General features: G+C 46.7%; 4 protein-coding genes across 10 annotated transcripts in view; 3 read left to right on the forward strand and 1 right to left on the reverse strand.

Annotated features, from left to right (window-relative positions):
* The first annotated feature begins 915 nt into the window (after positions 1-915).
* CFAP70 (cilia and flagella associated protein 70) lies at positions 916-40,566 on the forward strand. Of its 3 annotated transcripts, none has more exons than XM_060282404.1 (28): positions 916-1,047; positions 3,037-3,223; positions 5,212-5,310; positions 5,993-6,069; positions 12,929-13,105; positions 14,624-14,806; positions 15,274-15,368; positions 16,624-16,723; positions 17,615-17,764; positions 19,739-19,882; positions 20,569-20,652; positions 21,410-21,501; positions 22,049-22,109; positions 23,393-23,584; positions 23,825-23,956; positions 25,073-25,198; positions 26,663-26,796; positions 28,699-28,814; positions 29,938-30,123; positions 31,345-31,473; positions 31,654-31,758; positions 33,036-33,145; positions 33,753-33,905; positions 35,296-35,457; positions 36,523-36,612; positions 36,744-36,845; positions 37,307-37,354; positions 38,096-40,566. In XM_060282404.1, the coding sequence occupies exons 3-28, from the start codon at positions 5,268-5,270 to the stop codon at positions 38,174-38,176; spliced, it is 3,072 nt and encodes a 1,023-aa protein (XP_060138387.1). In that variant the 5' UTR covers positions 916-1,047; positions 3,037-3,223; positions 5,212-5,267; the 3' UTR covers positions 38,177-40,566. The 3 variants fall into 3 exon arrangements, with proteins under 3 accessions (XP_060138387.1, XP_060138386.1, XP_034987278.1); XM_060282403.1 differs by lacking the exon at positions 916-1,047 and adding an exon at positions 1,962-2,228 and having other exon boundaries at positions 3,041-3,223; XM_035131387.2 differs by lacking the exon at positions 916-1,047 and adding an exon at positions 2,082-2,228.
* Positions 40,567-42,168: 1,602 nt separating this feature from the next.
* On the forward strand, positions 42,169-80,170 carry RHOT2 (ras homolog family member T2). Its single transcript, XM_035131220.2, has 19 exons — positions 42,169-42,281; positions 51,619-51,677; positions 54,758-54,839; positions 56,686-56,729; positions 57,442-57,495; positions 58,102-58,154; positions 58,838-58,946; positions 60,100-60,201; positions 60,672-60,770; positions 65,518-65,626; positions 67,272-67,392; positions 67,886-67,970; positions 70,199-70,344; positions 70,461-70,561; positions 71,029-71,159; positions 71,267-71,347; positions 72,322-72,444; positions 72,897-73,099; positions 75,424-80,170. The coding sequence occupies exons 1-19, from the start codon at positions 42,245-42,247 to the stop codon at positions 75,539-75,541; spliced, it is 1,857 nt and encodes a 618-aa protein (XP_034987111.1). The 5' UTR covers positions 42,169-42,244; the 3' UTR covers positions 75,542-80,170.
* Positions 80,171-106,857: 26,687 nt separating this feature from the next.
* On the forward strand, positions 106,858-115,354 carry RHBDL1 (rhomboid like 1). The gene is made up of 7 exons (XM_060282477.1): positions 106,858-107,025; positions 108,716-108,940; positions 109,649-109,797; positions 110,672-110,784; positions 112,987-113,087; positions 114,332-114,392; positions 115,081-115,354. Exons 1-7 carry the CDS (start codon positions 106,960-106,962, stop codon positions 115,350-115,352), a joined length of 987 nt encoding a protein of 328 aa, XP_060138460.1. The 5' UTR covers positions 106,858-106,959; the 3' UTR covers positions 115,353-115,354.
* A 6,825-nt stretch (positions 115,355-122,179) lies between these two features.
* LOC118092966 (uncharacterized) overlaps positions 122,180-141,962 on the reverse strand; it is a 22,914-nt gene continuing 3,131 nt past the window's right edge. For 3 of the 5 annotated variants that reach the window (XM_060282432.1, XM_060282433.1, XM_060282431.1), the window contains exons 2-6: positions 141,765-141,905; positions 139,993-140,086; positions 138,252-138,411; positions 135,654-135,806; positions 130,974-133,936 (exon numbers count right to left, since the gene is read on the reverse strand). In XM_060282432.1, the coding sequence (XP_060138415.1) occupies positions 133,767-133,936; positions 135,654-135,806; positions 138,252-138,411; positions 139,993-140,086; positions 141,765-141,895 (708 nt within the window). In that variant the 5' untranslated portion in view covers positions 141,896-141,905 and the 3' untranslated portion in view covers positions 130,974-133,766. The other 2 variants (XM_060282435.1, XM_060282434.1) reach the window with 2 other exon arrangements.

Raw genomic sequence — 141,962 nt, forward strand, 5'->3', positions numbered from 1 at the left:
CCGCTAAATGTTAATATAGAAGGTTTTTTTTAATAGCTGTCAACAAAAGGTTTGGTAGGGGTGGTTTTTTTGGGGGGGGGGAATCATACAGCGATTTAGCTGGGATAGGTGGAGAAACACAAGTGTGTCCAATATTTTTGGTTGCAAGGAAGCACTCATCTGGGCCTCAGAGACTTTCCGAGAACAGAAAGTTATATGCCCTCAGAACATATGAAATGATAAGGAACATGCACTTCGTTTTATTGCACCTCGTCTGATGGTTATAATTCCCTCCAATTATTATTATTCGCAAATTTATTAAAGAAAGCAGGTGTTGAGAAAAGAATAAAAAATGGAGGGAATCCGGGTGTGTGTGGGGGGGGACCCAGAAAAAGTGTCAGCTCACATTGACCATACAATAACCACTGATACCTTCCAAATTAGGTATCCAAACTGCGCTGGCCCTTTTTTTCGGTCTGAAAAAGGGTGTTCCAATGTAGCAGTGGCATTAAGGTCTTCAGTGGGTGGGTATTTCTCTTTCCAGACTCCAAGTATAAGTCTCTTAGCAACCATTACAGCGTGCCAAAACAAAAACAAAAACCACTTGCTAACTCCCTCCAAATCTAGGGTTCTGTGGGCTTCTGCTGCGCCCAGTACAGTAAATGCAACTCTTGTGATGAAGACACCGCTGGTACAACAGACGCGTGCCCGGGCAGGATTATTACTAGGCAGGAAGGGGCTGCGGAACTGCGAAACCCAGCAAGACCCTTCTCTTGCCCTCAACAAACATGGCAGCCGGAAGGTCTCGCGAGGCTTCCCCAGGCGAAGGAACGGAGAAGCGCTCAAGGCGCCCCCGCGTCGCTATGGCAACGAAAGATGCTCCGGCAACCGTCGCTGGGCTCTTCTGCTACCTGCGGGCGGGTGGACAGGTGAGCGCCTCTCATTCCCCGCTCCCCCCGGTTCAGCGCAGGGCCTGAAGGTGTGTTCCTCTACTTTGATTCCCAACCTGCATTCGAAAATTTTCCAGTGAAAGTGAACTTCAGCTTCCCAGGGTTGTATCCATTCAACGTGAGTCCTGCTTAGAGTAGACCTTAATGATGTACTTAATGGTGGCTCAGGTCCATATAGATTTCAGAGGGTCTGCTCTGAGTAGCATAGCTGTCAAGTTCTCCCTTTTTAAGGGAAATTCCCTTAAAGGGAAATTCCCTTATGCTGAATAGGCTTCCTCGAAAGGGAAAACTTGACAGCTATGCTGAGTAGACGGTCAAGATAAGCTGTTTCGTCCAAGAATACTTGCAATGGTTTGCATCACAACTCCCTCGACCACCTTCTCTTAAAAAAGGGGTGTTTGTATGTTTTTTTTAAAAAAAAGAAATCGGTTTAATGTTTGTTTATGTTATTTAACATCCCTTTTTGCACACACAAGCCCTGTAGCAGTAATTGACATTTTGCTGCCTGAGGCAGAACAACAAATGATGTATTTATCACTCATGCCCAAGTGCTTAGTACTCAAGGCCACGCAAGTTATTTTGGCACCTAAAACAGAAAATCTCATAAGTGTGTGTGTGTGGGGGGGATACAACACTATAATAAGTACAAATTAGGGCTGCAATACTGTTACTTGGAAGTAACTTACTGAGATGGCCGTTGGATCACATTGTTGACTTTCAAAAAGGAAGTGATCTGAGAATGTTGGAGACATCGCAGCAATCAGCCTGCAGGGTTATATGGTGCTATATTACTGCATTTTTGTGCTGTATATTTTATTTTATTAGTTTTATATCCCAGCCTTTTCTCCAATGGTACATCCCTCCTCTTTAGCTTCAGAACAACACTGCAAGGTAGGTGACATTCAAAAAAGTTGAGTGGCCCAAGATCACTCTGTGAGTTTCAAGGCTGAGTGGGGATCTTCCTGGTCCTATTCTGACACTCTAGCCATCACATAACACTTTGTCCTATACTACTCTGCATATCCTAGCCTACCTTGCAAGGTTGTTGTTGTTGGAATGGTAAAATTGAGTAGAAACCTAAGTATATCAGTTTGATCCCCTTGGAGGAAAGGCAAGATATAAATAAATGATAGTTCATGTTCCTCTTTCTTTTCTTCTTTTATTTAGCTGTTATAGACACCTCTATTCACCAGCAGATTCTTCCTTCTAATGGCTGCCTCACCTTCCTTTTTGCATCCCGAGGTGCCGGAAAGATTTGCCAAACTAGTGAACATCACAGTGTTAGATGGACACGACTTGGTAAATTTTCCTTTTGAGACAATTTTTATTTATCTTGAGTTCGGTATTTTATTTTGTATAGTACCACCACATTTATTTCATAATATTTATATACCATTTGATTGTAAAACAAAAGAAAACATCAAGACAGTTTAAATAAAGAATGAAATAATAAAATTATCAGTAAAAAATAACAGTTAAAAACAACAATTTAAAACATTTTTTCAAAAAAATTAAACTCACTGATAAGGTCCAAATCAGATTAAAGCACATATCGGCGTTCCAGGTGTCTAGATTGGCTTGCCTAAACAAAAGCGCTTTTAGCAAGTGCCAAAAAGAGTGAAGAAGTCAATTGGCAGGGAGTTCCAAAGTGTAGGTGCTCTCTTCCACACTCTATCAGTATTATTAGGTGCACATAAATGAAATATAAAACAAGTCATGCTCAGAAGTTTAAAGCTAAAGACAAGACCCCTCAGATTAGGGTGGCAAAGAAAGACACATGCTTATATTTCTCTCTGATGTTTTTGAATCTCAAATTTGGTCTACCTTTCAAGTTAGATCTAGAACAGGGGTGGTGGTCCCCCACCCTCTTTGGGGGGGTATCCATACATAGCCTCTTTCCCTGGACTTCTCCAACCCCCCTTGAGTGTTTTTGCCTTGCTGGAATGTGTCCTTAAAGTGAGATAATTACTCTTGCTTGCTTAAATGGATGGAGAGAGGCATAGAGGCATGTGGAGAAGAAGGAGTGTGTGATCTTGTTCAGGTAGTGTGATACTTGAATCTGTCCCATACAAAAATGACTAAGTGACACCATCTTCCTGTTTGATAGAAAGGTGTCAAAGGAGATGGACCAGTTACCTTTGTGCGTGCCGAATACAATGGCATCGTCCTTGGTGACTCTGCAAAAGTGGAAAGTTCAGCAGAAGGAACTGCGAAATATAATTTCACTACCACCTTTGACTGCCAGCCTGAAGGGCCACACAGCCTGGATGACATTGCACACAAACCTTTGCTATGTGAGTAACAGTGTTCCTCCCTTCCTTGTTTCCCCATTTTAAATACATGCTTTTGAATTGACAGTCACTTAGTCATTTAGAAATTGGGAAAGAAGAGATTGGTTTTGTTCTTTGATTATTTCAAGGGAAACATTGTATCCTGTGCATATTTCATCCACTAGAACAGGCATCCCCAAACTTCGGCCCTCCAGATGTTTTGGACTACAATTCCCATCCTCCCCGACCACTGGTCCTGTTAGCTAGGGATCATGGACGTTGTAGGCCAAAACATCTGGAGGGCCGCAGTTTGGGGATGCCTGCACTAGAACAATAATCTTAATAATTTGATTGGCCACTGTGAGAACAGAGTGCTAGACTTGATGGGCCACTGGCCTGATCAGCAAGCTCTTTTTATGTTCTTAGAATCTTTATAGCAACCAGAGCTCTTTTTCAGCCAGAACTTGCTGGAACTCAGTTCTGCCACCTCTCAGGTGGGTGCCATTGCCATTATGAGAGAACAAAGGAGGCACTCGTGGTGAGTTCTGATACCTCTTTTTCTAGAAAAATAGCACTGATAGCAATGAGAGAAGTAGGGCTTGCCAAATACCATCTAGTAAGTTTGTGAGTGAGATGAATTTTGAACTTTAGGTTTTGTAGCTCCCATGTCGCACTATTTCTGTATTTTTAAAGTTTTATTAATCCAACCTTGGTTATAGCTCATGGTTTATAGAGAGAGAGCTAAACCATGAGCCCAGGTACAGACAATTTGGTAAGTCAAACTGTGACTTACTGCAGTGAAGCACCAATACATTAAGCATAGCTGCCAAGTTATCCCTTTTTTAAAGGGATTTTCCCTTATGCTGAATAGGCTTCCTCGCGAGAAAAGGGAAAACTTGGCAGCTATGACATTAAGGGAAGAGCAGAGTGGCTGGGATCTTCTCTCCAGGATCCCACACGTTTGCACCAAGTCATGGCCTGGCTTAGCAATGCTTGAAAACATGGGCCATGATTACAAAGCTGGCTTGTTTCAGTTAACTATAGTTGAGATTAAACACATATTGTAAAAACAGACAGCACCTCTGTAGGGAGCAACCCCCCCCTCATCAGGTCGAGTTCCTCGCCAAGCAGTAAGTCAAGCACAGGATCAGATTACAAGAGCCAGGGAACAGAAAGGGAGAACCAAGGCTCTGACAGCATCAGAGAGCCCTTGCTCCAAGGGGAGGGAGAGAGAGCAGTGGAAGAAGGGACCGGCAGACAGTCAGCCGGAAGGCCATTCCCCCCCCCCCCACGCTGGAATTGAGGCAAACGGCTCCCCGTCGGAGCAGGGGGAGGCGCTTCGGAGTTCCCAGGCTGTTATGTTGGGCGCGAAACAGAAAGCAAACATTGCGAGATTCTGACTCAGACTGAGGCAGACATGATTTATGGACACTTCGCACTGTAAATAATATGCACCAATAAAAACATCTGAAAGACAAGCAGATGTGGAGGGTCGTTCCTCAAGAGTAGCCACAACAACCCCTGACAACCTCCCTCAGTGATCTATCCCTTCAACATGGTCAGGGTATCGTAATGCAACTCACGCCTGCTCATTTTCTTGATATTGGTCTGAATGATTTCTCCAAAATGTGATGCTTTTGAAATTATGGACAGGATCCCTGTTTGGACAGCTAAGTGGGAGATGCAGGGCTGAGTTACTTAGATATGTAATTTTTCAATGGCCAAATTACAGGATGGGTTTTGATTTTTGTGCCTGGCTCGGGGAACCCCTGGAACCTGGAAAGGCATGCCAGAGAGAGTTAAACTAGGGTTATTCAAATGATCAGGATCAGTAGTTTTCTGAGCATCCCTAGGATTTCTGAGAAGCCTAATGATTCTTGAGAATATCTTCAGTGAGATGATGGTAGGGGGTAGCAGCCATTTTTAAAAGAGCAAGCATCCCAATTCCATACTGCTGGGTGCATCACAGATGTTTAAGGAATGTTATCAGATCTTATGCTTGGTATTCCCAGTCACTGTGACAGAAGTCTTACCAAAGGAGAAGAAGCAGAAGGAAGAGAAGACCATTATGCTTGGTCAAGCTGTGATGGACCTTCTACCTTTACTGGAAGGTTGGTGATAGAATTAATCCTTGGTTTGCTTTATCCCTTTCCCTGGAATGCACACTATGGAAGTTATACAGTGGTCTAGTTAGCACTTAACACTAAGCCATGGCTTGCTTAGTTTAAACTTGGCTTGTTTGATTGTTCAAACTCAGTCCTATAGCTTGACCAAGAGCAGCTGGTGTGGTAGGTGGGTCGGTGGGTCTGGACAGGGTGGTGTGGTGTGGTGGTTGAGGTCCGGCTGTGTGAGCAGGCTGGTGGAGCCAATCTGGTGCTGTTACTGGTGCACATGCACAACCCTACGCTTGCCCCCCCCCCACTGGCATACCCCATACAGGTAACTGGCTGTTGGCAGGAGGGCAGCTCCACATCTCTGCCCTACCGCACTGACTACTCCAGAGCTTAACTATGCTTGGTTTGTTCCCAACAACCCATGATCACACGCCATGGTTTGTTGGCAACTTACAAACCATGGCTTGTTCTAGCTTTGGCTTGTTATTACCTATGAACCCATCTTGGTTTGTTAACTATGGCTCATTTGCCTGCTCCATCCCAGATTCTTGCCAACCTACAGAGCAGCGTGGCAAGAGCAGCTGCGTTCCCTGGTGCTCTCCTGAAAAACTTCCTTTTAACACTGCTTGACCACACCTTTTGTGATTCCCCTCCAAAAATTCTTTCTCTTTCTCTGCAGGACTCTGTGAATTTAGTGCAACACTTCCACTATACCCTGTGCTTGGCTCTCCCCTGGAGACCCGGCCAGATGCCAAGGTATTTATTATTATTATTATTATTATTATTATTATTATTATTATTATTATTTTAAAGAGGCATTTCTTCAAAGGAACTGTATGCAGCAACATAACTTCAATATCTCTGGCTTCAAAATATTGGTGGTTAGCACTTCAATCCTAACACACATTATTTTATTTAAATTGTTTCTATCCTGCCTTTTTGCCTGGCTATATGTTTCCAGCTGAAACTTAATATATACCGTGTTTCTCATATTATAAGTCATGTCTTATATTTTTTTTTACTCAAGAAAATAAGCCTATGGCTTATTTTCGGGGGTGTCTTATTTTTTGCCGAGCCCCGACTGAGCAGGAGCTGGCAAAGGCAGCAGCCCGCCGCCGGCTTGGAGCTCGAGCCGGCAAAGGCAGCAGCGGCGCTTTGCCGAGCTCCACCGAATCGGGTGAGAATTGCGTTCGTACCCCTGCCTTGCAGCCTCCGACCCTTCACCCAGGGCTTGGAGCTCGGCAAAGCGCCGCTGCTGCCTTTGCCGGCTCGAGCTCCAAGCCGGCGGCGGGCTGCTGCCTTTGCTGGTTTTCGCTCCGTTGGGGGGGGGAGCAGGAAGTCGCTCGCAACTTTCCGGATCCCTCCCCGCCGGTCTCCTCCTCCTTCCCGCTGCGCCTCCCCTTTCTGGGTTTCTCGGCGGCACCTCCTTCTCCTCTTCCGACGCTGGCTGGCGGCTTTGTGCTGGAATGCCACATGCGCAGCTTTCAGGTACCGGTAGACGAGGACGCGGGTCGGGGGTGGGGATGCACGTGTGAACGCCCTGGGTGAAGGGTTGGAGGCTGCAAGGCAGGGGTACGAACGCAATTCTCACCCGATTCGGTGGAGCTCGGCAAAGCGCCGCTGCTGCCTTTGCCGGCTCGAGCTCCAAGCCGGCGGCGGGCTGCTGCCTTTGCCAGCTCCCGCTCAGTCGGGGCTAGGCAAAGCGCGCACTGCTGCCCTTGCTGGGTCCCGCTGGGTCGGGACTTAGAATCATAGAATCATAGAATCATAGAGTTGGAAGAGACCACAAGGGCCATCCAGTCCAACCCCCTGCCAAGCAGGAAACACCATCAAAGCATTCCTGACAGATGGCTGTCAAGCCTCTGCTTAAAGACCTCCAAAGAAGGAGACTCCACCACACTCCTTGGCAGCAAATTCCACTGCCGAACAGCTCTTACTGTCAGGAAGTTCTTCCTAATGTTTAGGTGGAATTTTCTTTCTTGTAGTTTGAATCCGTTGCTCCGTGTCCGCTTCTCTGGAGCAGCAGAAAACAACCGTTCTCCCTCCTCTATATGACATCCTTTTATATATTTGAACATGGTTATCATATCCCCCCTTAACCTTCTCTTCTCCAGGCTAAACATACCCAGCTCCCTAAGCCGTTCCTCATAAGGCATCGTTTCCAGGCCTTTGACCATTTTGGTTGCCCTCTTCTGGACACGTTCCAGCTTATCAGTATCCTTCTTGAACTGTGGTGCCCAGAACTGGACACAATACTCCAGGTGAGGTCTGACCAGAGCAGAATACAGTGGTACTATTACTTCCCTTGATCTAGATGCTATACTCCTATTGATGCAGCCCAGAATTGCATTGGCTTTTTTAGCTGCTGCATCACACTGCTGACTCATGTCAAGTTTGTGGTCAACCAAAACTCCTAGATCCTTTTCACATGTACTGCTCTCAAGCCAGGTGTCTCCCATCCTGTATTTGTGCCTTTCATTTTTTTTGCCCAAGTGTAGTACTTTACATTTCTCCTTGTTAAAATTCATCTTGTTTGCTTTGGCCCAGTTGTCTAATCTGTTAAGGTCATTCTGAAGTGTGATCCTGTCCTCTGGGGTGTTAGCCACCCCTCCCAATTTGGTGTCATCTGCAAACTTGCTCAGGATTCCCTCAAGCCCATCATCCAAGTCATTGATAAAGATGTTGAACAAGACTGGGCCCAAGACAGAACCCTGTGGCACCCCACTAGTCACTACTCTCCAGGATGAGGAGGAGCCATTGATGAGCACCCTTTGGGTTCGGTCAGTAAGCCAGCTACAAATCCACTGAATGGTAGCATTGTCTAGCCCACATTTTACCAGCTTCTTTACAAGAATACCATGGGGCACTTTGTCAAAGGCCTTGCTGAAATCAAGATAGGCTACATCCACAGCGTTCCCTTCATCTACCAGGCTTGTAATTCTGTCAAAAAATGAGATCAGATTAGTCTGACATGACTTATTTTTTAGGAACCCATGCTGACTTTTAGTGATCACAGAGTTTCTTTCTAGGTGCTCACAGACTGTTTGCTTAATGATCTGCTCTAGAATCTTTCCTGGTATTGATGTCAGGCTGACTGGGCGGTAATTGTTTGGGTCCTCTCTTTTCCCCTTTTTGAAAATAGGGACAACATTTGCCCTCCTCCAGTCTGCTGGAACTTCGCCTGTTCTCCAGGAATTTTCAAAGATTATTGCCAGTGGTTCTGAAATCACCTCTGCCAGTTCTTTTAATACTCTTGGATGTAGTTCATCTGGCCCTGGAGACTTGAATACATCTAAACTAGCCAAGTATTCTTGTACTACCTCCTTACTTATTCTGGGCTGTGTTTCCCCTGCTGAATCATCTGCTCCATATTCTTCAGGTCGGGCGTTTTTTTCTTTCTTGGAGAAGACTGAGGCAAAGAAGGCATTGAGGAGTTCTGCCCTTTCTCTGTCCCCTGTTTGCATTTCACCATCTTCTCCTCTGAGTGACCCCACTGTTTCCTTGTTTTTCCTTTTGCTACGGACATACCCATAAAAGCCCTTTTTGTTGCTTTTAACCTCTCTGGCGAGCCTGAGTTCATTCTGTGCTTTAGCTTTTCTGACTTTGTCTCTACACGTGCTGGCTATATGTTTGAATTCCTCTCTGGAGATTTCCCCCCTTTTCCATTTTTTGTACATATCCCTTTTAAATCTTAACTCAGTCAAAAGTTCTTTAGATAGCCAGCCTGGCTTCTTTAGGCACCTTCCATGTTTCCGTCTCATTGGTATTGCCTGAAGTTGTGCTTTTAATATCTCCCTTTTAACAAACTCCCAACCATCATGAACTCCCTTCCCTTTTAGTATTACTGTCCATGGGATTTCACCCAGCGTTTCCCTAAGTTTTCTGAAGTCGGCTTTCTTAAAGTCTAGAATTTGGACCTTAGTATGCTTGGTTGCTCCTTTCCGCTGGATAATAAACTCCAGAAGAGCATGGCCACTCCCACCTAATGATCCTGCCACTTCTACCCCACTAACCAAGTCATCACTATTGGTTAGGACCAGATCTAAAATGGCTGATCCTCTTGTTGCTTCTCCCACTTTCTGGACAATGAAGTTGTCTGCAAGGCCAGTGAGGAATCTGTTCGACCTTATGCTCTTGGCTGAGTTTGACATCCAACAAATATCAGGATAGTTGAAATCCCCCATTACTACTATCTCACTTCCTTTGGAATGCTTGGCCATCTGTTCCAGGAAGGCATCATCTGTGTCCTCAGTTTGGCTTGGGGATCTATAGTAAACTCCCACAATGAGATCACTGTTGTTTTTCTCTCCCTTAATTTTGACCCAGATACTCTCAATTTGGCTTTGAAGTTTTAAATCCTGGATCTCTTCACAGGTATACATATCCCTAACATATAAAGCTACTCCTCCTCCTTTCCTGTTTGGTCTATTTCTCTTAAATAGATTGTATCCCTCTATTACTACATTCCAGTCATGAGACTCATCCCACCAGGTTTCAGTGATGCCTATTATGTCATATTTAGTTTGCTGTACCAAGAGCTCAAGTTCATCTTGTTTATTTCCCATGCTCTGTGCATTAGTATACAGACATTGAAGACCGTTGATCATTCCCCCATGTCTCTTATTTAAGGATATTTTCGTCCCACCACTAGGTCTGCATGCTGCTTGCTCCATTTGGTCCTTGACATTCGGATGATCATCTTCAGCATTTGATAGACTCCTACCTTCAGGACCACTGTCTCCCTCCCCCACATAAGTCAGTTTAAAGCCCTCCTGATGAGGTTTTTGAGTTTCGTGGCAAAAACATTCCTCCCAACTTTTGTGAGGTGCAGTCCATCACTTGCCAGAAGTCCATCTTCAAGAAACTGCAGACCGTGATCTAGGAATCCAAACCGTTCCTGTTTGCACCATTTGCGAAGCCAGTTGTTCACTTCCCCTATTTTTCCCTCTCTCCCTGGGCCATGTCGTTCAACTGGGAGGACAGAAGAGATGACAATTTGTGCATCTAATTGCTTCAACTTCCTGCCCAGAGCCTCATAATCATTTTTGATCTTCTGTAAGCTATGGCTTGCAGTGTCATTGGTTCCCACATGCACCAAAAGGAAGGGGTATTTGTCGGTGGGTTTTATGATTCCTTGCAGCCGTTCTGTTACATCTTTGATCTTGGCCCCAGGTAGACAGCACACCTCTCGAGACATCTTGTCAGGCCCACAGATTACTGCTTCTGTACCCCTCAGTAGGGAATCCCCAATCACCACTACTCGCCTCTTCATAGGCTTGGTTGGGATTCTTCCATGTGCTGTCCCTTCCAAGGTTACCTGCATATTCCCAGAGGACTGACTTGGTTGCTCGTCTTCATATTCCTCATCAACTGTGATGAGGGAGAGATCCTCAGGTGGAGTCTGTTTCTCGTCTTCCATGAGCACTTCAAAACGGTTGTGTAATTCTAAGCACTCAGAGCGATCCCTGGGCCTTCTACTTCTATGAGTCACGTTCCTCCATACATCTGGCTGCTGTGTTGGGGAACTGACCTCCTCCTCAGGGAGATCCCCTGTCTCATCCTTGGTGCAGACAGTGTGCTCTGCTGCATCCAAGAAAAGCTCCAGCTCTTTAATTCTCTGGAGCGTAGATACACGCCCCTGAAGCTGCTGCACCTTCTCTTCCAGAAGGGCAACCTTGTTTTCTAGTAGGGCAACCAACTTGCAATTGTTGCAGGTGTAGCTACCCACATCCTTTGGCAAGAAAACAAACATTGCACAGGAATTGCAGGTGACAATGCTTGTTCCCTCCACCTCCATCTTGAAAACCTTGAGGTCAAGGGGGAAAGAGGAAGAGGCCTAGGTCCCCCCTAACAAACGTGTGAGACTTGCTGCCCTAGATCAAAAAGATGGTTCAATAGTCACCCAAATCCAAGAGGCAGCAGCCCTAGAAAACCAGCACAAGCACACAAACAAGTAAGAAAACAGATAAGCACACAAACTTACTCACACACAGCCCCAAAAGACAAAGCCACAAAACCTACAGAGTGTCTCCCAAGCTCAGCTCACCTTCTGCTCCAGACTTGGCGCGGCGTGCCCTGCCATACCGTACCAGCATGTCTTATTTTCGGGGTATGCCTTATATTTCGCCAGGTCTGGAAAATCCTGCCATGCCTTATTTTTTAGGGATGCCTTAAAATATGAGAAACACGGTAATAAACATAAGGTTTTCTTTTTAAACGTAAGACAGTTGACTGAAAAATATACTCTGTTCCATCTGCTTCTCTCCAAGGGTTGTTTAGTGAAGTGTGGAAATCCACACACCCCCAACCCCCTATTTCGTTTTTGTGCCTGAAATAAACACCTCCTCATTATTTATTTGCTTATTAGTGTGTGTGCAGTGCTCATCATTCAAAGCATTTTTATCCAGCTTTAAAGCAAAAATATTTTTAAAATTACTCGCAGATTGTCTTACAAAAGTGTCAGTGACAAGTAAGGATGGGGAGAAATTTGGTTCAGTTCACAGTTAAAGGAGGATCTACCTAATTTGCACTTGCTGAAACAATATGCAAACTGAAACACAGCCATCCTTCAAATTAACACTTCTCTGAATTCTGCAGTGCATTGACCAACTAAATAATGTGTACAATAATGATATACTACAGTAAAGTGTACATACAAATGCATATATTGCTAAAAACTAATGCACAAGAATGCATTATATTATGGGAAACAGTTTTGCAAAAATGTGTATATTTGGGGAAACTGCATAGAAAAATGTATTACAAAAAAATTCCACTCAAATGCTGAGGAGGACCTGTATTTGTTTTAAATTCCAAGCTGGTGTGGAGAACTGAACTTAAGACTTCGAAAATGAGAACTGAGAGATTTCACCATCCCTATTGATAAGATAGTCCCTGCCCCCAAGCTCACAGTCTAAGACACAACACAAAAGGAAAAGGAACTTAGAGACAGGAGGGGGGGGAAGCAAACTAATGTGTTGTTTCTTAGCTGAATTATTGCCCAGAAATCTCTTGGGCAAACTGGATTGTCTGCAGCTCCTGCCTTGGAAGCATGGGCTGGTTCATCCATGAACCCTCATCATGGGTGGGCTACAGGAACCCCCACAATGACTGTCTTTGGCACCAGCCCATAGCTGCCAAGTTTTCCCTTTTCTCGCGAGGAAGCCTATTCAGCATAAGGGAATTTCCCTTTAAAAAAAAGGGAGAACTTGGCAGCTATGCACCAGCCACCTCTCAAGATTCCTTCTCCCGAGTCAGGGAATAGACCCAACAATCTCTCTCCACATTCATTTTCCTCAGTTTCTGGCTAGGTGGAGTTTGAAGTGGGTGGGAGGGAAATGTCCTAATGACTGGATTTAGCAGAGAGACCTGACCCAGCTGGATCACACTAATCTAAAAATGAAGCAACGTGACTGTTTTCTGCTCAGCTGTTTTCTAAGGATTTTATTGACGCCACTGACTTAAAACAGATACAACCATCATTCCATCTTTCTAATGAACTCTTAAAATCCCTGGGATCCCCTGAGGAACACCATGGCAATTTGAACTCGCATAAAAGCAATATATGTACAAGTTTATAGTGCCGGCATACCCCAAACCTGATCTTGTTTTGTAGTGTGTCATCAACGTAACAGTATCTGTGCAGGAGAGTCTGCTCTCCCTATGGCAGTTGTCCGAGGGCAATCTCCTTAGAGTGACTGTGGAAGGTGTTTATTCAGTCCCTGAATCGTTCCTGCCCACTGGACCCCCACAGAACTATATGATCGGTTTGCATGTGCCTGCTGTTGGCGAGGTGAGTCCTGCTCGGATCCTGAACTCTTGTCTTCGCTGTGCTCTTGCTCATGCTTCTCTTGCTGTAGTCACAGGGTGCTGTGATTGGGGTGACTAGTTAGTAATAGCCAATAAGACCTCCGTTGGCAGCTGAAGCTTCCAGGAGGCTGGAGAAGGGGATTCAGCATCACTCTCCCACCCCCACCCCGCAGTTCCCTTTTGCTGCTGTTAGTCTCCTCTGAGGAGCAATGGGAGAGCCAGCTGTCAGTCTTCTAGTCTGGTGAGAAGACCAATCTCCTCTGAACTGTATTTAAGCCTGGCTTCCGAGGCTTCTTAGAATAAGACCCACACCATCACTAGAATTTTATTGCCTGTTAAGTTTCTCTCTTTTTTGCTTTGTACATGAGTACATATATTAATTATTTTGTAATAATTGAATTTATTCTCTGTCTACTAAATCATTGATTTTTTTGCTTCCTTTGTATTTATATAATGTTTTATAAACCTTTTCCCCCGCAATCTCCACCCTGCAATGTTGTGTATTTGATAATCAATGGATGTCCATTGTAAGCTGCTTTGGGCACCGCTTACTGTGAAAAGGTGGCATATAAATGAAGTAAATCAATTAACTGAGGTAAAAACCAGAGCCTTCTCACTCCAGTTGTAAGAGACTAGATTTTTAATTAGTTACATAATTGATTCTATAATTAATTATGATAGTTTCGGGCATCGTGGATGGCAAGATGAACAATGTAGGTTTTGGGGGAAGATGAACTGTAGCAGAACAGACACAGGACAGGAGCAGAGAATCGGATGGAAATCATTGTCTCCTTACATCCATATGCATGGTACACTTCATGCAGAGTGCAGTACACTTAACACATAGTACTGTACCTTCCCTGCCCTTCAGCGTTTGTTCCCTAAGATGGCTGCCTTGCTCTGCCTAATGAATCCAGATCCACACACCACATGATAGACGCGGAGGTGGCAAACCATCCCCTGCCTCTGCCCCTGGAATTGTTGTGTGGTCTTCAGCAAGTCACTGGCTCGTTCCTTGAGCAAGCCTCAGGTTTAATGGTGGTCCCCTGTTTGGAATTGGAGGGCAAGAGCAAGTCATAGTTTGTCACAATGGATGTGATGGTAGGCTGTGATATACTGTGAAGCAGGAACTCAGAGGGGGAATTGGAGTCTGTGAGAGATGAAGAGTCAGGGAGGAGGGAGAATGTGAGTCTGATGTTGGGGTTTTGTGTTAGAAACACACTGAGCCACTGTTTTTCCACCTCCCTTGTAAAATTTGGAAAATAGTGGCCTGTCTCATACGAGCTATTTGGGGATGCCACAGTGGAAACTTAAAAGGCACTTTGCAAATTAAAAGACCTATATAAATGATTCTTAGTTCTCCCTTTTGTAACTATATTGGGGTGTTTATTAGGGTGCGTCTGTACCCCATTTGTATCCACACCACTCTATACTATACTGTATATGTGTGTGTGTTACTTTGCTGATTACTTGAATCCTTTATCCTTTATGATCCTTCCAGAAAGAATGCCCCTTCCTGTTCAAGAATGGAGTATTGAAGTTTGGTGGTGAGAAAGAACCACTACCCCGGCCCAAAAAGTGGCCGGTCACCAACATCTTAGCACCAGGAGGGCAGAATATCCCAGACTCCTTTATCGTTGGTGGTGCTTACGAGGAGGAGGATGGAGAGCTGAACACACCGGAGGTGGGACAGAGCTGGGACAGAATATAATCAGAGTAGCTATTTAGAATCTTAAAAATGTGATAATTGCTGGGATAAGTCAGGCCAGTGCCTAGTTTTTCCTGAAACCTTGTCTTTTGGTACTGGAGAGCCAATAGAGAGTGTAATAGCTGAAAATGAATGCGATGACTTACACTTGTAAGTCTAATGGGCAAAACAAGCATAGGAAGCGTCAGAAGGATGGTGTTCGGAGGGAAGCATCTTCCAAGATATGTTTGCTTCCACTCATCTACTATTTTCCACACTAGAATGTACTTTGCCCATTCTGTCCCATCCCCCCCCCAAAAAAAATGTTTCTAGTGCCACCATTGAAAATAAATGCTAATTTATATAGTGACTGAAATGAGGGTTTCCTGCTGCAGAATTTATCGTTTTCTTTACATGCTGATTTCTAGAGCTTCTAAATGGTTCTTTTCTTCCTTTCTTTTTAGGATAGAGATCTCAGGATCCAGGGAGAAACTATTAAAAAACGGATTATGTGGGACTTGGAAAGGCGCTGCTACTTAGATCCTCTTGCTGTGCTCTGGTGAGAAAACACAGGGCTTTCTCCATGGGCTCATAACTTACATAGAGTGGCCCAAAGGAACTAGATGAGGCCTGCTGCAATATAGTGGCTAATAGCAAAGAACTGACAATCTTGTGGGAGAGAACTTCAGACACTATTGGGTGGCTGAGATCTGACTGGCCTTGACCTACTGTACAAAGGTTATTATGACAGTTACTGAGATAAAGCTCTATATCTATGCTAAGTAAGTGTTAAGGGAAGGGCCAGAGCCCAGTGGCAGAGCATCTTCTTTGCATGCAGAAGGTCCCTGGCAGGTTCAATACCCGAGCATCTCCAAGTAGCGCTGGAAGAGACTTCCTGCCTGAAACCTGCTGCCAGTCAGCATAGACAAAACAGAACTGGAAGGAGCAATGGTTTTACTCGGCAAAAGGCAGCTTCCTACATACCTGTGTGCATCTATGGCTTGGTTTGCAGTGGTGTCTGTGGCATATCAGATTATTAGTATTGGTATCATAACATTTATATCTTGCCTTTGCTTCAAGGAATTCAAGGAATTAAGCACAGCCCCCTCACCCCATTTTATCTTCATAACAACCTTGTGGGGTAGGTTAGGCGGAGAGAGAAAGTGACCAGCCCAAGGTCACCCACTGAACTTCTGGGGAGGGCTGTAGGAATATAAACCTGGGTTTCCCCCATTCCTAGTCCTAAATAGGCAACTGTACTGGCTGCCAGTGACTGCAGGGGTGCAAACAACCCATGCATTTTGCAAAGCAAATAGGAATAAGCATAATGGTGAGAAAGTGAAATGTAACTTGAATTTCTGTTCCTGAACAGAAAGTGGCAATTGCTCTGTGTCTGCTTCTCTGTGATGCAAACCCTCTGCACCTGGCATTAGCAGTGAGAGTGGCAACAAAATTTAGAGCCAAACCAGAAGTGTCAGTCAGGACTCCATTACTTGGCTGTGACTGCTGGCTGAAACACATGTTTTCTTAGCAAAGATGTATGGTATGGCCACATTTCAGCTGTGTTCATACAAAATGGTGGCCATTTTGTTCATTGATACAAAATACTACAGTAATTGGTGTTTCATCTTCATTATATTCCATATTTTCCTCCCAACAGCTTTGTGAGGTAGATTAGGCTGACAGATGGTAACTTCAGGGGCAAGTGGGAATGTGAACCCCAGTCTCCCAAATCCTGGTCCAGCACTCTAACCATTACATCACACTGGTCTAGAATAATTACTGTTTTCTGCCTGTCTTTCTCTATGCCACAGTTTTCGAAAGCGGATTGCAGATTGTCGGTACTGGCCTGTGGAGATCACCAGAGTGCCTATAATCACTTCCACCAAAACAAAAGGTGGAAAAGGAGACAAGGTAAAGTACCTGTTATGCTTAAGCAAGAAAGGTGAGGACAGGTGGGTGCTTAAATGTTGCCTTGATTCATTTGCTGGAGGTATTTTGCCTGGGGAAAATCTGCAGCTTAATGAAGAAGTTCAGCCTTCCAGAGGAGAGTCAGTCATGAACCAAGTGTGGACTTTGGTTGGCATTAATGGAGGCAGAATGTGTGTGTATTAGAGACCTGAATCATGTATACACATTATTATTCTTTTATATTTTGCATTACCCAGAGAAACACAAAAGGGTTTCAAAGCAAAAGAAGAGCATTCGTATAATTGAAAGTGTTTAATCATACTGGTAGAGCCCTCAGGGATGTTGTGAGCCATTGCCCCATCTCTTTTGTTGTTACTTGCCTGGATGTGTTCTTGAGACAAAAATGAGCTCTGATTGTTGATCAGTTGGTTTTTCTTTATTACCCATGCTAGAGGCTGATTGCTTTTTTGTTCCTTGTCTCAGGGAGGCTCAGCTGGAAGTTCCTTTCTTTGCCAGGACTTCATACCATAGTGCTGCCTAAAACCTTTTCTTGAAAGCAAGGCCTTGTCCCACTTGCTTGGGCTTTCACCCAGCATACATTCGAGAGCACTTATACCCATCTGCCCTATGATTATCTCCGAGATCATTTTGATCACTTGCCTCCTGTTATGAACTCCCTTCCTTGCAGACTCTCCAAAGTCCAAACCTGAGCACCTTTCACAAGCCCTGTGAGGCTTGCATATTTCAGGATGACTGAGTCACCAAATGATGGGAAAAGTTCTGGGAATTTGCTGAAATGTTCTTCTGTTTTGTTGCTGCGATTCTGTTCCCTCTTTGCTTTGCCTGCTTGCTGTGAGCTTTCAGGACTATAAATCTCAGTTTTTCAATTTCCAGGGAGGAGGAGGTGGCGGAGGAGAAGAAGAGCAGATTTCATTTCACGGTGTGGCTTACATCAACGTAGTGCCTTTGCTCTATCCAGGGGTGAAGCGGATCCGGGGTGCATTCCGGGTCTACCCTTATCTTGACAATGAGGTGTTTGAAAAGGTAAGAACCTGCACTAAGTGGCCTGCCATTCACTTGATGCTCTTGTCATGGGTCTCAGCAAGTGAGGTGAGTCTCCCATGCCTGAGCAGGAGAAAAGAGGAAAGGCTTGAGCCTATCCCAGGATATATCTTGATGGAGCCAGGAATACAAGGCCGAAGACAGATGCAATATTTCAAATATTTAAGGCACTAAGATTATGGAGTTGCAAACATACCCCCCAAAAAAAACCTATGTAAGAATTGTTGTTTAGTCGTTTAGTAGTGTCCAACTCTTCATGACCCCATGGACCAGAGCACACCAGGCATTCCTGTCTTCCACTGCCTCCCGCAGTTTGGTCAAACTCATGTTAGTACGGTAGCTTCGAGAACACTGTCCAACCATCTCGTCCTCTGTCATCCCATTCTCCTTGTGCCCTCCATCTTTTGCAACATCAGGGTCTATTCCAGGGAGTCTTCTCTTCTCATGAGGTGGCCAAAGTATTGGAGCCTCAGCTTCAGTATCTGTCCTTCCAGTGAGCACTCAGGGCTGATTTCCTTCAGAATGGATAGGTTTGATCTTCTTGCAGTCCATGGGACTCTCAAGAGTCTCCTCCAGCACCATATGTTAGAATATCTGGTCTAAAAGGGGAAGACAAGAGTCAACTGGTTGCCTGGGAGCAGTTACTGCATGCCATAGGCAAACAGGAGAAGTGGCTGTTTATAAGCCTGTAATATTGAAAGAGGAATTGCAGTGAGTTCTTCACCCATGGTGTGAGACCAGCTTCTGCAAAGACACTAAGTCAATCTTCAGTCCTGTCAGTCTTCCTTCCGTTTTTTGAAAGCTCCTTGTCTATGTCCACATGTTAAGCCTTCCCATTATTTTTAAAAGGGAACATTTTCAGACAGTAGCCAAACTCTCTCAGGGACTGCAGTGGAGAGGAGTGGTATCTTGCTGGTGTTGTGTGCATTAGCTGATGGGTGTGTGTGTGGCTTGAACAAAATACAGACAGTAGGCCCCTTCCCTGTGAGTCCCTCTTTTTCCTCACCACTGTTCCTATTGCCCATTTGCTTTCCTCTTCGTTTGGACCCAGCCTGCGTCACCACACTGAGGGAGAAGGGCAGGCATGTTGAGGTCAGTTCTCCTTGGCTCCTTTTTGCTGCTCAGCTGCTTCCCGAGGGCAGATGATACTCAACTACTGTATCAGTCTGAATATAGGTCACACTTTCCCTCCAGATCTTATATAAAACCTGCGTGTGTCTTATTACCATGCTCATATAGGTAGAGAAGCCATAATTTTAGGGGAGGGGGCAGCTTATATTCAAATCAATATGATATCATCTTGAGCAAGTTGTTTATCATCTTCTATAGAACAATACATGTGTAAAACACTCACCCAATCTTTCTCTCATACAGGATTATCATACCGGTAGTCAAATAATAGTGATAAATCAAATGTTTCACTGTGATTTAATATATAACTGTAAGAGCTTAGAATCTGATTTAAATATAATCCCTCACATTTCAAATTGAAAAGCAGCTCTTGACAGAAGGTGTCGGGGGCTGCAACAAAATGTTGCAGTATGGAGTGCTCCTGTTGAGAAATTTGTCAGTCAGCCATGTCTTCTTATAGGATGCTCCATGCCATTCTTTCCCACCTCAGTTTTCCTTATCTGCCTCTCTCCAGTGGTTGCTTATCATTCCACACACCTTGAGCACACTAAGTACCTATTTGACTGGGAGGTTTTTTGACAGGGCAGGGATGTTTTGTTGCCTTAGTTCAGGTGTGGGGAACTTTTGGCCCTCCAGATGTTGCTGAACAACAACCGGCCAGGCAAGATGGGAGCTGCAGCCCAACAACATCTGGAGGGCACTGGGTTGGCAAAGGTTGCATCAGCACCACGGGAAAACGCACATGGCTGAAGTTCAGCATTTAAAGTACACTTTGGTTTGCTGTGAGTTGCCTTGTTATCCTTTGTTCCTTCTCTCTTGTTTCAGACGAAGTGTCTCTTCAGTCTTTTCCGAGACATCGGCCATCAAGCAGCCATGAATAAAATAGGGCTGCTCACCCCACATACCAAAGGTATCCTTGGGAAGACCGCAAAGGAAGACAAGCCCCCTAAAGAGGTCATAATGAGAAAGGTGAATGTGGAGAGGAAGTCCTGGTGAAATTCCTGATGAGTTTGAAACAAAAAAATTACTTGGCAAGGAGGGCAAACAGCAACGAGGGGATTGTGCTTTGCATAACAAGAGCTGGGAATCTTTGGCCCTCCGGATGAAGCGGAACTTTGCATCAGCTTCAGCAAGGATGTTCAGTGGCTAGGTATGATGGCAGTTGTTGTTCAGCAACATCTGGAGAACCAAAGTTCCCACCTGGAAGCCTCCTGTATAACCACTGTAAATGCCACATCCCAAAATGACTGTGGAATCATGGATAATGAATGGTGAGAACACCCCATGACTGTTCCTGAGGGTCAAGTCAAAGCACCACCAGGCCTGTTACAGCTGTGGTGTTTTCTTTGGGCTGTGGTGGCCCATAGCAGAGTGCCCTGTGGTGGGCTCCTCAGACAGTGGCAGTGGGCATTAGCTGCAACGCTGAAGTTGAGACAGCTGGCTGGCTCTATCCACTATTTAGTTTTCTTACATTGCCTCAGGGAAATGCTTTGAGGTCCTTAATTTGGAATGTGGGACTGCAGATAGGCTGTAGGTCACATGGCTACCATAGTTCTGGCTTTGGGGAACAGAAAGCCAGAAGCTGATTGGATAGAAGCTTCCCACGTAGCAGCTGTGCTAAATCTGATGTAGCAATCATTGTTATTTTTTACAAGGCATCTAATATTGCAAGAAGGGACACATCTGATACCACAATAATAGAAGCGGCTGTATCTATATGCCAGAACATTGAAGGACAGGTAAATATATTCCTTAAGTGGATGATCGGGAAATTGTGTATTTTAAAAGCTGGGACTCGGGTCTGTGTCATGTGAAACCCGTGGATTAATAAGGGAGTGCCTCTCAACTACGGGTGTGTCTGTGACATGTAGCGGGTTTGCTGACATGTAATATCATGCTATAGTTTGGCATTGCACAAACAAACCCTGTGCTCACACTTTTCTTCTTTCCCTTTCTCCTGTGTGCTCCATTTTAATTAGTTACTTTGTTTTTCTTAGAAACCGTAACTTGCCATGACACATGAACAACAGTTTGAGTACAGGCCTCATTCATGCAACACTATCACCATGGTTTGGTGTTAACATTTTAACCAAACCACATGAAACAGGATTGAAGAATTAGGAGGGGAGTATATTTCTGTATATTTGGTTAGTAAGATAGTATATTATATTTGGCCATTTTACAGTAGAAGCTGCCTGTGCACTGTTAGCGGATAACTCACCTAAAGCTAGCAGGAAGGGCACAGCAGGTGTTGATCAGAATTAGAATCACTGACGGACTCATCTGCTGAATGCAACGTGAAGGCAGAGAAACCGTTAATGTAAAGCCTATGGTGGCCAGAATGCTCGTTCCTATTAGGAATTCCCATCCTCCACTTCCTCTTTTGCACTGGCTGGTATATGGTGTGAGAGAGATGCAAACTGTTTAATCTTCATCTATGAAAATGCTCTTAAGATCTTAAGACTGAGAAAGTTTCAACCTGCTTTGTCTTTTCAGCAATATATCGAAAGCGGGACGTTTATTGTGATAGAGTTTGCGCTGGACAAACCTTTGGTGCCCAAGCGTTTGCCAGAGGAGCTCGCCAACCGGTGCGCATGGGCAATGATCTGGGGAGGGAGGGATGTCAAGGAACACTTTCCATAATATTTATCATGTATCCTAAAGTGCTCTGTAAATTCTCCTTCAGTGGAGGAGGTTCTCCTGAGATGGGTTATTCCTTCCATTTGCTCCATGGGCAAGGCAAGGCCAGTTATTGCAGATTTTTAATCTTCCATGGTGTCCTGTTCTGACCATGAGCCAGAGTGGAAAACATCTGAAGGTGGCACACAGTCAGTTGGTAGCAGGAAAGGTCATGCTAGAGTTGTAGGACCTTGGACAGCTCCGGCAAATTGCTTGCTTTTACAGTACAAAGGTCCTATTCACACTATCATTAGAGCTGGGGGGAGAAATTAGATTCTGTTTGCATTTAAAGGCAAAATGACCTAATGCACAGTTTTCGGTCTGGGTTTTAGTCTGGGATGTAACTTGAGGAACTCCTGGCTCATAGGCTTAAGTGTTGGGATCTGGGTCTAGGGTCAACATTTATGTATAGAATTGCAGACTTGGGACTCAATGAATTTTGTCTTGCACATACAGGGTAAAGGAGATGATTCCTCCACGCCCTCAACTCCCTCGAAGGACTGCAGGAGCTAAGAAGGTATAGAGTGGAATAAGTATACTCACCCAGCTTTCTGTACTCTGCCTGGGGAGTGGGGAATTGGAAATTCTGTGCTAGGAAAAGCTAAGTGCTGCAAATAGTGCATATTATCTCTTACTGTGTGTAATTTATTTTGCCTACTTGATAGAATTTATTCTGGTTTGCCTTGTTATGGGGACTTAAGCAGCACACAAAAGCTGCACCACCCCCGACCACTGGAAAGCTTGTTCAGCCACTCTAGGGCTTCTGAAAGCTCAACAGGCATTGTCTTCTTACACATATTTCCAAGCATTTATTTGTTATCATGAGAGCTATAAACATGCCTTTAAAAGGGGGGAGGAAATAGAGAATTGCTGGAAATCCTCATTATTGCATTAAGCAGGCACAGTATTTTGCTTCCCTGTAGAATCACAACACATACACAGCCCTAAGAATTTGGTTAAGTGGTACACTATCAGAATCTACATGCCACTACCTTACGTGGTGAGCCTTTGGGCTGAAAGCTAACCTGTCTTCTGAGTGGCGGTCTGTAATTCTGAAGGGATCCTACTCACCTTGCACACATTTGCCAAATAAATTAAGAATAAAAGCCATGTACAGGGTTCCGGTTTTATCTTTGCAGCAGTCTTGTGAGGTAGGTTAAACTGAGACACAGGCCGGAGGTCATTCAGTGAAGTTCATGGTTGAGTGAGGATTTGAACCGACATCCCCTTGGTCCTCTTAGTCTGGCACTGTCTGCCATGCTGTGCTACCTCTGGCATGGGATTACAATAAACGCTATCTCTTGCTTTCAGCCATCACCCAGCAGTGCTGCCTGTGACCCTACTCTTAACACCCAGCATGGATTTTTCTGGTCTCAATTCTCTTTCAGTGCTTTGATGCTCCAGAACATACATGGCAGAAGTTTTCCTTATCTGGGTATCTAAGCACAGATTTGCACTACACCTTGCACTTTTGTGGGAGGGAAGTCTTTCAGAGACTTCACTGGTGATAAACTGGTATATTCAGTCAGGAGGGTTCTTTCCAAGCAAGAGTTCAGATGAGCCACTCGTTGTCTCAGTCTTTTCTTAGGAACATAGGAAACCGCCTTATGCTGAGCCAGACAAGTGGTACTTCTAGCTCAATATTGTCTACTACACTGACTGGCAGTGTCTCTCCAGGGTTTCAGACTGGGGCCTCTCCCAGCCCTATCTGGTGATGCCACGGATTGAACCTGGGACCTTTTGCATGCAAGACAAATGTTCTCCCACTGAGCTTCTGCCCTTATTTCTCTGTCTTTTTAGGCAGTAGAAGATTACCACTCTCAGGTCACCAGCATTGCTGAGGCCATTCTGGATGAGTATCACGAGCTGTTTGGCAGGCAGTTGGTTGAAGGGTATGCCATTGACAGCCACACCCTGGAGGACCAGAAATGCCAGCTCAACTATGAGCTCAACAGCTCTGGGAAATACTTTGCTTTTAAGGAGCAAATCAAGGTATAAGATCCATTTCAATTCAATTCTTTTGTACATCAGTGAATTTCTTCAGCTCTTTCTCTGATAAAATGATATCTTACTGAATCCCCCTGCATTTTAAAAGCCACGTTTTCTTTAAATCTCATTTAGCCCAATAGGGGGATTAAAACCTGTATTTTCTGGATTTCTCTCTCCCCACCCCACTCCCCAAAATGTGTTTGAGTCCTTTGGCGTCAAGTGGAGGGTTTGTGTTCCCTGCAGCATGCCGTGGTGAAAATTGTGCGAGAGAAGTACTTGAAAACAACTGCATTTGAAAACTTGGACCAGCTCCAAGCTTTTCTGAGTGAGCTGTACGTGTACCTGGTGGATCAGATGCATGTCGCTCTGAATCAGGTAAGGCCAGCTTGGAAGAGAATGGCATACCTTAAAAAGTGTCACATCTACAAACCATTGTTTTATTCTTGGGACTGTTTGAGGACTTGTCAGAGGTTGGAGTAAGAATCAGTGTTGGAAGCTGTTTGTGTTTTAATTGGGATTTAATCGGGATTTTGGACTGTCAACAACTAGTCTATGGCTTCTATACTGATGCTGCAGTTGCCCTACCACTCCCTTCTGCCCCAGCCAGCACAGTAGTACAGTTGTACCCTGGTTGTCGAACGCCTTGGTACTTGAAACAAAATAGAGTGGCTGGGGGAACCCGGCCAGATGGGCGGGGTATAAATAATAAATTATTATTATTATTATTATTATTATTATTATTATTATTATTAAAAAATTCTTTCCAGCAGCACCTTAGAGACCAACTGGAAGGAATTTATTTTATTTTGTTTTGACTACGTCAGACCAACATGGCTACCTACCTGTAACTAGAGCCTTGGTACTCGTACATTTTGGTTCCCAAAAGCCGCAAACCCGGAAGTGAGTGTTCCAGTTTGCGAACGTTCTTTGGAACACGAATGTCCGACGCAGCTTCCACAGCTTCCAACTGAGTGCAGGAAGCTCCTGCAGCCAATCGGAAGCCATGCCTTGGTTTTCGAACGTTTTTGGAAGTTGAACGGACTTCCGGAACGGATTCCGTTCGAGAACCAAGGTACGACTGTAGTCCAAAATGTTTGGAAGGCACTGAAGGTTGGGGTACAATATTTTCAAGCGTCATTGGAGAAACATAAGGGAGTTGCCGGCCAAGGCAAACAAATCCAGCCACACCCACCACCATCCAGATGTTTGGCGTACATAAGGAGGTAACATAGGAAGCTGCTTTACAGCGAGTCAGACCATTGGGCCTGTCTACCTCAGTATTGTCTGCACTGACTGGCAGTGGCTGTCCAGAAATCTTATTGGATGTAACATGGGGAGGAGCAGGTTTAGCCCAGGTGGCTCTGTAACCCTATCTCATATTATTTAAGCACCAAGGGGCAATCTCCCAACCACCCCATTATTACTGAAAATCCTATTCAAGTCTAAGCCTCTGATCTGTAATAGTTGCATTATTCTCTTACCTTTGGGCAGGTGCTGTCCCAGCAGACCCCCAGCCCTCCTCCTCCCAGCTTTACCACCTCCGAGCAGCTCCGTCTTTTTGCCCGTGAAGCCGAGAAAAACAGAGACTATAACTTGGCAGCGACTTACTACCAGGAGGTGACAGAACTGCTGCTCCTCTCCAAGCAGAACAGCTGCAGGAACAAAGAGTCTCTCTTGTGTTAAGGCAGAATTGGAGACATTTAGAAAGGATGTTTTCATCATTGCATTTTAGGATGTGTTTAAAATCCTAAGGGGCTGTGGGAGGGTAGTTGGGATTTTTTTGGGGGGTGGGGTATCCATGTCTTTTGCAGCTAGAGGCAAGATGTGAGAGAAGTGGGATTTGAACCAAACAGCCCATTTTCTTGGGGAAACATAAGGGGTGCATATTGTTTAATAAGGTGGTAAGGCAAAAAACTGAGGTGGTAAAACAGGCACCCCCAAACTGCGGCCCTCCAGATGTTTTGGCCTACAACTCCCACAATCCCTAGCTAACAGGACCAGTGGTCGGGGAAGATGGGAATTGTAGTCCAAAACATCTGGAGGGCCGAAGTTTGGGGGCGCCTGTGATAAAACAACTCCCAGACTGTATGGCTTTGGACTGCGGGCAAAGGATTACATGAGTAAATGCTCCTCCATTTAAAACTGCGCACACATGGAAGGCAAGCATATAAGGGAGAAGTGTTCTGTGCCAGCTTTCTCCCTGAGATGCTAGATTTCTCTGTTCTGGGTCCCCACCTCCTCTGATGGGAAGAATTCAACCATGCATCCACCCCTGCTCACAGTTCATGCCACCTAAACTGCTCTTTCTTTGAGCCAGGCCTCATTGACTGAGATCGTGAGCATCAGAAAGAATATTTCTCGGATAAGATTGACTAGTAATGACCTTTACTGTTGAGTGAGTGCATGACAGTGCCTACTTCTGTAATAATGTGTGACTTGGCTTGTTTGTATAATTGGCACTATTTTTTATTTATTTATTGCTTCTTTAGCACCATTTATTTTTGAAAGATTTCTATTCAGTCAAATGGTCTCCAAGCAACTTACAAGAAAGCTAAAACAATTCAAGAAACGCTGCTCATCCCTCACCAGTTGGGTGGCTAAGAAATGTGTGGGGGTGAATGATGCTGAAGAATTTCCCCCAGGCCTCTGGTATCCTTGCTGCTTTGGGAACTGGAAGAAATATTCCCTTGCCTCACTCCTCTTTGCATGTACTGCCAAGCTAAATATCACAGTCTTATGATTTGTGGCTCTTTAGCTCAGCAGGGGGGCTCTCTGCTCTGCTGCCTGGAGCCGTATGCCATTAGCCTCTTTTCAGGTTGTGACACAGAGGGCTGCTGGGCAGCTGACTATGCTGGGCTAGATGGATCATCTTTGGCCTGATTCAGTATAAGGCAGCTCCAGTATACATATAGTTAGATGAACCATAATGGCTCACAAATGTCCGCCAGCCTTCAGAATTTGAAGCATGATCAGGTGACTCATCAGAAGGATGGAGCCCCCATTTCTAATGTGCAGTTTTTATCCATACAAAAGCCTGGAACACCAGGGAGTCAACTTACGCAATGGTGTTTCCATCCCCAGAGATTGTCTCGTGACCGCCAGGATATCCAGAGTTGGTTGGATTACGGCACTTTCTGTCTGCTGACTGAAAACAATCTCAAAGCCCAGGAGTGCTTCCGTGAGGCTGTTAGCCTGGACCCCAATCACCTACCCAGGTAATACTTGGTATCAGGAGGCAGGCAGGGAGGGGAGATGCGCGGCCTTGTTACAGATAATTCTCATGGGGCAAGAAAGGCTTTGTGTAGCTGAGGAATATTGAGTACAGTATACCATAGGTGCAACACTTGGAGGCTGAGCTGTAACATGTCCTGATCCCCCACCTTTTTTTAAAAGGGAAATAAAAAAATTGAATGGCTTCTGTGCATATATATATATATATATGTCACTAGTGCTCATGCTGCTGCTCTCCTGCTCACAGTCTGTTGCAAGCATCAGCACCTTTGAAGGTGACCTGAGAACTACAACTAATCCAGAATGCGGCAGCAAGACTGGTGACTGGGGGCGGCTGCCGAGACCATATGACACCAGTCCTAAAGGATCTTCACTAGCTCCCAGTATGTTTCTGAGCACAATTCAAAGTGTTAGTGCTGACCTTTTTAAAGCCCTAAACGGCCTCAGTCCAGTATACCTGAAGGAGCGTCTCCACCCCCATCGTTCTGCCCGGACACTGAGGTCCACCGCCGAGGGCCTTCTGGCGGTTCCCTCGTTGCGCAAAGCCAAGTTGCAGGGAACCAGGCAGAGGGCCTTCTCGGTAGTGGCACCTGCCCTGTGGAACGCCCTCCCACCAGATGTCAAAGAGAAAAACAACTACCAGGCTTTTAGAAGACATCTGAAGGCAGCCCTGTTTAGGGAAGCCTTTGTTTGACGGACTATTGTATTTTAATATTTTGTTGGTAGCCACCCAGAGTGGCTGGGGAAACTCAGCCAGATGGGCAGGGTGGTAATAATAATAATAATAATAATAAATTATCATCATGTGCATGTCCTGTTGCAAGAGTATTTTTGTCAGCCTCCAAGGTGGATAACTGTTGTTAGTTGTTTAATTTCTTAGCTCTCTACCCCTTCGCCATAAGGTCCCAGAGCAGGTTCCATCTGTTTAAAATTCAATATTAAAAACAGCTTAAAATTAATTAGTTACAGGCATAGTGTGGGTTCTTAAAATAGACAGCTCAGGTGTCAGAGGCCAGGGGAAAGAGATGCATCTTCAGCATATTATAAAAACTAAATAATGAAGATGCCGGGTGCAGCTGTGCACCCTAGTATTCTGCAACGTAGTAACTGCTACAGAGAATGTCTTCTGTGGGGGGAACCTCTCCCACAAAAAAACCTTCTGAAGCCAGTGGCTGATATTAACACCCAGGGAGGTTTGTAGGAAAGTAGGTGGTCTTTCAAATATTGGGTTGAACTTGGTTCCCATGGAAATCAGTGGGATACGTTAGTCATGATTTAAAGTGCAATGACGCTGCCAGATTACCAAATAAGCAGCGTAGGCATGGCCCTCTAGGCCTCACGCCTTTTAGGGCCCCCGCAACAACGGATCAAAATAATATGGTATGTATAAGAAAATTGGTTTATTACAATGGTTGGCTGGCAAAATAAAAGAAATATATTAGGAGATAATGTGTGAGGGGCCTCCCATTTTTTTGGATTGCCTAGGGGCCTCTAGAGGCTTTAATCCGGCACTGTGCACTGATGTCAGTGGGAATAATGTGTAAGTAACTTAACCTGGCTTCAACACAATTGTGGCATGCTTTATGCACACTGACCTGGGAGAAAGCCCCATTGAACACTGTGGTACTTGCTTCCAACTAAGCATCCAGAAAGAGACATTGGGTGGTAGGCAACTAAGTTTTACTCAGAGTAGACTCATTGAAATTATTGAGCATGGCTAAGTTAGGCTCATAATTTCCATGGGTCTAGTCTGAGTAACACTTCGTTACCGTCCACCCTTACTATAGTAGGAAGGCTCATAGGCTACACAGTGCAGTGGGCTCTTGCTTGCTTGCTTGCTTTTTGCATGTGGACAGCTGCTTCAGTCTTTGGTTTTGTCTGCCCAGCATACTGCTCTGTGGCATCATGGCTGTGATGCTGGAGAACTACGAAGATGCTGAGGTCTTCTTTGAGGACGCCACCTGCTTGGAACCCTCCAGCATTCTGGCCTGGACCATCTTAGGTAGGTCAGCTGGATTTGCTGGGGTCTTGTTAATGCACTTTATCATATTCTCTTCATTGGTACTGGGCACACCTCTGACATCGTAGGATTCCCTCTGCACACATACAGGAACTTTAAGGCTCGGTTTTATTCCATTTCAGTTCACCATCCGCTCTCTCGCCTGTTTCCAACCCAGCACATCTCAGCCGCACTGCCTTGGCTGCAGAGTCTGGGCATCTCTTCCATGGGTTGTATTCAAGTTACATATACACTGTGCAAGTATGGAATCTTGCACCTGGTGTAGAATGATTCGAGAATCCCCGAGTGGGGGAACAAGCTTCTAGCCCTTATGAAGACAACAGTATTTATTTCTCCTCTTCGGAAGGCATTTCTCTTTTCTTCCGAAGAAGTGGTTTAACAATAACAACACCAGCACAGTGGGCTGTCGCCAACTAAGTCCTACTCAAGAGTAAACCCACTGACACTAATGAACCTAAGTCATGCCTATTAACTTCAGTGGATCTATTCTACGTAGGAGTAGTTCCCCCCCTCTTTAATATGTTTTCATTAAAAGATTTTCCATAAGTAACGATACTACATTCAGTGTCTCTGTTTTCAAATCGTAGAGTCTTTCATGCAGGTAAATTACAGTCAATTTGAGACATTTTTGTTGTGAATACCCCCCCCCTTTACACCCTGATGGAAAGGAGGGTGGATTTTATCGCCTTCTTCCTGCACGACCCATTAAGGTGCCTGGCCAGTTGGGGGCACTGCAGGTTGAGAGGCTCCCCCCCACCTCCCGGCAGTGGTGCAACTCTCTTGCCCAGGGGTCAGCAAACTTTTTCAGCCGGGGTCCACTGTCGCTCAGACCTTGGGGGGCGGACTATTTTTTTGGGGGGGGAGAACGAATTCCTATGCCCCACAAATAACCCAGAGATGCATTTTAAATGAAAGCACACATTCTACTTATGTAAAAACACCAGGCAGGCCCCACAAATAACCCAGAGATGCTTTTTAAATAAAAGGACACATTCTACTCATGTAAAAACATGCTGATTTCCGGATCGTCCGCAGGCCAGATTTAGAAGGCGATCTGGCCCCCTGGCCCTTAGTTTCCCTACCCATGCTCTTGCCTTTCCCACAGGGCTATTCTATGATATCCAGGAGAACGACATTAGGGTGGAGATGGCGTTTCAGAAGGCTTTCAAACTCCAGAAGGCTTCTCTCCAGAAGGAACGACCTCCACCTGATGTTGCAGATGCAGTACGAAAGGTCTCCATATGTCCTTCAGCGGCAGAAGTTCTTTCTGTTTCAGCGGAGGAGGAGCTGCGTAAGCTGAGACTCTGACTGCAGGGAATTTGTAAACAATGGGGTCTTGGAAAAGGCGCAGCATGTTCACAGCAGGTCAAAAATATTCATGTTCACAACAGACAGAATATATTATGCCAACAGGGACATCATCTGTGTCTCTGGGATTAGAATTCTGTTTATCCCAAAACATTTCCTCTCATCTTTCTGAAAACTTGTTTTTATGACTACAGGCAAACCCAATTTGCATGAGGATTGCGGTCCGGGAGGTCATTGTGTGCGTCCGTTAAATAGCATGCAATTGAAACACCCTGTTCTGCCCCATTCTGCCTCTGCTCCAACTCTGCCCTGCCCTCTTTCTGCCCTTTTAGTGACATATTTTATGATGTTTCCAGGTCCCTTCCGAGTTTGGCACCGTGTGAGTGTGTGCGTTTCTGCACATATTGGTCGTGCCTATAATCTCTCTCACCCTTCCTGGACTCCTTTGCCTTTTCTGAAGTCTTGGTTTTGCTTCCCGATCATACTAGTGATGGGGTGGGGAACCTGACAGGCCAGATCCTTAATTCACCTGCACCTGGGGGGTGGGGCTCCATCAGGGGGTGGTCCCATTCATCTGTCAGTCACCTGATGGCATAACAACACCAGGTGATTGACAACTGTCAAAAGTTTAAAGGAGATATCTGCAGTGGGGAAATACTCTGTTTGGAGGGAAGTGGTTTGAATTCCCAGCGCCAGCCAGCAGGATGGGACTCGTAGGCCACAGACTCCTGTTCCCTGGCTTAAGCGTTTGCTTTCCACTCCTTCCCAGGCATCATGGGGGCTTGTAGTGTCAAGAAGCTGTGAGGGGCATCAGATGTCAAGGAAATAAGCAACTATCCTACTTTTAAAAGGCATCTGAAGGCAGCCCTGTATAGGGAAGTTTTTAATGTTTAATGCTGTATTGTGTTTTTAATATTCGATTGGGAGCTGCCCAGAGTGGCTGGGGAAACCCAGCCAGATGGGCAGGGTATCATCATCATCATCATCATTAAAATAACAGCAAGGCTGAGCTCCTCAGTAACTCTAGCTAACCCAATAAGTTCATAGAGAACTCCCAACCAATCGGCTTCTGCAGGCAGGACATGGGATCAGGGTGCGTGGGTGTGGAAGCTCTCCTGTACTGAGACTTGCTATGCAGTTAGAAATATGCAAAGATAGTTTTGTACTTCTTTGACTTTTCTCATTTTTCTGGATTTCCCCTTAGCATCTGTTGAAGTTTCGGACATCCCAGAGCCGTCCATAACCATCCATCGGGCAGAAGAGGAGAAAATTCCTAAGGTCGCCAGAAAGATGTCTCTGGCTCCCAGTAGATTGAAGCTGGTGCCTCCAAAAGGTTTGGGGCCACAACCTTGGGCTTGGAGAGGGTGTGACTATTCATTGAAGAAATAGAATGAGCTACAACACCAATCTTGTTGTATAACTGGGCAAAGCTGAATGTCAGTGATCTGAGAGGCAGATCAAGATAGGCTTGTTCTCGTTTTGATTTTTCTCATTTTTCATGATTTCCCTTTAGGTGAAGAAGAATCCTTTCACCGCCTGCACGAAGAGGAAGGAGTGCCTAAGATGTCCAGGAGGGCATCGATGGCTCCCAGTAGAATGAAGCTGTCTACCATGAAAGGTTAGGGGCCACAAGCTTAGGATTCGAGGCAAATAATGATTACGACTCAGAAGCAATAGAACGAGTTGCAGCAGAACCACTCTTGCTGCACAAATGAGCAAAGCGACACCAGCAATCTAAGGGGCAGAGCTGCCAAAATCAAAAGGGTGTGCTTGGGCAGTCATAGAAGGGTCTGGATTGCATAGGATGACCTGTCCAATGGACTACTAGCCTGCATTTGAAGAGAGTTTCTGCTCAGGGGCGAGTGAAGCCAAACAAAGCAGACCTGCAGACCTGGATGGACTGATTTCCATTGCTGACTACAGGCGAACACGTGAACTGCAGCAATTTCCCTTTTCATTGGCATTCTCCTAAGTGCTGTGCTTATTTTGTATTTCCTCAACTTGCTCTCTTAACGTAGACTTTTGGCTTGGCTTAGGCTTCACGCCTGGGTTGTGGATAGACGGTGGTGGTGGTGGTGTGGGGACCAGGCACACTTTGCAAAGTAGAAGTTTGCTGAAAACTTTCAATGAAAAAAGGAAGATGTGTATTTGCTGCATTTATTTAACAAATTGAGTACAGTATGATTGCAACTTATGCATGTTTAACATGTGCAATTTCAACTTTACATAGGAGAAGGCTGGCCAGTTGAAATTGCACAAATTAAATACATGGAAAGCAGAGAGCTTAAAAGCTCTTTCTGCACGGGGTTTTCTTTTGCGAGATCCTTGGGGAACTTGGGTGGTCCCATGAGATCTCAAGAGAGCATCTCAGAGTTTTCATGAGAGCATTCATGAGCCCGGCAAGCAAGACAGAGAGCTTCAACGCTCTCTGTCTTGCTTTTGGGGGGCGGGCGGGCAAGGCCAGCTCAGTGCAGGACTCTGGAAAAGTAAGGATGCTTGTGCAGGGGCAGTTCCAAGGGGATGGCTTGAATATATGCATTTTTGCATATACAGTGGTACCTCGCAAGACGAATGCCTCGCGCAACAAAAACTCTTTGTTTTGCGATGTTTTTGGTGACTCACAAGACGAAGTTTTCTTTGGCCATGCTTTGCAAGTTGAATTTTTTTGCGGTTTTGTTTTTGTTTTTGTTTGCCGCAGCAAACCACGCTTTGCAAGACAAAATTATCACAAGACGAAACGACTGACGGAACGAATTAATTTCGTCTTGTGAGGCATCACTGTACAGGCCATCCCTGGAATAGAAGCCCTACACAAGAAGTGATCATACTGTACTAAAGAAAGGCATCTAAGGTCTGTTTGTTGTTAAATCCCTTGAATTTCCTGCTTCATTTCAGAAACCAGAGTTGCCTTTGAGACAGAGCCTCCCCCACTCCCTCCCCCACAGCCCCCCATCACCATCTTCATGGAGACGATTAACTTTTTGATGGACGTCAATGCCTTCCAGGTGAATGTGGCACTAACAGGGCAGGGGGCGGGCAGGGTGTGTATGGAGGTGACTGCAAAGTAGAGATGCTCCCTTTCCATGGGGAATCAACTAGTGCTTCCGGTTTCATCTGGTGGATTAATCAGATGAGACGCCATTGATTAATCATCAAAAAGCAGACAGGGAGGGCAGGTTTTAATCGACAGGAATATAAGTTGAGGGAACACATGTTTTACCTCTCTTCCGCTTTTTGATGATATTTTGGTTGTGCGTTCATGAGGGGAGTGAAAAATGAAACCTTCAAGGTGGCCTTTCCTTCTAGCATAGGCACCGACTCTGTGGGTTCCCTGGGTACACACTATACATTTAAAGCTCCTCCTTTCCCTCAAAGAATTCTGAGCACTGTAGTTTACCCCTCACAGAGTTACAAGCTTGACTCCAGGTAAGCTAAAGTTGGAAGCCAGCGGCCACAGCTGGAATGTGGAGCAGGACTGTGTGGAACTGATAGGTAGGAGAGCAAGAGACAGCAAAAGTTAACTGTGAACGAAGGCTAGCGGCAATTGGTTGAGCAGGTCAGGAGGTCTTCGTGGCTGCATAACAAACCCTGGGGCTGGCTTTTCCTTCTCAGTTTGTTCACAGGGCATTGGCACATGAGCTGCTCTGCCCTCAAGGAGGCCCCAGCTGTGACTACTACCTGGTGCTGGCTGAGACATACATGCTCAAGCAGGAATACAGCAAGACAGAAGAATGCCTGGAAATGGCCGTCCAGATTGATTACCTGGCAAGTATCTCTTTTTAGCACCCTTTCATTCCGCTCACCCAGCATCAACAAGACAGGCGCCTCCCAAAGTGCCGAGCCTGAACATCACGTCAGTGATGCCAGATTTCTTAATACCATTTGTATTTTATTTCACTGTTTACCAAAAAAGGGGGGCAGCACATATATGAGATTTTATATGTATAAAAAAGGTAAAGGACCCCTGACTGTTAAGTCCAGTCGCAGACAACTCTGGGGTTGCGGCGCTCATCTCGCTTTACTGGCCGAGGGAGCTGGCGTTTGTCCGCAGACAGTTTTTCCGGGTCATGTGGCCAGCATGACTAAGCTGCTTCTGGCCCAATGGAACACAAAAACCAGAGCAGCACACAGAAACACTGTTTACCTTCCCGCCGGAGCGGTACCTCCAGCGCTTTTTGGCATGCTTTCAAACTACTAGGTTGGCAGGAGCTGGGACCGAGCAATGGGAATTCACCCCATCGCGAGGATTTGAACCGCCGACCTTCTGATCAGCAAGCCCAAGAGGCTCAGTGGTTTAGACCACAGCACCACCCGTGTCCCTATATGATACACACACACAAATATATATCTCCATAGACCTCCCCGAACTGGGAATAATATGTCATGTATCTGACAAAGTTGACTCTATTCCACCAAAGTTTATGCTGGAAGGCAACACATATGATAAAAAGGTGCCTTCTTTTTCCTTACATTTCCAGCATACATTTGAGCCTGTTTTATACATTTTTGCCAATTTGCTAGAAGTTAAATACCATCGACACATCATTTTCATATAATTTTCTTTCAACGTATAACATGCCATGAACTTTAAATCCCAATTCCATAACTTCTCCCATGCTACAAGTTGTATATTATACCCAAAGTCTCTCACCCAGTATATCATTACTGATTTGACCTGTTTGTCTTTTGTATACCACTCTAATATTAATTTATACATTTTTGAAAGTAATTTTGTTTTATTCTCTAGAGCAGCTATTTTTCAAATTTAGAGATTTCAGTACAAAAACCATTCTTTTTGTCTACCTTAAATATATTATTTAATTGATAGTAACCAGTCAGTTAGTAATTCTCTTATATCTTCAAACCTTGTTCTTTGTACGTTGCCCAATCATTTCTCATACAGTATTCAGTTTTTTTTAAGGATATCGCTTCTAATGGGGAGAGCCACCAAGGTGTTTTTTGCTCTAATAAATTTTTATATTTTCCCCATGCTTCATAAACCAATTTTCTTACAACATGATACAAGAAAGCTCATTGTACTTTAACCTGTTTATACCACAAATATGCATGCCAACCACTTATTGCATGGAACCACTTATGCATGGAAACACTTATTCCATTTCCTGCCACCATTTTTATTTTATTTTTTGTGCAGAATCCAGAGGTTTGGGCTCAGAAAGGACATCTCTGCTACCTGACTGGGGACTTTGCCGAGGCAAAGGCCTGCTATGAACGGACCATCAGTTTTGTGACTGATGCAAAGGATATGCATTTTGTCTACCTGCGGTTAGGATCCATCTACTTAGAGAGGAAAGAGGTGAGGAGACAGAAAATGGGGAGTTCAGCGGGACACAGACGAGCTGGGTGGCATGAAATCTAAGGGGAACCTCTCCTACTCAGACTGGGGAGGCCTGTTGCCTTCAAGCCCTGCTTGTGGGCTTCTTGGAGACACATCTTGATGTTAGAAGCAGGAGGGCCACTGGACTAGTTGAATCTGCTGCCCTTTAATGTGCTCGTTTTACATTCTGGAATTTTAAAAGCTATTGTTTTCTGCTGGGCAAAGTTTTTACATTTAAGTTAAGTGCTCATTTCAGATTGTATTGGTTGATTTTATCTTGTTTTAGTAGTCCTTTTTGGTTGTTTTGTTTGTTTTTGTAAAGGGGACTCCCTACAGGGAGCCTCCCCTCCCCCCCCCGGTCATTCTAGCCAGCACTTCGCCGAGCGATAGCACGAGCAGCAAGTCAGGAGGGAATGAGGAATGGAGCGAGGGCTCAGTGAGGCATCCGAGCCCTGGCTACACTTGGAGTACAGAGCGAGAGCGGGCAGGAAGGGCTCAGAGACGCGTCAGAGCCTTGACACTGCTCTGGGCGAGAGACAGAGGGTGAGGGGCTCAGCAAGATGGCGGAGCCCAGGCGCCGCCCCAGCCAGCAAGAGGGGAGACCTCTCCTTCCAGCACCCGAATTGAGGTATGCGCCCACACATAAGGCTAAGGGGCGGCGTTTCGGGGTGCCCAGGCTTTAATGCTGGCCCCGAAGCAGACAGAAGCCATTGCCAGATTCTGGAAGTGACTAGGTGGTCATGTTTTCTGCTATCTCTGCACTGTAAATAGTATGCACAATAAAACTCTTAAAGACAGCGCAGACTGAAGCGTCTTGACTTGAGAGTAGCCGCAACAACCCCCTGACAGTTTTGATATTCCTTTATATGTCACCATCAGTTACTGAGCAGCTAATAAATATAATAATAATAAAAAACAATGTCCTTTGTGAGTAGTTCTCTTTGAAACGGTGGCTAGAGAAGGCTTCTGGCAAGAACAAAACAGAGTATAGTGTCAATTGTCATAGCATGGAGAGTAATTTGCCGACCTCTGTTCCTCTGACAGTATGAAAAGGCAAAGGACATCTACCTGCTGGCCAGTAAGAAATCACCTTCCTGTCTCACATGGCTGGGAGTAGGAATTGCCTGCTATAGGGTAAGAGACTGGTGCTCTTTAATCCGGCTGCAGTGCACTCCCACCACTCCCACTGCTGATGCTTGAGGCTGAGTGCACAGCACATGGGCTTGCGCTAAGTTTTTAATTAGTCTACTTCTCCCTCTCTAAAGCTCAAAGAGATGGCGGAGGCAGAAGATGCCCTCTCCGAGGCCAATGCCCTCAACAACAACAATGCTGAAGTGTGGGCGTATCTGGCTCTCGTCTGCATGCAGGTGAACTCTCAAGGGCCTTTTAACCCAGCAAAAGACGTATCTGCTTTTCTTTACAGCAGTGTGAGTATGTTAGGTGGAGGGTTTCAAGGAGGCTCTCAGTGGAAACAGGTATTCAACCATTCTGATGCCCAAGCTTAACATGGTTCATCTGTGCATCTTTTTGGGGGGGTGTGGGGTGGGAACCCTCAAATATTTAACTGGTAACTGAATGGGTCCAAGGATGCTATTTCTCAAAACAGAAATGTGGAAACATTTTTGGTGTCAAAATCCCCCAACATCATTTCCCTTTTGTTTGTCTCTATCCTCAAGTTGGCACCTAACAAGTACTTCACTGGGGAGTGGTGTTTCTCTGCTGTCCATTCTTTTTCTTAACCCACAATTAAATCCTTTGCAGTTTCTCGCAACTGCAATATTGTGTTGTAAAAGATCAGCTTACTGTGGACTGCTTTCTTCTTCTTCAGGGTGGAAGGCAGCTAGAGGCAGAACAATCCTACAAATATGCTGTCAAGGTTTGTCACCCTTTTCTCTCTTTCATGATTGCTAGATTTGTGGAAAGATCTTACACTTTGGTTCAGAAGCAACCAGCAGGTGTGACTAGCAAGTCACACATTCTTTAAGCCAGGATTAATTTAGTCACCATTTTTCTATTCTTCTTTTCTTTCTTTTTTTAAACGTATCCCTCCTTTCTATTTCTTGAAAAAATGCAAGGAGGCTAAGAACAAGAAGAATGATGAAGCAATAGCAAAACCATTACGAATAAATGAAGGCGACACAAACATGAGTATCAAGTAAAATCAAGTGGAAAAACCTTTTGGGCATGAGCACTAGTGCTCTCTGTGACCAAAGTGCTTTTCTGTACACTGGTTGTATTTTAAAGTCAATGCAAAAAGGGCTATTCAATGTCCGTGTGTAGACATTATGCTATATTTATATTGTATATCAGGCATCAATGCGGGTTCCGAACGTTCCCATGATGAAAAGTGACACTGAAAATGGCATTGAATTAGATGTGGCATTTCTCAATCAGCTGCTGTTGCGTGCTGCTATCTCACCATCCTGACATGATCTATCATAGGTATCTGATGCCAGCTTTTGGCAGGCCGAGAGTGAAAGTATTTCTGGTTGTCTTGTGTGGCCTTGAAGTAGGGATTAGCTGGCCCAGCCTTCCTCCTTGAACCAAAGCATACATGACAGATCTTTAAATAGGCACTTGATTTAGCTTCGTCTTATCCCTTCTCCTTCCATTGCAGCTGGAGCTGGCCAACGAGGAACTGCTTCAGGAGATCCATGAGGTGCAGTTAGAAGTTGGTTTTGGCGATCCGTCTTTCTGAACTCTTCCAATTTATGGACACTTCGACTGTTTTGAGCAGGGGGTGAACAAAGAGTTGGGTGTTACGCAGTAGGAAGATATGCCAGATTCCTACCACTGGGCACACCAATCCACAATGCCCTGACCTTTTTTGCTGACGTTTATTGTATAAAGCAGAGGTGGAGAACCCTGTGCCCCCCTCCCTTGGTGTTGCTGGGATCCCAACTCTCATCAACCCCATCTAGCATAACCAACAGTTAGGGATTGATGGGAACTGGAGTCCAGCAAAATCTGGAGGTTCACCCTTGGTATAAGGAACCTGGAATTTTCAGGTGGCAGCTTTCTAAGCATCTGGGAGCAAAGTGGGATGTCTTTAAGAAATGCAGGTATCTTCCTTGGGACAACCCCATGCACATGGCAAGGATCTTGCTGTGCGGAGTGCAGAAGCCATGCCATCGTTGTCAGCCACGTGAACCAGTAAGGAACCAGAAGGGCTGGCTGGCTGGCCTGCAGGGAACAGAAGTGGCGAAGCAGCAGGCCTACTCCCCAAAATTAGTGACCTTCAGACATCAGTGTAACATGGGTGTTTACTTAGCCCCACAAGGATTGGTGCAGCAAAGTGGGAGGAAGAGATGTGTTTTAGATCACCTACATTGTTACAACTGCACATTCTGTTCAGGAGCTGCTACACCTCACAGCTGAAGCAAAAGAACACAGAATAGATTGGGTGTGATGCAGTATTTTGTACCCGTGGCTTCTGAAACAATGTCCATGGGTGCAAGCACACATAGAGATTTGGATTGGACTGGATTGGCTCAGCCACATAAATTGGTCATAGAAGGATCCTGCGAGTAGAGGCTAAATCCTTGGAGACTTGAGTTCACAAGATTGTCTAAGGATAAGTGGTGCAAGTGATCCCCTTTTTCTTTTACAATACCGTCATTGTATTTTATGCTTAACTTTTACTTTTTGTTGACATGTTGATGTGTTGCATTTGTTTTGTGAACTGCTATTGGGTGCTAAGTAAGAAGATCAAGAGTTGTAGAGAGAAATTATTTTTCACACACACACACACGCTGACACCAAAAGCAGCCGCTTGACTGTAGGCAGCAAAAATGTCGTTTTGATTACATTCCCAGGCTGTAATCCTTTGCATGCTTTCCTGTATGCCCCGTTGAATCCCATGGGTTTTACTTCCAAGAAAGCACACACAGGATTGGCTTGCTCATGCTACTGTTAATGTGACGTGCATTTTATGATTAATGCCTATGACGCTCTAATTGTTTCACTTTTATTTTGTAAATTGCCTGAAATGCAAAGTTGGAAGGGTATACACTATATAGATATAAATATTTTTCTGTGTGTGTTGTTTTTTAAAAAATGTGTATCTTGTTGTTACACCTGTATCTTTGTCAGGAAAAGCAAGTGAAACGGAATTCAACAATGGTCACACAGATACCCATGAATCTGCTTCACTTCTAGGCATGCCGCAGTGGCCCTCCAGTTGTTGTTGGACTCCAGCTCCCATCAGACCCAGCCAGAATGGCCAGTGCTTAGGAATGATGGGAGCTGGAGGAACACAGGCTCCTCAGCTTCTGGTGCTTTTTATCAGAAAAGACACTTGTGTTACAATTGGGTTTTTTTGTGACCTAAGTTGTTAGGTTTTGGATCCCCAAAAGTCATATGCAGCAATCCTGAGTTTCTGTACTGTATATGATTTATTTTGATGTTTTGTTTGTTAAGACTCTTCAGGTGAAATGTGGTTAGTTCGGGAAGGGCACAGTTGGCAGAAAAATTCTCTCTTACATCAGTTCTTTGAGCTCTTGTGTAATTTCTTTTCTGAGGCTTTTGGACTCCTTCCCAACAGATTGTGCCCTTTTCATTTTCTCTATAACTATCAGCCCTAACAAAGTGTGTGAGAGAGTTCTGAAGTTTAAGCTGGGTTCTTTCTGGGTCCTTGTCCGTCCTAGGAAATAGTGTACAAATGGAATGGGATTACAATTGTGTTGCAGATCTATCAACCAGAAGAAGTGGACATTTTTTCATCTATGTATCAACCAGAAGAATTGGAAATTTTTTCATCTGACTTTGAAAATTTCCCAAGTAAAGGCAGGAGGAGCGTACGGTTTGAAAATGACTACTGAAGCTAGCTCATTTCTGTTTTTAAAATAAATATATATATATGTATGTATGTATGTATATTCATTAATTTACAAAATGTGTGAGCTATTTGTCTTTTTTTTAAAAAAAATGCCTGTAACAACACACAGCTATTAAAAATTTATATGGAGTTGGGATTTAAAATTTACAGCTTGTTATACCCTGAAAGAAAATTTCATGACAATGATAGTACCTTACACCAATTAGCAAAAATGTATAAATCAGAGTCGTGTACTTGCTGGATGTGTCAAGAAATGGGTACTTTTTATCATATGTGGTGGGCTTGTAAAAATGTGAAGGAATTCTGGGAGATGATATACTGTATAATGAAATGGGGGGGGATGCTTAAGTAGAGTTTTACAAAAAGACCAAAATTCTTCCTGTTGGGTATATTAAGAACGGAAGCCCCACAGACCAAAATAATTTATTTCTTTACACAATTTGTTGTTGTTGTTGTTTAGTCGTTCAGTTGTGTCCGACTCTTTGTGACCCCCACAAACCAGAGCATGTCAGGCACTCCTGTCTTCCACTGCCTCCCACAGTTTGATCAAACTCATGTTGGTAGCTTTGAGAACACTGTCCAACCATCTCGTCTTCTGTCGTCCCCTTCTCCTAGTGCCCTCCATCTTTCCCAACATCAGGGTCTTTTCCAGGAAGTCTTCTCATGTGGTGGCCAAAATACTTTATGCAATTACAGTAGCCTGAGAATGACTTCAACAAAGGAGAAGTGGCAGATAAAATTAATGGAATATGTAGAACCGGCAAATTAACAGGAAGAGTGGAAAATCTTTGCAGAATCTCTGAAGAATTATGTAAAGCAGGACAAAGTGTTAGCAGGATTAGTTTAAATTCAGGTTAAACTTTTAAAACTATAGGGGGAAAGGGAAGTTTGAATAAAAGGGGAAATGAGAATATGCTGTTTTGATGCATAAACAAATGGAATCATGGGAGGAGGGTAAGAGAAGTCAATGATTGAATCTTGGGTGATATTCAATGAGAGGTGAATTGTAATGAAAACTATAAATAAAATCTGTTAAAAAGGGGGAGGTGGGAATAAAAATTATTTTAAAAAACAAAAACTACACATCTATTATATGATATAGTGGCTAATGTGTTGACTTTAGACCAAGAAGACTCGTGTACAAATCTCTGTTCAGATGATCTGGGTCAGCCAGCCCCGCCCCCCAACATAAACATACTCACATGCATGTTTGAGTTCCCTCCATCATCTTTCTTTCTTATTTATTTATTTATTTATTTATTATTTCCCCTCTTTTATCTGACAGGGTTCAAGGCACATAGCTGCCAAGTTATCCCTTTTTTTAAGGGATTTTCCCTTATGCTGAATAGGCTTCCTCGCAAGAAAAGGGGAAACTTGGCAGCTATGTCAAGGCAGATAAAAACAAGAACTGCTAAAATCTGGCGACATGCCAAGGTAATGCCTGCCCCCTCATTCTACAAACTTTTTTACCAGAATGTTTACCAAAATGCTGGATCTCACAGCCTTTACTTAGTTGATTGGCAGAATATATCACGTTATTCAATAATCCTAGCACATTAAACACACACTATTACTACAGCTGCCGCTCTCAAAACGCCGATTACCTGCGCAGGCGGTAGAATCGCTGGGAATCGGGGCTGAATCCCAGCAGGCTCCGTGGACTCTAGGTGGCGCTACGCTCCCGCCCACCTTCCCGCCTTCACACTACGGTAGTCCAGCTGGCTCGTCAAGAGCAAGAGGCGCTGTACTTTGCCCGCCGGCCGAGAGGTGCCGCTGCTGTGACTGACGCCCTTCTGTTCTGGCTGCTCTATGGTCGGAAATGAAGCGGAAGTGGGAGAGGAGGAGGCGGGCTGGGAAGCCGCTGCTGTTCTGTGGGTGGGGCGCTGTCAGGAGGCGGGGAGCGTCGTGGTGGCTCCTGAAGCGACAGCGATGAGGCGGGATGTGCGCATCCTCCTGCTGGGGGAGGGTAAGCACTGGGGAAGCCCCCCCTCCCTATGGCTGGAATGAAATGAGGGGTGGATTTAGGGGAGGGGGTCAGAGGTCATTGAGGATGCAGGTGAGGGAGGGGTCAGAGGTCGGGAAGGGTGGAGTTGGGGAGGGGGTCAGAGGTCATGGGGTAGTCTCTGAGGGTTGCAATTGGGGGATATGGATGCCTGATATGGATTTATAATGCTGGAAGGCAGGTTTTCAGAACGGGGGTTGGCCTCTTAGAGGCAGTTTGACAGAAGTGGAGGTGAGGGGATGAAAGCTGGTAGACGAAACATGGGGGAAACACAATCCTATGTGCCCCCCAAGCGCCCTTTGCTTTTGCTGAAACAGACTGACATTTTGGAACAACCGTAAGGGTTCAGCTTGGAGAAAAGGAGAATTATCACAACCATAATCATAAATATTCTGATTACAAAATAAGGGTTATCAATAGCATACTGTTGAGTGCATCTTTATACATCTGACATATTGGTCTCTGGCTTTTGACAACACAAGCCCTGGTGGGTTTGTTGTTAAGATGCTTTCGGGCTCTTGGGTAATATTTAATATTTTGCCAAAATCCGTTGGCAATCGAAACTGTAGGCAGATTGGGAAATACGTGGAAAGCAGCTTAAAATAAAGTCAACAGCACTATATTGTTGTATTTTTGGATACATACACAGAATGCAAATATTTTAAATAGAATGTTTTAAGAGCTCGCAAAGTGCAGAAATTAACAAGCTCAGTTGCAGTCCTTTCCCAATGATGGGGGGTGGGGAGGAACAGTGGAAATTCGGTAAAGATTTAACAGCAATTGCTGTTTATGGAAAATCTGAAAGAAAATTAAAAGGGCAAATTTTGTGTGGTGGGTCATAGCTGGGAGGAGTGTGGAAAGATCAGAAGGAAGCAGCCTGTGACTTCATCTAAAGCAGGGGTCCCCAAACTACGGCCCCCGGGCCGGATGCGGCCCAATCGGCCTTCCAATCCGGCCCGCGACGACCCCCGCCGCCCGCTGCCGCCGCCCGCTCTCACGGCGCGCGGCGCAGCGGCGATCTGAAAAATCGGCAAAAAAATCGCCGAAAATCCTTTGTGCGCATGCGTACGGGCCTCTCCCGACCCGGAAGAGGTCATTTCTGGTGCACTTCCGGGTCGGGGGAGGCCCATACGCATGCGCACAAGCGATTTTCGCCGATTTTTTTCCCGCCCGTGTGCGTGTGCGCATGCGCACGGGCGCGCACTCCCCCGCCCTCCGGCCCGCTGCGCGCGCACTCCCCTGCAGTCCGGCCCACCGCGCGGTCGGCGCGGCGGGCACCGGCCCGCCGCTCGGTAAGTCTGGGGACCCCTGATCTAAAGTCTCAGTCACCAGCTTCGTTTCAGGAAAATGTATAGGCTTGGAGAGAGGAGTTTGCAGTTGCTTTGCTGCTCCATGTCATGTTTGGCCCCTGGTCCACACTGGGTTTACTGTGTCATTCAAACCGGGACTTGTGGTTAATCTCTTGCCTTACCAGGTTGGCTTTAGCTCAGGTTAATGACAACCTAAGCCAAACCATACAAAACAGTACAGCAGCAAAAAGGGCTGGGGAGTGGCAGTGTGGCTGCAAGCTCCTTTCCGGGAGCCTGCTCAATTACGGGAGCCTACATTCCCAGTAAGCCATGTTGTTGTTATTGTTTAGTCATTTAGTCGTGTCCAACTCTTCGTGACCCCATGGACCAGAGCACGCCAGGCCAGTAAGCCATAGTTTATCTTAATGTGTTGTGCAGACCAGACCACTGTGTTTTATAGTAGCTAAGAGAATGAGTATTCAGGTACTACTGTTGCTTTCAGGTCCTGCTTGTGGGCTTCCTAGTGGGGAATCTGATAGGCCACTTTGAGGATAGAATTTGGGACTGCACAATCCAGCAGGGCTTGTATAATGTTCTTATGATGTTTATATAAATCAGAACAGTATTTATGCCTCTCCCATCCACACCTTGCAGGCTAGTCAAAGTTTCTGGGCTTGGAAACTTGTGAACTCAGATACAGCTTTACCTGGGCAGGACTACTGCAGAGATCACATGTATGGATTCTCATGAACCAAGCACCAGATGGGGTTAGCCAACATTGTGCCCTCTAGATGTTTTGGATTACAACTCACGGATGCTTTGAACTACAACTTCCCTCCCTTATTATTGGCCATGCTGGCTGGAGCTGACGGGAGTTGTAGTCCAACAACATACACCGTGTTGCCTATCCCTGTAGGTTCTTCTTCTTCTTTGGCGATCACTCGTAGCCGAGTAAGATTGTCTTCCATAAACATGGTTTTAACAATGAGTCGGTAAGTGACTGATGAGGCCAATTCTGGATCCACACGTCCTTCCACAGTGGGGACATCGGTTTGCGGGCAGGAGTTGATCACGGTGTGGGTTTGCCAAGCGTGCCTTCCTCTTAGCATGTTTCTCCCTTGCGTCCTGAGTTCGAGTGTCTTCAAAGCCCATGACACCTTTGGAAAAGGCTGTTCTCCATTTGGAGCTCTCGCAGGCAAGTGTTTCCCAATTGTTGGTAAAATAAAAAAATTCCTTCCTTTTTTTTTTTTACTTCGACCCAGACCAACACGGCTACCTACCTGTAACCAATTGTTGGTGTTTATACTACATTTTTAAAGATTTGGTACATTGTTGCTGAAGCAAAGCAGGTATGTAGACCTGATCAGTTCATTGACTAGAAAATATATGAAAGTCCCAGAGAATATAAGTTTAATAAATATGTTAAAGAATGAATGATCCCCTGTGGATCTTTCTTTTTGTATATACAGTATATTCCTGCGTATAAGACTACTTTTTAACCCAGGAAAATCTTCTCAAAAGTCAGGGGTCGTCTTATACGCCGGGTCGTATTTCTTATACAGTGAGTATATCCCAAACTCTATATTTTAACTGGAAAAGTTGGGGGTCGTCTTATACGCCCAGTCTTATACGCCGGAATATACGGATCCTTCACATAGATAGCTATTCTAGAAGCCTTTTCCTCAGCATACTTTACATATGCAACATACATTTTTGCCAGGGAGCATTTGTGCACATGGGAAAGAGTGTGGCCCTGGAAATTTCAACCATCAACTGACTAGCTGTTGTTAGGCAAGCCTAAGTTCCCTGCCTATGATATGGTTAATGTGAATACTGATCTGCCTTACAGGGCTGTTGTAAGATTTCTGAGATGTTGTGGAGTGCTTTTAATAACTGACATGTGTTGCATAAATGCTGAGTATTGCATCAGTTGCCTGGTCAGCGTGGTTCAGTCCAAGAATCATATGATTTTCCTGTGTCTGGTATGGCTCTTCTGCCTTCAGGGTCCTGGAGGTTCATGGCAGAGAAACCAGTGGCCCTCCATATGCAGTCTGAAGGAAGTAGGGCTGGGCTAAGCGACCTGGTGTTTCCCTCTGACTTTTAAAAAAAGTTGGCACCCTTAATGATCTCCTTATGCAGAACCTTCACACAGAAACAAAACTGACCTGCTTCTGCTACACAGGCAAGCTTATGGAGGATTTGACTGTCCCAGTTCAGAATTATGTCTAAAATTAGGCACATCTTTCCAAAGGGTGAAGACCCTGTGGCCAGAAGGACTTTCTTCTGGCCAGCTGTCCTTTGGGTGGATAGGAAGGGTGGCTTGGTAGCGTCTCATGGGAAGGAAAAATAAAACAAATACAAGAAAGGGATGTGTGGTTGATTCCCCAGCACATACTCTGAAGGTCCATAGTGCAACTACTCTCCTGAAGCTAAGCTTGTCTGGATCTGATCATTATCTGGAAAGGAGACTGCCTTTGATTCCCATCTATGCCACCTTGATTTCCATGAGGGGGTAAGGCATGACATGAATGTAATAAGTTCATTGATTGTTTTGTTGTGTTTCTGATTCATCAATTAGTGCAGATATGAGGAACTTGTGGCCTTGCAGATGTTCTTGGGCTCCATCTTCCCTGGCTATTGGCCATGCTGGCTGGGGCTGCTGGGGGTTGGAGCCCAGTGATGTCTGGAAAGCCACAGGTTCTCAATCCTTGGTCTAACCTACTATGTTTGAATGATGGTGGCCCCTTTAATACTGCAGTCCATCACTTGATGATCATCGTGTTCATGTTGAGAGGCACTGTTCCTAACTCAGTGACAGAGAACAGACTTTGCATCCACCCCTAGTTAAAAAGAGGAGGTGGTGGCTTATGGGAGAGAAAGGCTGCTCTCTGCCTGCCAGCTGGATGGTGATCAGAGTTGATAATCCTGGGCTAGATGGGCGCGCAGTCTGACCTGAAATAAGGCAACTTCCTAAGTTCCTATGAACTTGTGTGAGTGACCCACGGTAAGTATGCATGCCCAACTGTTGAGGTGGAGTATAACTTTGTCTCAGAAGTAGAACTGAGCCTGCCTTTATTGCAAGCTGGTGAAGTCGACATGAGGGGCAACCTTGTCTCTGGAGAGTCTCAGGTGGCTGTAGACCATATAGGCAGCACCTTTCCACAAATCACAACTGGGGAAAGTGTGGCTCTCCAGCTGTTATTGGGCCACAATGTCCGTCGTCTTTTAACTGTTGTTCACGTTGGCCAGAGCAGATGTGAGTGTGTTGCATTAGCAGTATAAACTCTGTTAACTCCACAGAGCACCTGAAAAGCCACACGTTCCCCATCTCTGGCCTAAATGTAAAGAAAGCTCTTTACAGTTCCAAAAGTGTGTGTGGCTGTCCACTGCATGTCAGTGTCCTCGTTTTGCTCCATCTTTCTTTGCTATTCTTCCCTTTGGGATTTTTTGGCAGTAGATTTTATTTTTTTGTAGAGAATAGCCCTCAGGCATTGGAACAGAGTCACTCTGCCATGGGGACTCAGTGTCTTCCTTGCATCCAGCCATCCCCAAATGTTTTTTTTCACCCTAGAGAATCATTGTGGGCTTTGTTATTGCCTTAAGGAAGTATTTATGTAATCAGAAAAAGGAGGTGGGGGGAAGCAAAGGGTTAGATTATTTTTTTCTAAATTTAATGGGAGAACTGGTCTCTTTCCCACTCTCAATTTTTGTATGCAGTAAGATGTTTTAGCTTGGATAATGTAGAACTCAGAATTTGGGTTGAATTTGCTAGAGTCCAAGCATTCTTACACCAAAACTATTTGGTGTATTCTGGTGGTATTGGTTTTCCTGCAGCCCACAAATTATAGCATTAGAAGAGTCTTTACGGATCAGATCAAATTCCATCAAGTCCAGCATTTTGTTTCAGGATGCCATCCAGCAGCCTACAAAAGCTCACAGGAAGAGGGCACGATGGTACTGATGGTTGCCCGCTTTATTATCCTTTCTCAGTCGGGTTAAGACAGGTATCCCCAAACTTTGGCCCTCCAGATGTTTTGGACTACAATTCCCATCATCCCTGACCACTGGTCCTGTTAGCTAGGGATCATGGGAGTTGTAGGCCAAAACATCTGGAGGGCCGCAGTTTGGGGATGCCTGGGTTAAGACATGTTTATTCTCTCAGCCTTTTGTAAGAGATGGTCCTTTAAAACACCCTCCTTGTATTTTCTGTCTCTTTCTGGTGCCCCCTTTCCATTTCCCCCCTCCTTACCACCCCCATGAAATTAGGCCAAAAGCCACAGCTTGCCCATCCCTAGTTTAAACATTGAAGTTGCAAGGGAAGGATGGAGGCCCTCTATTCTTCTTTTAACAAAGACAATTTTGCATCACTATCTTGTCCCAATTCCCCCCCCCACCTTTATTTATTATTACACTTATCCCACCTTTTCTCCAAGGAGCTCAAGGTGGGGTACACACTTCTCCACCTCTGCATTTTATCCTCATAACAACCCTGTGAGGTAGGTTTGGTTGAAAGGTAGTAACTGGCTCAAGGTGGGGTTCAGGGCTCGGTGGGGATTTGAATCCTGGTCTCCCTAGTCATAGTTGGACACTCTAACCACTATGCCACACTGACTTGCAAGTTTTACAGAGAGATGACAAGAATGGGATATAAAACAAACAGGCAAGGTGATTGAGCGGGTGGTCGCTGAACAACCCCAGGCACGCCTGGAGGATGCAAACCACTTGGATTCCTTCCAGTTGGGATTCAGGCCTCATCATGGGACTGAAACTGCCTTGGTTGCGCTGGTCGATGATGTCCAGCGGGACAGGGACCGAGGTGAAAGCTGTTTCCTGGTCCTGCTGGATCTCTCAGTGGCCTTTGACACCATTGATAATGACATCCTTCTGGACCATCTAGAGGAGTTGGGAGCACTGTTATGCAGTGGTTCCGCTCCTTCCTCCTGGTTCGTGTCCAGAAAGTGGGGGGGGGTGAGTGTTCCAACCTCTGGGCTCTCACTTGTGGGGTGCCTCAGGGCTCCATCCTCTCCCCCATGCTTTTTAACATCAATATGAAGCTGCTGGGAGAAATCACAGGGGATTGGGCTGGGCATTCTCCAGTATGCGGATGACCCAGAAACTACAACTAATCCAGAATGCGGCAGTGAGACTGGTAACTGGGAGTGGCTGCTGAGACCATATGACACCGGTCCTAAAGGATCTTCACTAGCTCCCAGTCCATTTCTGAGCACAATTCAAAGTGTTAGTGCTGACCTTTAAAGCCCTAAACTGCCTTGGCCCAATATACCTGAAGGAGCATCTCCATCCCCATCGCTCAGCCCTTATACTGAGGTCCAGCTCCGAGGGCCTTCTGGCGGTTCCATCACTGTGAGAAGTGAGGTTACAGGGAACCAGGCAGAGGGCCTTCTCCCTTCCTTCAGTTGTCAAGGAAATAGACAACTACCTGACTTTTAGAAGACATCTGAAGGCAACCCTGTTTAGGGAAGCTTTTAATGTTTAATGTTTTAGTATGTTCTGATATATGCTGTGAGCAGCCCAGAGTGGCTGGGGAAACCTACCCAGATAGGCGGGGTATATATAATATTATTATTATTATTATTATTAGGTTGGTCACCCAATGTTGTAAGGTGCAAAGGAGAAGGAGGAACTCCAGTCAAGGTCTATGGATCTTGCTCACCTTCTCAAGTTAACTGTGTCTTGGAAAACAGCATTAGGAGCTGCCAAGGTCTCTCTGGGAGCATACAGCTAAAACAAACTGAATTTTTCCTGTTTGTGTGGGCTGCAAACAGCATTTTCAAATATTAATAACTTTAAAAAGCTTCCTCTTTGCTGAGAGTAGTTACTATTCCAAATCTTGGCTCGGGGCACTGTGTATAATTAATTATCTGAGTTTTTTTCTGAAATATATATGTGTGTATAGGAGGCAATATATTGGGGGCTTTGTGGATTTAAACCTAAAATAGCAGATTCACTAACAGATAACTGTCTATGCTTTGGGGATGAAGGATTGGGAGGTAACCCTAACCCCCTATACCCCAGTGCCTTTTCTCATGCCCTGTTGGTGCTATTCCTTGACTCTTAACTGGACTCTTGGAGTTTCTTGCCTGCTTTAATCTTAAACTAGTGGCTTATGCATACTCCTGGCTTGTAAACGAGTCCACAAAAGTTACTAGCCAGGCAGCTTACCCAGGCCTTGCATCTATGTTAGTAATTTTTTTGAAATGACAATTTCCTATTCCTAGGTGATGGATGTATTCTTTAACTTTCCCTGGCTTTTACCCTCTCACCAGCTGGCACAAGGCTTCCTCCTTTCCCTCTATCTCCCTTTCCCTTCTATTGCACGCCTCCCCCCCCCAGGGTGAGTCTCCAAGCAAGAACTACGGTAGTGTTTTTTTCTATTTCTGCTCAGCTCTGCTGCAAATGAGTGTCTTTGGGGAAGGGTTGTAGTTCAGGGGCCAAGAATCTGCTTTGCATGGAGGAGGTCCCAGGTTCAATCCACAGGTAGGGCTGGGAATGTCTCCTGTCTGAAACCCCAAAGAGCTGCTGCCGGTCAATTTAGAAAGTACTGAACTAAATGGACCAATCACTGCCAGGCGATTTCTGGCGATCCTCTTATTTGAGCTAGTGTGGTGTTGTGATTGGAGTGTTAGACTAGGACCGGGGAGACCGGGGTTCAAATCTCTGCTCAGCTGTGAAGCTTACTGGGTGACTTTGGGCCAGTCACAGTCCCTCGGCCCCAATTTATGTCACAGGGTTGTTGTGGAGATAAAGGGGGATAAGGGAATGTACGGTATATCACCTTGAGCTTCTTGGAGGAAAGGTGGGAGATAAATGTGATAAATGACAAGCAATGTTGGTGAACTGATGGCACATGGCTGTCTTGTTATTGGGTGGGGGAGGGGCAGATGGGATGGGACAGGACTCTGAGGCCATTTTGGCCAAGTCATGCCCCTCTATTCTACACCTTATATGAGTCAGGTGCAGGACAGGTAAGGAGCTGACTCATCTGAAATCATATTTGCAGAGGCACCAACCATGAGCTGGTTGTCAGGTCTTGCAAAGCAGGTGCATGGAGCTGCTTGAGATCCAACAATCAGCTGTCAAGTCTTGTTGTGCAAAGTGTGGGTGGGAGGGGTTGTCACCTGGTGTCACTATGACACCAGAGAAGTCACAAATCCACTTCTCTGTGAATGAGAGAACAAACTCTCCCAAGTTTGCACCATTAAAATAAACAAATCCTTGTGTCATTTGCATGTCTGCCTTTTCTCCAGTGAGCCCAAGTGTGACATATGAAAGGGGCTGCTCCATGTTTATCCTGTCAACATCCCCGTGATAGTGTTGAACAATATCTGGAGGGCCACAGGTTCTCCATCTCTGGCCTAGATGCCACTCTGTCATTTGAGCTCTGCTGTATCTAACCATGGACCCGCCATGTCTCTGTTATCCTTGATTCAGCTCAGGAAATGTTTGTGCAGAAGTAGTATCCCCTAGCTGCAAATATGCACCCAACCCCCACCGAAATGGTCAGATTTGTCTTTTGATATGAATGGGGATGCCATCACCCACCCAGTTCCCCTAGTCATTGAATGTGACAGAACCGAAACTGGGGACGGTACGTCCTGTCTGTTGGATACCTGTGTCTCAGATGGGCTGTAAAGCTGTAAGCTTTTTTGAAGTGATGCACACCCGTCCCCAACATAAGCATCCACATTGCAGAGATCCAGTGTGCTGTAGTGGATAGATGGTTGGATTTGGGCCAGAGACTCCCCGAGTTCAAATTCCCACAACGCCGGGAAGATCACTGGATGGCCTTATGCAAGGGTGCATGCACTTGCACACACACTCTCTCTCAATTAACATGCACAGCTGTTGAGAAGATAACATGGAATAACCACCATGTTACTCGCTACTACATTCCACTGAATTTCCTTAACTTGGTAAGAGTTGCTGTAATGATCTTCTTGTTTCTTCTTCTCTCCACCCCACTTCCCTCCCTCCTTCCTTCCCTCTCATAGCCCAGGTGGGGAAGACCTCCTTGATCATGGCCTTGGTAGGCGAGGAGTTCCCTGAAGAGGTGAGTGGAAGGTGGTTCTCTTTCCTGTTGGCATGTAAAAAAATCATAGAATCATCATAGACCTGCAGCCAAGAGCTTTGGCTGATAATATCAGCTCAGGATGTGAAGTTACACTATCGCCTGCCTGCTCTGTAGCTGCCTTGGTGCTCTCTGCTCAAAGTCCACAGAACTCCATTGCCAGACCACTCCCTGCCTGCCTATCAGCCAGCCAAGTGGCACCCAAGTGGCATTCTGCCCTTGAGATATCAGAAGTCCCCCCCCCCCGGGCCCTTTTCTTTCTTGGGATTTTTCTCCTGCCTTCTACTACCCCAATCCCCAACTCCTTTTTAATTATGGTCTTCTCCTTCTCCTACAACAGATGGGGAACCTGTGGCCCTCTAGCTGCTGTGACCTGTAACTCCCATACCACTGGCCATACTGCCTGGGGCCTGTGGGAGGTGGAGTCCCCAAACCTGCAAGGGGCCACAGGTTCCCCACCCCAGATCCTAGCGGTTTTCACTTTGAAGTCCCGCTACCTGCACTGCCTTCTTCCCTTCTGTTTCTAAGCCAGGAATCTACAGATTTGGTTAAGTCCATGAGGACATAAAAAGTACCCTTCTGTATCAGGCCTAAGGCCCTATCTAGTCAATCTTCCTGTTCTCATAGTGTCCAACCAGATGCCCCAATGCAAAGCAGGACCTGAGCACAACAGCGCTCTCACCACTTGTGATTCCCAGCAGCTGGTGTTTAGAAGCATACTGCCTTCCACAGTGAAGGGAGAACCATTGGCAAGTAGCTATTGAGAGCCTCATTCTCCATGAATTTGCCTAATCCTCCTTTAAAGCCATTCAAGTTTTTTTTTTGCCATCATGACACCTAGGGGTTGCTGTGAGGACCACTCCTCCTTCTTGCTTTGGCACATGCAAAGTGGGATGCAAGCTTGGATTTTGGGGAGGTTCCATCTTTGCACTTGTGCTGCAAATCCCTCTGGAGCTATGTGTGATGTCAGCAATGAGAGAGACACACACTTGGCAAGGACCCGCTTGGGCTACTTACTGAGGCCTGTGATAGGCCCTCTTTCCACATCGGCCATCTCTTATGCAATCGCTTATGCAACAGTTTCTGCCATGGTTCCTTGTGAACTTTTTGTCCCATGCAAACAACAAAAGCAAAACAGCACTTTGATTCCTCCATAAAAGCTGCATAGTTTCACACCTTTTGCTCTGAGCAGTTTTAATTGTTAACATCTTTCATGGCGGTGGAGCAGCTCAGTCAGTGGCTATGAGCAGCTTGCAGGAAATGGCAAGCTATGCTCTGGTGTGTACATGAGAGTTGGAAGGAATCATTCTTTTCCCGTACTCCAAGCCAGAGCCATCTTCGGTAGCCCAGTGACAGAGCACCTGGTTTCTATGCAGGAGGTTCTGGGTTCAATCCCTGGAATCTCCAAGCAAGGCTGGGAATGCCCCACATCCCTGATCTTGGAGATCCACTGCAAATTAGTGGAGACAATACTGAACTCGGTGGACCAATGACCTGACTCTGTATAAGGCAGCTTCTTAAGTTACTAAGCACAGAATCTGGGGGGAAGGGCTATAACTCCATGGTGGAGTCTCCACTTTGATTGTAGAAGGTCCCAGGTTCAATCCCCAGCAGCTCCAGATAGGACTGGGAATGTCCTGCATCTCAAATCCTGGAGAGCCACTGCCAGTCAGTGTAAACAGTACTGAACGAAATGGGTCAGTAGTCTAAGGCAGTTTCCTACATCACTAACAGAGGCTTGTAAATTAGCCTGCTAAGAAGTAGGAAGCTGGCAGCTGGATTGGTTGTAAGGATAAAGGCAAGTCCCATGGTGGCTTGTTGAGAGCAGACTGAGGCTGATGGGACAACGCCCACCTCATGCACCCTGCTCCCTGCTGGGTGGACATCTGGTCTGATCCAATGAGGCTGTTCTTATGCCCTTTTTTAAAAAAATTATTTCTCCATTGATTTGATTTGTTACCTGCCCTTTCCCATAGGGTCTTAGGGCAGGTTACAACAATGTGAAAATTCAATATGAAAAAAACCCCTCTTCAGCTGCTGGTTTCTTCTGTCCTTTCCAGCATCTGGCCAGGACAGTTCCTCTGGAGTGGTTGCTGCTGCGGACGTCTATCCAAAGCCCCCAGCATTGCCCATCTGTTCAAAAGCTCTCAAGAACAGCCCCCTTCCTGGCCATTTGCCTCATGTTCTGGGAAGGGCTGTCTTGATTAACTCGAGTGGCCGCACTTCCCCTCTGCCTGCTGGCTTCTGATATGCAGCAGGCAGATGGCATTGGTGCTTGCCCCCATGTTGACCCCTCTGACCCTTGTGCCACTGGTGCAGTAAGTCTCCTAATCAGGCACTGGGATCATTCTAAATACCATTCCCACATTCCTGCTCCAGCCCCAGGCAAGCGGCTTAACGCCACCCCAACCCCAATCCCCAGGACGCTGTCAGGTCAGTGGATCAGGTCACTGCTTGCCGAGACTTAAGGGGCTGCAGAAGTGCTTGAAAGGGGATTTGCAGGGAAGCAGTTCAGTGCCATTTCTCAGGAGGGGTGAATGGGCTGTGCCTATTCCATGCTTCCTCTTTCGCACTATGCAGGCCTGAAATTTGTAGTTCTAAAATTCTGTTTTCATCTAATCCACCTACACAAGGGAGCTTCTCTCTCTAAACTCTGGGCATCTGGGGCACTGTCATTCACTGTGCCCCCCCCCCAAATTGGCAGTGGAAACACATGTTCTTCATCAGTTCCCAGTACAATGAGAATGTGCCCTGCTTACAACTGCAAGATAGACCCGTTCATATTAACAGCGTAACATTGGAAGAGCTTGGCTGCTGGATCAAGCCCAAGGGCCCTCTAGTCCAGCAACCTGTTCTCACAGTGGCCAGCCAGATGCCCCAATGGGAAGCCTGCAGGCAAGATCTGAGAGCAACTGCACTCTCCCCTCTTGAGAGTTTCAGCAACTGGTATTCAGAGACATACTGTGTCCGGCATTGGAAGTTGTACGTGGCCAAATCCACGAAGGATAAGGCTGTCTTGGGCACAATGTGGAAATGATCATCTCCCTTTTCCTCGCTCCCAGGTGCCGTCTCGTGCGGAAGAGATCACAATTCCGGCAGATGTCACGCCTGAGAAAGTCCCCACCCACATTGTGGACTACTCAGGTAGGCACCCACCCCACAATGGATTTAAAAGGGGTCATCCGGGAGGAATGGCGGGATACGAACCGAATATGTAATAATAAAACAATAGGTAAAAGTCACATAAGGCAATCCAAGCTAGCTGCTGTCACCATGTCTTGTGGTAGTGAATTCTGTTTATAAAACTCTGCCTGGCACGGAGAAAGCAGATAGGGTGGTGTTAGGATGATGTTTTCCTCCCTTTCTGATAACACTAGGACTTGGGGGGGGGGGCATCAGTGAAGTTGAATGTGGGAAGATTCAGAACAGGCAAAATAAAGTACTTTCACACCCAGCATATAGTTGAACTTTGAGACCCCTGGTGGGGCACTTCTGCTGGTTCCCCACGCTCTGGAAGTTCTGTTGTTCTTCACCAGGGATCGAGCCTCTAGTGTGGCAGGTCCTGCCCCATGGAACTCCCAGGCTTTTATGATTCCCCCCCCCCCCTCTTTAACCAACTAGTATCTATTGCTATGTTTTATGTCTTTAATTTTGTTTTATAGATATTTATAGATTTATTGTATCTATGTTGAAAGCTGCCTTGATATATGTTATGACAGTGCAGATCATAAATATTCAAATGGCTAAATAAATAAATAAGCCAAAGAAGCAGAAGTCCCAGCAAAGGAAGAATGGATACAAAAACTTATGGAATATGCAGAAATGGCGAAACTTACCGGAAGAATAAGAGATCAAGATAACAAACTTTTTATAAAAGAATGAAATTGGTTTATTGAATATTTACAGATAAATTGTAAATAGATAAGAACACTGGCGAGATTATTGTAATAACCTATAAGGGACGCAGATGGCGCTGTGGGTTAAACCACTGAGCCTAGGGCTTGCCGATCAGAAGGTCGGCGGTTCGAATCTGCGCGACGGGGTGAGCTCCTGTTGCTCAGTCCCAGCTCCTGCCAACCTAGCAGTTTGAAAGCACATCAAAGTGCAAGTAGATAAATAGGTACCGCTACAGTGGGAAGGTAAATGGCGTTTCCGTGCACTGCTCTGGTTCGCCAGAAGTGGCTTTGTCATGCTGGCCACATGACCTGAAAGCTGTATGCTGGCTCCCTCGACCAATAACACAAGATGAGCACCGCAACCCCAGAGTCTGTCACGACTGGACCTAATGGTCAGGGGTCCCTTTACCTTTACCCTTTACAATTTTATAAGGGTATATATTTAGATGAATAAATGAACAGATTAAGTTAATTTGGATATGCAGAGGATATTAAAAATAAATATATGGAACCACAGAAAGAGGGGAAAGGAAGTCAAGTTTTGAAATGTTAACACAGGCACCCCCAAACTCGGCCCTCCAGATGTTTTGGGACTACAATTCCCACCATCCCTGACCACTGGTCCTGTTAGCTAGGGATAATGGGATGGAGAGCCAAGTTTGGGGGTGCCTGTGTTAAAATTATTGTAAAATTGGTGAAATTTATAAACCTGAAAAGCAATCAATCAATCAATAAAGCAAGCAAGCAAGCTAGTGATGGCCACCAATTTGGATGACTTTGTAAGGGGACTAGACAGATTCATAGAGGACAAGGCTATGAGTTGCTACTAGCCATAATGGCTAGGTTCTCCCTCCGCTGTCGGAGGCAGCATGTCTCTGGATACCAGTTGCTGGGAATCACAAGTGGGGAGAGTTCTTGCTGCTATGCTTGAGCATCTGGTTGTCCACAGGATGTTGGTGTCTGGGATGGGCCACTGACCTGATCTAACAAAGCTCTTCTTGCATTCTTCACATTCCGGCCACATCTTCGAGTGTCTTTTTGGGGCACAGTAAAGATCCCTGACAGCAATGTGCAGCCTTTCCTTTGCCTTTCAGAATCAGAGCAGACAGACGAGGAGCTCCAAGAGGAGATTGCCAAGGTGAGCAAGGAAAACTTTGGATTCAGGGGAGGATTGTTGTAGCAGCTCCACCAACCTCTTCCCTCCAGCCTGTGCACTGAATTTTGCTTTTCAGGCTCATCTTGAGCCCACCACTTTCCCTGGTAACTCTGCAAGAATCCCAAATAGTCGAATTTGGAGATTAGCGTCATCAGTTTTGTTAACCGTTTGCCTAACACTTTGGTTGCTTGTAAGCTGCTGTATGCCATCTCCTTCCTCTCCTGACCCCCCCAGCAATGGTGTGTGTGTACAAACATACATGCATACATGCATAAATACATATGTACATATTGGGGGCTTAGAGCTGCCATGCCGAATCCCATCTGAATCCCCCTAAATTGGGGGATTAAGCGATAAACTCACATCCCCAAAGGGCAAGTGATCCTGCCATCTGCTTTTTCCTAAAAGCCATTTGCGTTGGCGCTGTCTGAGCTGAGCTGGTGGTCGGATTTGAGCAGAGCATGGGGAGCCCAGCAGGCAGATGTCTTCCTTGAGCAGGGAGGGTCAGATGCTGGGACTTTTGTTACTGAAAGGTGAGGGCTTTTCTGAGCCTCTTGGTGGTTTTGAGATGCCACCTCTGAGTAAGCAGCCTGGCATATTGGTTCATACAATGGGCAGAATTAAGTAGTTGGGGGGGGGGGAAATCCTGGACTTGAGCTACCCTGCTAAGCTTTACCTTTCTGCTCCTTTGCAGGCGAATGTGGTCTGCATGGTGTACGATGTCACGGAGGAATCCACCATTGACAAGGTAAAGGCTGGAATTCCCTGCCCCTCTTTCACAAGCGCCTGGCAAAAGTGCAGCTGTGCTTCTGCCTGACGCTCTGCTGATTATCACCATTGCACACAGCAAGACATGATGGACTTCGATCCATTCACAGATTATGGGATTATCAGTGGCTACTAGTCATAAGGGCTCTATATGCTGCTTAAAGAATAGGAGGCCGTATGCCTCTCAATACCAGCTATTGGGGATTGCATTTGGGAAGCAGCTGTGGCCTTCATTTTGCCTGTGAGCTTCCCAGAGGCGGGAAATGGGATGCTGGGCCAGGAAGGCCTTTGCTCTGCTCCAACAGGGCCATTCTTACATTCTTGACTGGCATTGACTCTGTTGGGCATCTGCTTGCGGTGCACCTACTCTCTTATTGTGCTCACAGTGGCCTGGATCGCATGGCTTGATTGACAGGGGCAGGGCTGGCATTTTTTACTGGGCCAAACTGTGTAGCATTTAGGTGCCTGCCAACCTGTTGATCCCATGGGACCCTGCCATGCCCAAGATTCTCTTTCTGTGGCTGCCCTTGCTGTTAGTTTCCCACTCCACTTAACTTGCCTTTTCCTTCTGTTTCCCCCCACCTAGATTCGGACAAAATGGATCCCAATGGTGAATGGTGGAGCTGAAAAATGTTCCAGGTAGTGTATCACCCAACAAGATGGGATGCTACATTTTGCCCATGTCTGGGTCCCAGTTATTGTCCCTGTTTTTAAAGCAGGGCTGGGGGACCTTTGGCCCGCCAGATGTTGCTGAACTACAACTCCTATCAGCCTCAGCCAACACAGCCAACGGCTCTGGATGATGGGAGTTGCAGACTAGCAACGTATGGAGGGCCAGAGGTTCCCCACACCTGTTTTAAAGGCTTCGGTTATTCAGTGCTGGAAGCAGGCTAAGGTCTGGTTCCTGAAAGCCGAAAATGTGGTGGGCAAACTGTTCCTAGATTGTACATTTCAGGGAGGAATTCACAGAAATGATGAAGAGGCAGATCCTGGACCAGGTGTGAAAGACCCAAGTTTTGGGTCCTGCTAACACTGAGTAGACCTGGCCTCTTTGCGTCTTCCCCAAGGTTTGGGGCCCCTTAATAACTTTTCTGCCAGGAACAGTTGTCCCCTTCATCTGTTGTTGGTGGGAGCCCCTGCCTAGATTGGAAAAAGCAAATGAAGAAATGCAGATCTCTGTTTACTTCCCCCTTCCCCTCCAGTTGTTGAATTTGCCTTGACACGCAGACTGCTCTGAATTCTTCAGCCAGTGCTTGTGTGCTCATTCTCATTTCCGACGCCTTTTCTCTCTCCTCACCCCTCACTTTCTCCCTCTTTTCTAGGATCCCCATCATCCTTGTAGGAAACAAGTCCGACTTGCAGACTGGGAGCTCCATGGAAACCATCTTGCCCATCATGAACCAGTTCTCGGAAATTGAGACCTGCGTGGAGGTGGGGATGTGCTTATGAGGTGGAGCAGGGGGAGGATCCTCTGATTGGCAGCCTCAGTGGTTGTCTCACATCATGCTTTTTCTTTCCCAGCAACCTCTTCCCCCTGTGCCACCCTGGGCAAAATTTACCATTTGAGCTGGACAGTTGTGTTTATAAGGCTCACAGCTATGGCCAGAATCTGTCTATTTCACATGTTAACATTGTCCATTCATGTGCATACCTTGGGAAATGACTGGAGTCTCTCACATGGCTGAGAAACCTACGACACCAGTCAAACCAGCCCCTTATGGCTGATCTGATGGTAGAAGGCAGGCCAAACGCAGCCAGTGGATAGAGAGAACATCCTCACCTTTGCCACGGTCACCAACAAAACTGATTGGCAGAATTGTTATTATTTTATTTATTCATTGAATTTGTATGCCCCACTTCCTCTTAAAGCCCAGTAGACACAGACCGAGTCCAGTAGACTCAGGACAGATTTAAAAATAAAATAAAAATCCTGTACGAATTTAAGAAGAACTTGCTGGGTTAGGCCAATGGCCCATCTAGACCAGCTTCCTGTTCTCACAATGGCCAAGCAGATGCTTGTGGGAAGCCTGCAAGCTGGATCTGAGCACAACAACCCTCAACCTACTTGTAATTCCCAGCATAGTCTCTCTGACAGTAGAGGCATCGTGGGTAGAGGCCATTGATAGCCTTATCCTTATGAATTTGTCCAGTCTTTTAAAGCTATCCAAGACATTGCAGATCTGTTAAGATCTTCGTTTTAAATGTCATGTATGCATTTTTTTATATTGCCCATGGTGGTCATTTAAACTACTTGAAGGACTAATGGTCTCTCGCTCCCCCACTGCCACCCCAAAGCATTCTGGAAATTGTAGTATTCTGATATATGTGACCATAATTGAAAGGGAATGCACAGACAGTGGTCTTTCCTCTGCTGAGTTACCCTCCAGAGTGGAAATTAAACAGGAAGCATCCCTGTTTATAATATCTTCTTCTAGTCCTGGGCTTCTTCCTCCATGGCCTGCCTGAAAAAGAGATCTTGAAGCATTTCTTTCCAGCATGTGCTGTTTGTGTTGGTTTAGCATTCCTTTCTGCCTCTCTCAAATTGCCTCTCTCTCTTCCTCCCCCCCCCCCTTTGCGCTGCAAGTGTTCTGCAAAAAACCTGAAGAACATCTCTGAGCTGTTCTATTACGCCCAGAAGGCTGTTCTGCACCCAACAGCACCTCTCTACGACCCAGAGGAGAAGCAGGTAGGATACATCGTCTCAGAGCCGCAAATAGGTTTTGTACCCAGAGAGGACCCCAGCTGTCTTCCAAGGTTCTTTAGATTGGAGAGTTCCATCACTTCCAGGCAAATCCTACAGTGCCAGCTCAAGTTGCCTTGCAGCTGCACCTCTAAACCAGTTTGGCTCAGGAACGTTGTGGCCCTCCAGATGTTGCTGGACTACAACTCCCATTATCCCTCACCACTGGCCTTGCTGGGTGGGGCTTATGGGAGCTGTAATCCAACGACATCTGGACAGATGTAGGTTCTCCATCCCTGATTTAATACTACATTGAACACCAGCCCTCTCTGTTGTTCCTACATTGCCTGGACAATGGCTTTGATTTCGTCGTCCTTTCTGCCTGTAATCAGGGCATTCTGTGCAACGAAGAGGAGTGGAGAACGAGTGCTTCCTATGGCCTGCTTTTATAAATCGTGTTCTTTTTCTACCACCAGCTGAGGCCAGCGTGCGCACGGGCCCTCACTCGGATCTTCAATATGTCTGACCAGGATAACAACCAGATCCTAAGCGATGAGGAGCTGAACTATTTCCAGGTATGTTCCCATGTAACAAAACAATGCAGAACATACTTTTGGGTAACTCCATTCAGCTTCTGGTAAATTTCAGCTTTCCTCTTTTGCTTTTGCTACCAGTTGCTGGAAACCATAGGAGAGCAGAGTTCTCTTTTGCTCAAATCCTGCGTGCACCTGAATGGCTACTGTGAAAACAGGATGCTGGTTTATGTAGACCAGTGTTTCCCAACCTTGTGCCTCCAGCTGTTTTTGGACTACAGTTCCCATCATTCCTGACCACTGGTCTTGCTAGCTAGGGATGATGGGAGTTGTAGTCCCAAAACATCTGGAGGCACAAGGTTGGGAAACACTGATGTAGACCAGGCATCCCCAAACTGTGGCCCTCCAAATGTTTTGGCCTACAACTCCTATGATCCCTAGCTAACAGGACCAGTGGTTGGGGAAGATGGGAATTGTAGTCCAAAACATCTGGAGGGCCGAAGTTTGGGGATGCCTGATGTAGACCATTTAAATTGTGTGTGTGTGTGTGTGTGCGCGCACACACACACACACACAGTTTTTCATCATTAACATCATTCAAACTTAAATGCAGCAATATTTATACAATTGTGGGTTTCCCTGAACCCCCAGACTTCCCTCCTCCCCTTTCTGGTTTTCCACAGATACATTTTTTAATTTTAACCGCATCTAATTACTGTTTGATTTTTTGAATAGTCAAGTTACTTTAGAGCTGGTCTAATGTAAATACTGTCTAAGAGAAACAGGTGCAGGTGATTTCTGTTAATTGGCCACAGGCGTGGACTCCGCTTCTTGTATTTAAGGCTTCTGCCAGAAAGCCTTCTGCATCTCTTAGTTAGATCTTTCAGTTTGATTCATCTCTAAGTAGATCACTCTCTCAGTTTAAGAGATTCCTAGTTGAATCTTTGTATGAGAGTTGCTTAGTTATAAAGCTAGTTTGCTGTTAATTCTTGGGTAGTTTAATGGGAGTTATGTGGGAGTTTGTGGGTGGTTTGGAATGGGTTGAAGGTTGTGAATGTGGGGAGATAAAGTTGCTAAGAGAGAAAGCATTTATCTTTAGTTTAAAGTCTCTTTAGAGTCAGTTTGTTTTTCAGTTAAAAAAACCCAACAGTTTGTATTTTCTTCTGTATGCTTTTACAAGCATACAGCTAGTAAGGGGTTTCATTTGAGGGAGATAATTCCCTACGCTCTTGGTGGTGTTTTCTTAGCCAGGTCGACTTCTGACTGTGTATACTCTGTGTGAAGCGTACTTTAAAGGGCCACTGGAAACTGGGATATATGATTTAGATTAAGCAAGTTTCAATACCCAGTTTTCTCCTATATTAATATATATAGATAGATAGATAGATAGATAGATATATTCTAAAAATTACATTCAGTATATCCAATTTCAATTAAATCCTTATTTAATCCTTTACCTGTTAAAAATAACAATCCTATATCAATCCTGCTAACATCTTTAAATCTTTACATTGTTCCTTAATGTACTGTATAAATTTATACCATTCTTTTTTAAATTTACTGTCATCTTGGTGTCTGATCTTCCCAGTCATTTTCACCATTTTGGCATAGTCCATCATTTTCACTATCCACTCTTCCTTGGTTGGTATTTCCTCTTCCTTCCATCTCTGGGCAAAAAGTATTCTTGCAGCTGTCATTGCATACCCTAAACAGTCTTTTTAAGTCCTTTAGTTTTTCTTCTCCTGTGATGCCTATTAAAAAAGCTTCCTTTTTTTTTTACAAAAGTTAGCTTAAACATTTATTTCAGTTCATTATATATCATTTCCCAGAATGCTCTAGCCTTCTTGCACATCCACCACACATGGTAGAATGTGCCTTCATTCCCTTTACACTTCCAACATATGTTGGTAGTGTTTTTGTACACTTTCGCTAATCTTGTGGTAGTCAAGATATATATAATTTTCTTTCAACGTACAGCATGCTGTGAATTTCAAATCCTCCCTCCATAATCTTTCCCAATCTGATTGGTTTATGTAGACCATTGGCCTGATCCAGCAATCTCTTCTTATCCCCCCCCTCTTTTTTTTTTTAAACCTAAGCAAGTTTCTCACCCATACAGGCGCAATTAATATACTTTCCTATTTGGGGGCTGCAGTTGCCAAAGCCTCAGCAGTCAGGTGGGATAGCTGAATAAGAATATGTTTTGTCTGCCTCACTTATAAACAATCCTTCATTACATTGCAATCCCAGGGCAATAAAATGGGTTAAAGACAGGCTGTAATAAGTACATCAGAACACGAACAAGATAAAGAATAGGAAACAAATTAGAGCAGTTAATCATCAAGCTGAGGCCTGACACCAAGTTAAAGCAAAGAAATCAAAAAGGGCAGACGATGAGCAGTGCTTTGCGTTCCTGATTGCGCCTCCTTATGATAAGAGAAATTAGAATACATTTTATGGAAAGGAAGCATGACAATTCACATAAATCACATGACTGAGTTGCTGGATGTGTTTTAGTGCCAGGTATGCAGAGTCCTGTTTGCAGACAGCAGCTGATGCCCATCCTTTTAAATTTAGACCTTTGAGTTTTTGAAGTCTTTTGATCACAAGCCTCTTCTCGCTCTGCTTGAAGTTTAACCAGCCTGGCTCTTTTGAAGTTCCCTTCATTTTCTCCAGATCTATGTTCATTTTTCCTACTAATCTATGAATTTTTTTATTAAAAAAAACACCCACAAAATATATTTTTTAAAGTCATGTTAACTGTCACGCTGTTTCTTTTGCTTGGTGAAAATTAAGTTTTGCATTCTCATAATTTCCTCCCACTGAAAATTTGAAATTTTAGCAAGTCTTCTACTGCCTCCAGATTGTTTCTCTGGGCAGGGTTTAGTGGTTTCGATTCACATAATCTGCTTTTGCCTCCTTGATTCTGGAAGCAGATTTTTAAAAAGAACCCCCCCAAATTTGGCAGAAGGCTATTGAAAAGTGTTTAATCACTTAGATGCGGAGGCTATGGAGTATAACTAGTACTTGTCCTACTTAGAATAGACCTATTGAAATTAATACACACAACTAACTTAGGTTCGCTAATTTCAGTGGGTGTATTTTAACTTAGTTAGATACAGCCCTATGGCCCAAATTTTACATCATTCTTTGCTGTTAGTGGACCTTGAAAGCTCTCAGGTATAGGCAGCACCTACACTTTGGAACTTCCTGCTGATTGATATCAGCCAGATGCCTTCACTGTACCCTTTTCGGTGCATGCTTAAAACACTTTTATTTTGGCAAAACTATCCAGACTTGCTGAAGTTACATGTGTTTGATTTCTTATTAGCTACTGTTGGTTTTAATCAGGTTTTGGATATTTTAAAATACCTACTTTTTAATCAATAATTTTAATGTTTTGTTTTATATTTTTGTAAACCACTTAGTTTTTATGAACAAGCAGAATATAAATTTTGATAAATGAAAATAAAAATGGCTCCCAGGCTAGACCTTTGTTTGGTGAAGGACTCTATTTTTTTTCTTAATTCGATTCAAGATAGTAGCCCCAATACTGGATATTTTGTCAAGGCCAGCCATCCAGGTCTTCCTGACTTTGTGGCCTACTCCAGCATTTGATCCTCATCCTACTTTGTCCTGGCTTTGCTGCAGATTTATCCTCTTGGGCATCAGCCTCAATGTTTCCGTTCAAGAGGCAACATAATTTGTTCTGCGCCTCTAGACATATGAGGGAGGACAAACATTGCTGATCCAGTTAATTTGCCATCAGGTTAAGTCCTGGTTTCTTAGGAATTTATTCTGACAATTAGCCGCTGGCAATCAACAGTCTGGGTTGTATACAACTAAGTTATACTCAGAGTAGACCCACTGAAATTCATGGCCCTAAGTGAATCATGTGAAATTCATGGCCCTAAGTGAACCTACTTTCCCCAACTGTATAACATTGCAGCCGTGAATTCTCCTGGTTCCTCTTCCATGAAGCAGGTGAGAGGAGGAAAATCACATTTTCCAGTCAATGGAAAAGGAACTGTAGCGTTTACCTGAGTTTGCAGCTCCATTCTTCTCGCAAGGTGAAAGCTTGAGTCAGCAGCTATTTGCACAAGGCTGTCAAATTTGGTTTCTTAGCTCCAGCTTTCCTGAAAGACCCAGATTCTAAAGCTTATATGCAAATGTGTGCATACTGGATCATTTAATTTTGGGTGGGGAGGCAAGGTGCAACAGCAGAAGGTTAGCAGGTCTCTTTTTTTTTCTCAGTTTCTGAGATTTCACCGGCTATTGGACCTGTACTGAATCTGCAATTGTTTTTATTGGGTTGTAGCCGGTGCTAGATCTACTCAGAGCAGACCCATTGAAATTAATGGGGATGAAGTCACTTGGATCCATCAATTTCAGTGGGTCTACTCTTGAGTAAAAGGTAGTTGGCAATAACCCATTGTGGTGGTGTTTTTACTGTTAAATCCCATTAGGATGTTTCTTTAGAAGTGAAATAGGATGTTTATTTAGAAGTGAAATATATAAATGCTATCGTCTTCCTAAAGGCTAGAAGTGCTTGCTTTCCCACCCCAAAATGCTATGATTCTAAAATCATTGAATGTCAGATCCCATGCATGAACTGACTTTACCTAACTTGGGAGATTGTTGAATATAGGATGTAATAACCTTCCAGTAGCTACTAACGTGGTATGATTCTTCCTTTTGGCTCCAGTGGAGTGGGTTTTTTAAAAAATAAAATAAAATTGGAACTGCCTATTTTCCTGATTTGGCCCAACTTTCTTCTCTTGGGAGGTAGAAGTCCTGCTTCGGAAATCCTTTGGCACCTCAGGCTCTGGAAGATGTGAAAATGGTGGTCTGGAAAAACACAACAGACGGAGTCCAGGACAACGGACTGACCCTCAATGGTAACTCCAGCAGAAAACTTGCAGATCAGAAAGAGGGACAGTAGCACTGCAGAGCTGCACAGATAGCCCGGGGGCATCCTTTGAAGTCAGGGCTGCTCAGCCAGTTTGGAGTTTAGACCACATATCCCACGGGCAAAATTGATGTTGGTTTGAAACAGGCTGCAGGCAGTTGCTTTGCGTGTTTTCCTGCTCGAATGAGCTTTCATTTTAACAGAGCTTCCTTGTTCGCTGCTGCAACTCTCTGTGTTCGTTTTATTCTGATTGAACAAGCTGGGGAACAATTTAGCAGTTGCGCAAGGAGAGCAAAAGTATCAGGAGAACATGGGGAGTGCTTTTACTGCTACACATGGGAATAAATTGAACGACTGAGAAGGCAGGGAAGACTCATTGGGTTAAATCAGGGGTTGGGGAACCTTTTCCCTTCTGGACAGCCATCTGGAAGCCATCTGCCAATAGTGGGCGGAGCCAGAGGTAAAAGTGGGCGGAGCAATAAGTCGCTTTTTGTGCAGTGAGTTTTGTCACACTCAGACACCCTCTGTTTCATCCAGGCAGGAAGAAACATTGCCAGAGTTCAAGGGTATATTCCAGTCAGACAAAAACACTGAAGGAGGTTGCAGTGCAGGGCTGGTGGGGGTGTGACTCTGGAGGCTAGGCAGCCTGGGGAGAGGCCTAAGGGCCTGATAAAATGGCCTAATGGGCCACACTTGGCCCCCAGGACTGAGGTTTCAATCCATTAATTAAATATTGTATAGGAGAGTCTGGGATTTAACTTGTCCAGGATCTCCTGTGCCCAAGATCTTCTAGCTGGGAACTCCAGCTGCAGAAATGTCACTCATGACCTAGTTGCGACCCTGTTACAGAGTGTGGGTCTGGCCATAGAAACAAAGGATATGCGCTGCCTATGGCGGAAGCAGTTGGAAAAGTTACAGGTAGGTAGCTGTATTGGTCTGCTGTCGAAACAAAAAAATAAAATAAAATAGAAAAATTCCTTCCAGTAGCACCTTAGAGACTGTCAGGGGCCCTTAGTACAGGGAGCCTCCACCCTTCCTCCACACCAGCTCCTCAACCAGTGAGAGCAGCAGCAGCAGGTCAGGTGGGGGAAATGAGGAAGTTAGCGGGATGGAGCAGTTAAGGCTCAGCGATGTAGGAGAGCCCTTGCACCGCCCTGCCCAACAGGTGGAGGGGAGCAGGCAGCTGCTTCCGTCGCCTAATTTAAGGCGCGTGCCGAAACATAAGGGCGGGGGGGTGGCGTTTTGGGGTTCCCAAGCTCTTATGCTGGACGCGTAACAGGAGGTGTCTACTCCCGGATTCTGCGAGTGACTGAGAGGTCATGTTCTTTGCCATCTTTGCACTGTAAATACTATGCACAATAAAACTTTTAAAGACAGAGCAGACTCAGACGTTGTTACTCAAGAGTAGCCGCAACAGCATCGTGACAGAGAGCAACTAAGTTTGCCATTGGTATGCGCTTTCGTGTGCGTGCACACTTCTTCAGATACGTGTGCATGCTCACGAAAGCTCATACCAATGACAAACTTAGTTGGTCTCTAAGGTGCAGTTGGAAAATTCACTACAGATCAGCTGTTGCCATTGCCTGCTGATCATGCTATGCACTTGGGACCCAAAATCCTTTCCTCTTTTCCAGGCTTCCTTTTCCTCAATACGCTCTTCATCCAAAGGGGGCGTCATGAGACCACGTGGACTATCCTGCGTCGCTTTGGCTATGATGATGCCCTGGAGCTGACAGATGACTATCTCTGCCCGCCGTGCGTAAATTGTTGCCCTCTTGGATGTTAAGGGGAAGGAGAAAGAGGGGACCACTGACATATGGGACAATGGGAAGACATGATTCTGAACTCGCACATAGGAAGCTGCCTTATAGTGAGTCAGACCATTGGTCCATCTAGCTCAGTATTGTCCACACTGGCTGGCAGCAACTCTCCAGGATTTGGGACAGGATACATTCCCAGCCCTACCTGGGACCTTCTGCATGTGGAGCAGGTGCTCATTCTCTGTGTTCACCTTGTGATCCCCCCCCAGCTTGTTCCTTAGCATTTGCAAGTTTAGTTGCCATCTGGAAAGAGTCCTTTACTGGTTTCCATTCCTAAGTCTTGGTTTCCCCCTCCTTTTGGGGTCAGTTCCAGCCATGTGTTTCAGAGAGTGGCCATTATTCACCCGTTGGGAAGTATTCCTTGGTTTTTAAAAGTCCCAGGCTTCCTGAGGACCTGCCTTGACCAGTGCTGCCCTCCTTTCTTTCAGAATCCGGGTGCCTCATGATAGCTCCACCGAGCTGAATCATTTTGGTTACCAGTTCCTGCAGAAGATGTTTGAGAAGCATGACAAGGTGAGCTGCACAGAAGCACACACGCCTTGGCTGTGCATAACAATGCTGCTGCCCATGCCACACACACACACCCTTCAAGGATCGCAGTTCTTCGATCTCTGCTGCATGAGTGCCATTGGCACTCGAGTCACGTCTGGCTGCTTGCCCCTAAATAGGCATGTAGGGCGTTCCAGAGTTGAGCGAAGGGATGTCACTTAAACAACAGCAGTACCCAAACATTCCCACCCACCCTGCAGACCACTTGGACATAGCTGGTGGTCTTGACCGGTGTTCGTGGTGGGCCATTAAATGATTTTTCCATGCCTGCTGTAGTGACAATTATGTACAGTAATAATATGGAAAGAAATCAAAAGAAATTTAGACATATGGAATAGACTGAAAGTGTCATTCTGGGCCAGAATAGCTGTGGTTAAAATGAAGGTGCTACCCAAACCATTATACTTGTTTCAAACCATCCCAGTAATTACAGGATTAGGACAGTTCAAGGAATAGCAGAAAACAATCTCAAGGTTTGTGTGGCAAGGGAAGAAGCCCAGGATATAATTTAAGTTGTTAACTGATAGAAGAGAAAGAGGCGGATTCTCCCTACCTGACCTTAAGCTATTATGAAGCTCCCTGTATAACATGGTTGGGGGAATGGATGAAACTTGATAGCACTGATGTTCTAGACCTGGAAGGGTTCGCAAACAGGTTTGGGTGGGATGCATACCTATGGTATGGAAAGGTTAAAGTACATCAGGATTTTTTTAATCATATTATTAAAAGACCATTATATGAAGTTTGGATGAGATATAAAGACTTGTTTGAAAGGATGGTTGTCACCCCAAGAAGCTTTTTCAGTTAAACAATTAAATATGAAAGGAGATTGGATAACCTATAGAGATTTGTCGAAAGAAGACAATAATATAATCAAAATCAGACCTTATGAAGAACTAAAACCTAGATTGTCAGGATGGATGGAATATCACCAAATTAATGATATATTCTTTAAAGATAAAAAAATTATGGATTTAAAAATGATAGATCAATATTGGAGACTGGGGTATTACAAGGTCGTACAAAGATGTTGTCTAAAGTATATGAATTTTTGCTGGAATGGCATACAAAAGATGAAGAAATTAAGGAGGTCATGACTAAGTGGGCAATGGACCTAGGATATAATATCGAATATGAGAAATGGACAAGACTATGGAATTCAGGAATAAAATTTACTGCATCCATGACCTTAAAAGAGAATTTGTTTAAAATGATGTACAGGTGGTACTTACGCTAACACCCACCAAACTAGCAAAGATGTACAAAATGAAAAATAAGAACTGTTGGAAATGCACTGTAAAAGAGGGCAATTTTTTCCACATGTGGTTGACAAGGTGAAGACTTTTTGGGATAGTGTGTATAATGAGTTTTAAAAGATATTTAGGTACACCTTTTATTTTAAAAAACGGAGGCATTTTTGGTAGGAATGGTTGGAGAGGACATAAAAAAGGAAGATCAGAAATTCTTCCTGTATGCCACAACAGCAGGAAGATTACTCCTCGCACAGAGATGGAAACAACAGGATATTCCGACAATTGAAGAATGACAACAGAAAGTATTGGAGTATGCAGAAATAGTAGGGCTAACTGGAAGAATCCGACAGCAGGACGATGAGAAATTCCAAAAAGTATTGATTGTGCTTCTGTATTGCTTATTTTCATAAAATCGTAGAACTGTAGAGTTGGAAGGGACCCCAAGGGTCATCTAGTCCAACCCCCTGCAATGCAGGAATTACAGCTGAAGAATCCCTGACAGATGGCCACCCAACCTCTGTTTAAAAACCTCCAGTGAAGGAGAGTCCATCCCCTTCTGAAGTACAGGCAGTGACCAATTTGACGTGTCTAAAACGGTTGCCACCTGTAGTCCATTTCACTGTTGAAGAGCTCTTACTGCTTACAGCTGTTACAACTCTCTTATCTCTTACATATTGTACTTTATTGTATCACAATTTGCATTCCGTAAGAATTCAGATCGCAGTGCAATGCAATATTAGAAACTGAAGGAGTAATTTTTAAAAACCGCAATTTAAAATCAATGTGAATATTTAACACAGACATTTTGGGGACCTCCTGTTTGAATCTTGCCAACCATGTGTGGTCCCACCCTGTGTGACAATGGGTAGACTTCCTCAACCAGTCGATGGAGAGCTGCTACTCAGGTGCCCATTTCTTTCTTCCCCTCCGTGTCTATAGGACAGTGATGGAGCCCTCTCTCCCGCTGAGCTGCAGAGCTTCTTTAGTGTATTCCCCTACATGCCCTGGGGGCCTGAGCTCTACCACACGGTATGCACCACTGATAAAGGCCTGCTTTCCCTGCATGGATTCCTCTGCCAGTGGACGTAAGCGCAGCCCTTCTCTGCCTCCTTCCTCAATCACCTTGTCCGCTTCACATGCAGCGGGCCCTCCCAGCGATCCCAGTAACAGGCAACCTTCTCTCTGTTTGGATTTTCCCTAGGCTGGTTGCCTACCTGGATGTCCATCGCTGCCTGAAGCACCTGGCTTACCTTGGCTACCCCATCTTCTCTGAGCAGGACTCTCAGATCCACGCCATCACAGGTGGGTCCCACTCCTGCTTCAAAGCCCCTTGGAATCGGGAGGAGAGAGGACTCCTCTGTCCTGGCACAGCTATTGCCCTTTCTGCTTGCTGTCGAGAGCTATCGAGCACCTGCTTCCATGTTGAATGGAGAATAAGCCTGAGCATTGTGGGTTTTCTGTCCTCTCCAATGGTTATGAAGTTGTTGCCTTTGTAGAACTCGGCAGGGAGGAGGTGGGAACAAAACCAGAATTAGTTGGCTCCTCCTGCGATTGGCTCTGGATCTACCTACCGTTGTCCCCCCCCCCCCCCGCCTTCTGCCCCACCAGTCCCAATGGGCACCAGCTCCTAGTGATCAATGGACACCCATAAAAACACAGCTGCCTCCTGTCCAGCAAAGACAACACTTGCTTGGAGGCTGTGTCCCCAGCAGCAGGAAAGAAGGAAAGGCTTCATCATTTTACCCAGCCCCTCTTTTCTTCTGCTCCAGTTACACGGGAAAAAAGGATTGACTTGGAGAAGGGCCAGACACATCGGAATGTTTTCCTGTGCAAAGTGATTGGATCCCGAGGTGCTGGCAAGTCTGCATTCCTGCAAGCCTTCCTTGGGAAGAACTTGGCTGTGAGTCTCTCTTCTTGTCCTCTTGTCTTGCCTGTTATTTCCTGAGTGATGAACCTGTGGGTAATAAATAAAATAAAAATAATCCCTGCTCCTCCTTCCTTTTCCAGGCCCAAAGGGAATCAAAGGGGAAGGAGTCCTTCTATTCAATTAACACAGTGCAAGTCAATGGGCAGGAAAAGCATCTGATAGTAAGTTTGCTCAGTTAAAATGATCTTAAGTCCTAAATATGGAAGTCAATTTTTAGTCAATTGTCATAAAAATGTCAACGCTTCTTTCCCCCCCTTTAACCTAAGAGACTTAGGTACATCATCATTCTAGTATCCATATGCACAAACATCACTTCTGTGGTGATACTCTCTCTGTGACACTTGGGGAACCTCTGATCCATGGGCCAGTCTTGGCCAGCTAGATGTTCCAATTTCTCAAAACCACGCCCACCTGGGTCAGTGACATCAGCTGATGGGTGGGGTGGGAGTGAGTTTCAACTGCAGCGGCTGTTCACACCAGTTCCCTGCAGCCAGTGCAGCAACATTTAATCTCCTGTGCATCAACTAAGGGGAGAGTGGGGTGGCTGCTTAAGCCAGTATGTTCCACTTAACTCTCATATTTGGCCCGTAGGGCCTTATGCTGATAAGGATCTGGCCTGTGGAGCCAAAAAGGTTGCCTACCCCTAGCTCTATGATACAGTTAGTCATTGGCTGCAAAGTGGGTTTGCCCATCTAGACCAGAGAGGGCTGTTGATGGGCATTTCTTGAATTACTGTTCCCAAGGAGGTCTATATATAGTACACCACTTTTGGAAAAAAGGGGGTGTTCCCAAAACAGTTTGATGGTATTACCTCCAATGTCTTCTCTTAAATGTGGGCAGGGGTGCATGTCAATTTTGATACCCAGAGTAGCTCTTCAGACGGTGCAGTAAGTTGAGAGAGAAGTAGGGGGGAAATGATAGGGGCAGCAGAAGCTGGAAGAGCATTGCCTATTCATCGTTAAGTGTACAAGTTGCCTGTGCATCTGTTACCTGAAGTCTGTGTGTTTCTTTTGGTAAGAAGAACGAACAATGCCAACCCTTGTTCAGAAGAAGCGACATGAGAGAATTTTTTTTAAGTTAAAAGAAAGACTGCCCTGAAATGCTTCATATATACTTTCCCCCTATTTCTTGCCAGCTGCACGAGATTAATGTGGAGACGGAGTTTGCGAAGGCATCTGATGCAGCTTGCGATGTTGCCTGCTTATTGTACGACGTGACGGACCACAAGTCTTTCAACTATTGTGCCAGCATTTATAAGGTACTCCTTCCCTTCTCCCCCCTTGGCTGAGGAGCAGCTGTTCAGACTGACGGCTAGCAGTGCAAATCCTGTGTCTCCTCAGAAAGTAAGTCCTATTGAATTCAGTGGAGCTTACTCCCAGGGAAGCGGGGTTAGGAGCACACTTTGCTTGGCCAGTGCTTTCAAGAACATCCAGGTAGGTTTACTGATGGGAGACAAGTCTACAAGCAGGGGTGAACAAGAAGTAGATTGGGATCTACTGGTAGATCTCTGGATAATTTGCAGTTGATCAGCAAGGGTTTCTTGGCAGCAGCAAAGCAACTTTATTCCCCTTATAATTGAGTTGTTGTGTGGTGTCACTTGGGACCTGCTTGCAAGCTTGCCATTCAGGCATCTGGTGAGATCAGAGCACAGGGCCAGATCCAGCAGGAAAGCCTCTCTTGATATTTGTTTGTTAACTGTCTCCTCTGCAGCAGCACTACATGGACGGGCAGATCCCTTGCCTCTTCGTGGCCTCCAAGGCAGACCTGCCAGAAACGTCGCCACAGCATGGCCTCTCGCCGGCCGAGTTCTGCTACAAGCACCGCCTGCCGCCCCCATTTTACTTCACCTGCAGTGGGCAGGGCCCACCCAGCCTCACCGCCTTCGCCAAACTGGCCACGGCTGCCACCTTCCCGTTAGTAACATTCTCCTTCTAGTTATAGTCCTCCTCGGTGGGCAGCTGGGCTTTGGTTGGGTGAATTTTTTCCTCTGGGCTCAGCCATCACCAGCATGCGGCCCTCAGGGGGCTACCCAGAATGGAATGTGGCCCTCGGGCTGAAAGAGTTTCCCTAACCCTGTTTTTCAATGCACACCCTGAAGAGGATTTCTGTGTGACTCAAAAGCTTGACATCCCAGCATCGTGAACATTATTTGGCCCTGGCGAACAGCACTGTTGTTCTTACCCTGCAGCTGGCGTCCTCTGGGAGCAACGCTGCGATTGCGGCTTTGGGCCTAGTCAGTTATTTTAACAAGCCAGGAGCTTGCGAGGGAACGTGCTGCTTTTTGCCCGCTGGTATTAGATGTAAGCTTCTCCCCAAGGAGTATGATAAATCCATTATTTATAGCCAGTTAAACCAAAAAGGGCAAGGGAGATTGAGCCAGTCTCGGGCCCTGCATTAAGAGCTTTATTTATTTATGCCACAATTCTTAAATCTTCCTAATATGCCTGTGAAGAAGAAAAGGGAGGCAGTGCAAAAATGTTATGTTGAAGGGAAGTTAGGAACGAAATGCTCTGGGTGACTGATGATATTCCTTTTGTTTACAAGGACCTTTTTTAAAAATAGAAAATATTCTTTCCTTTTACCAACCATTGTGTCTTGTTGGGTATAGATCACATTTGGATGCTGGAAATGTAGCTGTCAGGATGGGAGCTGTAGCTGAGTGCCTCCCCCCGCCCATTTTTCCCTTAAGCCCTTGCTTCTTCTCTCCCAGTATTCTTAACAACCCTGCCTCATTTACCCCTTTGCTTCAGCTTGCTTTCGGTCTGCATCGTGTATAGCCCATCCTTCTGACCAGTTTACCTTTCCCCAAACCTTGGGCGAATATCTCACGGCTTTCCGGGGTCCTAGACCAATTCTGCATCTCCAGACAAAGTCTGAACGCCCATATTCATTCCTGACACTTTATGCTGAAACATGACAGCCATTAAGTTTGAGGTGTGTTTGTTGCTGCGCTTGCAGATAGGTGTGAGGTGAGGGTCAGGATTGGTAAGGCAAGGCTGCGTGTCACAGCATAGCGCCCCTTGCCTTTGCTAAGCGGTGCTTCCCTACACCGTTCCTACATGGAAGGGGGTGCTTTCTCTCAGCGACAAATTAGGCTTGCTAAATGGTCTGCTGGGCGACCCAGGTGGCGCTGTGGTTAAACCACTGGGCCTAGGGCTTGCTGATCAGAAGGTCGGCGGTTCGAATCCCCTTGACGGGGTGAGCTCCCGTTGCTTGGTCCCAGCTCCTGCCAACCTAGCAGTTCGAAAGCACGTCAAAATGCAAGTAGATAAATAGGAACCGCTACAGTGGGAAGGTAAACGGCGTTTCCATGTGCTGCTCTGGTTTGCCAGAAGCGGCTTTGTCATGCTGGCCACATGACCTGGAAGCTATACGCCGGCTCCCTCGGCCAAGAATGCGAGATGAGCGCGCAACCCCAGAGTCGGTCACGGCTGGACCTAATGGTCAGGGGTCCCTTTACCTTTAAATGGTCTACTGCTTTCAGGCTTTCAGACAGTATTCTGTAGGACTAGCAGCGGAAACAACCCTTCCTGCCTAACCCCCTTCCTCTCCCTGGGAGAACGCATAAGATTCATGCCAGAGGCAGAGGTAGATCACTGCTTTTTCAAGTTAATTCCCTCCCCCTTTCACGTGGGTCTCCATTAATAGGAACAGGTGCCACAGCAGCGTGACCTAGAAAGGCACAACTATAGCACTTTTCTGCTACAAATTATTTAGAACTTGCCACACTATTTATACCCCTGCTAGGTCAAAGTGTTAGCGTAATGCCTCTGGCCCAGCCTACCTGGCGTGTAAATAACGAGTGACTGGGGGAAAGGACCCATTAGTATTTTGTTTGCTAGGCTCCATGCTTTTAAAAAAAACAACCTAACATTCTGCCTTCATAAAGAGAAATTGTTCGGGCCACACCGTGCCTTTAAAGCATTACGATGCCACCTTAAACAGTCATGGCTTACTCCAAAGAATGCTGGGAAGTGTAGTTTGTTATGGGTCCTGAGAGTTGTCAGGAGGACCCTGTTTCCCTCCCAACTCCAATTCCCAGAGTGCTTTAATAGTCCCTCTTCCCAGGGAACCCTGGGAATTGTTGTAGCTCTCTTTGGGGACTAGGACTCTCCTAACAACGCCCAGCCCACTTAACAAACTACACTTCCCAGCATACTTTGCCACCTCCTTCCCTCCACCGCAGTTTGCGTTTATCATTTGGGCTGAAACGCCGCTTCTCTTTTTTGCCTCGCAGGCACTTGAACGACATCACCCTGGGTGCCGCCACCTTCTGGATCCGGGTAGCTTTGGGAGCTACGGTCGCTGCGGTTGTGGGAGTCACACTCTACAAGGTGCTGGCGAAGAATAAGTGAAATAAGAGAAGCGGAGCCTTCTCCTTCTTCTGCTGCTGCTCCTCCTCTGCCATTTCTCCACCCGAAGGTAGAACACCAGCTTCATTTGCACACCCAGGAAGAAATGGAGGCCAGGGGAAGAAGACAGCACACACACACACACCCCGCCGAAGACTGGATTCCCCCTCCTCCTCCTCCCTGACTCTCCCTGCAGGGCAAGGTGGTGTCGGAGGAAGACGACCATTGCACCAGCAAAAGCAAAAATAGTCCTAGAGTCATCCAGCTGGCATGGGCAGGACTCACCTTCTCATTCCACCCATTTCCTCCCATCCCCAAAAAGGACATTTCCCACACTCAGGGAGTGCTGACGCTGTCCCCCGCTCCCCAGTTTCCTTCCAGCTATAGCTTTAGGAAATCCACTCTGCTGCTTGACATATCTCAAGGCTCCCCTTAACTTTTTACCGCATCTGATTGTCTTGCAGCTAAAAGGCTTTTTAAAAAAACAAAACATTTCTTTCGGTGGGAGGAAGCTCAAGGCGGCACCTCAGGAAAGCTGTCTGCGCCGTTGCGTCCCTGGTTCCTCTCCGGCAGGAGGAGGACTGTCCGGCCAGCCTCTTCTCCAGCGTCTTGTTTCTGCAGCGATGGGTTTTCAGTACACTATTTCCATCCCGGGAGAGCTCAAGGGCTTCTGGGACATTTAATTCTTCTTGGAGCACTGTTTGCATCAGGGAGCTTCGCACACAGGCCTCTGTTGGGACATAACTGACAAGAAGGAGGCAGCAAAAGAAGGCCACCAAGGCTGCAGGTGGTAGCTTAAAAGATGGAGTCTTAAGTCTGATCTTTGGCATGCTGCCCTCAGGCTCGATGTGCCTCCCGGTACTCATGTTATCCTCTCTCATCTTTGCGCCGTGTCCTGCATTTTGAGTGGTTATACTGGGTCTCTTGCTATGGGCAACCTGGAAGTCCCCCTCTCCCCAGGGACCCGGTTGCCCAGGGTAGGCCAAGGTAACTCCTCTGGGCCACAGAGTGAAGAAGATACTCCCCCAAAAAAGCCTGAGGGATCCAAAGGCGGTTTAGGAAGCCCATTGACTCTGCCTCAGTGTGTCTGGTTGGCTGTCCTCCTCAGCAGTCCCAGTTTCTGCTTTAGACCCCAACAGATTAGGAAGGAAGAGGTAGCTGTGGTGGTGGTGTTGGAGGACGGGGAAATGGCAGTACCTCCCAGAGTGTGTTTGGGTCAATAGTAGGGCACACATAATTGTAACAGGCAAAGCTTTTTCCCACCATTCCTCACCCCGTCAGGAAGAGTGTCCACCAGGGCAGTTTTTGTGTGCCACACTCCCTTGTTTTGAAGGTGGCAGGACAGATAAAGAGGTCTCTCTTTCCAGTAGGGTTTGCTCTTGCAGTGGCAGGGCTCCCTCTCTCAAGCCCTACTTTTTAAAACTTAGCCTTTGTTTTAAAATAGTTGTGTAGATATGTACATGGTAAACGGAGCATATTTCTGCATCCCTAGTAAACAGCTCGGATTTTTTTTTAAAAGAAACTTTTTAGCTGCAGATGTAATAATCAGCTCTTCCTGCACACTTAACATGATAGGCGAGGGGGGTTTGCTGTTGGGTTCCTCCCCTGTGCTATCTCCGCATGGGGAAGTTTTCATCTCAACCCTTCTGCCCTGCATGATTTTGGGATGCAAACTGCACATAGAATAAAGATGCCTCTCTTTGGACTGAGCTGTGCAGTCAGGACCGGCTCCACACAAGGGGAACCATTAAATGTCAGGGGCGGGAAACCTTTCGCCCTCCAGCTATTGGTGAACAGCATTGCCCATTCGTCTCAGCCAGCATGGCCGAGAGGCAAGGCTGATGGGAGATGTTGTACAACAACAGCTGGGTTGACAAAAACCACCCCCCCTCCATAAAAAAAACCTGGTTCATGTGTACCAAGATACAGGTAGAGATGAGAAGCAACTATTTCCACAGTGGTGGTGTTCATTCCCTGTCCCCAGCTACAGTGATTGCAAAAACAGCCCCAGCTCTTCCCACCTGCAGCTGGGCTAATTCTGCTGTTTCCTCTCCCCACGCCCCCAATAGGATTGCTTGCAAATAGGCACTCGTATATCAGGTGAGCTTTGTGAACTGCCCTTCTATCAGCGCCAAGGAAATAAAACTTACCAGTATTGGGGATTTCCAGGTAGATCCCTTTTTTGCCTGACTTTTTTTTAAGAGCTTGGGGTAGGGGAGTGGCAATAAGACCAATATACCAAGGTGTCTGTTGCTCATCTCCCACCTGCAGTAGAAGGGAGTGAGCTTCGGAGGACGTTAGCCCCTTTCGCTCCGGATAGTTTGAAACAAAACCTGCTTTTAAAGCATTCCCCTTTGTCATCGCCTCCCTTGCCAACTGCCAGCCGCAGAAGAGCCTAAAGTGGTGTTAATGGGAGCGCCAGGCAGGCTAGCCAACTTCCTCATCTGACACGTACATCAATTTCTTTCCCAGTGACTGCCAGCACCCCGGTCCCAGCCCTTCCCTCTCCCTGTAGTTTCCTCCTGATGCTGCATTACGTCTTGCAGTCTCATCCAGGAGCCTTGACAGCCAGTACATTGGACCCTGGGAGTAACAAGGAGAGTGTGGGGCAGTGGCACAGGGCAATGGAGGGGAAGAGGGGGACACCGAGAGCCTTGGGTCTGGAAGAGCTCCTTCAAGATGGCCCCCAGTCATCTTTCACTAGGATATATTGAGATGTGCAGCTATCAGCACAGTTTTAAATGTCGGCCTAGAATGGTGCTGCTGGATCCATTGCTGGGCAACACAAGTCTATGCTTTTAAAGCCCTTCCCAGCATTAGAAAATCACTGACAGTTGGATTGTATAGCTGTGGGAAGACTGCGCTGCATCATGGTTCCCTTAAGCAACGCAGTGTCTCCACAGCCGGCTGCTGGTGCTTGGCGTCGGACACGGCTGTAGACTGAGCCTGGCTCACCTGTATCTACCAGGCAGCTGATCAATCCAGGAAATGTTCCCCTAGCACGGCCTTCACCAAGCTGGTGCCCTCCAGATGTTTTGGACTACAGCTCTCGCCAGCCTCACAAAGGAGATACCAAGTCCTCCCTGGTCACAACCATACCTGACGCCACTGCTGTTTGTGTTGTCCTCACCCCACCTCCCAATTCCTGCCGCACAGTCTTGGGTAGCAGAACTGCACACCACAATGGCGTCATGACAGTGGGAGGGGTGGGGGCCTTTGCTGAGGGCTGCCAATTTTCTGTGGTAGCTCCAAATTCCTTGTAGCATGTAGGTCCCCCCTCAGTCCCCTTGGTCAAACGAGTGGGGAAACCCTCATTTCTCTTTCACTGGAGTTTTCCTCTCAGTAATCTCTTTATTTTTGATCTCGATAGAAATCTGTCTTGCCCCAAAGAGAAACCTCTCTGCTCCACAGTCCTTTTGTTTCTACCTTCCCTGAGGCTCCTCTATCTCAGATTTGCTGGGAAAACCTTAAGTAGGGAGCCAAATCAAATAATTTGATGGTTACATCTTAGTCTTCATTGCCCATGCTTTTCAGATTTGGTTTTTACAACATTTAAGGACAGGACCGAGTCTGTATTTTTATGGCTGGTTTTGAAACAAAATTCTAGAGCCCTCCCTCTTTAGTGCAAAGCATGCCCCCTTGTGCTATTTCAGAATGTGTGAATGACATTCAGGGTCTTCTTTGGGTTTTCCTGTAGCACCGCACACGCGCGCACACACGCACGCATGCACATGCATGCGCGCGCGCACACACACACACACACACACACACACCGGTCTGCAGGCATACTGGGAATGCTTTTCAACTAAGCAGGAGATCCACAGAGATCCCATGGATCTGCTTTCTCTGGGGAAGATGTCTGCAGTGCTTCGATGATGGCATTTTGGACTCTCCTAAACAATCACTAGGTGACTCATATTGTGCTGCCATTATGCCTATCAGCAAAATCGTCTGCAGATATTCTGGAACTGTGATGTGCTAAGCCTCAAATTGCCACTCTCCCTCTCCCAGGCTTGCTCCTTTGCCTTTTAATGCTAGACTTCCATGCAAGTCATGGGCTTTTTCAGGCATGGAAATAGCCAAAGGAAAAGCTTCGCCTAGTAAATTTCTGTGCTGGGCTGTTGCTAAAATCCAACAACATCCAGAGAGTGCTTTAGAACTTGAAGAAATGCCTAAGTGTGGGGCAAAAGCCTGGCTTAAGAGTGGTGGTTAAAGTCCATGGCTGAACTATGGGCAAAGTGGTGATTTTGTAGGCCAGGGTTTGGTCCATAGGTTGCTGACTACCTAATGGCACCAAGCATTGCTCATTGGCTGATAGAGGATCCAGCATGTTATTTACTGGTGTTTTTAAGGGATCTGCAAAAACAAGCGTTTAACTCCCAGATTGCATCTTGCAAAGTACTGCAAACTTCCCTCCTTTAGATTCCAGAAGCCCTGCGCTGGATTGCAGTTGCTTTTGATGTGTCAGCAATAAGCACAGTGCTTTTTCACCCTTGGAGTTTCATTGTTCTCCAGACCCCCCAAAATACTCTTATTCTGTCATCTCTGCCACCACGCTGGATAAATATTTGATGCTCAGTAGATTTTGATATCTAAGAAAGAAAGAAAAGCAACCCTCCAAGATGTTTGTTTTTTTAAAAAACCCAAGTGTGTTAAAGAACATTGGGTGTTTGAGAGACTAGGCTCCAGTACCTTGCATTTTTATTTATTCCACCAGGCACACATCTGTTAAGGTTTCACCCAAAAGGGGTAAATAGCAGCTGGCTTTCCACCCAGCATCTCTTCTGAGCATCATTCCAGGTCGCAAGCTAGTGTTTGTGGCAGGATCTCACCCAAGTTCCTTGTAGCTTCCTGGGTTTATCCCTTCAAGGTATATCAATGCTGTCTGCTGCCTAAGGTTGGGTATCCTGAAAACAGCATCCAGTTGCAGGTGGCAATACTATATTGCTTCCCACTTGTAAAATGAGGACCAGCTCTTAGTATTTAATACTTTTCCCTGTCAAAAATGCACTCACTGGCAAAGTGAAAATAGGTGTGTGGTTCTCTGTCTCTGGTGCCCGTTTTGAAACTGAAGCATGAGTGGCAATTTTCATGTTATTTTGTATGCACCTGCTGTTTTCCTTCTTTACACATCAGTGCAATTCATCAGGACCAACTACAGTTTTATGCTAAGTTTGCTTTTTTAAAAAGGCTTAGTGTTTAATGTGCACTAGTCCTTATGCATTAGGAAAAACACCTGTCCAAGAGGGGCCCTCATCAGGATCAAGGAACAAGGGGAGGAACCCATGGGGAAGTGGGGGGCCTCTGCACACAAACACCCCAACTCCCATCTCCTCTGAACTTTGGCTATGTTGGCTCGGGGGGGGGGGCTGATTGGAGTTGCAGTTCAGTAACATGGGGAGCAGCACATTCCCCACTCCTGGGTTAACCCTTTCCACTCCATTTCCCTGCTTTAAATATCCCTCCTTGCAAATTCCCCTGAAGGTGATGCATATAGTACCCCTGGGGGCAAAAAGCAGCAGGAGGTGGGATAGGAAGGGGGGGGGAGGACTCTTGCTGCATGTTGTGATCCCAAAGCTGATTTGAGGTCTCCACAGCTGCCTTTTCTTAAAAGAGAGAGGAAGTTTTTTGCTTCTGTTTTTGAAAAGCATGTGTTGCTTGATGCTTAATTTAGTTGACACAAACAGTAGATGGGGGGTTGAAACACAGTTCACGGGCAGCATCGTTTCAGCAAGTAAGTGGGTGGTTCTTGTGGCTATATCTTTCCACATGGAAAATATTCACTGAGCATAGAAAATATCAGGATAGCATATCAGGATGAAGGATAGGCTGGAACTCTACTCTCTGCCCATCCATCCATCTCTCTCAATCACACACACACACACACACACACACACAGAGAGAGAGAGAGAGAGAGGGACAATCATGTAAACCCCCCATATGCAGTTGGAAGCCTTGCCGCCCAAGAACACTTTTGCCACATCAGTGTCTTGGGTTTTTTATGTGCAAGTGAGATCATAGCATAGGCCAAAGCATCAGGAAAATTAGCCTTACCTATTGCTGATGATGATGGTAGCATGCATCGGTTCTATGGCATGAAGGATATACCTCACCCCTCCTCTGGACTCCAGGAGTTCCTCTACACCAGGCATGTCCAACAGGTAGATCGTGATCTACTGGTAGATCACTGGATGTCTGTGGTAGATCACTGGCAGATCACTGGCTCCCCCCAAAGAAGCTCAACAACTTTGGGTTGCCAAAAAATCTCAACATTTTTGCCCTGAACCCCCCCAAAACAGGCCTTCTTCCTCCCTAAAAAGCTCAACAACTTCACCCTGAACCCAAAAAACAGGGCTTTCCTTCCCCCAAAAAGCTCAACAACTTTCACCTGAACCCACCCCCAAAGGGGGTAGATCACTGCCAGTTTTTAACTCTGCAAGTAGATCGCAGTCTCTTGGGAGTTGGCCACCCCTGCTCTACACTATGCGGTGAAAAGTGAGACATGAGCTACATACACAAGTTTTGCATTTCTCACTCTTCCCTTTCTCACTGCGTGTCGGGTGTGTGTGCTCTGTGAGGCCGGTTTATTAAATGGGGCTGTGCCTGGCTAATTGTAGGCTCTTCCTACCTACCCTCCTTACTTATCAACCAATCAGAGGTAGCTCCACCTGTCATTGGCTCTGGCTTCACCTGCTGTTAGTCTCCCTGCCTTCCACCCTACCAGTCCCAATGGGTACCAGCCATCACTAGTGCGCAGTTGAGACCCAGCAGCAAAGTTTTCTGCAGGAGAAACCCACCCTCACCAAGGGAACTCACCAAACCACCACCAGCTTTCTACACTGTATCCCTCTTAACTTAGCCTGAATCTCTTGCAGACGTGCGACTTTTATCAATTGAGTACTGTTGACCAGAATAAATTTTTATGCACCTGCTGGTTGCAAGAGAAAAGAAAAAAACAAAAACAAAATTCACTGTGTCTGGCTTCTGTTATGCAGGGTGTACATTTAGCCACATTTTTGTGCTATCGAAACAGCTTTATGAAGGGGAGGAGGATTGCAGCTTCCCCCCCCCCCAAAGTTTCCCGTCATGTCTTTCCAAACCTCAGCATGGTTTCCCCCCACACCTTTAAAAAAAAACAACCACCAGCAACTGAGTTTTAAAAAACAGCAAACTGCAGCAGTATTAGCATTATTATTTATCACTTACAAAAGTGCCTACAATTTGCTGGTAGCAAATAACAAGGGATCTTTCCTAGCCTAACTGAAGATTTCAGGGGTTGAACCTAGGAGACCGTTTGGTGCAAAACATCTGCCCTATTAGTGCCTGTCAGGCCTTCCCCTAGAGTTTTGTGGCACCTTAAAGTCTAACAAAATGTATTGTGGCATAAGCGCTTTGCTGGACCACAGTCTCTCTCATCAGATGCATGGTGTAATCCTGAATTGGCAAGCATATTTATTGTTTATTTATTTATGGCACTTACAAGCCATCCTCTAGCCAAAAAGGCTCGATGACTGGCTTGCAGAAATCAGGGCCAGGAAAGTCCCTGCCCTCAGGCTCACCATCTAAAAGAGACAAAATACATGAGGAAAAGGGAATGAGAGGGATGAGGGGGGAAGCAAGAACAAGTTCAAGTTCTGAAAAGTTCCGGCCAATGTCAGTGGCACTTCTGGCTCTCTTGCCCTCCCTGGAACTATCTTCCCTAGGAGCGGGGCCGCTGACAACATCCCGGCCAGGGGGACTTGATACCTGCTTCCCTGAGACAACTGACTGGATGGCATTGGAGGAAGAGGCTCACCTGATGCGTGGCTAACCTGCAAATTATTACCATTTGTTCGTTGCCCAATACCGAAGGATCTCTAGGCAACTCGGCAAGTTAAAGACACCTGCAGTTTGTTTTAGGAAGCACAAAGATTTAAGACGAGGCCGTCTTTGCCCTCAGGCTTGAAAATCACAAAAGGTAAGAGATCGGGAAGAGGGAAACTAGCAGACTTAAGACACCACTCCTTAAGAGTTACACAGAGTTGGATTCTGTAAGTTCCGCTTAGTTGCAGCTGAAAACACAGGTTTAAATGAGACCTAAACTGAGTCCTGATCTGATGGAGAAGGGCACGCCGCCATCCAAACAGTAGTTGGTCTGGCAGCAGAGATGGTGGGAGAGAGCTCTGCTTCCCATCTACTGTGCTTAGCAGTGGAAACTGCTCCATTAGAGCAAATGAGCCACTGCTCCACCAGCTTCATCCTGCTCTCAGCCAGTCCCCACCTGTCTGCCTTCTTACAACAACCAGTCCAAGGTGCGGCCCTGGCTGTCCACTTCCTCCTCCTGCATAGTCTCAGAATTGCCCCTGTAGAATTCAGCAGGGAGGGAGGAGAATGGGGACAAAGCTAGAGTACTAGACCTTGTTGAGTCTGCTTCTCATTGGCTCTGGCGCCACCTACTGTTGGGCTCCCTGCCTTCCGCCCCACCAGGCCCTATGAGCACCAGCCTCTCTGCTTGCAGTCAGACGTGCAGCAGACCTCAGGAACTGGAAGTTCATTCCCCTAAAGTTCATTGCCTCCCCTCCACAAAGCCAAGAGGGTTGACGAGCTTCAGATATTCAGAGAGCTCATTCCCCAAGTCCGTGGGTGCTGCTGGCACAAACGATTAACATTTGTAGGAAGCCGGATAAAAATAAAGTGAAGAAATGTAGCAATAACTCAGGGATGGTGACTTCTCTCTATCCCTTCTTGTTCCTGAGGCTGTGGCTGAGAGCAGGAGCAGCTGGTGTTTCACTCCCCTGGCGACATCCATCCATCCACTTAACACATACCCTCCAATGAAAATGGGATGCCTTAATCCATAATAATAATAACATTAATTTTATTATTTATACTCCCCCATCCAACATATATAAAAGCACAATAAAACATTAAACATTTAAAAATCCTTGCCTATATAGGGCTGCCTTCAGATGTCTTCTAAAGGTTGTATAGTTACTTATTTCCTTGGCTCGGGGGTCACATAACTCCAAACTGATATAGAAAAAAATAGAGTTGGCTTTTACTGCCGAACTCCCCAAGAGTCCCCTAAGTACATGATCAGTCAGAGATGAATGGATGGAGGCAAAGTGAAAGCAAGGCAGATCTTTATTTTTCTGTTGCAACATAGTTCCCTCTCCTCCTTGCAAGGAGGCAAGAGAACCCTGAACCAAGAATAAACATCTCTTTTTAAGGGTTTGCATTTTTGCATGGAGGACAGTCCCCTCTACAAACAGTCAGAAATTACAGTACGGCACACATAAGGTGGGGTTACTGTGGCTCAGGCAGGCCAATGTGTGATATTCCTGAGGATTTAGCAAGTTTTATATAGTTCCAGACACAGTTTACACAAAACATTAGCATTTGATAAGACAATCAGCATGCCCCTCAGACATCCCTCAGTGCAGAGCATCTGGGCAAACAATAGCAATTAATACCAAGGAGGTTCATAGATATAGGAGAGGAATCCCTTCAGGAATATCCCCTGATTGCTATCTGCCTATGTGTTCTCAGGCAAGGGAGATAAAGGAGGCAGAGGAAATATTGAGAGTCTTTAGAGGAGCCAATATGGCTTTTGGATTGCTGTACTATTTTAGACGTGGTTTATATACAGTGGCAGAGCTTCATGCTCCAGCACCGGAGGCAGGGGCGGGGCACGCATTTTGGGGGTGGGACGGGCACCCGCGATGGCGCTCCTTGGAGCCCACCGCCCCCTGAGTGGTACCTCATTTTAAGAACTTAAAATCTGTTCCGGAAGTCTGTTCTTAAACCGAAACCGTTCTTAAACCAAGGCACGCTTTCCCTAATGAGGCCTCCCACTGCCGGTGCCCTTCCACTGTTCACATTCCGTTCTTAGACCGAGGTAAATTTTGCAAACCAGGACACTGCTTCCAGTTTTGCGAAGTTCGTAAACCGAATTGTTTGTAAACAGGGCTGTTCTTAAACCAAGGTACCACTGTACTTTCATATGTATGTTTACTGTGTGCAATTATCAACATTTATTCTATTTTTAAGACCTTAGAATTCCTATAACAATACCTTCCAACATTCCTCCGATGAAAATAGGAGCCCTAAGGAAAAGGGACGTGGGTGGCGCTGTGGGTTAAACCACAGAGCCTAGGGCTTGCCGATCAGAAGGTCGGCGGTTCGAATCCCTGGGACGGGGTGAGCTCCCGTTGCTCGGTCCCAGCTCCTGCCACCCTAGCAGTTCAAAAGCATGTCAAAGTGCAAGTAGATAAATAGGTACCGCTACAGCGGGAAGGTAAATGGCGTTTCCATGCGCTGCTCTGGTTCGCCAGAAGCGGCTTAGTCATGCTGGCCACATGACCTGGAAGCTGTACGCCAGTTCCCTTAGCCAATAACGCGAGATGAGCGCCGCAACCCCAGAGTCGGTCACGACTGGACCTAATGGTCAGGGGTCCCTTTACCTTTAAGGAAAAGTGGGACATTCTGAGATCAAATCAGAAACTGGGATGGCTTCTGTAAATCCGGGACTGTCCCTAGAAAACAGGGACACTTGGAGGGTCTGTTAACAGCGTGCATCAAAATTATGCAGAAGCAGTAGCAGGCCCTGCAGGAGGCTGGTGCTTCCTTCCCAGCCACCCTCTCGCCTCTGCAGGATCAGGACCTCCCTGGTGGCTGTGGCTCCCCTGAGCACTACCAGTGCCTGGTCTGGAAAAGTGAGTGTCCTGGCTGCAGCAGTGACCCCAAGAGAGCAGCAGCAGCAGGAGGAGGAAACACCAGCTCTGACCACAAGGATGCTTTATCCATTGGTAGTCTCAAGGCAGTCTCTCAGCTCATTAACCCTCTGCAGGGTGGAAGCGTGCAGCGCACCACCCTAAATCCAGCGCTGATGGCTGGTGAGGGGTGTGGTCTGAGGAGAGGGTGTGGCCTGAAGTGACTCCCCAGGGCCAGATGCAGAGGCCTGGAGGGCCACATTCATGCACACCCCAAGGCTTGTGGTTCCCCATCCTTGATCTAGTGCCAGAATCAAGGTTGGCACCAGAAGCAGAGGGGTGGCGAGCTCATGGTGGAGAGGGAGGCTGTTGTTGCATGTCGTGGTTTTGGAGTTGGCTTAGTTTCAATCCAAATTTCCCACAATGCCTCTGGGAAATTAAATTGGTGGCCAGGCCCAGCCTTCCAGCCCTTTCAAGGCTTTCCTGCCTAATGGGGTAGTTCTGGCCCCCTATCCTTTGACAGGTGTTGTGAGACCTTTTTTTCCTTTTTTAACTCTTAGGATTCTGAGATGGCTGCCAGAATCAAAAACTGGGTGACAACTTCTTAATGCAGAGAAGAAGCAGAGCTTTTTTCCCAGCTGGAATAGGGTTGCCATATTTCAAAAAGTGAAAATCTGGACACAATGTTGTAGAGCTTTTTTTAGTTTTGCCCAAACTGAAGAAAAAATAACGCTGAGAAGAAGCCTCATGTTTCATTATTTCACACACTCCTCTGGGCGGTGAACTGTTTATATCTTTAGGCACCAGGTGAAAATATTCCTATTCAACCAGGTCTTTGGCTTATTAATATTCTACAGGCTTTTAAATGTGTTTATGGGATGGGGGAGTTATTGTTTTGTTGTTTTTAACTATGTATTTGTGTTTTTATCTTGTGAACCGCCCTATATATAATAATAAAATAAAGATAAAGAGCTACAAGGAAGGAGAGCCAGAAGTTGCTCGCCCAGTGTGAATACCTGGACCACTTACCTGAGCAGGCACACACAAGTTGCAATATGTATCTCTACCGAAATTATAGTCATGCTTTCTAGATTTGCATCTTAACATACAAATCAGGATATGGAATTTTGTGTGACTCTATACTCCCTTTTCTTCTTCTTTTTGAGGAGAATGAGCAAGTGACTACCCTATTCCTTTCCATTCCCTGATTTCGTCTGCCATCTTTCCCACATCCCGCAGTGCTTCCTTCCTTCCTTGCTTGGCCATCTTTCGTTTGATCTATTCTCTTCGCCATCCCTTGCAATGCAGATCTCTCCCCCTCTCTCTTACTTGCTCACTGTGTGGCTATTTCTGTCTCCAAAGGGGTCAGCAGGAGCACAGCTTGTAGCAGAAGAGGAGTTGCTTGGCGCTCGGAAGGCTTCCGAAGCCCAGTGCTTAAGGGAGAAGGTTTTGCAAAGTCGGAAACGGATCTGGCTCTGCTGTCAAGGCAAATAGCAGGGCCAGGATGCTGTTGGGAACCTGATTTGAGTCCTCCTCCCCACTGGCTCCCCTGGCTTATCATGCAGCCATCAAAAGCCTGGATTTATGGACAATGACAAGGAATAGCACAGCTGTACATATACAGGGGATCTCACAATATTAATGTGAAGGGTTTTGTTTTTTTACTGCATCTCGTTCTAGCAAGTCTGGTGCATCAGAGCTGGCACTATCTATATCTATCTATCTATCTATCTATCTATCTATCTATCTATCTATCTATCTATCTATCTATCGAATTTATATACTGCCCTATACCCGGAGGTCTCAGGGCAGTTCACATAGCTACCATTATGGACCAGGTTCATGGATCCTGTACTAATTTGCAAAGGGCCCTTGACGACCTGGAGTCCAGGATAGCTTAATGGCTGGTTGAGCCTCTCGATCTCTTCCCGATCACTGAGAGCTCTCTGCTGGGGGTAATCCAAATTTGTGGCCATCTCTACTTCTTGCGGGAGTGAGTTCCCTAGTTTAACTCTGTGTTGTGTTGCCTAGCTACAAGTTAAAATTCAAAGCATCAGTAATTAAAATATGCAATGAAACAATCCCATCAATACAACACCAGAATTAAAAAAAGGAGATTTCCGAGTGTTTCCAGCTCTACCAAAAGTCACTTCTGCACTTTGACAGGATGGCAGTGCAGTCTCATCTTATTATGCGAAGTAACATTTCTATGTTTTTGGAAGTGAACGCCGAGCAAATACAACAAAGTCATAGTTTGGTAACACATTGTGTTGTGTCACGCACAAAAGTTTAACATTTAAAGTGCATGGTTCTGCAACGATGGTGTGGGTGCTTACATTTTTTTTTCATTAGTCATTAGGATCTTAATAGTCTCAACCAGGTACAAATATTATCATATTTATTATTAACATAAACATGAGATCATGCATCTAATTTATACCCCGTGCAAATATTTTTAGCCTGTCAACCTTTGCTGGGGTGGGGGGTGGGGAGAATTTCACTGGTGTTTGAATCCACTCTCAGCATTCCATAACACTAGCATCACCAATGGAAAAGCCAGTGAAAACATGGAGAACACTGAATTCTGACTGCCCTGGAGAAACTAATTCTCTACACTCCTTCCCCTGTTTTCCCCAGTACCAAATAGAGCAAGAAGCCGAGTTCTGAAGCAAAGTGAGTTTTGAACCTGTTGATTATTTGGCTTCCGGCTAAGCTAGGTTGCCAGTTGAACTGATCAGAGAGCAACACTATATTGAGGAGTGCAAGGCTCCTCCAGGTAACCTGTTTATTGAACATTCATCCTGATTTGCTTGCACAAAGCTCAAGCACAAGTCGGGTTATTCTTGGTCTTAACTGAACAGCTGTTTGGATTTCTAACAAGGATTTGAATCACCCCAGGGAGTGACCCCTTATCTGTCTTTTTTTAAAAAAAAAAAACACCAAATCTATAGGGAGGGAAGTAAGCAGCCTGGGGTTGTAGAGTTAATTGCCCACCTTTCTCCCCACAATTCTAGTACTATGTGTGTTGAGAAGAGAAGACTCCCTGGAAAAGACCCTGATGTTGGGAAAGATTGAGGGCACTAGGAGAAGGGGGCGACAGAGGACGAGATGGTTGGACAGTGTTCTCGAAGCTACGAACATGAGTTTGACCAAACTGCGGGAGGCAGTGGAAGACAGGAGTGCCTGGCGTGCTATGGTCCATGGGGTCACGAAGAGTCGGACACGACTAAACGACTAAACAACAACAAGGTGTGTTGGACTCAGCTGACAATATCAATAATATGAAGGCCATGCTGGGAACATAGAAAGCTGCCTTCTACTGAGTCACGACAATTTGCCCATGTAGCTCAGTATTGTACGCACTGACTGGCAGTGGCTATCTAGGAATTCAGACAACAGTCTCTCCCAGCCCTACATGGAGATGCCAGAGATTGACCCCAGGACTTTTCCCATGCAAAAAAGATTGTCTACCACTGAGCCACAGACTGTCAGGTGGAATTACCTTAGCTGGTCCCTTACCTGTCTACTACCTGGCTATCTTAGTTTGATGGTTGGTTTTTGTTTTAATCACCCAAGCCTGGTGTATTTTTAAAGGACTGATTCCTCAGGGATGGTGGTTAAATACCAAAACACTTCTGTGGCTAATAATAAGATTTTCTTTTTCTTTTTCTTTTTAAAGCTGGTATTCGCAGGGGTTGGGAAGACAAGATGGGGAGGGGGAGATCAGAAGTGGGCCGTGCTCCTCCCGTGAGGCCTGTCTCTGCTGCCGCTTTAATGAAGATCTAAACAGGGCTTCTCCGCCTGAGGCAGCAACATGCAGAAGCAGCCGGGAAGCCGTGTATTAATAAGTCTCGAATCCCATGTCGGAAGGTGGTGACCAGAGGCGGGGGGAGGGGGCAGGGACAGCCCTTACCCATGCACACACAGAGAAAGCCTGCTGTGAGGAGAAAAGGGAATATTTACACAGATAATACTGGCGCCAAGGGGCTACAGCAAGAGTAGGCAGCAACTGGCCGGTTTTATTTGCACTGTGTATATTGTGATGCACACCCCAATCTCTGAGCAGCAAGAGACTCCAGGAGTCTCAGGGTTCAGTTTCCCTGGAATGAAGGTCAGTGGAGACTGGTGTCTTTAGGATGTATGGTTTTATTTACAGAGATATGCAACCTGAGAACAGGATGCAGGGGCTCAAGCATTAACACTCCCACAGCTCTTGCCTCCCTATTAAGTTCCCAGGAAGACCCCCAAGCTATAGCTTTGGGTCCGGCACAGAGCAAGACAAGCCTCTGTGTTACCAACATCAGCTAAAAACTCTCTCACACACAGCCTGTCTTGCCCTATTGTTCTCCCCTCCTAGGATGAGGTGGCACCCAGCCAAGCGCTGTAGAAAAAGGCCCTCCCATTTGTCTCTATAGCAAGAGGGCAACCTCTTTGGACATGTAAATGACATTACCTCGCTGGCCAGTGAAGGCCATTACCTTCCAAATAAATTGGTCTATATGTGTAAATAAACCTATGTATCCTAAAGACATGAACAGTCTCTGCTGACCTTCATTCCAAGGGAACCAAACCCTGGGTAAGCGTTTATACCCCTGGAGTCTCTTACCACTTGAAGAATGGGATGTGTGCAGCAATTGTGTGCTTGCACCTTCTTGCGTGTTTGTTGTGTCTTTGTGTGCTAGTTTAGTTGAAGTTAGAATGATTTAGCTAACACCTTCAAAACTTAGAAATTTGTGTATACTGTTACTGAGCTGTCCTCGCTGGTGTTAACAGACATGCAATGTTGCTGCGCTATTCCCCACTGAAACATTGTTGTTTAGTCGTTTAGTCGTGTCTGACTCTTCGTGACCCCAGGGACCAGAGAACGCCAGGCACTCCTGTCTTGCACTGCCTCCCGCAGTTTGGTCAGACTCATGTTCGTAGCTTCGAGAACACTGTCCAACCATCTCGTCCTCTGTCGTCCCCTTCTCCTTGTGCCCTCCATCTTTCCCAACACCAGGGTCTTTCCCAGGGAGTCTTCTCTTCTCATGAGGTGGCCAAAGTATTGGAGCCTCAGCTTCAGGATCTGTCCTTCCAGGGAGCACTCAGGGCTGATTTCCTTCAGAATGGATAGGTTTGATCTTCTTGCAGTCCATGGGACTCTCAAGAGTCTCCTCCAGCACCATAATTCAAAAGCATCAATTCTTCGGCGATCAGCCTTCTTTATGGTCCAGCTCTCACTTCCATACATCACTACTGGCCAGTACTGAAACATTACATGTGCGTATTTTGTGCATGCAGTAATCACCCCATTTTTAAAGACCTTTGACTGTGTAAATTACTGGGTAAATTTGCCACTGTTGCACTAATGCGAATGCCTAAAGATCCAAATTCGTAGGACTCCCAGAGCACATTTGTGTATGTGAAACATGTGTCTACTGAGGAGGCTTGCTAACAACACCACTGACATAGTGTGTCCATATAGTGTAAGCATTCTTCAGGTAGCCTTTCCTGACCTCATGCTTGGGTTTTCCCTGGTGTCACCCTTCAGCTCCAACTCCTAGGCAGCAAACCCACCAAGGGCCTCTGAGCAGCTGATTTCTCCAGATCACGCTGTCTTTTTTGGGGGGTAAATATTTCTATTTCATTTTATAATGTATATAAAACAGAGAGAACAATAATACAAACAGATTAAACTTAAAGGTTAAAAAGCGAAACCATCTGGGACATAACATACAAATGAATGATTGGGGGAAAACTTTGGAAGGTGGATCTCAAATTTACTGCATGTACCACACTGAAAGAGAACTATATGAAAATGTTGTATTGGTGTTATATAACACCAGTAAAACTTACTAAAATGTATAAAACAAGTTCTAGTAAGTGATGGAAATGCAGAGAAAAAGAGGGTACATTTTATCAAGTGGTAGAAATGCAAGGTTATTAAAATATTAATAAAATATTAAAATAAAAAATATTTCCTGCTGGAAAATGATATATAATGAATTGAAGAAAATGTTTAAACTAACCTTTGCAAAGAAACCAGAAACTTTTCTACTAGGTGTAATAGGAACAGCAATTCCCAAAAAACAGAAGAAATTATTTATGTACACCACAACAGCAGCCCAGATCCTGTTAGCCCAAAGATGGAAAGAAGAACAGTTGCCAACAATACAAGAATGGCAAATAAAACTTATGGACTATGCAGAATTGGCAAAACTGACAGTAAAACTCAGAGACTCTGACAATGAAGTTTAAAAAAGAATGGGGAAAATTTATTGTGGATGTGCAGAAATACTGTAAACAAGTTGGCACATTGGCAGGTTTAGATTAAGCACTTGTAAGTAGTAAAGAATTAGAGAACGTGAAGGTGTAACAAGTGGATTAAAATGATAACAAAATGCAGAGAATGATGTATGATGTAAAGTTGAACCAGTAGAAGGGGGTGGAAGGAAGTCTTGAGGTTTAAAGAACCTCAAAATTAGGTTTGTAAAATAGTAGGATTTTTTTATTAGTATAAATGTTAGGTGGTGGTTTGATTTTTTGTATCCTTATTTTATTATTATTATTGAAAAAAATTAATAAAAAATTATTTACAAAAAAAGCAAAACCATAAAATAGGTACGTAGAATAAGCGCAGTTACATATGAGTTAAGTCACAAAGTCCAAGTCATTAAAGAAAAAAGCAAGAATAAAAGTCATCTTCATATACATAGGTAGAATATTGGTGTTATTTGATTGTCAAGTGTAGTTCCAGACTTGTTTGGCTTGTGACGATGGTTGCCTGTGAAATGATACTTCTGCTGTATATATAACAACAACAATTTTATTATTTTATGCCGCCCATCCGACTGTGTTGCGCCAGCCACTCTGGGCAGCTCCCAACAAAATATTAAAAACACAATGAAATGTATTCATTGTATTACATACCATACATATAATAAATGAATGCCAAATAATATTTTAAAAAATGTATCTGGAGGTTCTAGTTCCTGTCAAAATATCAAATTATAGATTGCCCTGTTTGTCAAAGGCAACAGGAACAGGCAATCTTACCTCCCAGATCTCACCTGGTTTTCCTGCTCTGCTACTACCTGAGATTCTTTAATTGGAAATCTGCTGGGAAGGACCTTATGCGTGATGTCTGCATGTTCTCTCCCCCCCCCCCAAGGTTTTGTCCACCCTTGTGGGTCTTCACCACTCTCTTTCAGGCAGAGAGGCAATGGAGTCACCCTCCTTCCTGCCCACAATTCCTCACTTCCCAGAGGATGTGAATATGTATGGGGCAGAGATGAATATTCAGGCTCCTTGGTTCCATGGCTTTCACGACCTGCTAACCACCTGCTTCCAGGCTCTCCTATCTCCACCAGACAGATGAGCATTAGCCCAATGGAATGATTAGTGAGCCATCCACCCACACCTCTTCCCTGCCTCGGAGTAGGACCGTTTCCAGTTCACCACCTAAGATGAGGCTTGTCAACTTTCCAGCCAGCTCTTGCAGCGATGCCTTTAAAGCACACAGCTGATGTTCAGACATAAGCCGGTTATAATGCATGTGTATATATATATAGGAATATCTTCGTACGGGCACAAAAACTTTCCCCTCCTGATTTCTCCACAGTTTAGCTGCTGGAAATGGTACAAGACAAGGTCAGGACACTCCCCGCCAACCCAGGTAATTTGGCAACCCTTACCTAAGTCCTGTTGCTAATAGCTACAGAGGGAAGCAAGAAACTTTGGTGAGGTTCTTGTTCAGTTCAAATGGTGATATTCAGAACATGCAAAGTGTTCCCTGAAAGAGCAACACTCCCTCCATGCAAAGGCATTTTGTGAAATTGGTGTCTTGCATTCTACATATTGATATGGCTTGAACAGGGGTGGGGAAATGGCGGTCCTAGGATGGTTTGCTGGAAAATGCACTTCTCAGGTGGCCTGTTTATTCAGCATTCTTCCTGATTTGCTTTTGTGGCGGTTAGACTGTGTCCAGTCTTCATTGAGCATTCATTTTCCTAACTCCCTCCAGGATGCTGAGCTCCCCAGCGTGGCAGTGGGAAGCCAGGACTGTTCTTCTACTTGTCAGTAGCCATGAACTATTGATCACCAGTTGGAGGGGTGGGAAGAGGATAAGAGCAGCATCTTGGTGGCAGGCACAATAGATGGCATCTTGAACAGGAGCACTTCTGCTAAGAGGTGAGGATGTGCTGCTGCAACATTTTGTTGCAGGATCCACCTACCATTCTGGCCCACTGTGCAGGGGCGGACTACAATCTTTCAAATTTCATCGGTGCCCTGTGCAAAGCCAAAATCCAGTGCCCCCTTGCCTATTGTCTTCCATTCTGCTCAATTCACTATGGCATAGTTGCTATGCTCTGCAGCGCCCCCAAGGCTCAGCACCCAGTGTGGAGGAACTGGTCCCGCTGCCCTAATTCTGCCTCTGCACTGTGTAGTGCATTGCTGGGAAGATAATGTATGCAAACCTTTTAAGTGTGCCCTATTAATATTAATACGATATTGTGGCCAGGATCTAAACTTGGTCCCAGACCAACTTGGTCCCTACACACGTCGGGCACTCAAGCCTTCTCCACCCCCATCCCTGGGCCACATAGCAAACCACTTTTGAAATGGAAGCCCGGATCCCCACTGGGCTCAAGCAACAAGCCCTTAGGCATGAGTAAAGGACTGCTTTCTATCCCTGTGCGTGATAAACAGGGTATTCCATAAAAATAAATAAATAAATTGTCTAGTAGCACCTTAGAGGCCAACTAAGTTTGTTCTTGGTATGAGCTTTCGTGTGCATGCACACTTCTTAGTTCAAGATGTTCTATAACAGTGGTGCGGGACCAGTGGCCCTCCAGGCCTCTGTATCTGGCCCTTGGGACTCTTCCCAGGCCACATGCAACCTCCCTAAGCCTCCAGAAACGCTCTCCATCCTCCTCACCTGCTTTTGCCTGGCTGGATCTCACCCCTTACCGTGCACAGACTGCACCTGTTGCTCCGCCCACTTTCGCCTCTGGCCCTGCCCTCTGCCGGCATGTGGCCCGCGGCAGGTTACCCGGGAGGGAATGCGGCCCTCGGGCTGGAAGGAGGGGGAAAGGGCTCTCCATCCACCCCGCCCCTGTCTTTTGGGATTCCTTCCCCGCCAATCGGGCGGGAGAAAGAGGCGGGTCCGACCGAGCCAGCCTCCCTCCCTCGCTCCGCGGGCGCCGCCGGCCGCTGCGGCTCCGGGTGGCCCGCCGTGCGCTCTTCTTCTCCCTGCGCCGCTTCGCGAGGGCGCCAGAGGGGGCTGCAGCGCTGCTGCTGCGTGCGCCGGGCGCCCGTCCATCCGTCCCTGTTCGCAGCAGCAGCAGCAGCAGCGAGGAGAAGCGGCGCTTGCCTGCCTGCCCGCCTGCCCGGCCGCCGCTCCTGCGCAACGCCCTCCCTCACGCCGCCCGAGGCGCAGCGGGCGCCTCCCTCGCCTCGCCTCTCCCCGCCCCGCCGGGCTGCCCTAGGCTCCGCCTGCCCGGCTCGCTGCCTGCCACTCGCCTCGGGAGCCCGGGCTGCTGCTGCTGCTGCTGGTAGTCCCTCTGTTACTCGATCGCCTTCCCAGCGGGGGAAAGAAGGCAAGGCAGCAGCCGCCGGTGGTGCCAGTGCCGCCGCCGCCCGTGCGCCCTCGCGCTCCGCCGCCGCCGTCCTCCTCCTCTCCCTCCGCCGCCGAGCCCAGCAGGTATATGGATAGAAGCTCGTTGCTGCAGCTCATCCAGGAGCAGGTGAGCCGGGCGGGATGAGGCGCCGTTTCCACGGCAGCGTCGCTGCCGGCAGGCTCCCTTTGGCATGGGGGGAAGGAGGGGCGTCGGGGAGGTGGCAGTGGCATCTCGTGGAAGGGAGGGGGGGTCGCAGCTGGGCGAACAGGTTGCAGGCCCCCGGAAAAGCGGCTCCTCCGGCTGCTGGTGTGGGGTCGGCGGGCACTGTGCCAGCCCCCCCCCCCCCGCCTTGGCATCGCTTTGGCCGGGCCACGTGTGGCTGTGCCAACCAGGAGATACTCCAGCTTCAAGGTGCTGGAGGGAGGGAAGGAAGGAGATGGGCAGGCATGGGCGGGGTGAGTACTAGGAGGGTGGCAGGGGCCCATTTAGATGGTGGTGGGTTATTTCAGGATGGAGCCATGAGGGATTTGCCTGGAATTTTCATTATTATTATTTATTTGGTGGGGTGGGAGATATAGACAGGTGTTGCCCCACTGCCAGCTTTTCAGACCTGTGGTCTTCCTATTGGCATTTATTGTGTTGCTCCGTGACCCAGAGGTCACCTAATGTGAAAACCTGCAGCACCATGCATTCAAACCACTCTCTTGCCACTTTAGCAGTCATGGCTTCCCCTAAAGAATCCTGGGAGCTGCAGTTTGTTATGGGCGCTGGGAACCGTAGTTCTGCATGTGGTCTCCTAACAACCCTCAGCACCCTTAATGAACTACAATTCCTAGGATATTTTTGTGGTGGGGAAACATAACTGTTTAAAGTGGTCTGAGAGTGTGTTAAATGCACGGTGTAGATATGACCTCCAGCACTGTCCGCCGCTGATCCAGAGAGCATATAGAGCCAGGCTTCATGGGCTGAATCACTGCTGCTGGTGGGCAACCCGTCTTTGCTGTTGCCTTTGGTCCTTGCCCCATGCCTATCCAGCCTAAAAGTCTGAGACCAAGGAAGAACTGGCGTGGGTTTGTACTGAAAAATAGATGGGGTGCTCATTTATTTATTCATTATTGCATTTATATCCCACCTTTTCTTAAAGGAGCTCAAGGTTGTGTGTGTAGTCCTTCCCTCTTCCCATTTTATCCTCACAATAACTGCAAGGTAGGTTAGGCCAAGAGACAGTGCCTAGCACAAAATTGCTCAGGATGAGTGCAGATTTGAGACTTGGTCCCTCAGGTTCTGCTCTGGTGCTGTAAGCACTACACCACACAGCCACTGACATGGCTGAAGCAGTATGCCTGGCAGAGGGACTAAAATGTGTTTGCAGCATGACAGGATCTGTGGATTCCCCAGTGATGGAATCAGGGCTCAGTGGGACCACTGCCCTTTTGGGTACCATAGAATCATAGAAGTGTAGAGTTTGAAGGGACCACGAGGGTCATCTAGTCCAACCCCTTGCAACACAGGAATCTCTTTCCCATCATAGAATTAGAACCCACAATCTTGAGAGTAAGAGTCTCGTGCTGTACTGACTGAGCTATCCACAGTCTTATCCTTTGGTGACTTTGCAAGGAACTCAACGCCTTGTCTTCAGAACCTACATGGCATATTTCATTTTGTCAAAGTGTCCATTTGTTTGGCTGTCTGTGAAGGAGCCCTTCATTAAGAACTGCCGGGATCTGCTGTTGTTCCTGAGCTGAGCGCTGGCATAGCGGTCTGGCTCAAAGCAGCAACTGCAAAGCCCCTGCTTCAAATGGCACCTTGGCTAAGAGTTCAGTTGGTGGGCTAAGGAGTTGCCATGCTGTCAGTCTCAGCGCCTTCCGTCGGCAGCATGGGGACATGGGTACCACTAGCCCGTTTCACAGGACTGTTGTAAGTGTTGCCGAGATAACAGATGTGAAATGCTTGCGTGCTGTTGTAGAGCGGAGAGCTGTTCCGCTCTGATCCTTCTTATGAGCTTTCCGTAGGAATGTGGTTGGCCACTGTGAGAACAGGATGCTGGGCTGGATGGAACCTTGGTCTGATCCAGCAGGCTCCTCTTGTGATCTTATTGACAGCCCTTTGTAATATTGTTATGGGACTGGATTCAATCTCAATGTGAACAAGTGGCCTTGACAAGGTGGTGAAAACTGGAGTATGTTGTTAACTGCTTCTGGACCAGAAGACGAGCCCCAGATTTTATATTAGTTGGGCAGCATACTATGACCCGCAAACACACATGAGCTGCATTAGCCAGACCCTCAGCCCATCTGGCTTAGTATTGCCTACACTGACTAGCAGCAGCTCTCCAACCCCTACCCAGAAATCGAACCAGATGCCTTCTGGGGGCAAGGCAGATGCTCACCATTCAGCTACAGCAGGGCTTCCCTTAAAAAAGCTCAACAACTCTGGTCAGTCCAATGGGTAGATCACTGCCAGTTATTTTATAGTGCTTGTAGATTGCAGTCTCTCGGAAGTTGGACAGCCCTGAGCTACAGTCTTTATCCATTAACTGGAGAGCAACATGGCTAGGGCTTCACGCCATCATTAAGGTGAGAGTCACATAGAACTCTGGAAGGCAAATTCCAATCTTTGCTATAGGATACAGTAGTTGGGACTGCAGATCCTATGCTTACTTGCTTGGGTGTAAGAAGTGCAGAATTTAGTGAGACTTCTGTGGAAGCATCCATAGGATTGCACAATAAGAATGGCAGGCCTAAGCACTGTTGAACCAAGTTGATTGGGGCTTATTTCCCTAGTAGGTTTAGAATTATAACTTATAACAGCTCTTCCTCGGTATTCCCAACTGTGAAATGGGAACAGTACAGTATGTGTACACGGACACCACATCACTCTTATGCGAACAAATAAAACAAAATTAGAAATGCAACTGACTCAGCTGATTGAATACAGCTTTGTTCCCTGGTTTATTCAATCACAGGGGCTGATGCGAGGGGAGGAATGAGCTTGCCCTATTCTCCTTCCTATGAAGATAACTTACTGCATGCCCTGCCTGGGCTCAGTCCTCTCAAAGCACACTTTTGGGGGGGGGGAAGGAAGTTTTGTGTTAGCACAGAACTCCATGAAGCTTGGTATTTAATCTAAGGGGACAGCAGCTAACTTCTGGCCCTCTAGATGTTGTCAGACTCCTATTCCCATCAGCCCCAGCCAGCATGGCCAATGATCAGGAGTGCTGGGTGTTGATCTCTAACGTCTGGAGGGACACAAAGATTAACTGATGTGCCTGACTCACACATGAAGTTATGTGTGGTGAAAGGGAGCGGGTGAACTTCTTGTAGGAGTTATAGTGAGTTATAGTGAGTCAGAGCACAGGTCCATACAGCTTACTATTGCCCACACTGACCGGCAGCGCCTCTCCAGCAGGAGTCTGAACAACATGCCTGTGAACTGCGATGCAGGAACGTGCGTGGCTGTACTTGCAAGTTTCGTGTAAGTTACTTTGTGGTTAGCATGCGCTGGGCGATGCTGTGCCGGGGCAAGGCAGAGAGGAAAGAGCAGCTGGCTACAACAGGGGCCGCTGACTAGCTGTATAATATGCTGACCTAAATAATCCACATGAACGGCTTCCACTATCCCCCAGTGACCTCCCAAGGGAGAGAGGAAAAGCAGCTGCTAGGAGCAGTGGGGCTTTAATCGTCAGCATCCCGGAATTTACTCTGCGTTAGGGTAGCCCCTCCAGGATCAAGAGAAGACCCTGCAGCAGGGTCAGTGCCTAAGCGGGAGATTCAGGAGTGCTGACATCAGCTCGTCCTTCTCATGTTTCGTTCCATGCTGTAATGCAGGGACACGGAAGCCTTTTTTTTTTAAGCCTTGGGGCTGCATCTCCTACTGGGCAACCTTGGTGGGAGGGGACATGCCAGCGGTGGGCAGGGCCTGGGGGCAAAACTGGGTGGAGCCACAAATGCAAATTTTGAAGGAATTTCAATTTTACCTGTGTAAAGGAGGCTGGTTTCTACAGACACACACATCCTCTTGATCCTCCAAAGCAAGAGGCATTATCAGAATTCAAGGACACTTTCCAGCCAGGCAAAAACACTCTAGCAGGGTGCAAAGTGAGGGGTGTGGCTTGAGGAAAGAGGGTGTGTCTGATGAGTGGGTGGGGCCTCCAAAAGGTTCTGTGTGTCTATAAGTGGGTGTGGCCTGGGGGAAGGGTGTCTGCCTGGAGAGGGGTGTGGCTTAGGGAAGAGGGGTGTGGCTCACAGGTGGTTGTGGGGAACTCGGGTTTGGCTTGGAGAGAGAGAGGCCTGGCAGTCTGCATTTGGCCCTCATCTTTGAGGCACCCCCAACTGTACTATAAGGTATTTCCTTCCCACTTTCTCCATTGAGTGAAAACCTTCCAAAGTGGCTAACACTATAACCTTAAAAACAAACAGCCTTCAACAACATGGCAAGGAAGCCGAGCAGCAAGACTGTAGTGGCAGCAGTTGCAGGCGACTTAAAAGCAAACAAACCCTAAAGGCATAAATGCAGAATTAATGAAACAGCAGGCACTGAATACAGCAGCAGTTTACAATCCCTGAAGGTGTGGGTTTTTGGTTTGTTTGTTTTTTTAAAAAAAAGTTCTGTTGGGTTCAGTAGAAACAGTAATGCTCAATTGCTTGGGCAAAGAAGAGTCAGGGGATGCTGTCCAAGTGCTGAACCAGTGGGGATGCAATAATGGACTGGATGAGGCCCAAGAAGCTGCAGCTGAATCCTGACAAGGTGGAGGCGCTGTGGATTCTAGGTCTGGGAAGTGAGCCCAGGGCTTGCTCGGGTTATGCTCCCTCTAAGAGAGAAAGTGCATGGAGTTGTAAGACCTACTCAGACTTTTGGCCATTGGCCCATCACTTTTCCAGCCTCGAAAAGCCTGTTCGTTTTTCAAAGTGGATTTGATATGACGGAGCGCTTTTAACCCATTTTAATTGTGCAAACCTACATTTTTGGTTGCACCCGAATCCCTCTAGCAAAATAGTCTGGAAGGCCACCTAAGATGCAATGGATTCTCCCCCACCCCCTTGCTAAATGCTCCACCACGAGACAGCACAACCCAGCAAGTCACAAGAGGGACCGATTCTTGTTTGCGGTGTGGGGAAGGCACGGCTTGCAATGCATGTAGCAAAATGAAGGGTGGTTCTTAGCTTGGGGCAACCTCCGTCCCCAGAGCATGTTTTTGTCCCTGGCAACATATTTCCAGGTATTGACAGCCACATCTTTGGCATGGCTGTAGTTCAAACGCCCTTGCATGCTGCTGGACCCTGAAAACTACTAGTAGCTGACTTTCACCAGCCAGGACTTGCTGGGAGATGGGCAGGTGAGGCAGAGTGCTTTCCTGCTACTCAAACCTGATGACATTTCTCTCTGTGTGTTCCTCCTTCCCTCCCGCCCCAAGCATTCTCTGTCCTGCCCATTCCTCAATGACATTGCCAGCTTGTTCTCTTTTCTGTGCCCTCTCTTCCCCGGGGGAATAAAATGGCAAAGACAATGTAATGTGCAGAATGATTTTGTTTTACTAGCTCTGCCACATGCTTGGAACCGTGGGCACTTTGGATGCCCTGGGCAGGGTTTTCAAGGGGTGCTTTTCTTTCTGGCAAACCTTCCACCTTAGATTATTTTGTGTGTGTATTCCCCCGCTCCCACCGACAGAACAAAATAGCAATATAGACTAACCCACTTTATTATATATATATATATATTATATGGTATAAGCTTCTGTGGATTCAAGTCTGCTTCATCAGATGTGTCAGTCTGGGGGTGACCATGGGTCACTTCTAAACCTATGGTCCTGTATCTGTGAGGTTAGAATCTATAAGGGGAACTCTGCTGAACCAGTCAGACTGGATTCTTTGTAAGATAATGGTGTGAACTGGCCAGCTAAGTGCTGCCATTTACATGTCGAAGGAGGTCAACTGGGCACCACAGTTCAAGAAGGATACTGACAAGCTGGAACATGTCCAGAGGAGGGCAACCAAAATGGTCAAAGGCCTGGAAACGATGCCTTATGAGGAACGGCTTAGGGAGCTGGGTATGTTTAGCCTGGAGAAGAGAAGGTTAAGGGGTGACATGATAGCCATGTTCAAATATATAAAAGGATGCCATATAGAGGAAGGTGAAAGGTTGTTTTCTGCTGCTCTAGAGAAGCGGACACGGAGCAATGGATTCAAACTACAAGAAAGAAGATTCCACCTAAACATTAGGAAGAAGTTCCTGACAGTAAGAGCTGTTCAGCAGTGGAATTTGCTACCAAGGAGTGTGGTGGAGTCTCCTTCTTTGGAGGTCTTTAAGCAGAGGCTTGACAGCCATATGTCAAGAATGCTTTGATGGTGTTTCCTGCTTGGCAGGGGGTTGGACTGGATGGCCCTTGTGGTCTCTTCCAACTCTATGATTCTATGAGGTTACCCTGTTGCCTTGGGACAAGTGGCTGGGCCTTTTCCCACCTCATCTGGCTGGATGCCATAGGAGGGATAAAAATATGCCAAGAAAGCTGTGTGTGTGTGTGTGTACATGCGTGCGCACTAGGGTGATGACTTTTTCATTTTTTCCCTCAAAAATTATTTCCTGTAGCACAAATGGATGAACTTTTGCCTATTAATGACTAAAATGTGGTATATTCCATTGAAATATTTAAAAAGCTTACGCACAAACCGTTTTTAATTTTTTTGTATGCTGTTTTACCATTTCATAAAACGGTATTAACAATTCTATATATATTTCATATCAAATTTGGACACAACACCACATTCCACAATGGGGAGTGCAACATAGGATATACAAATGTCACACCTGCACGAAGTAAAAACCCCTTTTTGGGACCTCAAAACTCAGCCAGCAGACCCTGCCGGACATCCTGGGAAAAGAACCTACAGGAGAGGTAGCAAAACATAGTGGCGTCTATACTGTTACCATTCTTAAGGAAATCAGCCCTGAGTGCTCACTGGAAGGACAGATCGTGAAGCTGAGGCTCCAATACTTTGGCCACCTCATGAGAAGAGAAGAATCCTTGGAAAAGACCCTGATGTTGGGAAAGATGGAGGGCACTAGGAGAAGGGGATGACAGAGGACGAGATGGTTGGACAGTGTTCTTGAAGCTACGAATATGAGTTTGACCAAACTGCGGGAGGCAGTGGAAGACAGGAGTGCCTGGCGTGCTATGGTCCATGGGGTCACGAAGAGTCGGACACGACTAAACGACTAAACAACAACAACAACATACTGTTACCGCAGCTTAAAAAAGCTTCCTTGTGTGTTTGATGACCCTATATAACGTTGTAGATATGTGACTCTAAAGCTTGGGTTTAATTTTATATCTGCTTACAGTGACTTCAGAAATGGTCAAAAAACTGATAAATAAAATTTTAAAAATCATTTTGTGCGTGAGGTTTTTTTTTAAATCAAATCTCTTTGAAAGTAAGATTTTATCTAATCTTTAATGAAAGCTCATCAAATTATGATACAGGGAAATGAGGTTGTAAAAAAGTCATCACCCTAGCGCGTACATTTTTGGCTGATGCTAGAAGCTGTAGACACAGAGGCTTGTCTTGCTCTGTGCTGAACCCAACGCTATGGCTTGGGGATCTCCCTGGGAACAATGGCGAGGTAAGATCTGTTGGAGTGCTCATGCTGTGAGCCCCTCTGTCCCATGCTCATGTTACATATATGTTACATATAAAAGGGACCCCTGACCATTAGGTCCAGTCGTGACCGACTCTGGGGTTGCGCGCTCATCTCGCATTATTGGCCGAGGGAGCCGGCGTACAGCTTCCGGGTCATGTGGCCAGCATGACAAAGCCGCTTCTGGCAAACCAGAGCAGCACATGGAAACACCGTTTACCTTCCCGCTGTAGCGGTTCCTATTTATCTACTTGCATTTTGACGTGCTTTAGAACTGCTAGGTTGGCAGGAGCTGGGACCAAGCAACGGGAGCTCACCCCGTCACAGGGATTCAAACCGCCGACCTTCTGATCAGCAAGCCCTAGGCTCAGTGGTTTAACCACAGCGCCACCTGGGTCCCTATATGTTACATATATATGTAGGTAAATTATATACCCCAAAGACAACACAGACTCCTCTGACCTTGACTCCAAGGGATCCAAGCCCTGGGCAAGTGTGGGAATCTCTGGAGTCTCTTACTCCTCAGAGATTGGGGTGCGCATGACAGCCTGTTTCCCTAAACTCTCTCTCTCGTTCAACAGTTCTTGACATTCCTGAAGATGGCCTTACAAGTGGAAAATAGTCCTTTCCAGATACAAAAATAGCCACACATCTCAGGGTGGGTTAGTCACGTTGATTAGCAGAAATGCCTTTGGGAGACTATAATGGCCCCCAGAGAGACTTTCAGTCATGTCTCCACAGTGTCCTACTTTGCAGCAGACAGTCCTCTTATCGGAAGGGCCGCCCAGTCTAAGTTTAGTTTAAAGAACCTTAAGAAAGGAGAGCAGGAGGGGCTGCGAAGTTGCCCATTGACGGTTTGAGCATGTGGATAGCAGACTGAGCCATCGGGCACACAGCTCACCTGGTCACAGTCTTCTCCACAAATTACACTACTCTTGTAAAAATGTGCATCTGTACATATATGTTAGCTGCTCTGATTAGCGCAAGAAAATTTTATACAACCTTTTTTTTTCTTTTATGGATATGCATTTTCTCTTTTTTTGGGGGGGGGTGCCTAAGCAGATAGGTAAAGGTAAAGGGACCCCTGACCATTAGGTCCAGGCGTGACCCGACTCTGAGGTTGCACGCTCATCTCGCATTATTGGCCGAGGGAGCCGGCGTACAGCTTCCGGGTCATGTGGCCAGCATGACAAAGCTGCTTCTGGCGAACCAGAGCAACACACAGAAACGCCGTTTACCTTCCCACTGTAGCGGTTCCTATTTATCTACTTGCATTTTGACGTGCTTTCGAACTGTGGCGCTGTGGTTAAACCACTGAGCCTAGGGCTTGCTGATCAGAAGGTCGGCGGTTCGAATCCCTGTGACGGGGTGAGCTCCCGTTGCTTGGTCCCAGCTCCTGCCAACCTAAGCAGATAGATACCATTAAAAACAACAAATAAATGAAGCTGAGATTCTCATGAAATGCTGAAGGGGGAAATCAATTTGGGTTTGAACACTGCATATGAGGCAGGCTGCTTAATTTTGAGGAGTGAGTTGACCTGTGCTTGGAAACCTTTTGGAAACCAACTACATGTTTAGATCTACTGGAGCCGGCTCATGAAGTCATAGCTTCGGTTAGCAGTGCTAGTCCTGGTTCCCAGTGTAGTGCTGGGAATGCTCCTTGCCTGGAATCCTGGAGAGCCTCTACCAGTCAGTCGTAGACAGTTCTGTGCTAGATGGACCCATGGTCTGATTTGGTATGAGGCAGCTTCCTACGTCCCCCAGAATGTTATCTCCTGTTTGGTAATTTTCAAATGCAAATGGAAGATGGTCAGGAGAGATTTTTGGCACAGCATTACTCAACAAAAAGCTGTTTATTGAGCTGTTTGTTAAAATAATTATTTGGCTTATTGTTGCAACAGGCACTTTCTGCTGTTGTGTTAATGTCTTGGATGGAAGACGGGTTGTAGTGTGTGTGTGTGTGTGTGAAAATCCAAGTTGTGCATTCTCAAATCCCCCCCCCCACCATGCAGATAAGCCAAGTTGATTATATTTATGTTGAATAATAGATTCATTAGGCTACAGAGTACGGTTGAGGACACAGTGGTCTGTTTTTTAAGGGCACGTGAAGGAGGAATGCATTTCAAAGTGTGTTAGGGCAATCAAATTTATTTTTGCACATCCTTAAGATTTCATCTCCTTGCACTTTCACCACCTCCACCTCCCTTGGGGTCCCTTCCAACTCTACAATTCTGTGAGTCTATGAACACTCGGATGCACTGCTTACTGGTTCCATGCCTGCCTGCCTGCCTGCCTGCCTGCCTGCCTGCCTGCCTGCCTGCCTGCCTGCCTGCCTTTTACCTGTGGATCACTGCTACTTACTGAATCAGCCAAGGAGCTATGCAGAAGCCAGATTTACACCTGGTTCAGTGTATCCCCTACTTACCTTCAAAGTTCTGGATAGCAAAATTGCTCCGGTCACAGGCTTGAAAGTGTCACAACCAAGCCCCATGGTCAGCATGGTGTAGTGGTTAGTGTGTTGGACTAGAAACTGGGAGACCAGGGTTCAAACCCCCACTCAGTCATGAAGCCAGTCAAAGGGTGCATTCAAGTGTGGGGTATATTGCCTTAGTTTTCTTGATTATAATGCTGCAGCTTCTGTCCCATTTTCTAATGCCCCTTTCATATTGCAGTAGCTGCTGCATCATGGAACTGTGGCTTTTTGACCGATATACCAGCCTGTCACTCTAAATTTCATTCACGGCAAGTAAGCACGTTGTGACATAGAAAAAACGAACACCAGTGAACACCACAGCTGACCTCCACCCTTTCTGCATGTGTCTACTTCTGTTCCCCCATGATTGCCCCTTGAAAATGGCAGGGAAGAACTCTATGCTAGTATAGCACCCCAAAATTCTGTCACTTTACTTCCACAATTTCCCGGGTCAAGGGAACTGCAAACGGATTTTTTCTGGAATCAAGTAACACAAAAATGAGCTCTAAACATGCACAGTAGTCCGTTAGTTTTCCCAAAGTGACTTCTACATGGTGTGAAAGTTCAAATGTAATGCAGAACAGGGAAACGTCAGGAAAACAAACTAAACTGCCTTGCGAATACAGCCACAGCCTCGGCCTATAACTTACCTTGCAGGGTTGTTGTGCAGAAGGTGGGAAACAATGTACATTGCCCTGAGTTCCTTGGAGGGAAGGAGGGATATAAATGCAATAATTTAAAAAATGGCTAGGAACTTGAGGTTGTCAGGGGGTGGGCACTAACCAACCAGCAATAATTTAGGGATACAGAATTCTTCATCCAGTATCAAATTCTGTCCTTGCGCAGAAAAAAACAGCCCTTCTGAGATGGATCACCCCTCTTGATTTCCAGCTTATTCGTTGTAGCTAATGCCCAGTGCTGATTCTTCAACAGCTTGATCCTGAAAACACTGGTTTCATTGGCGTGGAGACCTTTGCCAGCCTGGTACACAGCCATGAACTGCCTCTGGATCCTGCAAAACTGGAGATGCTGGTGGCATTGGCACAGAGCAACGACGAGGGACAGATCTGCTATCAGGAGCTGGTAGACCTGGTCAGTGGCGTGAGTACTGGCGGCCACCGTAGTGGTGGCTGCAACAGCACCTGTGATACTGCAGGATTTCCGACCTGCACCTCTTAAGATAAAATAAGAATCAGTAAGCAAGTTTCACACAAAACATTAATTAGAAAGAGCAATAAAAGCAGACTTTTTGTAGGTAAGCTTCTTTGAGCAAAGAAAGCTGTAGGATGAAGGTGCCTGTCTACCATCCCAAGCACTGGACATAACAAATGCTCCCTGAAAAGGATGGTTTGCAAATTGAAGCCCACTGGGTGGGCCTTGGGCCAGTCACAGTCTCTCAGCCTAACTCGCCTCACAGGGTTGTTGCGAGGGCAAAATAGGGAAGAAGAGAACCAATGTTGGCCAACAGGAGCTCCTTGGAGGAAAGGTGCAATATAAAGACAATAAGTAAATATAAATATAAAACTTCATGCCTCTCTTTTCCACTCGAATGTGCTTTCCCTGCCTGCCTGCCTGGCTTGAGCAGGAATGCAAAATGTTTTGCCAAATTTTGAAGCCAGTAAGATTTTGTAGAAGTCAGACATAGGCTGTTTCTATCCTCCAAGGAGCTGGAGGCGGCACATGCGCTGATCTCCCTCTCCATCACAACAACCTTGCGAGGTAGGTTAGGCTGAGAGATAGTGACTGGCCCAAGGTGACCCCTATAGGGGGTTCCTATAGGGGTGGAAGGGTTCACTGGAGAAAAACCCAGTAGATGTAGAATCTCCCCCTCCTGTAATCTTGGGTAGCGAAGGGGGAGGGAGAGTCCAATTAAAGGGATAATATCCAATTCTCTTCTTTTCTTCCTAAGTTCTTTGTTAAAAAGCATTTAGGCTGCACCAGCTATCCAGTTCTGAATACTTAATAGTCAATAATTTCTCCTTAATTGGCTCAGCTGAGTGCCAAGATGGTAAGGCAAGGAGGAAGGCATTAGTAGGCAGGCTCCGTCTGCACACCGTGTGACCTGCAATTCAATTCCCGAATGCAGCACATCTCCCTGAGCAAGGTCTTTTGGTGCTCATCATCCAGCCCCAAAGGACTGAGTGAGCTTGCCCTTAAGCACCAAGGGAAGCAGGCGGGAGGTCAAGCCCCACAGTGCCCCCTGCTGGCCAAACGTGGGGTCTCCCTCCCTTAAGCCAGTCCGCTGTCCATTTAGCTGGGAAGCAGGAGTAAAACTCTCGGCAGCCACCTTTTCTTTTACTTAAGAGCCAGTGTCTCCTCGTTCGAATATCTCCTGTAACTATGAACTCACCAGGCTAGCCTTTCTCCCTGAGCCTCAGCTCCCCATCTGTGACAAAAGGGTGTTAGGACTGACCTACCTAACCAGGGGTATTTGTAAGTCTGTTTTCAATGCTTGCTGCCAGTTTTTCATAGTACTTATCTGGGATATATTTGCAAGGCAAGGTTAGCAGCTGACTGGAGGCTTTAAGCAGTGCTGAGAAAGGGCAATGCTACAGAGCATCATTTACATCCCCAATCTTGTCTGCAAGTTGGTGCCTCTGTCTGCAGATGAGTCCTTGGGTCCCCAGAGGATGGGGGCTTCAACTCCCCTCATCCCTGCCCATTGGCTAAGCTGACTGGGGGGTGGGGGTGGCGAGAGCTGGAGCCTGGGGGGCTGGTTCGTCCCGAGAGCTCCAGGGAGCGGTTCTCCTGCCTCTTTGCATGACGTGGCCCCTCTCTGCAGATCAGCAGCAAGCGGTCGAGCAGCTTCAAGCGAGCCATCGCCAACGGGCAGAGGGCTCTTCCCCGCGATGGACTCCTGGACGAGACGGGCCTGGGCTTCTACAAGCGCTTTGTGCGCTACGTGGCCTACGAGATCCTTCCCTGCGAGATGGACCGGAGGTGGTACTTCTATCAGCACCGCACCTGCCCCCCTCCGGTTTTCATGGCAGTCGTCACACTGACCCAGGTGGGCGGAGAGGTGACCTGCTGTGCGCCCGAGGGCTAGTGGAGGGCGCCCTCCCCTGAGGGGGAAGAGTCGACCCATTGTTAACTTTTAAAACTTTTAAAGAAAGCTCCTGTGGGAGATGCCAGATTCTGCGGCTGGGGGAATTCTCCTTGTATGTGTGTACCTGTGTTTTGATCATATGTATAAAAAGAATTCCTGCTGATACAAAACAAAATGCTGCCATTGGATCCCGTTTATTCCGCAGTTGTGGCAGTTTTGCACAACTTATTCTGCTTCGCCACTCATGGGTGGAGGGCGGGCTGCAGAAGGTGCTGAACTCCAACAATTTCTGCGTCCCCCAACCATTTGGACATCTGAGATTTGACTAGGCATTGCCCCCACCCTGTTTCTTTCCTGCAGTCATATATTTGCAACCCTGAGGACCACCATATTGCTTTGGGGTTGTTGTTGTTGTTTTAAAAAAGGAGAAGAATTCAGTGCTTTGTGTGGCTTTTTCTGGTCTCCTGTTCATTCCCAGCCTAGACACAACCTGTTTAAGGCATTTTCAGCTATTTTCTTGAGGACTAGGGACATAGGAAGGGAAAGCAGCTTTATCAACTTTATCTCTGAGTGTTGCCAAGGTGCTGGACAGCCTCACACCCATTTGGACACCATAGTAGATCATCCTAAATAACCTCTCCCCCCCCCCCCGCATCCTGTTTCTATTAGATCATTGTATTCCTCTGCTATGGGGCCCGGCTGAACAAGTGGGTCCTGCAGACATACCACCCTGAGTACATGAAGAGCCCCCTCGTGTACCACCCGGGGCACCGCGCTCGTGCCTGGAGGTTCCTCACCTACATGTTCATGCATGTGGGGTAAGTGTCTGCCTTGTCTTCCTGTCGTTGCTTCCAGCAGAGCAGGGGTTGGGAACCTCAGGCCTATGGGCCAAATACAGCCCTCCAAGCATCTCTGTTTGTCTCTCGGAACTCTCTGCAGGCCACACCCCTCACCAGCCCTGCTCCACCCCCTCCTTGAGTTTTTCTGCCTGGCTGGAATGTGTCCCCGAACTCTGATCATGCCTCTCGATTGCTAGGATGGAGGCTAGAGAGGAGTGAGTCAGTCAGTGTAGGAACTAGCCTACTGCGTAAAAGGTGGAATTTGCATTTGGTGCTCTGCCCACCCTTGGCATGTGGCCCCCAGAAGGTTCCCTGGTTTGGCAGCACGGCCCTCGAGCTGAGAAAGATTCCCTGGATGGGAGATGCTCAAGTGAGCAAGCTGACTCTGTATTTCTGCAATGTGCGTACAAATGGGGGGGAGGTGTCTATGGGGAGGGGGCACCAGCCCACTGCAGCTGCAGGTTAGCTCAGTCAGTACAGCATGAGACAGTTAATCTCAGGGTCGTGGGTTTGAGCCCCACGTTGGGCAAAAAGATTCCCGCATTGCAGGGGGTTGGACTAAATGGTCCTCGTGGTTCCTTCCAACTCTACAATCCTGTGAGATTCCTCTGGGTTATGGAGGCAGCAGGAGAGGCTCCTTCGTTTGGGCAAACAAAACCTAGAGAGAACTTTAAAACAGGAGATGACGTTTGGGCCTGAGAGCTTCCGAGACCTGAGAAGATCACAGGGTTTGGGGAGGAAGCAACACTGCAAGTTTCTAGCTCTCATCGTTTCTGGCAAGGTGAGCTGAATGTTGTCTGTCCCCTCCTGGGATTCTTGGCTGCTGAGCTGCTACCTTTCTGTGTCTTTCCAGGTTGGAGCAGTTGGGCTTCAATGCCCTCCTGCAGCTGATGATCGGGGTACCCCTAGAGATGGTCCACGGCATCCTTCGTATCAGCTTCCTCTACCTCGCAGGAGTTCTGGCAGGTGAGGGAGCACGGCTCGCTCCTCCCCACTCTTCTCTAAATCTGTTAGCCCTTAAGCCCAGGGTGGGGGGAAGACGTTTCAGCCTGAGGGCCACATTCCCTGATGGGCGACCTTCCAGGGGCCTTGCACCAGGGGTAGGAGGGGCAAGAGGCAAAAGTGGGTGGGGCCACAAGGGCACCTTTTGCCTTGTGTACACCCCTGTCTCTATCTTCCATCATCCAAATTCACATTCCAGGCTGGGGCACATTCCAGCCAGGCCAGGACCCTCTGGGAGTTGTTCAGCGCAGCCAGAGGGGGGTGGGGCCTGGGGAGAGTTCTGAGGGCCAGGTAGAGAGGCCTGGAGGGCCACACTCAGTCCTCAAGCCTGAGGATCCCCAGAGTGGCTTAACAGCCATTCTCTCTTCCTAGAGAACTGTGGGTATTGTAGCTCTGTGAGGGGAACACAGGAGTCTCCTAACAACTCTCAACCCCTTTAACGAACTACAGTTCCCAGGATATTTGGGGAGAAAGCCATACATAAGTGGGATGATACTGCTTTACACGTAGGGTGCAGAGGAGGCCTTAAATTGTGGCGCAGCAGCACACAACACACCCACCCATTGTTGGGGTTTCACTTTGGTTCCATCTCTTTTCCTTCAAGACAGTTTATAAACAGCGCTCTGTGAACCAAGGTTCTGTCTCTGGGGTGTCTAAATCCCTAAAAATTGAGACTGTCTCCCCTGGCTGTAGATCTCTCTCTCTCGCTCTTTCACACACACACACACACACACACACACACACACACACACACACACACACAGAGAGAGAGAGAGAGAGAGAGATCCCTGCATTATTGCACATTGTCTCTGCTGGAGAGCCCAATCTGACCAAATCCCATTATGGTCCCTGTCCAGGACGGCTGGGGGGGAAAGAGGTGTCAGGCTCTAAATTACGGTGCTTTGGGAGAGTATTTATTGGCTGCCACTGCAAGCTTGTTTGCTTTATTTATTTATTTATTTATTTATTTATTTATTTATTTATTTATTTATTTATTTGCTTGCTGGCTGAGCCTCTGGGCTATTAGAGCAGCTGCTGGAATTACTCACCCATCCATGTCTTTTTGGGAGAGGCGGGGTGGTGGTGGTGAAAGGGAGAGCGAAATGGAGGGCAAACAATTCCTCATCAGTCGCCACCTCTCCTCTCCCAAGCTGCTGTCTCAGCAAAGTACATCTGGGGAGGGAGGGAAGGAGGAAAATCTGCCGGGCTGCCCTCAGTGTGCTCTGGGGGAAAGCATTTCACAGCTTCCTAAGGCCTGTCCAGGGGAGGCTGGTATTGTCTCCCCTCCACAAACCCAAGAGAGGGTTGGTGGGTTTCAGATCTTCAGGGAGAACCCATTTGGGATTGTTTAAATATGCCAGACTTTTGTTGTTCCCCTTCTTCCATTCTTTGTCTTTGTCAACCTAGGGAACCCCCAGATGTTTTGGACTTCAATTCCCATCAGCCCCAGCCAGCATTGCCAAGGGATGATGGGAGTTGCAGTCTGGGGGGGGGGTGTATCACATTGCTGACCCTGTCTGGGTCATATTCACACCATATGTTGAAAATACCCTTATACCATTTTAACAGGTGTGGCTCTCTCCCCCAAGTATTATGGGAACTGTAGTTTCTAAAGCGTTCTGAGATAACAGTTAGGAGAACTGTTCCCATGATTCTTTGGGGATAGTCCCGACTGTTCAGGTGTTTAAAGTGTGGGGTGCGAAAGGATTTAATGCTGGAGAAGGCAGTCCTTCAAGAAGAACCAGTGTGGTGTAATGGCTAGAGGGCTGGGCGATGACCTGGGAGACCAGAGTTTGAATCCCCACTCAGCCATGAAGCTCTAGCGGTGTTACCTCGAGGCAGACGCCATCTCTCAGCCTAACCTACCTCACAGGGTTGTTGTGAGGACGAAGTGGGGAGAAGAACTGTGTACACTACCTTGAGTTCTTTGGGAGAAAAGGTGGTATATAAATATAATAAATAAAATGAAGAACGCCTTGAGGCTTGGACCGGCAAGGGTCTAGCAGGGAGAGGACCATGGGTGTCGATCATTTACTGAGGGGTGTCCGGACTACATTTTTGCTGGCAAATAAATGCATGTCAAGTTGCTGAGGCAATGAAAAATCCTTTTGTTTGTGGTGCCCCTGACCAGCTCCATCCTATTTCTCGCCCCTATTTCCCTTTCAGGTTCCCTAACCGTCTCCATCACAGACATGAGGGCACCTTTGGTTGGAGGTTCGGGGGGAGTATATGCTCTCTGCTCCGCTCACCTGGCCAACGTTGTCATGGTGAGTGTGATGCCACTTTGAACTGAATGGGGGGGGGGACTTGATGGGCGCTTGGTGGCCTTCAATATGGTGATTCTGTGGTGGGATCTTCAACAAAATGTTGCCATGCCATATGGCTCCTGGGTTCTAGCCAGTCAGACCCCTCAGGAATACTCCATTCCATTATCGCCTTTCCTCTTTGTTTTCTGAGAAGAGGTTCTGTTTACTGTATTTCTCACTTTCCCTAGCAGACATTCTGCACTCTGTGGCCACTGAGCATGCTCAGTCCTCATTGAGCTGTGGTGTTTTCTTTGGCAGGCACCCCCAAACTGCGGCCCTCCAGATGTTTTGGCCTACAACTCCCATGACCCCTAGTTAACAGGGCCAGTGGTCAGGGATGATGGGAACTGTAGTCCAAAACATCTGGAGGGCCGAAGTTTTGGGGGTGCCCGCTCTATGGTTTCTTTTCTGAAACGAATTGTACTTCTTCATGCCTTGGTATTTCGCCAGATGTGGTGATACCTGCCTCTTGTCCCCCGGTCTTGGCTAGACAAATAAAAAAATATTATTTTAATTATATTAAAAGTATATCCCACACTTCATCCAAGGATCGCGGGGGGGCGGGGGGCGGGCATGAGTATTTATTTAAACCTTGCTGGGCATGAGTATTTATTTAGCCATTTGTAAGATATCCACCCTGCCATTTAACTAAATGATCCTCACAACAGAACCCCCAAACCCAAACATCTCATCCCTCTTTAGCTCCCCCACCCAGGTAAACAAGCAGAGACAGAGTGTGCTCCTCCTCAGACCTACATTCCTGGGAGAGCTGGCTGGTGTAACTGGGTGCTGTTTCTGGCAGCGAGCATGGAAGCCCGCAGCTGCTCCTTCTCTGACCGATGGCTGGGGCCTGGCTGGCCTTCCCCTTGCTGTCACCTTCTTCCTGGGAGGTGGGTCATTCAGCCTCACGGTGCCCTTGGACAATGGCAGAGGCCCAAGTGTGCTTCCCTTGAGCAGTGTTGTTCCAGGGCAAACCAGTGAAGAAGAATTTCAGGGTCAGGTTGAAAGCTCCTGGAGTTGTAAATATTGGTGGACGTGATACCGTTTCACTTTATGTTAGATCTGGTCGACCGCTGCGAGAACAGACCGCAGGACATCCGTTGGCCTGATCCTGCAGGCTCTTCTTATGGAAGGGGTGTGATGAGAAAGTTTCTCGGGAAAAGCTGTGGGCAGAAATAGCTCTAATTCTGTTTCTCTCTCCGTAGAACTGGGCAGGGATGCGTTGCCCTTACAAGCTGCTCCGCATGGTGTTAGCCCTGGTGTGCAGTAAGTATATTGGTCTCTCCTTGTTGAGACTTCCATGGTGCGGGGAGGAGGCATACCTGCCAAGTTCCTCTCTGAAAAATAAGGGACCGGACCGGAAGTAGCATACCGGAAGTAGCGCAGCGGCCATTTTGGAACAGGGCGGAGCATGCTCAGAAGTGACTTTTGATGCTGCTGTGCCCAGTTCCAAAATGGCCGCCACACCAGAAGTCGTGCTGCAGCCATTTTGGAACTGGGCAGAGCAGCATCAAAAGTCGCTTCGGAGCATGCTCCGCCCAGTTATAAAATGGCCGCCGCGCCAGAATAAACCGGGGAAAAACAAAAAAATCTGTTTTTTCGGCTGGGGACAGCTGGAAAAACGGGGGTTTCCCGGGGAAAACTGGAGACTTGGCAGCTATGGGAGGAGGCAGGCCTTTCCTCCTGCATCCCTGACCCCATGTGTGAAACCCTAATTAAACACTGTGCAAGGGCCCAGATCCAGGCTGGGTCAGCCCCAGATTACCCTGACTTGGATTGGGCCCAATAAAACCCTGAAACTGCTCGGGAGGGGGACCAGCACATCTCTAATATAAATGTTATTTGTACATACCAAAGGAGGGGAGGGGCAATGACAGAGAGACATGCCTCAAAGGGACTAGAAGCTTGGGACTGGAGCTGTTTTGATCTTCCGCCTCTCTCTTTCTCCTTGCAGTGAGCTCTGAGGTGGGCCGTGCTGTTTGGCTGCGTTTCTCTCCCCCCTTACCCTCCTCGGGCCCCCAGCCCAGCTTCATGGCCCACCTGGCAGGGGCGATTGTGGGCATCAGCATGGGCCTGACCATCCTCCGCAGCTACGAGGAGAACCTCCAGGACCAGTGCGGCTGGTGGGTGGTGCTCCTCTCCTACGCCACCTTCCTGGTCTTTGCCGTCTTCTGGAACATCTTCGCCTACGACCTCCTAGGGGCACAGATCCCGCCTCCCCCGTAGCAATCCCCTCCCACTTCCCGGTCCCAGTTCTCTCTGCAACACCCGCCCTGGAAGTGCCAAAAACTGCAGACATCGCCGGAGAGAAAGGGAGGGGGCTGACCTGGCGCGCAGGAGCGCAGGAGCCCAGAGACCGCGCCGCGTCTCCGAAGCGATGCGTCAAGCCGGATGCCAAAAACAAGATTACCAAGGACCCGTGCTAGGCTCCTGCGGGAAGAGGCCGGAGGGCAATTGGGGCAATCTGTGACCCAGGAACGAACAAACTGCCGCCCCTTCCCCTATAATTCCCTCCGTGTCCACCCCCACCTGCAGAATAGGTGCTCAGCTCCAAAGAGGGGTTGGGGGAGATCCCTTAGCAACCGTGTTCTCAGAGATCCCCTTATAGGCATGAGAGTCTATGTATTCTTTTGGGGGAGGGAGGGTTGTTGGGTTGGTACCTCTGTACCTGTGTCTATTCCAGAGTTTTGTGTTCCTCCGGCAGAGCTGCGTCTGTGATGATGGATGCAGCTGCATCCGATGCCTTCAGATCATTCCTCATGCTCTTGAGTTGCTGGGTTTGTTGGCTTGTTTGCTTTGTAACCTCCTTTGTTCCCTTGCTTTGGAATTGGTTTTTCTGCGAGCTCCTTGGGTAACACCCGTGTGCTTCAGGTTGTTTTTTTTTACCGGGGAGGGGCTGAGATGGGGGTGAGTGGGTGGGTTTCGCCCTTTTTTTGGCCTGGGAGCCCTTCCATCTAACGTGGTTGGAGGTCCGGTTTTGGGATGCTTCTGTAGGGAAGGAGGGAAATACAGCATCCTCCCATCGCTCAGTGTTGGATGATGTGGTTTGCAGGCAAAAGGTCCCAGTTCAATCCCTCCAAGGATGGCCCCGTCTCGGACCGTGGAGAGGCGCTGTCAATCAGTATATAGTCAACATTGAGCTAGATGGTCTGACTTTGTATACAGAGCAGCTTCCTATGCTCCTGTGAGAGAGTGTGCACACCAATGCACACCAGAGTGCAGGTCTGCGTGTATTATTATGAAACAATCAAGGGTCAAAGCAGCTTCCTATGTTTCTATAAATGTGTCTACTCTGCGCTGAGCATTCTCTGGCCTTAAAGCAGATTCCCAGATGGAACTCTAGGCCCAAAGATCTCTGCAAAGTCCACAGGGTTCAGGCAGCTTCCTTCTCCTGCCTCTTTCTTCCATCACCATGCCCTCTGCCCCCCCTTGTACAAGTATTGCCAAGGTGCCCATTTGGTCCCGACGGAACAGTGACTGAGCAATCAGTCCTGTGCAGGTCCACAGGTTTCCAGAAGCTGGTTTCTAGAGCAGGGGTTGGTCTAGATCAGGGACAGCCGACTTCTGGATTCTCAGGAGTGTGTGTATGTGTGCGCGCGCAGGGAAGGTGCGGAGTTCTGTGCTGTAGTTGGTAGTTGGGAAGCTAGGCTAGGAAGTATATTTTGCCATGAAGTCCGATCACCTGAATGGGTGGATTGGCTCTTAAAATAGCAAATGCACTTGGTGGGTGGGGGGGAGGAGAGCTCCACGTAAAACCCAAAGAGAGAGAAAGCAAGCATGGTCTGTCTTGTGCCATACCTTTGAACAAAATTTTCCGTTTTCTTAAATGAGCATGAACAGTCTTGGCTTAAGACACGGGAAGGCCACATGGAGCCTGGATAAATTTGCTTGAGGAGGTCAGCTGCGCCCTCCAGATGGCCAGTCAACTCATCCTTGGCCTAGATTGATCTTCCGATCCTTTATGAGGACCTTTGACAGTGTTCAACTGTACTGGGGACTGAAGCGGGGAGCCAGCCCAGGTGGGAGAGTGGAGCTCTTAGTCTTCTGCCCAGGCTGAGATGGAACCCTCCCCCTCCCCCTTTATAGGCAGCTTTTGCCAAGGGTGCTCCAGCAGGAATCCTCCAAATGGGACGGGCTTGGTGAAAACCCTCGGTGGAACCCTCCACACCTCAAGGCCAGCTAATGGGCTCCACCCTCCTTCTGCTAAGGCCTGGAAGGGTTCCTGGGTGTTTTAATTTTAAAACTTTCCAGCTGGCTTCAAAACGTGCCTTCCTGTCGCAAGGGGTGCCATTTGGGAAGTGAGTTTATTTCGTTTTTGCGCTGTGGGAACCGTAGATCTAGTCTGGCACGTGGCCTGTGACTGCACCCCAGATCTTGCTGTACCAGGCTGCTGAAATTGTTCCATCCCGCCACGAATGGAAAGTCTTCAGAGAGATGAAGTCTATAGATGGACAGGCAGGGGTGAGCATGCAATAGGGGGCAGAATTTCTGGGGGTGGGGGGAAAGAGCTTGCTACAAGTAAATGCACTACCCAGATCTGAAGTCTGATTTGAAGGGGGGGGAGAATTATGAATAAATATTTTGCACACCATCTGCCAGTCTTTCTCGTCTCTCCTTCCAGAGTTCCCCCTCATTTTCTCATGGGCTTAAGGTGCTTTCCATAAGGAGATTGCAGAAGGAGGAAATCAAAGGGGAGAGAGGTGTATATATATATATATATATATATATATATATATATATATATATATATATTGATTTCTTCCTCCTGCAATCTCCTTATGGTTTTGTGTGTGTGTGTTTATATTTTATACCTCCTGCAAAATAGCAGCAGCCTGAAGACAACCCTTTTGAGATGAGAAAAGTAACAAGGAAATGGATTGAAGCGTGTGGGATGAATGAATGGGAAGGTATGCAAATGCCCACACAAGCAAATCCCTATGACTGTTCCCTGGCCATATCCACACCATACATTTAAAGCACTACGGTGCCCGCTTTGGAACAGCTGTGCTACCCCAAATAATTTTGGGAGCTAAAAAAGCCAATGCAATTCTGGGCTGCATCAATAGGAGTATAGCATCTAGATCAAGGGAAGTAAGAGTACCACTGTATTCTGCTCTGGTCAGACCTCACCTGGAGTACTGTGTCCAGTTCTGGGCACCACAGTTCAAGAAGGATAGTGACAAGCTGGAACGTATCCAGAAGAGGGCAACCAAAATGGTCAAAGGCCTGGAAACGATGCCTTATGAGGAACGGCTTAGGGCAGGGGTTCCCAACAAAATTTTCTCGAGGACCCCTCATCGAGCCACTATTGTGACAAGGACCCCCATTAATTCCTAATCCTAAAATTAAAAAGTGAGAGCCAAATTAAGAGTCTTTTTATATTTTATATTTATATGTTTTTTACAGTTACAACAGAGTACTCCATCAGTATACAGTTAGTTTTACTTGTCAGTTATTATTGACATAAGTTAAATCTGTCCTTTGAGTCCATTATTTCTGAAATATTAGGTTCCAAACTTGAAACTTTCACTCTGAAATCTGACCGCATGTCGAGCAGATTCCTATATTTGTTTTTCATGAAACACATGGAAGAAAATGCTTGCTTTGTTTACAAACACTACTGTTTTGCAAAGAGGCAGCGCGCGCCAGGGAGGAGGGAGGGGAATGGAGAAGACAGGGTACCTGCGCAGTAGCGCACAAAAGAAGCCGACGCGCAAAGCATCTTGGGGAGGTGAGCGTTAGTAGAATGCGCGCGCTGCCTCTTTGCAAAACAGTAGTGTTTGTAAAGCGCCACCTAACGGCATACAGCAGAACTACTGCCTCTATCTAATTCTAGTTTTGCGCTAGACTCTGCTCATGCAGGAAGCGGCCAAAACAAAAAATCTGTTATCATACGAAATATATTTTTTATTCTAATAGCATCTTGCGGACCCCTCTGGCATAGCTCGCGGACCCCTGGGGGTCCCCGGACCACCTGTTGGGAACCACTGGCTTAGGGAGCTGGGTATGTTTAGCCTGGAGAAGAGAAGATTAAGGGGTGATATGATAGCCATGTTCAAATATATAAAAGGATGTCATATAGAAGAGGGTGAAAGGTTGTTTTCTGCTGCTCCAGAGAAGCGATGGATTCAAACTACAAGAAAGAAGATTCCACCTAAACATTAGGAAGAACTTCCTGACAGTAAGAGCTGTTCGGCAGTGGAATTTGCTACCAAGGAGTGTGGTGGAGTCTCCTTCTTTGGAGGTCTTTAAGCAGAGGCTTGACAGGCATATGTCAGGAATGCTTTGGTGGTGTTTCCTGCTTGGCAGGGGGTTGGACTGGATGGCCCTTGTGGTCTCTTCCAACTCTATGATCCTATGATTTTAGTATGTTAAGGATGCTGAGAGTCGTTAGGATACCCCTATTCCCTCCACAGAACTACAGTTCCCAGAGTGGTTTAACAGTCAGTCCCTCTTCACAGCGAGCTCTGGGAATTGTAGTTCTGTAAGAGGAGCAGTCATCTCCTAACGACTCTCAGCACCTTTAAGAAACTTCAGTTCCCGGGCTGCTTTCGGGGAAGCTCTGACTGTTTGACATGACATTGCAGTCCTTTAAATATATGGTGTAAATATGGCCATTTGTTGTACAAACTTGCCACAAACAAATCAGGACAATCGCTCAGCGAAAATCGGATATAATTTGACGTCCGTGTCATCTTTGTGCAAGCAATGGGTGAATGCTCAATAAACAGGTGACCCAGAAGAGCCCTTAGATAGCTTTGTCTCTAGGAAGCAGTGCAGAAGAGAATTCTTGGATAGCAACATTTTTTTTCAGCCCATCATGATTCCAGGGAAGTATCCAAACTGAACTGAATGGCAGTCCCTCTGCGCCAAAAGCCACTCCAGGTCCCATTAGCTTTCTTAATTTCAGCAATATTAATTTAGTCTGTGTGGGGGGGATTTCATTTTTGTTGTGGCCATCATTAAACAATTGGGAGTTGGAAATCCTTGCCAATCTACTTTCACGTTACCTAGAAATCTACTAGGAGATACAAAGACACCTTCTGCCCATGTCTGCTTAAGCAAAAACTACAAGAAAGAAAATTCCACCTAAACATTAGGAAGAACTTCCTGACAGTAAGAGCTGTTCGGCAGTGGAATTTGCTGCCAAGGAGTGTGGTGGAGTCTCCTTCTTTGGAGGTCTTTAAGCAGAGGCTTGACAGGCATATGTCAGGAATGCTTTGATGGTGTTTCCTGCTTGGCAGGGGGTTGGACTGGATGGCCCTTGTGGTCTCTTCCAACTCTATGATTCTATGATTCTAAGTGCAGTTTGTGCATTTTCAGGCTTTATCCACAACAATGAGGTCTAGAAACTTGTTTGATTTTAAAAAACAACAACCAGAAGTGGAGATTTCTAAAAGAGTGAGAAGTCCTGTATACAATTGGGGAGTGGGGCAGAGCTCTTTTCTAGCCAAGGGGAAGTATTCCATCATGAGCAACCTTGAGGGGGCCACATGGAAGTAGTGGGGGGGGGAGAGGTGTGCAGATAAATGGATGTGACCTGTTGTCACATCCATTTGTCTCTCCCCATCACCAGTTTGAGTTTCTGCAGTCCTGCTCTGAAACAGCCTCCTGCACCACCAATAATGGGTTATGCCCCCATAATCTGTTGGGACACACACACACACACACACACACACACACACACACACACACACACACACACACACAAAATGTACAGCACTAGACAGGCTTGTAGTATTGGGAGCTGAAGCTTCTGCATCTTGGTGGCCTTCCTTTGCACACAAGTATGCCAGTCAAACAAGCTCCAACCCTGTGTGTTGCTCTTTGCAGCTGCGGTTGCTGTGATATGTGTGGGAGTGTGAGCAAACAGCGTACATCTCTCTCCATGTGGATGGGTTGTTTTTTGTAAAAAAAATGAATTGTGGTTTATTTTGCCTGTGTGCGTGGGTGGACCCAGGAAGATAACAGGGTTCATGATGTGGGGTTTCTGAGATTCGGTCTGACAGGTAATAATTCCAACTAAGACAGGTGCCTGAGATGCTGGGAGTCCATAAAACGCTCTCCTACTCCCCCAGGGGGAGGGGGAGGCCCTTTTGAAACACCTCCCCCACCCCCTGGGATTCTTAAGGGGTGAGCTTTGCGACCCAGGGCAGAAAGTGTCCTTTCCAGAAGGAGGCAGAAGACAGCCTGGCGACCACAGAACACATGAGAAGACCTGTGCTGAAAGGGAAACTGCAGGGCTTTTAAGGAGCAGAGTGTTACATTTCAATCGAGCAGAATTTTGGCATCGTTGGATCTTTCCGGCTTTCACTAAACACCTGCCCCAGATTCCTTGCAAGGCCTGACCTCTCAGTGTCACGATCAACGCTGTTTCTTTTCTACCGCAGTTCAGTTTCTGATAAATAGTACTTTATTTACCCTGTCATTCACTACTTAATGTAAGCAGTACATTTATTTCATTTTATTTTTCCTTTTATATCCCACCTTTCTGCCAAAGAGCTCAATGGGGCTTCCCACCTTTTGACATTGTTTTATTTTACATATATTTATCACCCAGTCTTCACCAGCTCCCAGGCGGATTACAGAATAGGAAAAAGAGATGACCAAATAACAAAAACCAAAAAACAAACAAACACTGACACAAAATACTATTATCTTTGTTATCTCCTGTTCTAAAGGACCTAAAATGCCTCAGGTGCAAACAGAGATCGGTCTGTTAGGGCAAAGCACTCACCAACCTCAGTCTACTCCCAGCAGGTCTCCACCAGCCTGCCTTCTTTCTTACAACCAGTCTGGGGTCCCCATGTGGCGGGAGGAGGCTGTTTGGCTGTCTGCTTCCCCCTCCTCCTCACTTTCAGTGTTGCCCCTAGTGGAACTCAGCAAGGAGGAACAAAGCTAGAATTAGTTGGCTGTGCCTGTCATTAGCTTTGGCGCCCCCTACTGTTGGGCTCCCTGCCTTCCAGCCCACCAGTCCCAATGGGGACTAGCGATCACTGCTTTTAAGGTTGGTTCAGTGTATGAAAGATGGGAAGGCAATAATGGGCAAATGGCGTGACTGCCTTTGCCATGTATGAGGTTCTCTTGAAGCTGCCCTCCTTTACCTGGTTGGCAGCTGCGCAGGCGGGCAACACCTTTAAGAGCTTCTGTCTCTTCCAACTGCGTCATCCTCATTCAGTTCCTTCTTTTGCTGGTGTCAGGAGTGCTCAGCCTGCTAATGCTAGATTTTCTGTTTACTCCGCCAGCCAGTGGGCATGTGACGAAGCCATACACTGCCAGCCAGCGTCATCCTGTGGCAGAGTCCATGGCTTGAGTGGGCCCTGCTGGGAAGAAGAAGAAGAAGAAGAAGAAGAAGAAGAAGAAGAAGAAGAAGAAGAAGAAGAAGAAGAAGAAGAAGAAGAAGAAGAAGAAGAAGAAGAAGAGGGCCACATGAACCAACATAAGTTGCCTACATAAGAAACAGCATTCATAGACCTGGGATACCTTTTAAGATATATAATGCTACAAGAGACACAAAAGCCTCTTGTGGCAGGGAGTTCCATAGCCTGAGCCTTCTGCACTCAAACCAACCATGCCTCCCACACCAACATCCCTTCTGATGCAAATAGTCTGCTTAGATTTAGTTTGGCCCTTATTCTGCAAGCCTAAACACCCTTCCTAGGGTTGGAATAGGGCAGCTTTTGGCCCTCCACATGTTCTTGGGTTCCAACGCCCATCCCTGCCCTTTGGCTGCACCAACATTTGAAGGGCCGCAGGTTCCCTATCCTCAGGTCTATTGATTTCAACGGGTTGGCCCTGAATAGAATGCAGCGGGATACAACTTATTGTCAAATCAGACCTAAGGCTATTGAGATGCTGCGTGGTGTAGAAGAGGCACCAGCAGGAACATCATAGGAGGAGTGCACCCAACGACCACACATGTGGCCTTTGGAAGCATTGATGCTGCCTGAAGGGTAATGCCAAAGGGACAGTTACCCTTTGAGGAAGCTGAGACCTTGATATTCGATCAGACTAACTGGATTCTCAGCTAATTTGTAGTGGGCACAGAAGCTATTTCTGTTTCTAGGAGGTGCAATGTTACCACATTTGTTGTTTCGTTGCATGTTGTTGTTTCATTATAGTTATTATTATGAAATTGTTATTGCGCCTGTTGATTTTTCGGTGATGTATCCCAGTGGAAGACAGGAGTGCCTGGCGTCGTGCTCTGGTCCATGGGGTCATGAAGAGTCGGACACGACTCTAAACAACAACAACATCCCTGCTTTCATTGCTGAAAGCTGCTCTGAACACAATTCTTTTGTGGAAAGACAGCATACGAATAAAAGGAGGAGGAGGAGGCTGGAATGACCTTTGGCTGCCAGCTCCCCTTTGCCCTTGCCACTCGGAGGAGAGAGGCTTTGGTTCTCCCCCCTCCCGGCGTAGCAGTCACTTGGCAGCCCTCTGACTTTTAACAGCTACCCGGAGAATTGAGAGACCTAATTACTCATGGTGAAAGTGGCAATCGGGTCACGGCGAGGTTATTATGGGACGGGAAAGGGAAACAAAACACAGGGCATCTCAGCTGACTGCACACAACGGGATGTTGCCTGATGTGCCGTTTTTATTCTAATGTATTCTATTTCTTAGCTGGTTTAAAAAAGAACAAAAAACATGAAGTAACCCAAAGCAACTTTTAGCATAGTCCTACTTTAAAACTAAAAAACAAAACAAAAACTGGAACAGAAAAAAATCCTCAAAACACATCCAAAACAGAGGCTTCATTTGCACTATACATTTAAAGCAATATTGTACCCCTTCCAAGTCACGGCTTTCCCCAAAGATTCCTGGGACAAGTTTTGGCACAAGACTAGGAGTAGCTTAAGAATTTAAGACGAGCCTGCTGGATCAGGTCAATGGCCCATCTAGTCCAGCATCCTGTTCTCACAGTGGCCAACCAGATGCTTGTGAGATCTGAGCACCTCAGTCTCCCCATTCATGAGTCCCAGTAACTATCATTCAGAGCCATAATGCCTCCGACTGTGGAGGCAGAACATCATGGTTGGTAGCCCCGGATACTTATTCTCCATTAACTTGTCTGATCCTCATTTAAAGCCATTCAAACTTCCCAACATGGAGAGGCAGTGATTTGGAGCGGGGGGGGGGGGATCTGCCCTTGCTGGTTTTTCTAGCCGTCACAAGGCTGTTAAAGGAGCAGGAACATCTGTCCATTAAAAGGCAGCAACCCTAAATCAGGATAGTCAGTTCCGGTCTAGATGACAGATAAGTCTGCCAGCAGCTGTTAACTGTGTTTGCTAAATACCACTTTCATGCACTGAAGCGATCTAAGTCTTCTTTTTCAGATCAGATTTATTTAGAAATAATAATAATAATAATAATAATAATAATAATAATAATAATGAACCCATCCATTGCAACCGAATGAAATCAAATCTAATTTCACGATGCAATTTAACTATAATACACCCCATGTAGGGACGCGGGTGGTGCTGTGGTGTAAACCACTGAGCCTTGGGTTCGAATCCCCATGACAGGGTGAGCTCCCGTTGCTCGGTCCCAGCTCCTGCCACCCTAGCAGTTTGAAAGCACATCAAAGTGCAAGTAGATAAATAAGTACTGCTTCAGCGGGAAGGTAAACGGTGTTTCTGTGCGCTGCTCTGGTTTCGCCAGAAGCAGCTTAGTCATGCTGGCCACATGACCCGGAAAAACTGTCTGTGGACAAAACGTCGGCTCCCTTGGCCAGTAAAGCAAGATGAGCGCCGCAACCCCAGAGTTGTTTGCGACTGGACTTCTGTCCGGGGTCATTTAACTTTACCTTTAATACATCCCATAGGTCTACATTTAACACAGCCCAGAAAATACCCTGTGGATATTTTACTGGAGTTTGGAGAAGTTCCAGCATCTAATAAACTGAAGCCCATTCTATAATTAAGAGTCATTCCTTTCCACTTATCATCATCATCATTTATACTTTTGATTATCAGAGTGTGAATAACGTTCCTTACATAGATAAAATGCATCTCTCTATCAGCAGACTTCAGGGTAGGGAGACCCTGAGGATTGCAGAACAACAACAAATATCTTTAAGAAAAAGACACACCTTCCACAAACCCATCCCCATTAAGGACTGGACATGGTAACTGACCATTGCCTGTTAACTGCTGAAGGAAGGTGGGGAATGAAAAACGGGGTAGTAGTGGACTGGAGTCACTAGAATCCTGAACAGGAGTGCTCCACACTGTAACATTTTGTTGCAGATCCCGCCTGCGGAACTTCTAATAACTGAGAACTCTGCTGCAATTGCAGGTGATGTGGGGAAAAGGCCCACCCACTTGTCTCTATAGCAACAGGGCAAGCTCTTTGGATATGTAAATGGAGGTACTTGGCTGGCCAGCTCAGGACATTATCTTACAAAGAAATGGTCTCTAACAGATTGTAAGCCAGGCACCCCCAAACTGCGGCCCTCCAGATGTTTTGGCCTACAACTCCCATGACCCCTAGTTAACAGGACCAGTGGTCAGGGAAGATGGGAATTGCAGTCCAAAACATCTGGAGGGCCGAAGTTTGGGGATGCCTGTTGTAACCTCACAGATCACAGGTTTGGGAAGGGACCCACAGGTATCATTCAGACTGACCCCACAATACTACAACAATGTGTTAAAGCAGTTGAAGGTATCCTATTATTTTTTATAAATAAACGTCCGGCGGGAGATTTCTCATTCTGACCGTTCACCATGCTGGTCCAGATGGACCTGTGATCTAATGTGGGATCAACCGGCTTTCTACGTGCGCATACGCAGTTGTGGTTTCTGACACAGTCTTGGACCCTTGGGATCTGTGATACCTTAATCTGCGGCATCCTTCTCAAAACAGAACAACACTGTTAATTGCTTCTGATTTCCCCTCAACAAAACGCAGCCACTGTAGCGGGAAGCAAGAGGGGATGGAGAGGGAACGAAATGTATCAACATCACATTATCCTTTCGATTCTCAGCGAGGATTAGGGAAAGCAAGGCATTGGGGGATCCTCAGGGACTCTGTGTGTGGCTCGGCATTTCAGTGCGACAAACTAATTGCTTGATGTGATTGTGAATAATTTCCTTAATGCTGCTCTTCCACCCCCACACAAAGTCCCCAGCTTTTCTTTAAATTGAGGGTGTGTGGAGGGGTCTCTTTTAAAGACGGAGGCAAGGGTGGGTAGGCAGAGGGAAATATGCTGGCTGTCAGTCTCAAACAACAGCTGGAGAAAAAGGAACACAAATGCCGAGAACAAGACACTTTTGATTAACGAAAAACGAAATGGGGCCTTTTAACAGTGGAAAACATCCTACCCACCATGCTCTGCAGTTGGGACTTCTGCATGTCTGGTAGAAGGGGCTCCGCAGCCAGGTGTGCCAGGTGGAGCAGGGGTGAGCTATCTTTTTTATGCTGAGGGCCGCATTCCCTTTTGGACCACCTTCCAGGGGCCTCACGCCAGTAGCAGGTGGGAGCAGAGCCAAAAGTGGGCGGAGCAACATTTGCACCATTATTGTACCTATGCAAAGTAGAGCAGTTTCTACTCACCCTGCACCTCAATCCTCCACCCAGGCGAGCAAGAAGCAATATGAGAGGTAGGCCACAAGCTTCTGGGAGGCTGTGAATTGGGGCAAGCCAGAGATGTGGCCAGGGGAGAGGGGACATGGCTAGGAAGGAAGTGTGGCCTGCGGATAGTCCCTAGGTCAGTGCTGGCAAACCTATGACACGCGTGTCAGATGTGACACGCAGAGCCCCCACTGCAGGCATGCGTCCCATTGGCCCATTCACGCTGTTGTTGTCCCCCCCCCATTTGTTCTCCCGCTCCTCCGCTGTTAAAACCCGGATCCTTTTTGTTGTTGTTGTTGCTGGTAACCAGAGATTGGTTTTTAAACCCTTTCTGTGCTGTTTTTTCCCTGGCGCTTTGGCAGACTATGATTGGGTGTAACAGCGTTCGTTTTTTAACCCGTTCTGTGCTGGTTTTTTGGGCGCTTTGGCAGACTATGTTGGCGCTGTGTGTTAGTTCCAGCAAAGGTATTATTCGTCATTTATTTCTGTTCTCTTTCCCCCCCAAAAAGCGCAGCAGATTTGGGGCACCCCCCCAAAAGCAAAGCAACTTCTGCACCCCCCCAAAAGACCTCCAAAACTTTGGTCAGCAGCTCCCCCCAAAACAACTCTGGGAACTTTGTGGTAAATAAGGGGTTTTTGGTTAGGTTAAATAATTAGTTTTTGGTTTATTAAATACAGTTATATATTACAATGTGACACACCACCCGAGTTATGCTCGGTTTTTTGGCGAATTTTGACACACCAAGCTCAAAAGGTTGCCCATCACTGTCCTAGGTCCTTGGAAAGAGGTCTGAAGAGCTGCAGTTGGCCTTCCAGAGCTGAGATAGTGAGGGGAGAGCACTGTTGAACTCAGGTCCTGCTTGTGTGTTTCCTGGTTGGCCTCTGTGAAAACAGGATGGTGGACTAGATGGGCCTTTGGCTCGAACCAGAGGGATCTTTTTATGCTCTTAAGTGTTTATTTTTGGTGGCAGAGGAAGCAGAAAATGGGCAACCCAGAAGACAGCAGCAGCAGGTCACTCTAGGGAAGGCTGCTGTGTATTCATTGACAACAGACATGTGGAATGGCCCAAAAAACAAAGCACAGAAGAGGTCATGGGACACCTGCTTGCAGATTGGCCTCGGCAGGCTTGATGCCCGTGCCGGATGTCAGGGTTACTTGCTGGAAAGGGTGGGCCTGGCTCCACGGCTAGGAAGAGGATTGGGAGAGAAGTGTCAGCGAAGCAATACCTAAGGGGTGGAGGGAGCCACACTTCTGCCAGCTCAAAACTAGGTCAGTTGCTCCGCTGTGTTTAAAAACTAGTACAACCCCTGGTGTTGACATGTTTGCAGCACCCCGGCTTTCCCTGCGCCAAGCCTCCCGCTGGATCTAACACTGCAGCTCCAACGGTAGCTGAACTGATGGCAAGATGATGCCCTTCCCCGTTCCTGGGAGGGAAAAGCAGTGCAGCATCCCAGATACTGAAGCTACAAGACTGCTGACAGAAGAGGCGCTTCTGGGTCGTCCCCCCTCCCCTGGTCCTTCCCAATAAGGACCCCAGACTATGAAATTCAAGAAGTGCTCTTACCCGTTTATTTTAAAACAATTATTTTAGGACTCGGCATGCCAGACCCGCAACAGAATGTTGCAGTGTGTAAACTCACCTCCCAAGACTTGTGCTTCTGTTTTGGGACTCCAGCCGGACAGTTAAAACCTTCCTCCGAAATATTCAGTTCCACTGTCCATGTTTTATGCAGAAGCCCATCCACATTGGAAATCCATGGCTTTTGAGATGCTTAATTCAATTTAGAATGGTTTCAAAAATGGGCTGCTGAATATATATTTTTTAAGGGTTGAAGATTGGTGGTGTTTTTTTTTTGTTACTTCTGCAAAACCTCAGTGTTTCCCCAGTGGATGTCAATATCCCCCTCTTGTTTTACTTAACTATTTGCTTTGATGTGTGTTGCTCTTTAAAGGCGGCAGAACTGGAAACTAAATGCTGGGTTAGGTCTCTTATAAAGCCAGCCCAATAGCCTATTGGGAAGCTACTCAGTGCAAGACTCATTAAAACAAAGGGGAGCTTCCCAGGGACACAGAGCTTCCCATGGTGCATCTGCAGCAGCACAACCAGACACCTTCATCTGCCCCACCTGCAACAAAACATGTCTCTCCTGTATCGGTCTCTACAGCCATAGCAGGCGCTGTAACTCTCCTTTTTTTTTATATAATTATTTTTATTAAAGATTTTCTTAGGTTACAAAGGTAATGCAATGCCTCTTTTTTTTCCATGCATCATTTTTACACATCAATTTTACTTGTTGAGACATTATGAGGAAGGGGGGGAAAGAGGTAGGTGGGATGGGGAGTTGGGTGTGGTGGAAATGAGTGCCTTTTGAGCATGTGCTTGAGTACCCACTGTCAGGCACCAAACATGAAACAGATCTTTAAAAGCAGATGCCATGCAGGATTGAGCCCCAGCACCTCTCAGAAATTAAGTACGACATGCAGAAATTTGGCTGCTTTTAATTTCAAATTCTGCATTATGACGTAAAGATGCCTGTGTACTTTACCTCTGCTTGAGGCTACACCTTACTGAAATTCAAGGTAGGAGAGATCTCTCTTTTTTTTTTTTTTTTAACATACTTTTTATTAATTTTACAAAATACAAAAAAAACAAAAAAACGGTACATACTTAAACCCCTTTTCCACCTCCTTCCTACCCACCCACATGGGTCCTCCCCTGCCACAGAAGTATCCCATGTTTGTGAACAGTCAGAAATGGTCCATTTTATGCTTGGATTTCTGTCCTCCTCCCCCTCCCCTGACCCCAAAGCCCCCCCCTGCCACCAGGGAGCTCCAGCAAACCAGGGCAGTACGCAGGAGGACATCCATCCAACCATCTATTGTTATACCAAAAAAAGAGAAAAATAGAAATAGGAAAAAAAGGGGAAAAAGAAAGGGCGAAAAAAAAAAAGAAAAAGAAAAAAACAATACAAAACAGAAAAAATTTTCTTGCATTCATAGTTGAAAAACCATATTTTATGGGCTTCCCCTCCCCCCCTTCCCCGGTTTTCATCCCTTTTTTATCATCTGCAACAGTTTCTTACTTTATAAAAATACACCTTTGTATCTTATACAACTTATAAATCAATTGTTAACATTTTCATCTAATATTCAAATCACTGAAAATTCAAACTCCCATTTTCTCTTCCCGTGCCTAATTTTTTTTTCTCCCTCTATAAGCCTCCATATTTTCACATTTTCCAAAATCCATTCACTTTTAAAACTATAACTATTCTCAATTTAACCTTACATCCCCGATTACCGGCTCCACCCCCCCCAATCCAGCAAATTCCAAAATCAGCAGACCAGTTATAAACCTGTTAATCCATCCTTATAATCACAACATCACTTTCCCTTCACCCCACCCCCTGTTTACAGTCTTTTGCCATCCAGGCCACCATACAGGACCCCTGGATTTCTTCTCTTCTCTGCATATTTTTTCCTTCTTCCCTGTGGGCGTTCTGGAGTTCCAATAATACCAATCGTGCCCCCCTCAAAGGCAGGGCACTCCATCCAACTTTTTGTAGAGTAGAGTCATCATTTTTTTCATGGTGTGTTTCATTTTGTGTTGAATCATCACAGTCCTCATCTTCATCTTTTCCTTCCCCATCATTGTCATTCTCACATTCCTCTTTTTCAGTGTCAAAAGCTTCATCTCCTAAAAAATCATATTCCGCCATCACCTCCTGAAATTTCTGCTGTAACTCCTGTCGTCGTGTCTCCTCTTGACATAACTCTATTCTTGTTTCCCACATTAAGGTCAAAACAGACCGCTGGAACTCAGGGGAACACTTTTTTGTTGACATATTTCAGTCCTGCCAAGGTCAAAACTTATCACGTGGGGTGGAATATGATCACAGTTTATTTTCTCGACTCCATTTTAACAAGCTGGCTGCATTCTTCAAGTCTTGTTAACAATAAAGTTCGAACTCACATTTCACAAGCACTTAAGCCAAAAAAGAAATTCCACAAAGTCCAGAAATACAAAGTGAAGTAAAAATTGACTTATAAATCCTGATCAACTCACTGGGTTGCCTGGGCTGCCGGCTCCCGAGGGAAAGAAAGGTTTTTCTTAGGCTTTACCTCATTGCTGCAGGGCAGTCATAAACCACAGTCTCTCTCCCCTTTTCACCCTGCATCAAAGGGGATATTCTCTTTGATGCCTTTGAGGGATCCTTTTGAATTACAAATCTTCTGTTTATGGCTTCGGGTTTCTATTTACTGTCTCTTTGTTGCCGTGGGGGGGGGGGTGGCTTCCTCTTTTCTCCCCTCTCTCCCAGACCAAATTGTTTTATAATCCAAATCGTGAGGTTACTTACAGTCTTTTCCAATCGTTTTATTTTCGGAAGAATCCAGCGCTCTCCGCCTTCGGCTTGAAGCTTCTCCCTGCTAGAATAACGTTGCCGCTCAAAATGGCCCCCGCGACTTCTACCCTCCTCGCTCCGGAGCTCTTATTAGAGCTAGCCGAAGAGTTGGGGAGTCCGGATTGGGTCTGTGCCGAGCAAATTGCCCTCGGGACGCCCTTCCCGAGGTTCTAAGGGGCGCAGCGTTGCTCTCGCTGCCCTCCCCACTCCTAGCAGAGACGGGCCGTCTCGGAGACGAGACGAAACCCCGCCGATCGACGCTGGCGCTGAACCCGGAAGCCCAGCAGGCGCTGTAACTCTCCAATGGTTTGACTTCACTCCCAGAGGCATACTCCTCCATTGTCTCCCGTGACCAACAGATGCCAACCCAACCCTAGTGCACAAGGATCGGATGGGGGCTGGCTATTTGAAGGGGGGAGGCACTCTCAGGTTGTGATTTCAAGACCATTCCCCAGCAGGAATTGGCAAAACATTTCACTCTCACTTTCCATTCCTGCTCTCGCTCTGTGTGTGTGTGTGTGTGTGTGTTTCCACAGGCTCGGAAGCTTTCTCCACCCAGGACTCGCCAAAGAAATACAAAAGCACACACTCAAAAAACAAGACAGTAAGAGCTGTTCGGCAGTGGAATTTGCTACCAAGGAGTGTGGTGGAGTCTCCTTCTTTGGAGGTCTTTAAGCAGAGGCTTGACAGGCATATGTCAAGAATGCTTTGATGGTGTTTCCTGCTTGGCAGGGGGTTGGACTGGATGGCCCTTGTGGTCTCTTTCAACTCTATGATTCTAAGAGCAAAATCTCCAGGCTGTGCGAAGGACAGAAAATGGGGGATTGCAGGCACGGGGACTTTTAAGCATCCAAGGAAAAAAAATTACTGGAGCAGAAAAACTCAAGCCAGCACAAAGCCAGCCAGAAGGCAAATTCCTGGGCTGCAGAAGCAAGCTTTGCTAACCCTTGGCATGGGGAGGGGGGAAAAGCCAGACATTTCGACACGGCAGAAGAGATATCCGAGGGGTTCCACTCCAGAGCCAAGTGCTCCAGCAAAATGAGGCTGCACACCACTGCCTGGAGGGCCCCTGTCCTATTTTAGCACAATCCTATAAACCCGTTGACTCAGAATTAAGTTCAATGAGGCTAACTCTCAAAGGAAATGGATTCAGGATTACAGTCTTGAAACCCCCCCCTTTTTTGGTTTGCCTTTCTGATGTGGGAGGGGTCCGTTTCCAGCCAAAGAAAACACCTCACGCCATTCCCTTTTTTTTTCAACCAAGGGATCGTTTGTACATCTGCTGAGGAACTACTGTGTGGTGCAAAGGATTCTGGGGCAGATTGTGAGGGGCTCTCTCACACAGATTGGCCAAGGCACCAATCCAGCTGGGCCTCACCCTACCCCTGAGTGAATTAAGAGGGTGCTACAGAAGGCCCTGCCACCGCCCTGCGTCGCAAAGCAAGATGGGTGTAGAAGTCAGAGGGAAGTCACAGAAATGGAGATGGTCAATATTCTATCCAATTTGACGTGTTTTGGTAGATCATATTTTGAATGGCTGGCAGGCTTCCGGAAGGCTTCTGGTTGACGACTGGGAGAATACGGGCCACTGGCCTGATCCACCAGCCAGGTACTTCTTGGGTTGTTAGGAACAACAAGTAAATTTGTAGGAAAATAAGGACTTTATTGGAAAAGAACTATAATGAGAAATGCTAAAATAATATTCAGAAATATAGCTTCCCTCTGCGGCAATGCACCTGGGCAGATAGCTCATATTCACTGTGTGAGAGAGTGTGAGGGAGAGACTATGGATGATAATGTATTTAATTCTTCTTGTTAATAGCTTAAATATCTATTTTGCTAATATAAAATTGATTTCGTAAAGCAAAATCAGATTCTGAAAATAAATTGTGCTTTGGTTGTGTTTCTTTCACTAGCAGTGACAGACCTGGGGAGGCAAAAAGGATAGTCAGTCGAACACCTCCGCTTCCCTCCATGTCAGAGGATCTGGAAAACACAGCTTTCATCCATTGATCCATTCAAAGTAGACTAGAGTAGACCACAATCTTACAGAATGCTTGCAGGGGAGGAGAGGAGTTTAGAAGGGAGGGCATTTCCAGTGGAAGTGCTCCCCCTAGTGGTACCCAAGCAGCAAATTGCTCCTGACGACACAAGTCAGTCAAACCTTGCATTACATGGAAAGATAATCACTAGATAGTCGTCAAACTGGAGGCAAAACTCCTCCCCACCCACAAATATAAAGCTCATCCCAGATCCTGAGCAGCTGTGAGGCTCCAGCCATAAACCACAAGCTTAACATCACGATGCCCAATCTGTTTTATGAGTGACTTTCCATTCTCGAATTATTTGGAGTGGGGCAGGTGGGGAGGAAGGCTGAGCTACATTTTCCCATGTGCTGCTCCACATTGCAGATGGTGAAAGAGAGTCCTGAGAAAGGAAGACCAGTTTTCCAGAGCTGCACTATTTGCTCCAGAGGTTCAAAGGTCTTGAATGATGACTGGTGCAGACACTCCTGACGATTTGTCCTGGAAATCCAGGATAACAGCACGGCCTTTTCGTGTGTGTGTGTGTGTGTGTATGTGTAGTTCAGCTTCAGTATTCATGCACCAAGGAACAAAGGTCAATTCTAAAGCTGCAGCCCCGGAATCCTGGGATTTTTCATGTTGTTTTCCTTTTCTTCTTAGGCCTGCCTGCTTCTGCTCCGTCCCCTGCCTTTGCTCCCTCTCCGCCTAGAGCCTGCAACGAAGGCAGCTGCAGCTTGCTGCCGATGGCCCAAGCCCAGAGGCACATCTCCACACGGTGAGGCGTCCAGGCCTGTTCTGCATCAGCTAGGAAATGGATCAAGAACGAGGAATCGGTTGGGCTGTGTGCTTTGAGGATGTAGAAACCCTGAGACTGAGGGACAAGTGTGGCCCTTGGGGCCAACTTATGTGGCCCTAGGGCCATGCCCCTTCCCAAATCATGCCCCTCACTGGCCCTACCCTGAGCCCTGCTTGGGTTCTGCTGCACAACTGGAATTTGTCCTTGAGCTGTGATCTGGCTTCTTGTTTGCCTGGATGGAGGGCTAAGGTTGTCTACAAGGGAATGTAATAATTTATTATTTATACCCCGCCCATCTGGCTGGGTTTTCCCAGCCACTCTTGGTGGCTTCCAGAGTATTGTATTAAAATACAATAGTCCAGGGGTGGCCAACTCCCAAGAGACTGCAATCTACTCACAGAGTTAAAAACTGGCAGTGATCTACCCCCTTTTTTGGGGTTCAGGTCAAAGTTGTTGAGCATTTTTGGGGAAGGAAAGCCCTGTTTTTTGGGTTTCAGGTCAAAGTTGTTGAGCTTCTTTTAGGGAGGAGGGAAGCCATGTTTTGCAGGGTGCAGGAAAAAATGTTTAGCTTTTTGTAGAGGAGCCAAACTTGTTGAGCTTCTTTGTGGGGAACCAGTGATCTACCAGTGATCTACCACAGATGTTCAGTGATCTACCGGTAGATCACAATCTACCTGTTGGACATGCCTGCAATAGTCTATTAAACATTAAAAGCTTCCCTAAACAGGGCTGCCTTCAGATGTCTTCTAAAAGTCTGGTAGTTGTTTTTCTCTTTGACATCTGGTGGGAGGGCGTTCCACAGGGTGGGTGCCACTGCCAAGAAGGCCCTCTGCCTGGTTCCCTGTAACTTGGCTTCTCACAGCGAAGGAACGCCGGAAGGCCCTCAGCGCTGGACCTCAGTGTCTAGGCAGAATGACGGGGGTGGAGACGCTCCTTCAGGTATACTGGACCGAGGCTGACTGACTGAAAAGGGTTTCCCCAAGAAATACTACTAAGCTAAATGGACCAATGGTCGGATTCAACATAAGGCAACTTTCTATGGGAACTGGACAAGGAAGTTGGAAACGCAAAGGAACAAATAACTGTGGAACCAGAATAAACTTGTCTTGTCTTGGAGCTTTAAAATAATAATTATTTTAAGTGCAGAGGCTGATGGAAGATCTGCATGCAGGAGACGGTTTTGGACCATCTGGCTCCCAGGCTCTAAGCTCGAGACTACGTTTCCTTATCTTGCCTTGAAATTCCTCTTACGGACGCCATGTTTTGTAAGCTTCTCTGCTATTGGTCTGCCTTAGGTTTGCGTATTTCACCATGCTACCGTAGATGCCGGGAAGAGACTCCCTTCCTCCCTGCCCAACAATAGGATTCTGTCTCCACCTTTAAAGCCCCTCCTCTACACGGAGTGAACCTTTCCAGAACCACTACCTGAGCTCCGTCTTGCCTGGACCTTGGCTACCACCATTGGACCTGCCCAATGATGATGATGATGATGATGTGGGGTTGTGCCTTTAGCCCACGCCTGAAGTCACATGGCCCCTCCCCCATGCTACCCATGCACTGAGGAAAGATCTAAAGTGGAGGAACCAATGGAATGCACGTAGGAGGTTTCTGTGAGCTGGAAGTCTGTGTGCTCAGGGTTCTAGCTCACAGGGCGAACCCTCCTCATCCGGCAGGCATCCCCACCCGTTCAGAGTGTGCACACTGTCCCAACTTCTCCTGCCTTACCTTCGTTTAGCTTCTTGACACAGCTCTGGATTCCGTCAAGGTAGAGCAGGTAGTGCTTGAGGGTGTACTGGACGGGGACAAGGCCTGGCAGAGACTCTACTGCTTCGTCGGCCATAAAGGCAGCTGCTTCCGGGGCTCCGGAAGTCAGAATCGCTGCAATGGGAGCAAAGGCAGAGGTTGGGGAGGATGGCGGGAGAGCAATATCACACATGCACCTTGAGCTCTCGACATCTTCAGGGTACTGTACTTCCGAAGCTACAAGACTCTTAAAGAGGGAGAAGGAAATACAAGCAGAAGAATCTGTCAACTCCATCTAAAGCAGGTTGAATCCTCCCTTCATGACCCCTAAGGATCCAGGTCACACTGTCACCTCCTCAGGCCATGCCCTGCCCTCGAGTGCTGTTGACTGGCTGGAGTGCTTCCTTCAGCTGCAATCATAATACCTCTTGCTTGCCTGACTTCTGCATGGCTGGGATTTTCAAAATCTGACTTTGTATAAGGCAGCCTCTTCCGCCCCCAGCAGTCCCAGCCAGCATGACTAGCCGTCAGGGATGACGGTACTCGTAGCCTAACAACATCTGGAGGGTCACAGATTAGCCACCCCTGCCCTCAAAAGGCTGGAATTATTTTTATTTGTAAAAGCGCCGCCGCCGCTGCTCATACAGCTTGACAAGATTAAACCCAGTGGATCCTGGCTGAAAGCTTACACAAACAAGCAAATATTTAGACCAATATGTAGCAGTCTGTAATAAACATGGGGCAAGAATATGCCATCTGGAATACAAAACTCCACTCAGGCAGAGCGGGGTGGACTAGGCAGCTATATTCTTGGTTTAGGTCCCATCTACCTCATTATGCTACTTTAAACAGCCATGGTTTCCCCCAAAGAATTCTGGGAACTGTAGTTTCTTAAGGATGCTGAGAGCCGTTAGGAGACCCCAGCCCCAGATTGGTTTCATAGTCAATTCCTCTCCACATGGAACTCTGGGAACTGCAGCTCTGTGAGCAGAATTGGGATCTCCTAGCAACTCTTCACACCCTTAACTAACTCCCAGGATGCTTTGGGGGAAACCATGACTGTTTAAAGTGCTATAAAGCAGCTTTAAATGTAAGGTGCAGATGCGGCCTTAGGCAAGGTTAGGTGGGGAATGAGGGAAGCTCCTGATATTAATTTGAGCTCTATTCATGTTACTTCTGCATAGGGCATACATGGGCAGAGCTAGGAGTGAGACCCCCCCTCGTGTTCTTTCACGAAGCATGTATGTGTTGCGTGCAAAAATATATAGAGCCCAACATGCAAGATCCAGATACAGTACCTAATTATTCAGGTGTTCCAGTAGCATGGAATCCCTGCTCATGAAGAAGCAGTCACACTGCAGGCTTTCTCCTCTTCTTTTTTAAAGTTGTGGAACACATGCTGTCAAACAGGTTGTATCTCTCTAACATTTGTATTGTTACATGTTGGGGGGAAATGTTACTACCTCCACTCCTAATAATAATAATAATAATAATAATAATAATAATAATAATACAGTGGTACCTCGCAAGACGAATGCCTCACAAGATGAATTTTTCGCAAGACGAATGCATTTTGCGATTTCAATGGAGACTCGCAAGACGAAGTTCCCTATGGCACGCTTCACAAGACGAATTTTTTTCATCCCATAGGGTGCCTCGCAAGACTATTTTTTTCCGTCTTGCGAGACACCCTATGGGAAACCGCACTTCAATGTGTTCCTATGGGAGCCGCTTCGCAAAACGAATTTTTCGCTATACAAAGCGACTCGCGGAACAAATTAAATTCGTCTGGTTAAATTCGTCTAATTTTAATTCAGCTGCACTGACTTTCTTTCTTCTTGTATGTTATAGAAGTGCCTACCCTTTCTTAAATAAATAAAAATTCAAGAGAAAGAGAGAGAGAGATTCAGGTTCTGAAGAATCACAGAGTTCCTTAGACCGTCAATGACAGGCAAGCTTCTCTGAAGGGTGGCTTCCCTCTTGTGGAGCAAATGCTACTTTGCATTGTATAGCCACAGAAGACTGTTGTGTCGGTTCTATAGTGCCCTTTCAGCTGAGGAGACTTGGCAGGTCATCATCCCAGAATGCTCTGCACTGCACAAGAGTTTGGTGGCAGAGAGGTGGGGGAGCTTCAGGAGGCAAATGGGTTTGAAAAATCACATGACTGCACAAGTGTTTGAGAAAACCCAGGCAGCACTCGGGCCAGGCTGAGCTGAGCTAATGCTCTTCCACATAGGAAGTTGCCTTATACCGAGTCAGACCACTGGTCTATCTGGATCAGTACTGCCAACACTGATTGGCAGCAGATCTCCAGGTTTCAGAGTGGGAACATTCCCAGCCCTACTTGGAGTTGTTGGGGATTGAAGCTGGGGCCTTCTGTGTGCAAGGCAGATGTTCCTCCACTGAGCTACCACCATTCAAGAAGAAATGTTTTACTGTGATCATGTTAAGAGAACATTGGGTGAATGAAAGAGCACAATGATTGCTCAAACTCCTTGCAGGATGTGTAGGCAAAAAAAAAAAAAAAACACACACACACCAGGAAATAAACAAACCTGCAGGCTTCAGGGCCTTTCCTACCTGAAGCTGTGGCAGGCCCCACAGCCTTGAGTTTGCACAGCTCAGTCATGGCAGCTGCTACGTCAGGGAGGAGCTGGAAGGCTTTTCTGGTGCAGCTCTCCACCACCTCGCTGGAGTTAGTGGCCACCAGCTGCTGGAGTCGAGGGCGAAACTTGCCTCTCTGCAGGGAAGAGAGAAGGCCGTCATTCCCACTTGGGCCTACGCTGCTGACTTACAGGGCCGTCTTAAGCGCCCCTGGCGCCATGGTGCGCCGGATCCCTCAGTTTCTCAGGGCGGGTGGGCGCCGCGCGGCTGCCACAGGCGCTGCTGCGCGGCCGGGCAGGCGCAGCGCGGTTGCCGTGGGCGCAGCTGCGCGGCGGACCGGCCGGTCAGCGGGTGGGCGCAGCTTGCGGCGCCCTCCTGGCGGGCCGGCCCTGCTGACTTAAAACAGTAGACTCTCATTTGTTCACACAGGATAGAGCTACGCTGTGGAATGCTCTCCCCAGTGAGGTCTGCCAGGCACCTTTATTGTGCTGCCAGCTTTGCAGTGCCAATACTTGCCCCCCAGGCTTCTGAGTAACTGAGCTGGTGCTATTTTGATGTTTGTGTGTGTAAAATATAAAGATGAATTGTAGCTGTTCTGTATGAGTTCTAGTTACAGGTAGGTAGCCGTGCTGGTCTGCTGTAGTCAAAACAAAATAAAAAAAATCCCTTCCAGTAGCACCATAGAGACCAACTAAGTTTGTCATTGGTATGAGCTTTCGTGTGCATGCACACTTCTTCAGAATGTATCTGAAGCTCATACCAATGACAAACTTAGTTGGCCTCTAAGGTGCTATTGGAAGGAATTGTTTTATTTTATACGAGTTCTGTTAATGATAAGAGTATATTCATGCTTATGATTTTAAATATTTTTTTAAGTCTCTTGGAAACCTTTTGGAAACAAAAGATTAAAAAGTCCAAAAAGTAAAAATATATTATCGTTATTGTCAGGGGATTGTTGCGGCTACTCTCAAGTAAGGATGCTCCAGTCTGCTCTGTCTTTAAGAGCTTTATTGTGCATACTATTTACAGTGCAGACACATCAGAAAACATGACTGCCTACTCTGATTCAGAACCCGGCAATGGCGATTGTCTGCTTTTGCGCCAGCATAATAGTCTGGGGACCCCAAAACGCCGCCCCCTTGCCCTACGTCTGGGTGCATGACCCAACGTGGGCGCCGTCCTTTAGCTCCGACGCCTCGCTGCGCTGTCCTTCCACCTCTGGCCAGCTGGGGTGGTGCCGAGGCTTTGATACGTCTTGGAGCCCCCTCTCCATTCCGCTCCATTCCTCATTACCTCCTCCTGACCCGCTGCTTGCGCTGTCACTGGGCGAAGTGCTGGTCAGGATGACTGGGGGAGTGTCCCTGTAGGGAGTCCCCCTGGCAATTATTATAATGTGATTATTGGTATTTGATTTCACAGGCATTTCCCGTTACCTAAACTGTCCGTATTTCTATTTTATTTTTAACTTCCGTGAGCAGATGGGGAGCGGGAAGGATAGACTTTCTAAAACAGGGATGGGGAGCATGTGGCCCTCCAGCTGCTGTTGGACTCCAACTCCCATCAGCCCCTGCCAGCGTGGTCAGTGGGCAGGGATGGTGGGAGTTGTGGTCCAGCTGCATCTGGAGGGCTGCAAGTTCCTGTAACTAAGCACTATCATGCCCCTGGGTCCATGCTGCCTCTGCTCCACATGGCAACCGACTCTGGCAGAATTACTTACGGAAAGCTTCCATTCCATCAGCCTCACCAGCTCTTCTTTTGCCAAGTGTTTGTCCTTCCGGCCGGAAACAGCAATTGGCAGCTCCTCTTGATACCTCCGAATGATAACACAGGAAAGGGAGTAAAAACAATAGAATGGTTTTGAATATGATTGAAAAGATCAGAGAGGAGAAACACATTTCCCCCTTCTTCAATTAAATTGATTCGGGCAAAGCTCACAAGAGACAAAAAGAGAAGAACTGCACAGGCCACAGACTTGTCCAATTCATTGTTCTGGGGACTAGCACTGCTCTGCTGCAGAAGTCATACTGGACTGTATGATTGGCAGGGGAGGACTTGGTGGCCCTCTTGCTGCTGCCCCCATGAAGGGCCTTTTAAGTGGTGATTCCCTGGATGTGTAATGCCTTCCCTAGTGAGGTGTGCCTTCCCTAGTGAGGTGTGCCCTAGTGAGGTGTGCCATTATCGGCATCATCAACTTTCAGGAGGAATTAAAAAACATTCATGTTTACCCAGGCATTGGGTGGCTATAGAATTATATTCCTGGCAACCTTGGGATCATTGGATACAGGAATGTTTTTAACTGAAACTGATTTTTTATTGGATTAATTGTAATTGTTTTAGAATGCTTTTGCTTTTTGTTTTTAATTGAGCATCTGTTTGCCTCCCTGGACACCTTGGGGAGGAAGGGTGGGATATTATTCAATAAATTAGCAATTCAATAAATAATCTTATCCAGAGGTCCATTCAGTATGACATAAAAATCAGAGGGGGCAAGTAAGGATACACATAAAACAACGTGATAAAAATAAGAAACAAATGTCTTAAGATTCTCCAGCTCTCAAGGGCGTACCCACCGCGGGGCAGGGAGGGGCCGCTGCCCTACTCTAGAGGCAGGGCCGGTCGGGCAGCTGCGGGCAAGAGTGGCGCTGCCGGCGGGGCTGGTGGGCAGAGGCGGAGGACAGCCCAGCGGAGCGCGAGTTCGGCGCCCGCAGCAGTCTCTTGCGCCCGAGCCGTGCGGAGTCCACACAGCCGCGCTGTGTGGGAGGGGGCAAGGGCTGACGCTCCCGACGTTCGGGAGACCTTTGCGCATGCGCAAAGCGGGGCGCATGCGCACAGCGCGGCTGTGGACTCCGGCGGCCGCCGTGCAGGGCGCATGCGCACAGCGCGGCTGTGCTCAAAGGTCTCCCGAACGTCGGGAGTCGTTCAGCGCCTGCCAGACCGCTGCAGCAACGGAGCCTCGGATAGCTTCGCGGAGGCCGGGGCTTTGCTCCAGACCTCCGCGGAGGCCCCGATCCAAGCCTGGTTCCCTTCTCTCCCCCCCCCGCCCACCCCCAGACTTCCCTCTTCTCCTCTAGGCGGCCGCTGGTTTTCTCCCCTTCGCCGCCGTCGCTTCAGGTTTATTTTGATTTCACCTGGGCTCTGTAGCCCCGCCCACATTCCCACTTTGTGGCCCCTCCCCTCCCGTGCCTTGGCCCCGCCCCTTGCCCCCCCCTAGTTTTGATCCTGGGTACGCCCCTGCCAGCTCTGCTACCAATGATGAAAAATCGTCACAGTGTTAAGGTTGCAACTGAAGCATCAGAACATAAGAAGAGTCCAGAGGCCATCACTATACATCTTCCATAGTTTAGCTATGTGTTGTGTTAATAAGGCCTTCCTTTTGTCTGTCCCAAATCTTCCAGCGTTCTGCTTCACTGAATGTATGATGAGAGAGGGAACCCCCCAGAAGCTCTTTGCTATAGCAGGTGTGCTCTGCTACCTGCTGAAAACATTTACCATTTATCCAAGGCAATGGTTTTTCCCTGCTTGCTCCCCTTGGCCATGACCACATCCTGGTAAACATTTAAAACCGCTCTCCAGTATGCAGGGTCATCACATCCATAAAGTCCTCCTTCCAGCCCCATCATTTAAGGCTTCCTGAAACCAAAGGCAAAAACAGAAGCAGGGAACTAAGCAACAGGGCCTTGGAGATAT

The sequence above is a fragment of the Zootoca vivipara genome, chromosome 14 (genome assembly GCF_963506605.1).
Source record: "Zootoca vivipara chromosome 14, rZooViv1.1, whole genome shotgun sequence".
In the NCBI taxonomy this organism is placed as follows: Eukaryota; Metazoa; Chordata; class Lepidosauria; order Squamata; family Lacertidae; genus Zootoca; species Zootoca vivipara.

What these genes read in the sequence shown, in the direction of transcription:
- RHBDL1 (XM_060282477.1), top strand. Translation starts at nt 106,960, where the DNA reads ATGCTGGTGGCATTGGCACAGAGCAACGACGAGGGACAGATCTGCTAT. An exon ending in TACATGTTCATGCATGTGGG is followed by an intron (nt 109,798 to 110,671) that starts GTAAGTGTCTGC and finishes GTGTCTTTCCAG; the next exon opens with GTTGGAGCAGTTGGGCTTCA. An exon ending in ACCTGGCCAACGTTGTCATG is followed by an intron (nt 113,088 to 114,331) that starts GTGAGTGTGATG and finishes CTCTCTCCGTAG; the next exon opens with AACTGGGCAGGGATGCGTTG.
- RHOT2 (XM_035131220.2), top strand. Translation starts at nt 42,245, where the DNA reads ATGAGGCGGGATGTGCGCATCCTCCTGCTGGGGGAGG. An exon ending in GCGAGGAGTTCCCTGAAGAG is followed by an intron (nt 51,678 to 54,757) that starts GTGAGTGGAAGG and finishes CCTCGCTCCCAG; the next exon opens with GTGCCGTCTCGTGCGGAAGA. An exon ending in TCCTTGGGAAGAACTTGGCT is followed by an intron (nt 71,160 to 71,266) that starts GTGAGTCTCTCT and finishes TTCCTTTTCCAG; the next exon opens with GCCCAAAGGGAATCAAAGGG.
- CFAP70 (XM_060282403.1), top strand. Translation starts at nt 2,066, where the DNA reads ATGTTCCTCTTTCTTTTCTTCTTTTATTTAGCTGTTATAGACACCTCT. An exon ending in GACCCCAATCACCTACCCAG is followed by an intron (nt 26,797 to 28,698) that starts GTAATACTTGGT and finishes TTGTCTGCCCAG; the next exon opens with CATACTGCTCTGTGGCATCA. An exon ending in GAAGCTGGTGCCTCCAAAAG is followed by an intron (nt 31,474 to 31,653) that starts GTTTGGGGCCAC and finishes ATTTCCCTTTAG; the next exon opens with GTGAAGAAGAATCCTTTCAC.